This window comes from Pleurodeles waltl, chromosome 1_1 (assembly GCF_031143425.1).
Source record: "Pleurodeles waltl isolate 20211129_DDA chromosome 1_1, aPleWal1.hap1.20221129, whole genome shotgun sequence".
Classification (NCBI taxonomy): Eukaryota; Metazoa; Chordata; class Amphibia; order Caudata; family Salamandridae; genus Pleurodeles; species Pleurodeles waltl.
Window position 1 is genome coordinate 296,722,067 of NC_090436.1, and position 144,179 is coordinate 296,866,245.

At 45.1% G+C, this 144,179-nt stretch overlaps 1 protein-coding gene across 1 annotated transcript; it reads left to right on the forward strand.

Moving 5' to 3' along the window:
- The first annotated feature begins 1,546 nt into the window (after window positions 1-1,546).
- LOC138283846 (granzyme A-like) lies at window positions 1,547-120,559 on the forward strand. The gene is made up of 5 exons (XM_069221988.1): window positions 1,547-1,643; window positions 5,420-5,564; window positions 34,610-34,754; window positions 110,027-110,296; window positions 119,532-120,559. Exons 1-5 carry the CDS (start codon window positions 1,583-1,585, stop codon window positions 119,688-119,690), a joined length of 780 nt encoding a protein of 259 aa, XP_069078089.1. The 5' UTR covers window positions 1,547-1,582; the 3' UTR covers window positions 119,691-120,559.
- Window positions 120,560-144,179: the final 23,620 nt, after the last annotated feature.

Sequence of the window (144,179 nt, forward strand, 5' to 3'; positions counted from 1 at the left end):
GTGATTCTGCATTGTTTGCGCTACTTTTCTTACTGTTACTTACCTGTTTTGGGTTTGTGTACATATAATTTGTGTATATTACTTACCTCCTAAGCGAGGATATCGTCTGAGATACTCTTGGCATATTGTCACTAAAATAAAGTACCTTTATTTTTAGTAACTCTGAGTATTGTGTTTTCTTGTGATATTGTACTACGTGATATAAGTGGTATAGTAGGAGCTTTGCATGTCTCCTAGTTCAGCCTAAGCTGCTTTGCCATAGCTACCTTCTATCAGTCTAAGCTGCTAGAAACACCTCTATTCTACTAATAAGGGACAATTGGACCTGGCACAGTGTGTAAGTACCACAAGGTACCCACAAAAAGCCAGGCCAGCCTCCTAAAATCAGCAGTGATAAGGTGCCCAGAGTACCAAAACCAGCTAAAACAAAATCCAGCACACAGTCAAAAATACAGGCAGCAGAGGCAAAAAGACAGGGGGAAACCACACCGAGGATGCCATGTCTAATAAGGCTTATCTCTTTAACGGCTACAGCAATGACACAATGATCCCAACAGTTACAGAGCTTTACAATTATACAAGAATTGGCAACACCAACAGGTCTTTCTTTAAAGGAACAGTTTATGGTAATATGAAGCATTACAAGTAGCATGGGAAAGGATATGTATTTGTGTGATAGCAAATAACTGTAGAATATTATTGGAGTATGTTGAAAGGTCAGCTGACAGCTGCACTGTCAAGCCTGACCTAGAAGTTTGAAAGGTCAGCTGACAGCTGCACTGTCAAGCCAGACCTAGAACTTCATAGAATCCATAGGACTGTCTTCCTTCCATCTGTTTTGCTGCCAAAGGAACCATGCTAGATTATCTAGTTATCTAAAGCACTTTAATAGCATTATAATGGCATGTATGTGCCCCTGAAAGTTCAAATTAAGGCAGCTGGATAAGTAAAAAAATGTATCACAGTTGTGTGGCAGGCAAGCACTTTTTTTGTGGAGACACACTACTTCTGCTGAATCAAAACATGTTCTCCTGACTCCCAGCATTTGGGTGGAGCTCTTCTTCTAGTCATTCTCACATAATTGTCTGGTGACAGCGGAGCTGCACTGTCAAGCCAGACCTTAAAAGGTACATTCCTTCATTATAGCAGGGTGCCTGTGTATGTGCCAAAGTGCATTTAGCAGTGATAAATGACACTATCAGGTCAAAGACGAGAGATCATCAAGTGCAAAGGCTAAGTTTAAGTTATTCACCCGGAGGTCTCATCATTTCCCGGACTTCACATTGACAGAGTCGCCTTTGCCAGTCATTTGCATCCATCGCAGTCATGGCATCTCCAACTCGCGTGACAGTCCAGTCGCTGAGCAATATTTCTGCGGTACATTCTATGACTCACATAGCTCAGGCCCACTTCAACGCTAGGTAAAGCCACAGAGCGCGAGGCTCAGAATGAAACTGCACCGAGAAACCTTTGTGATGCTTTACCACCGGGAGGAGTTAACCACCACCCGCACCACATCCTTCCCTCAGCTTTATATCTGAGAACATCTGCCGCCCCGAGGGCAGACGAGAACTCCGGAAGAATGCGTCTTTCATTCACCATCGCTGCTTCTGCAGCCCTCCTATTTCTCATCCTTCCTGGAGGTGAGTATTTCTCGATATCACACAAGCACGCACGAACGCAGTCTGTTACACACACATGTGGGCACTGCGCCCATTGGAACGCATGCATACTCACGATGCCCACACATATGTACCCATATACACTCACAAACGCATACACACAAACCATACGCACAACCATTCTGACCCACACCCACGTGTGCACACATACTTTCCGACGGACATACACAGACGCATGCACACACACATAGTCACACACACACTCTGCTAGAATATAAAAGCACTGACCGACTATAATGTTTTTATTAAAATCTCGCGAAGTTTATGTTTTCACAATTTAGCACACTGATTGATACATGTTGTAATATCACTCTGCACGGAGTAAATCTTAGAGTGTCTAATCTGTGTACTGGGGAAGACTTGAAGGTTGTATTGGTGGTGGGCCTGTACTGGCAATTCCGTTTTTGCACCAAAAAAAACCAAAAAAACAATAATGTCTCAGAACTATATAAATACCTTAAAATCATGTTTAATGGTGCAATGGCGAGCATTCCTAATTCGTTACGAATGTTATATGGAAGATACTAAAAATGTTTTGTGCTTCTCTCAAAAACATCTTTACTTTGATTTTAATACCTGTTATCTATATTTTTAAGTGTTCCAATTTGCACCAATTTTCTTCTCAAAACCCGCTGAAAATGTTGTATGAAATGCTCGACAATGAGTTATGAAATGCACAGTGAAAAGTCCAGAACGATACAGTCTGACTATGAATCTCTACACATTTTCTTTAGAGGGACTGTTCATACACTATTGAATTTTCTTGTATGTAATATTTTAATGGTTTGTTCAATTTGTACATGATCAGTTAACGCCTGTTAATGTAATTTTGTGTTCTTAATGCTACAGATGAGCATTTAGTTCTGTGAATGCACATTCACTGATATAAATTGCATGTGCTCCTACAATTGTCATTTGCAAGTAATAGTGTACTTTGTTAAAGCGTACAGTGCATTGAGCAAGTTCAGTGTGTTCCTGAGAGTTAATTAAGTGGACTTTGCATCAACTTCTTTATGTAAAACTAAATCTGAAACCAATGAGCAGGCGAACTTTATGAAATTTGATGCGAAAGATTATTACAAACTTGCGTCTATGAAACCCCTGAGCAATGTGCAGCAAATGTCACGTCTAAGAAAATGAACATCCTACGAAGTTCTTCAAACCTGCTGGCAGATTCCAACTGTTAGAGCCATAATAGATTTTGAATCCCCTCTAGATACTGCAACTTAACCTTAGCTACTGCACTGAAATAATAATTATCTGTAGGTAAGAGGACTGGGCGTATCACGGAGCTGTATATTTCGGTCCTACAATACCAAAGGAGGGTGAGGATGTTCTGTTAGCAAGATGATCAACCATTAGCCTGAGTAGTCTGTAAATGTCACCAGCACCCCAAAACCTTTTAGGTCTGTATTATTACTATTTTCTAAATAGATGAATATTTTAATTGAAAGCAGTGCTACATAATATTGTGTACGTTGTAGTGTAGCACTACTTTCTAAGGATTCTTGGTGGTTGACATCCGTTATTCACACAAAGAATATCATTCATGAGTATTACACCTTTCCTATGAAATTAGGTTTTGAAACCACTTCTGAAAGAATATCACGGTTATGATTCAAAACCTGATTTTGGTTTTAGACAGTCAAAGTTCTGTAATATACCTGAAACACACACTATGGGCCTGATTCTAACTTTGGAGGACGGTGTTAAACCGTCCCAAAAGTGGCGGATATACCACCTACCGTATTACGAGTTCCATAGGATATAATGGACTCGTAATACGGTAGGTGGTGTATCCGCCACTTTTGGGACGGTTTAACACCGTCCTCCAAAGTTAGAATCAGGCCCTATGTCTCTAATCCTGCACTTCAGAAGTGGCCATATGCGATACCCCTGCTAACAGTAAGAGCAGAACATGACTGTTCCCCTTTGGCACTGCCCACTGGGCAAAGAGCATTAGCTGCATCCTTGTCTTGTGTCCCGGGATCATTCTCTCAATACATGTTGGCATGACCTGAAGACATGCCCAGCAAGCACAGATATGACTTGTATCCATGGACATTCTTGGTACACTTTCTTAGAGTACACAATGGGCATCGGGAATTTCCAGAGAACATGCCATTCCCCAGAACCCCTCCATGGTGATGTTGTAGTGTAAATATGTCACATGAACACACAGAATATGTATTCACCAGAACTAACTTCACCAAAGCTACATGATTTGAATTTTTAGAAATATCATAGTTGGACTACATTTCTTGATTTCTTAAACAGTGGATCTTCCTGAACCTATGCTCTCCCTCATGCCTCTTCATGGCTCGTCTATGCTTCTTCGTGGCCCCTTAATAATACAGAATGCCAGATTCAAAACCTCAAAATAGAGACCATGATCTGTTTATTGGTTGCATACAATAATGTATGCTAATCAAGTGATCTCACTGCACAATGGGTTTCATGTTATGCTGGTTGTTGGCAAATAACTATCAGCACTAAAGCATATATGATTAAGACTATCGTGGGAGTCACCTTACATATGTTTTCAAGAAAGCATTATAAACAATATCTGGATGGAGTGTACAGACCGGAAGTACTAATATCTTAAAGTCTCCAAAGTGAATTTTAGGACTGAAGACTGCATTTGAGAAGCCCTCGATGGTCCCAGACTAAGTCCTCTTATCACAGTTCACCCCAGGCTCTGCATAGATACCTTTTTCACAGGTTGACAATTTCATTGCAGCAGCCTGTAAAATATTTGGGCCCCTATTTATGGATGGTTAGCATCACTTTAGTGCTGTTTATTTTCGCAGTAAACTAAAATGGAGCTAACCTAACCCCAAATTTATATTTTGATGCTAAACCCATCTAGCAGCAAAATATAGGAGTTAGCGCCATGTTTGGAATGCGCAAAGCCACCTTATGTCAATGATATACAAGGTAGGCATTCCCGTCCTAAACATGACGCTAACCCCCTCGTGCCATATTTACCACCCGGCGCACAACCGACTTGCAAGGAGGTGGCGGACCCAAATAATGGTGCTAAGCCCGCTTAGCGCCATTATTTAACACCTGGGTCAGACCAGGCATTAAGGTCCAGATAGTCCCAATTCCATGGTGAAACACCATGGAATGGGCACAAAGATGCCCATCCAACCCCCAGAAACACCACCACCCACACCACAGAGACACTACTGGTGGAGGGAGCCCTTCCCAGGTAAGTATTTTTTCAAATCTATGGTGTGCCACAGGGAGCCCCTTACATGGGGCCCCCTGAGTGGCACAGGGTATTTTGAGCTTGCCCAGGGGACACTGGTCCCCTGTGGTGGGCATTGGAGTGGTGGGAATAACTCCTGTCTAAACATACACAGGAGTAATTTCTTGGCTGCTTGTGCATCAGAAAATGATGCTAGGCCAATTAGCTGTAGAAATAAAGCCGCTAACCAGCCTAGCACCATTTCTGGCCCGCTAGCGTCATTTCCCTTAACGACATCCCCCCGGCTAGCGTCTTTCTTAGGCGCTAGCCATTTCTTAGCACCATTGTGCGTCATTACATAAATATGGCTCACTGATGACTTTAAGGAATGGCTTTGGCCGGCGATAAGAAAAACGACACACAACTGCATTAGCACAGCTGTGCGCTACTTGTTTTATAAATATTGGTATTAGTTTGGTAGATTATGTTTGTGAAGATTGCTGCTGATGTTTAACCATGTTTTTCTGAGTGGTGCTTTCCACAGATTCATGCATGGAAATAATTGGTGGGACTGAAGTGGCTGCACATTCTAGACCTTACATGGCTCTGATAAGAGACAACGGATTCCTCAGATGTGGAGGAACATTGATCAAAGATGATTGGGTCTTAACAGCAGCTCACTGCAATATGTAAGTACTTTAATTACAAAACGAAAAGTTGCAGCACAGTGGAAAGATATGAAAGCAAAAAATGTACTTCGGAGTTTTTCTACAAAAAGTGGAGTGGGGGTAAATATTTTTCTGTCCTGGCTTATAGCACATTATACATTGTGTAGCATATGCCTAGAAGCTCAGCTGAACCAGCACCTTCCCATTAAAGAGGCATACACATACAGGCAGAAAGTATGAATACACATACAGGCAGAAAGTATGTTCTAACTTAACAAGGTGACCTCGATTCACCAAAATGCCAGTAGCAGAAGTGACAGCATGTGCCCTTTCACTCCTGATGACATCACATGATGTTACATCACAAATGTCATTCCTCCTTGTTACCAGAGGCAGTGATGTCACATGACCTTGCACTTGCAGACACTCAAAATAAATTACGAGTGCAAGATTAATGAAATCACTGGAACGTTTTGAAAGCTCATAAAACTGTTTTTTAGTTTTCACTCAGCCAATCTTTATTTTGGCTATGTAACCATAAAAGCACATATAAAAAACATCACATCAATACATAAAATAGAAATCAATACTCAATCAATCAGATAGAGATAATGGCCCTCATTCTGACCTTGGCGGGCGGCGGAGGCCGCCCGCCAAAGTCCCGCCGTCAGGTTACCGTTCCGCGGTCGAAAGACCGCGGCGGTAATTCTGACTTTCCCGCTGGGCTGGCGGGCGGTCTCCTTCAGACCGCCAGCCAGCCCAGCGGGAAAGAGGCTTCCACGATGAAGCCGGCTCGGAATCGAGCCGGCGGAGTGGAAGCTGTGCGACGGGTGCAGTTGCACCCGTCGCGTATTTCACTGTCTGCGCAGCAGACAGTGAAATACATGTAGGGGCCCTCTTACGGGGGCCCCTGCAATGCCCATGCCAGTGGCATGGGCACTGCAGGGGCCCCCAGGGGCCCCGCGACCCCCCCTACCGCCATCCGGATCTCGGCGGTCCGACCGCCGGGATCTGGATGGCGGTAGGGGGGGTCAGAATCCCCGCGGCGGTGCAGCAAGCTGCGCCGCCGCGGAGGATTCAATGGGGCCGCGGTACACTGGCGGGACCCCGCCAGTGGTGCCGGTCCGACCGCGGCTTTACCGCCGCGGTCGGAATCCCCATTGGAGCACCGCCGGCTTGTCGGCGGTGCTCCCGCGGTCCTCCGCCCTGGCGGTCAAAGACCGCCAGGGTCAGAATGAGGGCCAATATCCTTAGAATTGATCTTTAAACATTTCCAATTAATTAAAAACAATTACAAAACTGGAGAGGTTCATGATAGACCTATAAAGAACTTGATTGGTATCCCTGCTTATTGATGTGTTGGAGTCCTGGAGCAATGATATAATGCATTGTACAGTTTAAATGCAGTTTTCCTAGAGAGATACTCAATTTCTGTCTAACTCTCCACATAGATGCCAGAAACCGAGAGTCTACAAAGACAATAAGTTGTCTTGTATAAGATTTCATAATTCCTAATGCCCCTCTATGCTACCTAAAACCCAATTTGTGACATAGAGGCACAATTATCCATTTGTTCCTACAGTTGATATAAGCTGGGCAAACAAATATGATGTGTTCAAGCATTTCTTTGGTCTCTCTACAATAGGGACACTACCAGTTCACCACGTCAGGGTCCTATACCCATTTAGCAGTAAAGGAGTGGAGTTGCAGCGTTCCATAACGAAATTGTAGATAAAGCCTCTTAGCCACCAAAGGTTCAATCTCATCCAGGAAGGCATCTTCCGCAAAGTCGTCCTTTTGTGCAAGAAAAGCATCCACTATAGTACTTAGATTAGACTGCCCATGCGTTATTCCCATTTTATGTTGCCAATAATTAGACCTGATGGATATCTTAGAGGTCACACTGGCCACCCCTGGAGTGTCCCATAAACTCTTGTTCCCAATCATTTTGAGGGTAAATTTTATATAATTAATCCAGGGCATTTTACATGACCCTGGAGAAGGTAGAACTTCTTCTAGAGCAACACAAAAGGATGATGGACGGAGTGTTGAAACTTTTCAAACACTCACCCCAGTCACAGATCTGGGTTTAATCCATCGTTCTTTTGCTCACCATGCCACCCCAGTTTGGACCCAGCCATATGCAAATCAGTCTTGACCCTGTTCCCATGGGAGAAGTCCAGCCCCAACTACCAGGCCAGGTCCTCTCTGGACCGGAAACAAGCATCCTGGGACCAGTTTCAGGGTATCACCCTTCATTAGCCAGGCTAGCTGAATCCAGTGGCACAGCGAGCAAGGGACCCACATCTGCACATACCCATACTTAGGGAAACTTTAGCAACACAAAAGGATGATGGATGAAGTGTTGAAACTTTTCAAACACTCACCCCCCAGTCACAGATCTGTGTTTAATCCATCATTTTTTTGCTCACCATGCCACCCCAGTTTGAACCCAGCCATATGCAATTCAGTCTTGACCCTGTTCCCCATGAGAACAGTCCAGCCCTATCTGCCATGTCAGGTCCTCCCTGGATCAGAAACAAGCATTCTGATAATATTTTCTTAAGCCACTCTGGTAGGTTGAATACAAGGTATATTTTGCTGTTTTATGGCATCAGCAGATACTACCCTGGCATCTCCACATTATTTATTATACCAGGAGGGGGACTTTTTTCTCCACACTACTCGCTTATTCTCCACATAAAAGTGGTTCCTTATTCTTAGGAATACCAGGTTGTGTGCATCACACACCTTGTTCAGAGTCTCCCGTTGGTTCAGTGACAGATCCAGGAATAACATGCTCCCCATACAATCAGCCACCAGCTTGTATACGTCCCCCACTGACTCCTTATATTGCATCATGGCAATCCATTTAACTCTGCAACGGTTATTAGTCATTCTATTAAGCTGGTACTATGTATGTGATTAAATGTATGATTTCAATCCCTATCAGAAATTGTCCTACCATTGCAAGCTCATAAGCCCTGGTTAAAAGGGGATGCATTTAATTGGACAGCTAAGGGAGACCATTTCTTAATAGGGGGAATTGTTAGCCCTGCAAATTGACCATGCTCTATCTTCCTGAATTATGAGGGCCTCACCATTAGAGTCCAGTGGTTCGTATTGAAATTTGAGGTTCCCTCCCCCGCAATTTTTACTACCCCAACCGGTAATATAGTCAAATGGTTGTTCAATAATTCTATAACCAAGGGCTCTGTTTTGTGTCCCACTGGTCTACAATACACATTATATATATATTATAGACTACATTCGATGGAAAGGTCAGGCTAATGCATGGTATATCAGGGAGCCCATCCTGATCTCCTTAATTACACAGGTGAAAGTGGTTTTGGCCCAGACCATTAGCCCTCTAGATGGCCTGTCCTTCCGTTTAGTAACAGCTTCCTGGCTAAAATTAACAAAGCATGCACGACAGAAGGGTTTCAGTGACCATGTCTTTTGGAAGAGACAAAAATCATGTTTACCAATAAATTGGCACCATTCCAGATAGGTTAGTTTTAAGGATAACCCCACTGTGTTCCATGGTAGTATCTTGGTGGTGGTCCCCAGATGAAACTGGACTGATGTTCATCTTGGGCAAGGTTGATGGAAGATTATTATTTCTAGTCCCTGCTTTAGGTAATTCTTGGTTAGTAACAACTTCATGCCTGCTCAAAGGTGTCTGAGACCGGCATGTATAATCATGGCATGGCCTATAATTACAATGCAAGGGGTTAGCCTGCTATCCCCTCCCACAGCCCCTTTGATTAGCACCAAATTAGCACAGCTCCTTTGTCACTCCCCATTTTATTAATATGTAGGTAAGCAGCCTGGGTGGCATTCAGGAGCCAGTCCACACCTGCTAAGATGTCAAAACGATTTGAGTTTGGAACTGATAAACTACTATGTTTGCAAAAAGAGATGGAGTTTACACAATCATACATTGGTGGATCACAAACATCTAATGGCTGTTGTTTTGGAGCCATTTGGGACAGGAGGCCTGCTTTATAGAAATAAACTAATGCCAATGGAACAATATTACTTCTAGCTGCCGGTCTACTCAGATGCCCAAATACCAGCTTCTGCACCAATAGGGGGATCTAAAGTTGATAATGACACAATCACCACATCTATCCACTGGCCCCGTTCCAATCCAAACCACCCTACAATTTAGTAAAATAAATCCCTTTGTCATGCAAGCCAGTCCAGAATTTTATTAAAAGGTTCTCTGTGTGTTTCTCTCTGATCCATATGTAAGGGAGGGGCTCCGTTGAATATCTCCACATAGGGGCATGAGGCTGGAGGGAGATTCACCAAAGTTGGCTGAGATTTCAAAAAGATCCATTTCCCCAAATCTTGCCAATGTAGGGACTTCACACGAGTTTGGCCCCTTAGGGTGGTGCAAAAGTTTCACCTGGTGGAAGGAGGGAAGGTCAGAAAGACAGGTGGAGGTGTTTTTACTCATTATTCTTGATATAGGAGTCTAGACAGTGGCTTTTTGGTAAGGGCCTCACAGCTGCCATGAACCCTACTCTGCTGGAAGAACTAACTTGGCCAATCTCCTGGCCCTGGGTTGCCTGGAAGGCCAAACATGATACCTGTAAAATCAGGCCCTGCAGCTGCTTGATAGTAGTCAGTTCACACTTGATTGCTTTCAGACGGACACAAAAGGGTGTGAACTCTGCTGAAGAAGGTTCCTTGACTTTAATGGTGCAGTCTTCCAGTAACTGTGATATTCAGGGAGGTGTAAGCACAGGTACGCTCTCTATTGGCAACAAATACATCTGTACCTGAATAGAGGGCAGGAGTTTAGAGCAGGTTTGGCAGGCAACCTCTATTGATTTGTTTTGAGCTGCCTGCCTTGGGCATTTAACATTCACAGTTAGATAAGGACTTTTATAGATCAAATCTGTTTATTGACTTTTCAATTAAAGAACATCGCACACGCAATACATCAAGGTATTAACATTAGATTCATAGACAGCTTTCTTCAGAATATTACTTTGTTTCCCCACAGCTGGCTGACAATGCAAGAATCAAAGAATCAAACAATCCCAGGCTCCTTTACAATATGGTCCTGATCCTATGAATACTTCTCCCTAAGGGGTTGTTCCCATCCACTCAGTTCAAATTAAGAACCCTCAAATAAGTCGGACATGTCAGTTCTGAAAACTCCCCAGATAGAATTCGTAAGTACGGTTGCCAAAGTTCTTTAAAGTCCCCGCTCCGGTGCAAAGAGGCCAGGGTGAGCTTTTCCATAGCGAGGATAAACCATAGTTTGTGTAGCCAAGAAACTGTTGTTGGTATTTGTTCAGTCCCCCACACAGATAGCAACAGCTGTATTGCAGCATTTAAAGCTAAGGCCATTTGCCGTCCCTTAAGTGATCTCAAGGGAAAAGTGAGAAGGTTGGGAAGGCCCAACAAGATATACGCAGGGAATCTAGGGATCTGAGTGTCAAAAGCCATGTCAACAGCATCTATTATCTTCTTCCAGCAGCGATGTAATTTGGGAAAGTGCCATAGTAAATGCACAAGCGACCCCCCTCCCCCACACCCCCTCCTGCAAAGACCAGATTTATCGTGATCCCAAGCATGGATCCTCGCTGGGGTGTAATACCAGGAGGAGGCCACTTTGTAGGCTGTCTCTGTGCCTGCTGCATTGTAAGCTGTATGGTGTGCCCTGTAAAAAATACTCTCTCACTCATCTTCCGATAACTCTCTCTCCAGTTCCCTCTCCCATCTCAATTGACCCTTAGTCTTGGGCGAGCGGGCCTCCCCACGCAAGAGAGCATAAAGCTCAGAGACCAAGCGCTTATCACCCTTTTTCATTAAAATCCATTTTTCAAACGGTGTTAACGGCCTGTCTATTAATATCCTATTGGCTGGAAGCAGGGCCCAGTGTCGTATTTGGTAGTACATCATCCTGTCCGCTTCAGTTAGGCCATATGTCTCCCTCAGCTGATCAAAGGGGATGACCCCCTGCTCATCGAATAAATATCCCACCCTTTTAAAGCCCCCCTCATACCATCGACGTAATGCCTCAGCCTGTAGGCCCGGGCCAAATCAGGGTTCGCGCCCAGAGGAGTCATTGGGGACGGGAAGGTCGTCAAACCCAGCCTGCCGGCCACCCGATCCCAAACCCTCATCGAGACCTCAGTGACCGGGGATACATACAACCTCGCGCTCTGTGACAGCGCCTAAGCCAGGGCTCTTTCCATATGTGAGAGCCAGCCACTGCCTGGTCCATGAAACACCAGTGCTTCTCAGAAGACGGTCGGCTCCACTCCAAGAGGAAACGCAATTGTGCTGCTTGGAAGTATCGAAGAAGCAGGGGACCGCCAACCCACCCTCCTGCTTAGGGCGATACAGCACCTGTTGCGGTAGCTGCGCCGCCTTCCCTTCCCATATAAATCTTAGAACCGCAGTTTGGAGGTTCGCTATCATTCGCGGCGGGGGCTCCAGCGGAAGCGCCTGAAACAGATACAGTATACGTGGTAGGATGGTCATCTTTACCGCCGCCACCCTGCCCAGCCAAGACAGTTTGAGCCTCTCCCATATCTATAAATCGCACTGAACTTCCCGGATTAGTTTCGCGTAGTTCAATGATGCCGTGCGGGCGACTGTAGAGCCCAGTTCGATCCCCAAGTACGGAAGCCCCGAGGAAGACCATATATAATGGAATCGAGCCTTCAGATCTCTTTCATGTTCAGCACTAATAAACTTGCCCATAGCCTGCGATTTTAGCATGTTCATCCGGAATCCAGAGGCCCGCCCAAATTCCTCTAGTTCACCCATTAGTGCCGGCAATGAGGTTATAGGTTCCGCTAAAGTAAGGATGGCGTCGTCCGCATATAACGATATGAGATGCTCATCCCCCCCCAAACTTCATGCCTGTAATCTGAGGGTTGTCCCAGAGCCTCTGCGCCATAGGCTTCATGTATAGCACGAACAAGAGGGGCAAAAGTGGGAACCCCTGCCTGGTCCTTCTTTGGACAGCAAATGGTAAAGAGAGCGTCCCATTAACTCGAACCGCCGCCCGAGGCGCCTGATAAATGCAGCGAATCCATGCAATGAAACCCGGGCCCAGCCAAAGCGTTCTAGCACCTTAAACAGGTAAGGCCAGTAAACCTTATTGAACGCTTTTTCAGCATCGATATATAAGAAGAGCGATTCCCTACGAGAGCATTCGGTTTTATCCAATAGATGGAGCAGTCGCTTGGTGTTGTCACTACACTGCCTATGCAGTATAAATCCCTCTTGGTCGGGATCCACAAGCCCCGGCATATAGTAATTGAGACGGTGTGCCAAAATGCCAGTAAATAATTTGGCATCAATATTCAGGAGGGAGATCGGCCTGTATGAGGCGCATTCCTCGGGGTTCTTCCCCGGTTTCGGGATAACTACGATAGTGGCCTCTAACATGCTAGGCGTGAGGGAGCCCATTTGACGAAAGGAGTTAAAGAGCCGCACTAGAACGGGTACAAGTTCCATACAGAAGGATTTATAAAAAAGCGCAGAGAAACCATCAGGGCCAGGTGACTTCCTGACCTGCAGCCGTGCAATTGCTGATATGACCTCCTCTGCCCTTATAGGTTGATCTAACGAGGCTTGCTCCCTTACAGTCAAGGGAGTAATTGTTATACGCTCTAAGAAGGATTCCAGGCTTGAAGTGTCGCGCTCCTCGGCCCCATATAGACCTCGATAGAATTCCGCAAAAGCCTCCGCTATTTGGTCACTCGTACGTGCTTCTGCTCCAGAGGGAGAGCGAACCATTTTTATCATCTACGCCGCTCGCTGTGCTCTCAACCTATGTGCAAGGAGCCTCCCGCACGTATTACTTCCTGCATAGTACTTTTGTTTAAGGCGGACTACCGCGTACTCTGCCCTGTCCCAATCCAACCTCCTCAGCTGCTTCTTCACTTTCTCAAGCTCTCGCCATATTCTAGGAGCGCCGGTGTGCTTATGTGAACGCTCCAAAACCCTCACTCGCTGCTTCAAGTCCTCCCTGAGTTGACTTCTTGCCTTATTATCCCTAGCAGAAAGTGACATCACCTTGCCCCTCAGGACAGCCTTCAGTGCCTCCCACAGCGTTGCAATGCTTATTGTCCCATCATCGTTAAAGCTGAGGTAATCTATTATTGCCCTTCGGATCGCCTCTAACGTTGCAGCGTTCTGAAGCATCGAATCCCTAAAACACCACCCCGATGTCCCTACCCGCTCCATGCTCATATGAATCTCAACTGTAACCGGGGTGTGATCTGGCAAGGCTCGCGGCTCAATCGCTGAATCCCTAACCCGGGGGAGAAGCTCCTGTGTTGCTAGAAAAAGGTCCAACCTAGCATATGTTTTAGTTGCTGCTGAGTAAAAGGAATAGTCCCTTAATGTGGGGTGCAAATTCCTCCACACATCCACCAGGCCGCACTCACTCAGCCACTGTCGGGAGCATCCAAGAAAGACCCCGTCTGCCCATATCGATGGCCTGAATGATCCAGGTCCCTATCCATCACCAAATTAAAGTCACCCCCCAATAGGATAGCCCCGTCAGGGGATTGGAGCAGCGGAGTCAAAGCCTGTCTTAGGAAGATTTCCTGCTGGGAGTTAGGTGCATATAGAGAAGCAATCGTGAATGAAAAACCCCCCAGTCTAAACCTCATGGCTATAAGCCTCCCTGGAACCTCATGCAATTTTGATATCACTTCCCCACGGAAAGAGCGTGATAGAAGTATCGCCACCCCTGCATGCTTTGATGGTAGCGAAGACCAGAACTGCCTGGGGAACCACTTAGAGCGCATACGATAAGTATCTTTGAAGACAAGGTGCATCTCTTGCAAGAGGCATATATGACTCCCCGATCTCTCTAATGCGGACAGGATGTCTACCCTCTTGGTAGGGTTATTAAGCCCCCGGACATTTAAGCTTATACATTTAATGATCATATCCTATACTGGGGGAACAAGCAAAGAGGAAGGGAGCACAACAGAGGGCCACCTCCCACATAAGGACCCAGACCGCCTAGAGCCAGTATCGTAGGGAAACACACCAACAACCAACTAATATGCACAACAGGTGCATAGAACACAAATGTCCTTGATCGTCCATCTTCGCGAGGTGAAGTCTCCACGGGGCAGTATATCCAACCATGTAAAAAACGAGGTCCAATGCCCCGCCGCCCCAACCCACTCAACGATTAACCTGCTGGTAGTAACAAGACCAGAAGCAGTCCTGGGCACCCCCGGCTGCCCTCCCTAGGCCGAAGTTCCTGCTGCCACACTGTTCAAAACAGATTCTCTCTCTGACCTCAGCTCCGAGGCCGTTGGGCGTTGCGTCTTCCTTCTTTTCTCTTTCCTCCGCCAACGGGGAGGACCCCCCCGCTGGCAGGATCGCCTCCTCACTCGCCTCCCAGCCTATATCTTCCAGACCCAGAATACAGCTGGCCTCCAAAACGGATTTCACCTGCCGGAACTGCTCCTCCCAGCGGAAGACCAAGCGGAACGGATGGCCCCAAGAATAGGGCACATTGTGCTCTCGAAGGTGATCCGTGATCGGTCTGAATTCTCTCTGCCTCTGCAAAGTCCGCACAGATGGGTCGCGAAATAGTTGGAGTTCATGCCCCCGAAAGAGTACCTGCTGAAGATTGCGAGCCCGCTGTAGGATCTTTTCTTTAAGAACAAAATTATGAAGGCAGGCTAGGATGTCTGGGGGGCAGCCTCCAGGGCCCCCAGTGCGCCCAACACGATAAACCCAATCCAGGACCATCTCCTGTGTCTCATCCGGGTCAAGCAGAGAACGAAACAGGTCCGCCAAGAAGTCTCCAATGTTATCCTTTTCGGCACCGACTGGAGCCCCTCTAATGCGAATATTTTGTCGCCTCGAGCGGTTTTCCAAATCCTCAACCGCTATCTGGAGGCGGATTACCTCCTGCTGCAGGCCCGCCACTTCTTCACCGCGAGGGACCTCACCATCTTCTAGCTGCAATACTCGTTCACCCAAGGAGGTAACCTCTCCTCGCAACTCCTTCACCTCCTGTGAGATGTCCCTACCCACCTCTTGGATATTGCCCCAGAGCGAGTCAAACAGGGAGGTCAGAAAACCCTTCGTTACTGGAGAACTCTCATCTAGGTCTGTCTCCACTCGACTCTCCAGGGCCTTCGCAGCTGGCGAGTCCTCCGCCAAACTCCCAGGTGTAGGGCGCACCCCCACTAGCATGTCCCTCACTGAGCAATCACGCTTGGGTTTAGACGTAGCCATGGCGCATCGGCCTACTCATGATTCGCAGGCTCAACGCTGCAGGTCCTCCAAAGTCTCCGCCTGAGACCGATCACCAAATGCCAACTCGTCAAAGGCTGCGCCTGGTTCTGACACCCGGAAGCCACCACTTAAAAAGATCCGCTGCAGGTACCTCCTCCTCCGGGAGTGCGGGCCCCCTCGTAGTCAAAGTACAGGTGAGGAAGCACAGCAGCACTGGGGCCAGGCAGCAGAGCCCCCTGTCTTCTATCGGGGCCTCAAACCTCCATGCAGCCCCCACCCGTACGCGCCGGGGTGAGGTGCAACGGACCGCAGCCCCCGATCCAGTCAGAGGTGTAGGAGCGGCCCCCTACTTCAAAGCACACAGGCATCTTAGGGCCGAGGCCCACGCTCCCTGGGCCCAGAATGAGCCCCTCAGGGCCCCTGATCCCCCGGCGCCAAGCTCAAAAGGCCGCCGGGGGGAAGCCCATCTCACAGGCCAGGCCCCACTCGTGCCGCTCTGCGGCCACGCCCCGATTCCAGGGCCGATCTCCGCTCCACCGGCAGGAGCAGCTCAAGTTAGGGCTGCTGCCAATGCGCAGGGCACCCCGGGGTGCTTCACAAGTCGGGGGGAGCCTCCAGGCTTCCCCCCGCCAGGCCGAAAGGCGATTTTGCGGGTCGAGGCGGCGGAGCGCGGACGGAATTTTCTACATCTGGCCCAAAGTCCAGCACAGCGGCAAGAGTGTTGGCACTTCGAGCTTGTTGTGGGGGGGCTCCTCTCCCTTACTCGGCTGACGAAGCACCCCTTGGTGCATTGAATTACGGGACGTGGAGCCACCAAGACACACAGAAAAAAGTCCCATACCAATTAGTGGGATGCCAGACCCTACCATTATATTCATCCCAGGTCAGTCATCATATACACCAGTACAGTGATTACATTCATATTTACAACTACATATAACCAGCTGTAGCATGTAATGCCTAGGAACAGTCATCAAATATTCATGTATCGGTTCAAATGTACAAACATAGTGGCATATTTACAAAATAACGGCACAGTCCGGTGCCACAGGCCATTTTACAGCACCGAAATGCGACATTAGGAAAGTACAGGATTGTGTCATATTTACAGCAATATGATGCATCCCTGTACTTTCCTCAGCGCAGGTGCAGAATGCAGCACACAAAGAAAGAGGAAGAAACGAGGAGAAATAAATATATTTCTCCTTGTTGCGCCACTTTCACGCCATCCCTGGGGTGGTGTAGGAATCTGAAGCATTCCCAGCCTGATAAACCTGGGAATGTGTCAGATTCCATGGGTGTTGTGTGGGAACAACCACAGCAACACCCATGGAATGCTCCTTTCATGCAGAGTAATGTGTGAAAAGTGGGCCATATTTACAAGGCCATGAAAAGTCACACAAGGTGACTTTGCGCGGCCTTGTAAATATGGGCCAGCACACTGCGCGCCGGAGTGTCCAAAACAGTGATGCTCCTGTGGCACTAGGGGCTGATAAATATGCCCTATAGTTTCAAATACCCAGACCCTGGCCTACGCCAAAGTGTTTCAGCAACATAACAGAACTATTGCTTATGGTACCCAGATCTCGCAGACTTTGGACTGCAGATGTATACACAAAGTTGAGTAGATTTTGGTGACTTCAGACAACATAACTATTCCTTAGGTTAAACATGTTACAGGCTGAGATTTGGCCAGTAGACATGGTTCTCTGGTTACTAAAGTTTACTATCTCAGGATTTCATATAGTAGATATAACCTGAAGATGAAACAGATCTTAGATCTCAAATGGCAGAGTTTTCTATTAGAAGACACATTTTCAATGCTGTCAAAGAAAGAGAGAGTGGGATAACGCTGCCAACAACATCAGTTCTGCTTTCTCAGTATTCAGCCTTTCTTAATGCAGAATTTGGTAACCAGACTGTGAAGGATGAATGTCTTCATATAAGAGAATAGAATACATAAATGTTTGCTTATGTGCCTCATATTTTAACATTCAACCATCAACATATTTGTTTCTTATTAAAAATGTTGTGATTTAATCCATGGACACCTATAACTAATTGATTTGTATAACTGTGGGATTATGTATGGTTTATTCACTTCAGAAGTAGAGAAATAATGTTTTTTTCTTTTCAATAAATATTGCTTGTTAAGCACTATTTTAATGAATGTGTTATTTGTAATATACAGTAGCCAAATATTTGTGATTATACAATTTTGAAAAACATGATCAGTCCTGAAATGAAACTGTGAGCTTGTTTTTATTTCAAACTTGGCTCACACTTATTGTGTGACTCTCTGTACTCAGTAATCGTTTCACTTGCATTTTAGTCACAGCTAAATAGAATATTACAATGGTACTTTATAAGAATACTTTGCCAATGAAAATCTGGGCACTGACAAGCATTTTAAGTAGGCCTGGGTGGAGTTCACGGAGTTCTGCTACGTGGAACTTCGCGGAGTGCTGAAAAAACTCCAGTGTGCTATGCGGAGTTTCACGAGCAGTGGAGATCGGATAAGTCAGGCTGTTCACACTGAATTCCAGTGCAGGAGTTTCTCTCAGCTGTAAAGTCAGCCCCAATGGCATCATGCGAAGCGCCAAAGGGCGCTAACTTATTTCTGTCACTCAAGTAGATTTTCTACTCAAGCAGCAGCTTCCTCAATGGAAGCGGCAGCTTTCTCAATGCGAACGGTAGCGACCTGTGGCAACAGACCATGTTCAGAAATCTTGCTTGTGCTCACCAACCTATTTCTCTTGCTCATGCTCGATAACTTAAAGTTGCTGAGCCGCGTAAGAGAAAAAACTTTGCTCGGTGTCACAGAGTTTTTCAGGACACTGCCCTCCCCACAGAGCACGGGGTGGGGAAAACTCAGTGAACTCTGCCCCTAGAGCGGACTTCACACACCCTTAATTTTAAGCATTTTTGTCCACAGCTGGAAGTGGGTCTGTTGGAAATTGGCCTTTTTTCAGGGTTATCCCCAAACTTTTTTCCTTCTTCCTCCTTTTTTTTCAGATCTGTTTTTGCTGGTTTATTGTCTCTGCGCACTTTACCACTGTTGATCACTGCTAAATTGTAAGTGTTCCCTGTGTAAATTGTATTGGTGATTGGGTTATCCATGATTGGTATATTTGGCTTACTAGTAAGTCCCTAGTAAAGTGCATTATGTGTGCCCAGGGCCTGTATATCAAATGCTACTAGTGGGCCTGCAGAAATGATTGTGCCACCCACATGAGTAGCCCTGTAAACATGTCTCAGACCTGCCACTGTAGTGTCAGTATGTGTAGTTTTGTACTGCCAGTTCCACCTGGCAAGTGTACCCACTTGCCGGGCTCAAACCTTACCTTTTACTACATGTAAGTCACCCGTAAGGTAGGCCCTAAGTAGGGTGCAGTGTATTTAAAGGTAGGACATGTACTGGTGTGTTTTACATTTCCTGATAGTGAAATTCTGCCAAATTAGTTTTTCACTACTACAAGGCCTATCTCTCATATAGGTTATCATGGGGACTACCTTTAAATATTTTAAAGTGCAGTTTCCCATTGGGAGCAGATTGAGACCTGGGATTTGAGGTCAGGCTCTTTGTGAATTCCCTCTAAACAGTGACATAAAGGGAAATGAGGTGTGTCCTGCATTTCCTGGAGAGTCTTTCTGGGCTAGATTGGGAAGGAGGAGCTGACACCTGTACTTAAAAGGGCTGTGTCTGTCCTCTCACAATACAGTCTCCAACCCCATGGTGTGTGTCTGGGGCAGGGCAAGGAAGAGCCAGGATCTTGTGCACTACAAAAACTTTCCTTTGAATTTTGCCTGCTTCAAAGGCAGAAATTAGTATAAGTATTGGACTGCTGACCCCACAACTTTGGATTACTTCTGGATCAAGAAGAACCTCTGTCAGGGAGAAGAAATTGATGCTTGAGGTGGTGTTAACGCGTCCTTATATGTTAATTTATATACATTAGGACTCGTTTTAGGCCGATGAATCTTTTGACCCAGTGGTGAGACACCGTAAGACGAGATAACTGATCAATATGTCAAGTAATACATCAATGATATTATCAACATAAATCACCACAATATATTTCACCTTAGACATTTGTTATATCTCCGACGCGAACATGACCTTTCAGTCATGAATAACCACACCTTTGTTAGAAGTTTAGTGAATTTTATTCCCTATTGATTACAATCTAATATCAAACGTATTAATCTCAAAACCAAGAGACATAAGAACACAATCATAATATGCTAGCGGCGACAAGCTTTAGATAATGCGAAGATCAAAACCATTAAAACATTAATCAAAGTTCATAAGCAGCATATATGGGTCAGTTCAGCATTGGTGCAACGTCAGTCAATGTCCGTTTGTCAGTCAAATGAATATTCTATCTAACCTCTGATTAGCATTAGCATGTTGGGCTTCATGCAAAACAATTTAGAACATCAATTGGGAAAACATCTAGCTATAGAATCTAATCAAAATAAACACAGCAGTTGGTACCTAGAAGAAAAGGCATATAGATGAGTAAACAGTATAGTTACCCTCCTCTGAATGAGTCAGCATACAGGATCAGTCTTCATCTTCAGGACATCAGATGAATCGCCGTCAGTCTATCTAGTCTAAGAGCATCGGGGACACTTCCCTCTTATGGAGGTAAAGTGAGATGGGGCGACTAGGGACAAGGATGGTTCATTAAGTCTCAAATCACCAAACAGAGTGACAGAGTTTCTGGATGCAATCAATATCATTCCCTACCTAGGTCTCTCGATTCTCCCGTGTCATGGGTTTTTATCCCCTTTTGAGAATACCTTCCCCCGAATTTCTATTGGACAATAACTACACCCCACTATCTATAACCTATCAAATTATACATTAAGTAATGCTCTTGTCCTTCATTTCGATAGTTTTCCGAGTTGTTATTGGTCTTCAGGATTGACGCCTTCCGTAGGTGGCATCCGGGGTTACTTCAGTTTCTTGCACCTTCTTCGGGTCAAAAGTTCTCTTGAGCATGGTAAAAATGTCCTTGAACGTTTCATTCCCGAGATACACAAGTGTACAATTTTATATAATAAAGCAGCTAGCATGCGGATGGGAAGATTCAATGATGTTTCAATATTTGAAACAAGAACAATAGCTGGGTCATGGTTCTCTGCAAAAGTCAGCTTTACTGCAGAAATGGAAAAATACGCTTTTAATGAAGTTACACAAACAGCTCTTCGACTCACGCTAAGTTAAGGCCTACGGATTCTAACGAGTGTAGTTTGTACATGTTTAACATATTCAATTAATAAAAATATAAGCAAGCCCTTTATGTATGGTATTAGTGTACACGTATATGATAATTTGTACTTTATGCGTTTTAATGTATAACATTATTAATACAGCGTTTGTTAAGTATAAGCAGTTTCATGTTTAATATATGTAGTATTTTAGATTACGCTCTCTCAGTCCCTCCTCTGATGACGCTCGTCATCACACAATCTTCCCTCTAATTTTTCACCTTGCGCATAATGCGCATTTCAACATCTTGCCCTTTATGAGAACTTTCCCAAATTTCATTGAACAGTTTCTCTCTTTCATGCTCTTCATTTCTTCTTGATCTTTTGGTCCAATTTCTTTGAATTTTGTCATGTATTTTACCTGCTCCCCACAATCCCAATAAACAAATTAGCACAATTAATAAACCCATCATTATTTTTGCAAGTACCCCATTCCAAATGTTGGTAAACAAGCTTCCCACTCGGGCAATTCCTTTCCCAAATTTCTCCCATACAGTGAGTTCTTTCAAATCCTTCAAATCTGTGCTGTCTTTAGTAAGGTTAGTTAACATGCTTCTAATCTTTTTACTATTATCAGGTATGAACGTGCAGCAATGACGCTCATTAAGCATCTTGCAGACCCCTCCACTCTTTGCTAAAAGAATGTCTAAAGCAAGCCGATTTTGAAGAGTCATGGCTCTTTCTGCAGCTAGTTCAGTGTCCATCAGGAGTATTGCCCCTGTGAAATTTGTTAACATGTTATGCACTATAGTAGACAACTTTTGTATTTTCATAGAATTCAAAATAACTCCTACTGAAGGAATTATTGCTCCAAATATGTCACCAATGACAGCCGCCACTGATTCCCGTTTTTGTCTAGAATGTTGTAATTCAGATGTTTTAGGTAATTGTTTTAAGTCATCAATTTGGTATATCTTTGGGAAAACTATTCCCAAATAACATGTCCCATACCATCCTCTAGGAAGATGATAATAGGCATTTAACCCACAGATGTAATAGATTCCTGGAATCGCTGGGTCTTGTAAATTCAACATAAAGGTCCATTTGCTCTGAAACAAAAACACATGCCTACATTCACTCGTACCCACAAACAAGTTATCCTGCTCAGATTTTGGCCTATATATACAAAGCCTACCTACGTGTAATGCATCTATAGCTAATTTGCCTTGTGTTTTGATTGCAGTATAAGCATAATCATTTGCATAACTGCGTTTTTCTAATCCTTTTTCTAATTTCTCTTTCAGTGCTTTGCGTCTATCATCTGTGTGATCTAGAAAGCTTTTCTCTACAGGAGATAGCAAACAAGTCAGATTATTGCGGTGTGCATAAGCAGTTCCAAATGTGAGAGTCGGCTCAAAGAATCCTCTAACTATTTTTATGTTATGCTCTTTAGCTAGTTCATTCAAAAACTCAATCACAGGCACAAAAGAAAACACAACATCCAGGTTTGAATAAAAGTATTGTACATGCTCTTGATTATAAAATCTTGTTAGTAGCAGACTACAACTTATTCCATAAGTGAGAGGAAGGCTATGATAGGTAACCCCCTCCTGAACAGACGAAGGAATTTTAGTACACACATAACACTCTTTCGCATCCATAGTTTGCACATACTCATTTAACAAGCGATAGAAGACATTAGTAGAAAGTTCCCCTTTTGCGTTAGTTCCCTCATGCATGTGTCTTGCATCCTGCTCAAATCTTTCCCACGGAGTTAGTTTAGCAGTAGTAGTCTCAGGTTTAGAAGTTGCGTTAATAGTTTCTCCCTCTTTCCATGGCATTCCCACAATCACTCCCACAATCATTATTGCACACACAACACCAACTGTAAGACCTAACCAACCACACACTTTACTTCCTTTGCTACTATTATAAGCCATGTTTGTATAGAATCAGAATAGCAAATTAACAAGCAAGATTAATAATAACTCTTTTTTTTTTTTTTTCACGTGTGCACAATTATAGCGTCTTCACTCACTCCAGGACCTCTTTTCGTCAATTCAGGTTTAGCAGCTTGGCATAATCAGGTTTTAAGTCAAATCTGGTTTTAATGTCACTTCCGGTAATTTCTATAGTCTCTTTTTCTTTCTTTTAATTTTCAAAATTTAATCGATCTTTTGTTGAATTTATTCAGGTACCGTAATACTGGCCTGGCACTTCTCGATCAAAACAGAATGCTAGGAATTCTTGTTGCCATTCAGATGTTGTAGCATATGCCCATTCGGGACCTGTGTATCTTCTGTTTGCAACTCTCTTTCTTTTTACTCGACGTTCTCCTTGGTGTTCTCCTTCACTTAATTCATCAGCTTGAGTAGTATTGATTTCTTCCAGTATAGTGTCAGTTGATATTTTCCTTAATTCAAGATGTGACTTGTCTGGCCATTTATCACCTTTGTGTGTCTTTTCTCGAGTTTTCCTTTCAGAACCTTGGATAGCACCCTGCTCTTGTGATATGGTATTTTCTCTTGATGGACCCGCAACTGGTTCTGGTGAATCTGTTATACTCCGATTCTCTTCTTCTCTTTCTTCTTCTGATTCACCATTGGGTTCAGACTCTATTCCGTATTCGTCCACTTCTGGGAGAACCTCTCCTTGGCTTAGTTCTCCTGCTGCCTCTACTGAGATAGGCACTTCATCACCTCTCTCGAACTCATTGACTGTTTGAGGGACGAGGCTGTTCTCAGTGGGCTTTCTGACAGTCTCAGTTTCTTCTTGACTTACTTCTGACCCTGAGACTTCTCTTCCTGAAGTTGGCGTACCGGAAACTTCAGGTTCCTCTTCAACAGGACACAATACTTTTGGTATGGCTGGCGTGTATCCAGTTGGGAACCCCGGCACACTTCACAGCAGTGGTAGTTGTCAGTATTACTTGATATGGTCCTTTCCAACGTGGCTCTAGACACAATTTCCTCACGTGCTTTTTGACAACCACCCAGTCTCCGGCTTGTAAGGAATGACCTGGCTCTCCAATTGGTGGCAATGTGTTAGCTTCCACCTGGTGAGAGAAAGAGCGAATGACGTCAGCTAAACCTTTGCAGTAGTCCAATACCATATCATCTGTAATATTCACTAGTGCATTTGCAGGTACTGCCGGTAATCTCATTGCCCTGCCCATGAGTATTTCATGTGGTGACAGTCCAGTTTTCTTATCTGGTGTATTTCTCATAGACATCAGTACTCGAGGTAAGGCATCTGGCCATTTCATGTTTGTTGCTGCACACATTTTTGCCATTCTTGATTTCAATGTACCATTCATCTGCTCAACAAGTCCTGACGCTTCTGGGCGATAGCTACAATGCAGCTTCTGTTCAATGTTGAGTGCAACACACAAGAGTTTAATCACCTCGTTGTCAAAGTGTCTTCCCCTATCTGATTCTATAGAAACCAGAAACCAGAACCTTGGTATCAGTTCCCTAAGCAGTAATTTTGCAACTGTAAGACTGTCATTTCTTCGTGTGGGGTATGCCTCAATCCAATGACTGAATACGCATACAATCACTAACACATACTTCAATCCTCCACAAACAGGCATCTCAATGAAATCCATTTGCATCTTATTGAACGGACCGCCAGCTCTTCCAATGTGGCTCAAAGTTACCACAGTCCCTTTTCCTGCATTCATCTGTTGACAGATGACGCATCTGTGGCAAGTAATTTCTGCGGCATGTCTGAATTTTGGATTGAACCAATCAATTTTGAAGGACCTGATCATGGCATCCCTGCCCAAATGTGCTTGCCCATGGTATAGTCGAGCAAATTGTGACAATAGACTATTTGGCAGGACCAATTTCCCTTCTTCTGAAACCTATATATCATCAGCTCGTTGTATACACTGCATTCTCTGCCATGTGCGTTTCTCCTCTTTGCTAGCACGACTTTGTAATGTTTTCAGTTCATCCAATGTGTCAACTACTCGTAATGCCATGTTTAACTGTACATCGTTTTCAGTTTGTGGTAACAATTCCCATTGTTCTTTAAACGATATGCAATTCAAGGCACAAAACCTTGCACCTTGATCTGCATAGCTGTTTCCCATTGACACAAAATCTTGTGATCTGAGATGAGCACTGCATTTTACCACAGCAATTTCTTGAGGTAATTGAATAGCATGCAACAAGTCTCTGATTTGTTCACCATTTTTCACTGGTGAGCCAGATGAGGTCATAAAACCTCTCTGTGACCAAAGCTGACCAAAATCATGAACAATTCCAAATCCATACCTGCTGTCAGTATAGATAGTGACTCTCAGATTTACAGCTGCGTGGCATGCTTTGGTAAGGGCAATTAATTCTGCCACTTGCGCTGAAAACACTCTTTCCAGCCAGGAGGCTTCGACAATGCCAGTTATGGTACATACTGCGTATCCAACTCTTAATGTCCCTGTTGAATCTCTTAAACAGGACCCATCAACAAACATAACGCAGTCATTTTCTTTCAATTGTGTGTCCTGAATATCGGGACGAGGTTTGGTGCACAATTCGGTGACCTCAAGACAATCATGCTCAAATTCTTCCCCATCTTTAATCTCAACATTTTCATTGGGAAGCAAAGTTGCCGGGTTCAGCACAGTGCATCTCTTAAGGATAACATTTGGTGACCCCAATATGACTGTCTCATATCTAGTCAAACGTGCATTCGTCATGTGCTGTGTCTTAGTTCGTGTCAGAAGAATTTCAACTGAATGTGGCACCATTACTGTCAGAGGATATCCCATTACCATGCCTTCACATTGTAAAAGGCTTTGACCAACTGCTGCAACTGCTCGCAAACAACCTGGTAAGGCTGCTGCGACAGGGTCCAAGGTAGCTGAACAATATGCTATGGGGCGATTTGCATCTCCGTGGACCTGTGTTAAGACAGACAAAGAACAAGCATCACGTTCATGACAAAACAACAGAAATGGTTTCTCATAGTCTGGCATTCCTAATGCTGGTGCCCTGCACATGCACTCTTTTAGCTCTATGAATGACTCAAGTTCTTCTTATGACAAAGTTATTGTGTACGGCTCATCCTTGATTTCCTTTCCTGTCAATTTTATCAGTGGCTTTGAAATGATTGAGAAGTTGGGTATCCACTGGCGACAGTAGCCCACCATTCCCAAAAACATCCTGACATCTCTTTTTGTTGTTGGAGGATTCATTTGCAAAACAGCTGTTATTCTTTCTTTTGATATCCTCCTGGATCCTTTCTCAATCAAGTGTCCCAAATATTTCACTTCTTTCTGACAATATTGCAGTTTTCGAGGTGACACCTTGTGCCCATTCTTCCCCAGATGATTCAGTAATGCAATTGTATCATATCTACAGCCTTCTCTGGTTTTGGATGCAATTAATAAATCATCTATGTACTGTACAAGAGTTGAATTGAAAGGTAGCACAAGGGGTTCCAAATCCTTTTTCAATATCTGATTGAAAATGGACGGTGATTCTGAGAACCCTTGAGGAATTCTGCACCAACTGTACACTTTGTCCAAAAATTTAAAACTGAACAAAAACTGACTGTCCTCATGAAGTGGAATTGAAAAAAAGGCTTGTGACAGGTCTACTACAGTAAACCATTCAGCATCACAGGGAACTTGAAACATGATTACGGCTGGGTTAGGTACCACAGGGCAGCATTTTACTACAATGTCATTTACTTTCCATAAATCTTGCACAATTCGAACTTTCCCACATGGTTTCTTTAAACCCATGATGGGCGAGTTACATGGACTGCTCAAAACTTCTTTCAGGACTCCCTGTCTAAGGAAGTCGGCAATTATTTGTGTCACTTCAATAAGGTTGTCTTGAGTCATGTGATATTGTGACATTTGTGGGAACACTGCATTTGGCTTAATCTGTACTTTGACTGGTTCTACTCCTTTGATTAACCCTACTTCTTTTCCGGTCAAATCCCACACCTTTTCTGTCACTGTTCCCTGTAATTCAGCGGGCAACTCAATCAGGGTTTGCATCGGGTACAAAGTAATCAAAGGGTAATCCTCATTTGTCTCTGTTTCCTCCTCAACAAACTGATTCTCATCCCCCTCATCATCACTGTTTGTCTGGACTTCAATTCCATCAGTGGAACAGGTAATCATGCACTTTGTTTTGCACAACAAGTGTCTCCCTAATAAGGAGACTGGACTTGAATCGCAAACTACAAATCTATGCAGCCCCTGGAAGTTGCCAATTTCAACCTGCACTGGATCTCTAATCGGATTGGTCAGGTATTGATTTGCTACTCCGACTACTCGTATAGTACGCCCTGAGAGAGGTAATTTTGGTACTTCTACACTTCGGACCGTAGAGCGTGTAGCTCCTGTGTCAACCAAAAATGAGACCTTAAAACCCATCACCTTTCCCTCTACATATGGGCCTCTTTGATCTACTTCTAAGGATGCTGCAAGTCTGCACTCTTCGTTGTCTGAGCTATCGTCTGACCAGTCTTCGTTCATGCCCTTTTCTCCCCGTAATGGAAACTGTTGTACAGTGTTATTTTGACTTGTTACTTGACCTGTGACCTGCTGAGGAAGCATCACCTGTTGCTGTCCCATTGGAGCCATCGGTATTTGCATTTGCTGTCTAGGCACCATGGGAGTCTGCTGTTGTACTGGTTGCATTTGTATTGACTGAAAACGTGGCATTTGCATCTGCTGCATGGGCTGTACCCCTTGCATCTGAACCATGTTATTCTGAGCATTTGGGTTTTGGTATCTCATTCAAGGACCTCGTGAATTCTGTAAAACACCGACATTTGTGCTCTGCTGAACTGCACCATCTTGCACCATATTCGGACAATCTCGCTTCCAATGCCCTACGCCCCGCACGTGTGACATGGTGACATCTTTTTCACATTCTGCACAACATTTTGAACAACAACATTATTCATGTCCGAACCGCGGTTTACAAATCCTCTACCTCTACCTCTCGGCTGAGCCTGAAACACACCATTCATTTGCGGTTGCTGCTGTATCATCTGCTGAACTCCATTTCCCTGTATTCCAGCCTGTGCAGCCCTTATCTGCATTACCATCACCTTTTCTTTCAGCTTTTTCTGTTTCAACTCAATCTCGTCGCTACAATATTTTGCGTACTGCAACACCTCGTCGATCGGCTTAGCTTGCCAACAGATCAAATGATTCTTAATCATCTGGCTAACTTCTGGTCTTAAACCTTCGACGAATCTAAACACAAGGTGATTCATGTCTTTTGGTTCAATTGTCTCTGTACCACTGTAATGTTTGAATGCTTTCAACAATCTCTCATAATAGGCATGTATTGACTCCTTAACCTCTTGAGAGGTCCGGTCTATTTTCTGCCAATCGGTCACCTTCGGCGACACCTTTTGTTTCAGAAACTCAATTACTTTATGATAATATTTCATTACTTCTTCTGAAGGTGCTCCAGTTGCCTTGTCCCTTGCTGGCTCTTTTGTCGGCCAATCTACGCCCCTTTTGCACTCAAGCCACAAGTCCGGTGGAACAATGATCTCAAACAAGGTATTCAAGTCTTCCCAAAGACACTTTGCATGCTTCACAAACCTATCCGTCTGTTGATACCACTCAATTGGTTTCTCTCTTAATCTAGGGTAATCGTTTGTAAAAGAGAGAATATCCCCTCTGGACCATGGCACATGTACTAAAACACCACCAGCTGTCTCTCTCATAGGCAGCATTTGTACTGATTCCAAGTCCGGTGAAATCCCTGTCTGAGTTGTGCCTGGATTATTGCCCTTTCCCTTATCTCTTTTCTTTGCCCATCGGCCTTCCCATTTCTCCAAAGCACCCCAAATTTGTGCGCTCTGCAACAATTCTCTCAAATGTGCTTTCATGCCTGTAGATCTCATGTGTTCAAAATCTTTTGAATCAAAATCTAATCTATAGCTTCTCTTCAAGTGTTTAGTGTTTCCAATGTCGATATTGTATTTATCTGCTAGATTGGCTAATCTCTGGTGTACCTTTCCCACTTCCTTAGTAATCTTGGGACACAGATATCGTAACTCTGCCTCTGTATATGATTCTAATCTGTTTACTCCCATTGTTCCTTCCACTAATTCAGTAGCTTCTGCTCCTAATCGCACCCAGTTCAGACATTCATCTTGTTTTTCTTTTTCAGGTTCAATTGCAGTCACTGTAGACTTTTGTGAAGTGTGTGTTCTTTCTAACCACTCATTTAGTTGTTGCACGGTAAAACCCTGCAGTGAAATGTTTCCTGCATGTATCATGGGAGAGTGTGAGGTATTCGTACTCAAAGTCTGGGGAGTTAGAACTCCTAATCCTGCCTGTCGCATTGCTTCGAGCGGTGCCCCTACTGGCCTAAGGTCCATTAGGGGTCTGGGTGGTACATTTACTTGCTCTCCTGAAGCCATTATCTGCGGAGTCATCATGGGCCCTCCTCTTATCGCTTCCTGAGTCATTATTCCCTGATCACACGTCCCTGACTTACCCTGTGCATATAGCGGTACTGGAGGACCAACCGTAATGGGTAACGATATAGCAGCCGGTGTTTGCCCTGGACCCAGGCTTCTCAGAGCGGCAACACCATAGGTCTGCTCCAGTGTTCCCGGAACAGGTACTAATGGTGGTCCCGCTACGGGATTGTATCCTGGTATCAGCTGTGGTGGCTGAGACACCAGTTTCGGAGTTGATTCAATCTGTATCAGTTTTGGCTTTGTATATATTGGGTCTGGCGGCACAATCAGATTCGTAGTAGTTTCAAGCACTGGGACATCTGGATAGATTCTTTTTATCTGCGGTGGAGGCTGTAACTGTATCTGCATGTCTGGTGCAGTGGGTACATTGGTATTTTTCTGTGTCAAATCTGTATCACTAGCCTGTACTGTATTAGTAGCTCTCTTCTCCTGCGTCTGGTTCCCAAGATCAACACTAGTACTTGGAGCACTATCGCTCACCGCATACGGTGGCGGACGATCATGTAACAATCTATCCATGAACTCTTCATCATCTGACTCATTATCTTCTTCCCAGGATCTTTTATTCTCTTCAGGTTTGCCTGAATCTTTGTCAGTTTTGCAAGAGGCTTTCTTTCCCTGTGTCTCTTCTCCCGAAGTTATTGCTGGGAATAATTTCAGCCCATCTACGATTCCCCTTCTCCACATTTTACTCTCATTGTCCCACCTTGCCTCTGCATAGGATTTTTCTGCTCTTTTCAGTCTTCTCTGAAACCTCTCTTGTCTGTGTTTAAGAGCCATTAAGTCCCAAATCGCTAAAGCCTCATACTGTGCCGGTCTTGGGGGTGGTTGCTGTGTACTCAGCATCCATCTCAGATTTTCTAACACCTTTGTATTGAACGTTCCGTGTTCGGGAAATGCTAGACACCCCTCTTTCTCTGTTAGCTTTCGCCATTGTTTCATCCATAAGCAAGGCGCAACACCTTTTTCTTCCATAACTATATAAGCCGGTGTACCCTCAGGTGGTGTAGGTTCCCCATCTGTTGCTACAATATACACGTCTCCCTTTAAAGCACTCTTAAATGCTTTAATAATATTCATTTTTGCAATTTCCTTTTGTTTTGATCAAAAGATGGCTTAATTCCCAGGACACTCTTCACCCGCCCTTTTCTCAACCTGTTGTCTTCCACGGACGGCAGCCAATCAGTGCGCGACCCCTCTCGACATCTGACCTATATCAGCGCGGCACCTCTGACGTCACACTCACTCGCACAGCAGCTGACAAAGTCTTGCGGCTCATCCGCTTCTCACTAACACTTACAACTTCACACAAACTAATGCCAAATATTGCAAGCCCTTAAAATAACACAAATCCGCCGGTTTACTACAGGGAAGGTAAGACATTCGCTTCAGAACTTTACAGAGATTTCACTTGAAGCCTCGGCCGCTACTCTCTCTTTATTGGTTCCCGCATATGCAAGCAGAGTTCGACCCGCGAAATCTACTCTCGACTTGTCAATGACTCGTTCTAGTGCACTTTAGAATTCGTCAAATCTCCATCGAAGGTCTCATTCATGCATTTATAACTCAAACTCGATTTGCCAACCGCACTCGATTGACCTACTAAACCGCACAGATTACAACACAAACCATATTTATCTTCATACTCCGGAGTCTTAGACTTCAATAAGTCCGTCCAATAACCAACCACGTGGATAATTTTTTGCAATAAGTGCTACAGTCACATGAAGTAGGCCGACTTCCCTACTCTCATACCATGGAGTACACCTACTCCCGCTAAACAACATATAGTTTGACCTAATTCACACACATTTTCACAGTCACCTGCATAATTTCATAAGCCTTAAGCAAGCGCAAAGACCCTAACCACTCATACTATGGCGCCGAGAACATTCCCCAACTCATTTAGGCAGGCTCCGAGATCCCAGGAAAGCCATGGCAAATTTAGCAACGCATCATACCTCCAAATTGCATTATTTCAGAAAAACAAATTAAACAATGAAACTCCGTCTTAGGGCCCCCAAGGGCCAAACCGTCGCTCTGCTACCAGAACTGTTAACGCGTCCTTATATGTTAATTTATATACATTAGGACTCGTTTTAGGCCGATGAATCTTTTGACCCAGTGGTGAGACACCGTAAGACGAGATAACTGATCAATATGTCAAGTAATACATCAATGATATTATCAACATAAATCACCACAATATATTTCACCTTAGACATTTGTTATATCTCCGACGTGAACATGACCTTTCAGTCATGAATAACCACACCTTTGTTAGAAGTTTAGTGAATTTTATTCCCTATTGATTACAATCTAATATCAAACGTATTAATCTCAAAACCAAGAGACATAGGAACACAATCATAATATGATAGCGGCGACAAGCTTTAGATAATGCGAAGATCAAAACCATTAAAACATTAATCAAAGTTCATAAGCAGCATATATGGGTCAGTTCAGCATTGGTGCAACGTCAGTCAATGTCCGTTTGTCAGTCAAATGAATATTCTATCTAACCTCTGATTAGCATTGGCATGTTGGGCTTCATGCAAAACAATTTAGAACATCAATTTGGAAAACATCTAGCTATAGAATCTAATCAAAATAAACACAGCAGTTGGTACCTAGAAGAAAAGGCATATAGATGAGTAAACAGTATAGTTACCCTCCTCTGAATGAGTCAGCATACAGGATCAGTCTTCATCTTCAGGACATCAGATGAATCGCCGTCAGTCTATCTAGTCTAAGAGCATTGGGGACACTTCCCTCTTATGGAGGTAAAGTGAGATGGGGCGACTAGGGACAAGGATGGTTCATTAAGTCTCAAATCACCAAACAGAGTGACAGAGTTTCTGGATGCAATCAATATCATTCCCTACCTAGGTCTCTCGAGCCTCCCGTGTCATGGGTTTTTATCCCCTTTTGAGAATACCTTCCCCCGAATTTCTATTGGACAATAACTACACCCCACTATCTATAACCTATCAAATTATACATTAAGTAATGCTCTTGTCCTTCATTTCGATAGTTTTCCGAGTTGTTATTGGTCTTCAGGATTGACGCCTTCCGTAGGTGGCATCCGGGGTTACTTCAGTTTCTGGCACCTTCTACGGGTCAAAAGTTCTCTTGATCATGTTCAAAATGTCCTTGCACGTTTCTTTCCCGAGATACAAAAGTGTACAATTTTATATAATAAAGCAGCTAGCATGCGGATGGGAAGATTCAATGATGTTTCAGTGTTTGAAACAAGAACAATAGCTGGGTCATGGTTCTCTGCAAAAGTCAGCTTTACTGCAGAAATGGAAAAATACGCTTTTAATGAAGTTACACAAACAGCTCTTCGACTCACGCTAAGTTAAGGCCTACGGATTCTAACGAGTGTAGTTTGTACATGTTTAACATATTCAATTAATAAAAATATAAGCAAGCCCTTTATGTATGGTATTAGTGTACACGTATATGATAATTTGTACTTTATGCGTTTTAATGTATAACATTATTAATACAGCGTTTGTTAAGTATAAGCAGTTTCATGTTTAATATATGTAGTATTTTAGATTACGCTCTCTCAGTGGACCTGACACTCTGCCTGCTGCTATGCTGTACTGGTGTGCTGCCTCTTCCTTAAGAGGGAAAGGACTGGACTTTGCTTTCTGAAATCCTGCTTGTGAAGTTTCTCCAAGGGCTTGGACTGAGCTTCCCCCCTGTTCTTGGTCCCTGGTCTCAGAATCATCAAAGACTTCATCTGCCAGCACCTGTGCTCTCTTGCTGAGACCCCTACCCTGCCAGTGGTGCCACATCCAGTCCCTGGGCCTTTGAAAGGAGAAGCTGGTGAACCCAAGATGAAAAGTCTCGCACCGGAGCCGAGTTGCAGAAACACCGACGCATTGCCTGCACCTGGGCTGAAAAATCGACGCAGCGCTGGTGAAATCGACCCATCACCAGTCCAGAGCGGATTCATTGCGGCTGTGCATCCAGATTTTCCACACATCATCCCTGCGGGTCAAAATCTTAAACGTCATCGCACGTACCAGAGGCTTCTTGTCCGGAAATCGATGCATCCCTTTTCTGGGAGGAAGAATCGATGCATCCCTTACTCGGCAGAAAAAGAAGCCTAACTTGCGAGTAAGAATTCGGCTCATCAGTTGCTTTTCCAATGCGCGCTCGCCCATGCGGCTTTATTTTTGACGCATGCCAGGTACTTTGTGCTAAAACAACGTCTCTATTGATTTCTATGAGTAAGACTCTTTTTACTTTAAAATTTCATATCTTTGCTTGTGTGTGTTTGATTTTTTGTCATTTTGGTCTTGTTGATTTAGATAGATATTGGGCATTTTTCTAAACAGGTGTGGAGTCCTTTTGTGGTGTTTTCGCTGTGTCACTGTGTGTGTTTGTACAAATACTTTACACATTGTCTCTGAGATAAGTCTAACTGCTTGTGCCATGCTACCAAGAGGGTGGGCAGGAGTTATCTTAGGTGTGTGACTTCCTTACCCTGACTAGAGTGAAGTTTCCTGCTTGGAGTGCAAACGGACTGCAAACTAGAGATCCCACAGTTATTGATAGCATTACTACAATTTTTATTATTTGTAGTAGGTTTGGCATTAAAAAGTAGCAGTGATGATTGTAGTGTTGGTAACAAAAGTACCAGTAGTATGTGTACAAAGCAGATTTATAAAAGAAAAAAAGAGCTAAAATAAATTATTGCATAAAGTCATCCTTTTTATAATGGACAAAACAGGAACATGTAGCACCTGGAAGAGTTTGTCCCAGGAAAAAGGCATGGAATGAGGAAATGCATGTGAAAATGGGTGGTATCATACTGGTGCCAACATGTTTATCCTCCTAGAGGGATTACTTGTAACATGTGGTAAAAGCACAACTCAGAATTATTGATAACGTTAATATTACTAAACAACTGTGCGGCAGGAAGGATGTGGGTTGTGGCTTGACATGCACACACATCCCAGCATTGTTACTTTAATATCATGCGTCGCCCCAAATGCCCGTGCAGACAGAACCAGAGCATAAAACCATTTTTATTTTCCAATGGTGAAACCATTGTCTCTTCTGAGCGCTAACACCAATCAGAGGAATATTAATATATTTTCATTTCATTTCAGAACAAAAAAAACAAGCAGCGTTATTCTTGGAGTTCACCAGCAGCTTGCGAATGAAACAGAGCAGCAGACATTCATAATCAAAAAAACCATTCCACACCCATGTTTCAACAGACGTACCCATGACAATGACATCATGCTTCTTCAGGTACTGTTGATGTCCTTTTATTTAATAAATGTTTAACTATGTTACCCAGGTTCCTCTGAACCTGAAGTTGTCATCCTGATCCATAACAGGCAAGTTGAAAATGCTGTCATCCTGGAACATGGCAAACCAATTCCGTGTAGAGAAAGATAAATAATCATAGTGTTTTCGCAAGGAGAATAACAGGAGATAGTTAAAAGAGTCTCCACTGGATGGATCCTCTAATACAAGGGCAAAACCGACATTTGCAGTCATTTAAAGGTGATTCTTAAAATTTGTAGACATTACATGACAATCATAATGAGCGGGACTGGGAGATATTCCACGGTCCAGTGTACAGTCTTCCAAAGACAAATACAAAACACTATATAGGTACACTGTTCCATATGTGGAATTCTTCAATACTCATTTAGAGAGGGAACCAGGTCACCAAAAGTGTTTTGCTTTTTAAGAGTTAGTGTCCACACCCAGCATTATTTGGCATGCTTCATCATCAGACTTGCTCCTAGTCGAGCTGCTGCTGCCATGCCCAACGGGCCCAGTAAGAGGGCTCCTTGCCAGAGATCTTTTCAGTAGGTGCCAACAGACTGCGCATGTGAAGTCTGCACCAGTGTGTGAAAAAAGTGAAGGACGGGACGCAGTTGTGAGTTAAAATCAGCTATAGGTACCAGTGCTGTAATTTTACTAAAACTGGTAGGACCTATGCCAAGATTAAAACAATCAGGGAAAAAAGTCAGAGATTATGAGCCAATGATTCCCGTTGAAAGATCTGAATTTATAAATTCTACACTAACAAAATCAACGCTGATATGTTTCACACCCTGGTATGTCCCTACGGATCTTGTGGCGTTTCTTCAGGACCATCAACTAAAAGTAACGTAATTCTTACTGAAAGAGAGTACGATAGCTCCCATAGTTTATGTGCCTACATCTCAATGTAACTTACATGAAGGTGCTTACTTCACCTAAAAGGTGACCCTTCCAAAGTCAGGACTGGGCCCCTTGACAGCTCCTGCAAATTAGTGTAGGAAATTGCTGCAGGCTCTCTAACCAACTTGGTTGGTTACAGAGCCTGCAGCATTCTCTGACACTAACCTACCCCTTTGAAAATTGTAAAATTGGCTTACACCCAACAGACACATTTAATTTACATGTAGGTCACTAGCAAAGTGGTACTACATGTACTTAGGGCCTGTAAATGAAATGCTACTAGTGGACCTACAGGACTCATTGTGCCATGTACTTAAGTAGTATTTTAAACATACCTCAGGCTGGCCATTGCAGCTTGTATATGCAGTTTAAACTGCTATTTCGAAAATAAACCCTTTTACAGGTGTAAACCTCCCTTTTTAAAACAGTTAAGTCACCCCTACAGTAGATCCTAAACAGCCCACAGAGCAGTGTGGTTAAATATTTGGATATGTGCTTTTAAGCTTTACATTTTCTTAGACTGAAAAACTCCTAAATTTCAGTATTTCAAAACTGTGAGGCCTACCTCTCCCATAGGATAATCTTGGGTTACCTTATTACGCTTAATAAGTGATAACTTGCAATTGGGAGCAGGCAAGAAGATAACGTTTGGTCTCTAAAGAATTGTGATTTAAAACCCTCTTTAATGGTAAAGTTGGATTTTCAATCACATTTCTGGAAATGCTCCGCACAACTCCTTCAATCCACCGCTGCTAGGCACATCCTCAGTGCAGGACCTCACATCGCAGCCCCTCCACACCCCAGAACAGTCAGTGTGTGACGCATCCTCAACGGAGGACCTCACATTGCAGCCTCACAGCTCCTCAGATTTGCCGCTGTGCAGTGCATCCTCAACGCAGGGACTCACAATGCTCCACAAACTGGATTTAGGTAGTTTGTTCATCGGGCCTAACCTGGTCCCTGTATTTGGCCCATGCTCCATCACAGTTGGCCTGAACTTGTGACTTTATCCTGGTCTGACACAACAAGATAACTACAGTTGGCACTTTGTGCTTTTAAGAACTGTTTTTACATAAATCTTTAAAATCACATATCGCGGTTCTTTTAATTAGATTTTTGTCATTTTTCAGTCAAATAATTCAATTACTACTCTAATTTTCTAAGTTGGCTTGTGTTTGTTCTTCTGTCGTTATTACTTTATTACTGTTTGGAGTGCTGCACAAATACTTGACACATTGCCTCTAAGTTAAGCCTGACTGCTGTTGTGGCAAGATACCACAGGATTAGGCACAGGCTAATTTGGGGTATGGTTGTGTTTCACTCTGACAAAAATTGTGGTTGCTGCATGAGTAGGGATTTGCCCCCCTCCACGAGTAACTCAGTTTTCCACACCTACGCAATAGTGCTGCCATTTTTATCTCCCTAGAGATCATATCTTTTGGGAAAGCACTTGAGCACATTTGATTTTGCTCCTGCCTCCAACCTTCCCTACTTTTATCTGAATTATTTTTAACATTTTAGTTGGATGATGTCTATTAGGATATTGCAAGTCCCAGAGGAGTTCCATAACCATATATTTCCTTTACAAGGTTATGGAACTTCAAGGTGACTTGAAATATATCCTTATCAGGTACTTTATCGGATATAATACATGGTCACACCATCATCTTTCCACAGACCACTTACAACCTTATTGTGTAGCTCTTTCAAATGATAGAGAGAGCATGTTTGCAAACATGAAGAATAAAAATAAAACCCTTAATGTAAAATTAAAGACATCAAAAACCTGGTACATATTTATGACAAACAGATATAAGAAATAGTTCAATATAAGTCATTTTTGTAAGGAAAAAATAAGCTGCTGTAGGTCAGAATGTGTAGAAACATGCCGAAAGATTTCTCTATCTAAGTGCAAAAAAACAAATTTTCTCTGCTGGTCATTGTAAGCTTTTAAAAAAAGAGCAGAAGAAAGAAAAGCAAAATTCACTTTAACCCCTTCACTGCCAGGCCTTTTCCCCCTCCTGTGCCAGGCCTTTTTTTGGCTATTTGGGGCAGTTCGCGCTTAGGCCCTCATAACGTTTTGTCCACATAAGCTAGCCAAGCCAAATTTGTGTCCGTTTTTTTTCAAACATCCTAGGGATTCTAGAGGTATGCAGACTTTGTGGGTTGCCCTGAAGGAGGCCAAGAAATTTGCCAAAATACAGTGAAAATTTTGTTTTTTTCAAATAAATGGGAAAAAGTGGCTGCAGAAGAAGGCTTGTCGTTTGTTCCCTGAAAATCGCATCAACAAAGGGTTTGCAGTGCTAAAATCACCAGCTTACCAGCTTTCAGTAACAGGCAGACTTGAATCAGAAAACCCATTTTTTCAACACAAATTAGGCATTTTACTGGGACATACCCCATTTTTACAATTGTTTGTGCTTTCAGCCTCCTTCCAGTCAGTGACAGAAATGGGCATGAAACCAATGCTGGATCCCAGAAACCCAAACATTTCTGAAAAGTAGAAAAAATTCTGAATTCAGCAAGGGGTCATTTATGTTGATCCTACAAAGGTTTCCTACAGAAAATAACAACTGAAAAAGAAAAATATTGAAATTGAGGTGAATAAAACATCAATTTCTTCTCTACGTTTTACTCTGTAACTTTTTCCTGCAATGTCAGATTTTCGAAAGCAATATACCGTTATGTCTGCTGGACTCCTCTGGTTGCGGGGATATATAGGGCTTGTAGGTTCATCAAGAACCCTAGGTACCCAGAGCCGCACCCTGCAGTGCATTTTCATTCTATACCGGGTATACAGCAATTCATTTGCTGAAATATAAAGAGTGAAAAATAGCTATCAAGAAAACCTTTATATTTCCAAAATGGGCACAAGATAAGGTGTTGAGGAGCAGTGGTTATTTGCACATCTCTGAATTCCGAGGTGACCATACTAGCATGTGAATTACAGGCCATTTCTCAAATAGATGTCTTTTTTACACACTCTCTTATATTTGGAAGGAAAAAATTTAGAGAAAGACAAGGGGCAATAACACTTGTTTTGCTAATCTATGTTCCCCCAAGTCTCCCGATAAAAATGACAGAAAGTTCTGGAATCAGAGAGGAGCCAAAAATGTCCTTCCACCCAGCGTTCCCCCAAGTCTCCCGATAAAAATGATACCTCACTTGTGTGGGTAGGCCTAGCGCCCGCGACAGGAAATGCCCCAAAACGCAACGTTCACACATCACATTTTTTTAAAGAAAACAGAGGTGTTTTTTGCAAAGTGCCTACATGTAGATTTTGGCCTTTAGCTCAGCTGTCACCTAGGGAAACCTACCAAACCTGTGCATTTTTTAAAACTAGAGACCTAGGGGAATCCAAGATGGGGTGACTTGTGGGGCTCTGACCAGGTTCTGTTACCCAGAATCCTTTGCAAACCTCAAAATTTGGCTAATAAAACACATTTTCCTCACATTTTGGTGACAGAAAGTTCTGGAATCTGAGAGGAGCCACAAATTTCCTTCCACCCAGTGTTCCCCCAAGTCTCCCGATAGAAATGATACCTCACTTGTGTGGGTAGGCCTAGCGCCCACAAAAGGAAATGGCCCAAAACACAACGTGGACACATCACATTCTTTCATAGAAAAAAGTGCCTACCTGTGGATTTTGGCCTCTAGCTCAGCCGGCACCCAGGGAAACCTACCAAACCTGTGCATTTTTTAAAACTAGAGACCTAGGGGAATCCAAGATGGGGTGACTTGTGGGGCTCTGACCAGGTTCTGTTACCCAGAATCCTTTGCAAACCTCAAAATTTGGCTAAAAAAACATATTTTCCTCACATTTCGGTGAAAGAAAGTCCTGGAATCAGAGAGGAGCCACAAATTTCCTTCCACCCAGAGTTCCCTCAAGTCTCCCGATAAAAATGATACCTCACTTGTGTGGGTAGGCCTAGCGCCCGCGACAGGAAATGCCCCAAAACGCAACGTGGACACATCACATTCTTTTAAAGAAAACAGAGGTGTTTTTTGCAAAGTGCCTACCTGTAGATTTTGGCCTCTAGCTCAGCCGGCACCTAGGGAAACCTACCAAACCTGTGCATTTCTGAAAACTAGAGACGTAGGGGAATCCAAGATGGGGTGACTTGTGGGGCTCTGACCAGGTTCTGTTACCCAGAATCCTTTGCAAACCTCAAAATTTTGGCTAACAAAACACATTTTCCTCACATTTTGGTGACAGAAAGTTCTGGAATCTGAGAGGAGCCACAAATTTCCTTCCACCCAGTGTTCCCCCAAGTCTCCCGATAGAAATGATACCTCACTTGTGTGGGTATGCCTAGCGCCCACAAAAGGAAATGGCCCAAAACACAACGTGGACACATCACATTCTTTCATAGAAAACAGTGCCTACCTGTGGATTTTGGCCTGTAGCTCAGCCGGCACCAAGGGAAACCTACCGAACCTGTGCATTTTTGAAAACTAGAGACCTAGGGGAATCCAAGATGGGGTGACTTGTGGGGCTCTGACCAGGTTCTGTTACCCAGAATCCTTTGCAAACCTCAAAATTTGGCTAAAAAAACACATTTTCCTCACATTTCGGTGAAAGAAAGTTCTGGAATCAGAGAGGAGCCACAAATTTCCTTCCACCCAGCGTTCCCCCAAGTCTTCCGATAAAAATGGTACCTCCCTTGTGTGGGTAGGCCTAGCGCCCACGAAAGGAAATGGCCCAAAACACAACGTGGACACATCACATTCTTTCATAGAAAACAGTGCCTACCTGTGGATTTTGGCCTCTAGCTCAGCCGGCACCTAGGGAAACCTACCAAACCTGTGCATTTTTGAAAACTAGAGACCTAGGGGAATCCAAGATGGGGTGACTTGTGGGGCTCTGACCAGGTTCTGTTACCCAGAATCCTTTGCAAACCTCAAAATTTGGCTAAAAAAACATATTTTCCTCACATTTCGGTGAAAGAAAGTCCTGGAATCTGAGAGGAGCCACAAATTTCCTTCCACCCAGTGTTCCCTCAAGTCTCCCGATAAAAATTATACCTCACTTGTGTTGGTAGGCCTAGCGCCCGCGACAGGAAATGCCCCAAAAAGCAACGTGGACACATCACATTCTTTTAAAGAAAACAGAGGTGTTTTTTGCAAAGTGCCTACCTGTAGATTTTGGCCTCTAGCTCAGCCGGCACCTAGGGAAACCTACCAAACCTGTGCATTTCTGAAAACTAGAGACCAAGGGGAATCCAAGATGGGGTGACTTGTGGGGCTCTGACCAGGTTCTGTTACCCAGAATCCTTTGCAAACCTCAAAATTTTGGCTAACAAAACACATTTTCCTCACATTTTAGTGACAGAAAGTTCTGGAATCAGAGAGGAGCCACAAATTTCCTTCCACCCAGTGTTCCCCCAAGTCTCCCGATAGAAATGATACCTCACTTGTGTGGGTAGGCCTAGCGCCCAAAAAAGGAAATGGCCCAAAACACAACGTGGACACATCACATTCTTTCATAGAAAACAGTGCCTACCTGTGGATTTTGGCCTCTAGCTCAGCCGGCACCTAGGGAAACCTACCAAACCTGTGCATTTTTGAAAACTAGAGACCTAGGGGAATCCAAGATGGGGTGACTTGTGGGGCTCTGACCAGGTTCTGTTACCCAGAATCCTTTGCAAACCTAAAAATTTTGCTAAAAAAACACATTTTCCTCACATTTCGGTGAAAGAAAGTTCTGGAATCAGAGAGGAGCCACAAATTTCCTTCTACCCAGCGTTCCCCCAAGTCTTCCGATAAAAATGGTACCTCCCTTGTGTGGGTAGGACTAGCGCCCACGAAAGGAAATGGCCCAAAACACAACGTGGACACATCACATTCTTTCATAGAAAACAGTGCCTACCTGTGGATTTTGGCCTCTAGCTCAGCCGGCACCAAGGGAAACCTACCAAACCTGTGCATTTTTGAAAACTAGAGACCTAGGGGAATCCAAGATGGGGTGACTTGTGGGGCTCTGACCAGGTTCTGTTACCCAGAATCTTTTGCAAACCTTAAAATTTGGCTAAAGAAACATGTTTTCCTCTCATTTCGGTGAAAGAAAGTCCTGGAATCTGAGAGGAGCCACAAATTTCCTTCCACCCAGTGTTCCCTCAAGTCTCCCGATAAAAATGATACCTCACTTGTGTGGGTAGGCCTAGCGCCCGCGACAGGAAATGCCCCAAAACGCAACGTGGACACATCACATTCTTTTAAAGAAAACAGAGGTGTTTTTTGCAAAGTGCCTACCTGTAGATTTTGGCCTCTAGCTCAGCCGGCACCTAGGGAAACCTACCAAACCTGTGCATTTTTGAAAACTAGAGACCTAGGGTAATGCAAGATGGGCTGACTTGTGGGGCTCTGACCAGGTTCTGTTACCCAGAATCATTTGCAAACCTCAAAATTTGGCTAAAAAAACACATTTTCCTCACATTTCGGTGAAAAAAAGTTCTGGAATCAGAGAGGAGACACAAATTTCCTTCCACCCAGCGTTCCCCCAAGTCTTCCGATAAAAATGGTACCTCACTTGTGTGGGTAGGCCTAGCGCCCACGAAAGGAAATGGCCCAAAACACAACGTGGACACATCACATTCTTTCATAGAAAACAGAGCCTACCTGTGGATTTTGGCCTCTAGCTCAGCCGGCACCTAGGGAAACCTACCAAACCTGTGCATTTTTGTAAACTAGAGACCTAGGGGAATCCAAGATGGGGTGACTTGTGGGGCTCTGACCAGGTTCTGTTACCCAGAATCCTTTGCAAACCTCAAAATGTGGGTACAAAAAACACATTTTCCTCACATTTCGGTGACAGAAAGTTCTGGAATCTGAGAGGAGCCACAAATTTCCTTCCACCCAGCGTTCCCCCATGCCTCCCGATAAAAATGATACCTAACTTGTGTGGGTAGGCCTAGCGCCCGCGACAGGAAATGCCCCAAAATGCAATGTGGACACATCACATTTTTTTAAAGAAAACAGAGGTGTTTTTTGCAAAGTGCCTACCTGTAGATTGTGGCCTCTAGCTCAGCCGGCACCCATGGAAGCCTACCAAACCTGTGCATTTTTTAAAACAAGAGACCTAGGGGAATCCAAGATGGGGTGACTTGTGGGGCTCTGACCACGTTCTGTTACCCAGAATCCTTTGCAAACCTCACAATTTGGCTAAAAAAACACATTTTCCTCACATTTCGGTGACAGAAAGTTCTGTAATCTGAGAGGAGTCACAAATTTTCTTCCACCGAGCGTTCCCCCAAGTCTCCCGATAAAAATGATACCTCACTTGTGTGGGTAGGCCTAGTGCCCGTGACAGGAAATGCCCCAAAACGCAACGTGGACACATCACATTTTTTGAAAGAAAACAGAGGTGTTTTTGCAAAGTGCCTACCTGTAGATTTTGGCCTCTAGCTCAGCCGGCACCTAGGGAAACCTACCAAACCTGTGCATTTCTGAAAACTAGAGACCTAGGGGAATCCAAGATGGGGTGACTTGTGGGGCTCTGACCAGGTTCTGTTACCCAGAATCCTTTGCAAACCTCAAAATTTTGGCTAACAAAACACATTTTCCTCACATTTTGGTGACAGAAAGTTCTGGAATCAGAGAGGAGCCACAAATGTCCTTCCACCCAGGGTTCCCCCCAGTTTTCCGATAAAAATGGTACCTCACTTGTGTGGGTAGGCCTAGCGCCCACGAAAGGAAATGGCCCAAAAAACAACATGGACACATCACATTCTTTCATAGAAAACAGTGCCTACCTGTGGATTTTGGCCTCTAGCTCAGCCGACACGTAGGGAAACCTACCAAACCTGTGCATTTTTGAAAACTAGAGACCTAGGGGAATCCAAGATGGGGTGACTTGTGGGGCTCTGACCAGGTTCTGTTACCCAGAATCCTTTGCAAACCTCAAAATTTGGCTAAAAAAACACATTTTCCTCACATTTCGGTGAAAGAAAGTTCTGGAATCAGAGAGGAGCCACAAATTTCCTTCCACCCAGCGTTCCCCCAAGTCTTCCGATAAAAATGGTACCTCCCTTGTGTGGGTAGGCCTAGCGCCCACGAAAGGAAATGGCCCAAAACACAACGTGAACACATCACATTCTTTCATAGAAAACAGTGCCTACCTGTGGATTTTGGCCTCTAGCTCAGCCGGCACCTAGGGAAACCTACCAAACCTGTGCATTTTTGAAAACTAGAGACCTAGGGGAATCCACGATGGGGTGACTTGTGGGGCTCTGACCAGGTTCTGTTACCCAGAATCCTTTGCAAACCTCAAAATTTGGCTAAAAAAACATATTTTCCTCACATTTCGGTGAAAGAAAGTCCTGGAATCTGAGAGGAGCCACAAATTTCCTTCCACCCAGTGTTCCCTCAAGTCTCCCGATAAAAATGATACCTCACTTGTGTGGGTAGGCCTAGCGCCCGCATCAGGAAATGCCCCAAAACTCAACGTGGACATATCACATTCTTTTAAAGAAAACAGAGGTGTTTTTTGCAAAGTGCCTACCTGTAGATTTTGGCCTCTAGCTCAGCCGGCACCTAGGGAAACCTACCAAACCTGTGCATTTTTGAAAACTACAGACCTAGGGGAATGCAAGATGGGGTGACTTGTGGGGCTCTGACCAGGTTCTGTTACCCAGAATCCTTTGCAAACCTCAAAATTTGGCTAAAAAACACATTTTCCTCACATTTCGGTGAAAGAAAGTTCTGGAGACAGACAGGAGCCACAAATTTCCTTCCACCCAGCGTTCCCCCAAGTCTTCCAATAAAAATGGTACCTCACTTGTGTGGGTAGGCCTAGCGCCCACGAAAGGAAATGGCCCAAAACTCAACGTGGACACATCACATTCTTTCATAGAAAAAAGTGCCTACCTGTGGATTTTGGCCTCTAGCTCAGCCGGCACCTAGGGAAACCTACCAAACCTGTGCATTTTTGAAAACTAGAGACCTAGGGGAATCCAAGATGGGGTGAATTGTGGGGCTCTGACCAGGTTCTGTTACCCAGAATCCTTTGCAAACCTCGAAATTTGGCAAAAAAAACATATTTTCCTCACATTTCAGTGAAAGAAAGTTCTGGAATCTGAGAGGAGCCACAAATTTCCTTCCACCCAGTGTTCCCTCAAGTCTCCCGATAAAAATGATACCTCACTTGTGTGGGTAGGCCTAGCGTCCAAGACAGGAAATGCCCCAAAACGCAACGTGGACACATCACATTTTTTTAAAGAAAACAGAGGTGTTTTTTGCAAAGTGCCTACCTGTAGATTTTGGCCTCTAGCTCAGCCGGCACCTAGGGAAACCTACCAAACCTGTGCATTTTTGAAAACTAGAGACCTAGGGGAATGCAAGATGGGGTGACTTTTGGGGCTCTGACCAGGTTCTGTTACCTAGAATCCTTTGCAAACCTCAAAATTTGGCTAAAAAAACACATTTTCCTCACATTTCGGTGACAGAAAGTTCTGTAATCTGAGAGGAGTCACAAATTTTCTTCCACTCAGCGTTCCCCCAAGTCTCCCGATAAAAATGATACCTCACTTGTGTGGGTAGGCCTAGTGCCCGTGACAGGAAATGCCCCAAAACGCAACGTGGACACATCAACTTTTTTGAAAAAAAACAGAGGTGTTTTTGCAAAGTGCCTACCTGCAGATTTTGGCCTCTAGCTCAGCCGGCACCTAGGGAAACCTACCAAACCTGTGCATTTCTGAAAACTAGAGACCTAGGGGAATCCAAGATGGGGTGACTTGTGGGGCTCTGACCAGGTTCTGTTGCCCAGAATCCTTTGCAAACCTCAAAATTTTGGCTAACAAAACACATTTTCCTCACATTTTGGTGACAGAAAGTTCTGGAATCAGAGAGGAGCCACAAATGTCCTCCCACCCAGGGTTCCCCCAATTTTTCCGATAAAAATGGTACCTCACTTGTGTGGGTAGGCCTAGCGCCCACGAAAGGAAATGGCCCAAAACACAACGTGGACACATCACATTCTTTCATAGAAAACAGTGCCTACCTGTGGATTTTGGCATCTAGCTCAGCCGGCACCTAGGGAAACCTACCAAACCTGTGCATTTTTGAAAACTAGAGACATAGGGGAATCCAAGATGGGGTGACTTGTGGGGCTCTGACCAGGTTCTGTTACCCAGAATCCTTTGCAAACCTCAAAATTTTGGCTAACAAAACACATTTTCCTCACATTTTAGTGACAGAAAGTTCTGGAATCAGAGAGGAGCCACAAATTTCCTTCCACCCAGTGTTCCCCCAAGTCTCCCGATAGAAATTATACCTCACTTGTGTGGGTAGGCCTAGCGCCCAAAAAAGGAAATGGCCCAAAACACAACGTGGACACATCACATTCTTTCATAGAAAACAGTGCCTACCTGTGGATTTTGGCCTCTAGCTCAGCCGGCACCTAGGGAAACCTACCAAACCTGTGCATTTTTGAAAACTAGAGACCTAGGGGAATCCAAGATGGGGTGACTTGTGGGACTCTGACCAGGTTCTGTTAACCAGAATCCTTTGCAAACCTCAAAATTTGGCTAAAAAAACACATTTTCCTCACATTTCGGTGAAAGAAAGTTCTGGAATCAGAGAGGAGCCACAAATTTCCTTCTACCCAGCGTTCCGCCAAGTCTTCCGATAAAAATGGTACCTCACTTGTGTGGGTAGGCCTAGCGCCCAAAAAAGGAAATGGCCCAAAACACAACGTGGACACATCACATTCTTTCATAGAAAACAGTGCCTACCTGTGGATTTTGGCCTCTAGCTCAGCCGGCACCTAGGGAAACCTACCAAACCTGTGCATTTTTGAAAACTAGAGACCTAGGGGAATCAAAGATGGGGTGACTTGTGGTTCTCTGACCAGGTTCTGTTACCCAGAATCCTTTGCAAACCTCAACATTTGGCTAAAAAAACACATTTTCCTCACATTTCGGTGACAGAAAGTTCTGTAATCTGAGAGGAGTCACAAATTTTCTTCCACCCAGCGTTCCCCCAAGTCTCCCGATAAAAATGATACCTCACTTGTGTGGGTAGGCCTAGTGCCCGTGACAGGAAATGCCCCAAAACGCAACGTGGACACATCACATTTTTTGAAAAAAAACAGAGGTGTTTTTGCAAAGTGCCTACCTGTAGATTTTGGCCTCTAGCTCAGCCGGCACCTAGGGAAACCTACCAAACCTGTGCATTTCTGAAAACTAGAGACCTAGGGGAATCCAAGATGGGGTGACTTGTGGGGCTCTGACCAGGTTCTGTTACCCAGAATCCTTTGCAAACCTCAAAATTTTGGCTAACAAAACACATTTTCCTCACATTTTGGTGACAGAAAGTTCTGGAATCAGAGAGGAGCCACAAATGTCCTTCCACCCAGGGTTCCCCCAATTTTTCCGATAAAAATGGTACCTCACTTGTGTGGGTAGGCCTAGCGCCCACGAAAGGAAATGGCCCAAAACACAACGTGGACACATCACATTCTTTCATAGAAAACAGTGCCTACCTGTGGATTTTGGCATCTAGCTCAGCCGGCACCTAGGGAAACCTACCAAACCTGTGCATTTTTGAAAACTAGAGACATAGGGGAATCCAAGATGGGGTGACTTGTGGGGCTCTGACCAGGTTCTGTTACCCAGAATCCTTTGCAAACCTCAAAATTTTGGCTAACAAAACACATTTTCCTCACATTTTATTGACAGAAAGTTCTGGAATCAGAGAGGAGCCACAAATTTCCTTCCACCCAGTGTTCCCCCAAGTCTCCCGATAGAAATTATACCTCACTTGTGTGGGTAGGCCTAGCGCCCAAAAAAGGAAATGGCCCAAAACACAACGTGGACACATCACATTATTTCATAGAAAACAGTGCCTACCTGTGGATTTTGGCCTCTAGCTCAGCCGGCACATAGGGAAACCTACCAAACCTGTGCATTTGTGAAAACTAGAGACCTAGGGGAATGCAAGATGGGGTGACTTGTGGGGCTCTGACCAGGTTCTGTTACCCAGAATCCTTTGCAAACCTCAAAATTTGGCTAAAAAACACATTTTCCTCACATTTTGGTGAAAGAAAGTTCTGGAGACAGACAGGAGCCACAAATTTCCTTCCACCCAGCGTTCCCCCAAGTCTTCCGATAAAAATGGTACCTCACTTGTGTGGGTAGGCCTAGCGCCCACGAAAGGAAATGGCCCAAAACTCAACGTGGACACATCACATTCTTTCATAGAAAACAGTGCCTACCTGTGGATTTTGGCCTCTAGCTCAGCCGGCACCTAGGGAAACCTACCAAACCTGTGCATTTTTTAAAACTAGAGACCTAGGGGAATCCAAGATGGGGTGACTTGTGGGGCTCTGACCAGGTTCTGTTACCCAGAATCCTTTGCAAACCTCAAAATTTGGCTAAAAAAACACATTTTCCTCACATTTCGGTGAAAAAAAGTTCTGGAATCAGAGAGGGGCCACAAATGTCCTTCTACCCAGCGTTCCCCCAAGTCTTCCGATAAAAATGGTACCTCACTTGTGTGGGTAGGCCTAGCGCCCAAAAAAGGAAATGGCCCAAAACACAACGTGGACACATCACATTCTTTCATAGAAAACAGTGCCTACCTGTGGATTTTGGCCTCTAGCTCAGCCGGCACCTAGGGAAACCTACCAAACCTGTGCATTTTTGAAAACTAGAGACCTAGGGGAATCCAAGATGGGGTGACTTGTGGGGCTCTGACCAGGTTCTGTTACCCAGAATCTTTTGCAAACCTCAAAATTTGGCTCAAAAAACATGTTTTCCTCACATTTCGGTGAAAGAAAGTCCTGGAATCTGAGAGGAGCCACAAATTTCCTTCCACCCAGTGTTCCCTCAAGTCTCCCGATAAAAATGATACCTCACTTGTGTGGGTAGGCCTAGCGCCCGCGACAGGAAATGCCCCAAAACGCAACGTGGACACATCACATTCTTTTAAAGAAAACAGAGGAGTTTTTTGCAAAGTGCCTACCTGTAGATTTTGGCCTCTAGCTCAGCCGGCACCTAGGGAAACCTACCAAACCTGTGCATTTTTGAAAAGTAGAGACCTAGGGGAATGCAAGATGGGCTGACTTGTGGGGCTCTGACCAGGTTCTGTTACCCAGAATCATTTGCAAACCTCAAAATTTGGCTAAAAAAACACATTTTCCTCACATTTCGGTGAAAAAAAGTTCTGGAATCAGAGAGGAGACACAAATTTCCTTCCACCCAGCGTTCCCCCAAGTCTTCCGATAAAAATGGTACCTCACTTGTGTGGGTAGGCCTAGCGCCCACGAAAGGAAATGGCCCAAAACACAACGTGGACACATCACATTCTTTCATAGAAAACAGTGCCTACCTATGGATTTTGGCCTCTAGCTCAACCGGCACCTAGGGAAACCTACCAAACCTGTGCATTTCTGAAAACTAGAGACCTAGGGGAATCCAAGATGGGGTGACTTGTGGGGCTCTGACCAGGTTCTGTTACCCAGAATCCTTTGCAAACCTCAAAATGTGGGTACAAAAAACACATTTTCCTCACATTTCGGTGACAGAAAGTTCTGGAATCAGAGAGGAGCCACAAATTTCCTTCCACCCAGCGTTCCCCCATGTCTCCCGATAAAAATAATACCTAACTTGTGTGGGTAGGCCTAGCGCCCGCGACAGGAAATGCCCCAAAATGCAATGTGGACACATCACATTTTTTTAAAGAAAACAGAGGTGTTTTTTGCAAAGTGCCTACCTGTAGATTGTGGCCTCTAGCTCAGCCGGCACCCATGGAAACCTACCAAACCTGTGCATTTTTTAAAACAAGAGACCTAGGGGAATCCAGGATGGGGTGACTTGTGGGGCTCTGACCACGTTCTGTTACCCAGAATCCTTTGCAAACCTCAAAATTTGGCTAAAAAAACACATTTTCCTCACATTTCGGTGACAGAAAGTTCTGTAATCTGAGAGGAGTCACAAATTTTCTTCCACCCAGCGTTCCCCCTAGTCTCCCGATAAAAATGATACCTCACTTGTGTGGGTAGGCCTAGTGCCCGTGACAGGAAATGCCCCAAAACGCAACGTGGACACATCACATTTTTTGAAAGAAAACAGAGGTGTTTTTGCAAAGTGCCTACCTGTAGATTTTGGCCTCTAGCTCAGCCGGCACCTAGGGAAACCTACCAAACCTGTGCATTTTTGAAAACTAGAGACCTAGGGGAATCCAAGATGGGGTGACTTGTGGGGCTCTGACCAGGTTCTGTTACCCAGAATCCTTTGCAAACCTCAAAATTTGGCTAAAAAAACACATTTTCCTCACATTTTGGTGACAGAAAGTTCTGGAATCAGAGAGGAGCCACAAATTTCCTTCCACCCAGCGTTCCCCCAAGTCTTCCGATAAAAATGGTACCTCCCTTGTGTGGGTAGGCCTAGCGCCCACGAAAGGAAAAGTCCCAAAACACAACGTGAACACATCACATTCTTTCATAGAAAACAGTGCCTACCTGTGGATTTTGGCCTCTAGCTCAGCCGGCACCTAGGGAAACCTACCAAACCTGTGCATTTTTGAAAACTAGAGACCTAGGGGAATCCACGATGGGGTGACTTGTGGGGCTCTGACCAGGTTCTGTTACCCAGAATCCTTTGCAAACCTCAAAATTTGGCTAAAAAAACATATTTTCCTCACATTTCGGTGAAAGAAAGTCCTGGAATCTGAGAGGAGCCACAAATTTCCTTCCACCCAGTGTTCCCTCAAGTCTCCCGATAAAGATGATACCTCACTTGTGTGGGTAGGCCTAGCGCCCACAACAGGAAATGCCCCAAAACGCAACGTGGACATATCACATTCTTTTAAAGAAAACAGAGGTGTTTTTTGCAAAGTGCCTACCTGTAGATTTTGGCCTCTAGCTCAGCCGGCACCTAGGGAAACCTACCAAACCTGTGCATTTTTGAAAACTAGAGACCTAGGGGAATGCAAGATGGGGTGACTTGTGGGGCTCTGACCAGGTTCTGTTACCCAGAATCCTTTGCAAACCTCAAAATTTGGCTAAAAAACACATTTTCCTCACATTTCGGTGAAAGAAAGTTCTGGAATCAGAGAGGAGCCACAAATTTCCTTCCACCCAGCGTTCCCCCAAGTCTTCCGATAAAATTGGTACCTCACTTGTGTGGGTAGGCCTAGCTCACACGAAAGGAAATGGCCCAAAACACAACGTGAACACATCACATTCTTTCATAGAAAACAGTGCCTACCTGTGGATTTTGGCCTCTAGCTCAGCCGGCACCTAGGGAAACCTACCAAACCTGTGCATTTTTTAAAACTAGAGACCTAGGGGAATCCAAGATGGGGTGACTTGTGGGGCTCTGACCAGGTTCTGTTACCCAGAATCCTTTGCAAACCTCAAAATTTGGCTAAAAAAACATATTTTCCTCACATTTCGGTGAAAGAAAGTCCTGGAATCTGAGAGGAGCCACAAATTTCCTTCCACCCAGTGTTCCCTCACGTCTCCCGATAAAAATGATACCTCACTTGTGTGGGTAGGCCTAGCGCCCGCAACAGGAAATGCACCAAAACGCAACGTGGACATATCACATTCTTTTAAAGAAAACAGAGGTGTTTTTTGCAAAGTGCCTACCTGTAGATTTTGGCCTCTAGCTCAGCCGGCACCTAGGGAAACCTACCAAACCTGTGCATTTTTGAAAACTAGAGACCTAGGGGAATGCAAGATGGGGTGACTTGTGGGGCTCTGACCAGGTTCTGTTACCCAGAATCCTTTGCAAACCTCAACATTTGGCTAAAAAACACATTTTCCTCACATTTCGGTGAAAGAAAGTTCTGGAATCAGAGAGGAGCCACAAATTTCCTTCCACCCAGCGTTCCCCCAAGTCTTCCGATAAAAATGGTACCTCACTTGTGTGGGTAGGCCTAGCGCCCACGAAAGGAAATGGCCCAAAACACAACGTGGACACATCACATTCTTTCATAGAAAACAGTGCCTACCTGTGGATTTTGGCCTCTAGCTCAGCCGGCACCTAGGGAAACCTACCAAACCTGTGCATTTTTGAAAACTAGAGACCTTGGGGAATCCAAGATGGGGTGAATTGTGGGGCTCTGACCAGGTTCTGTTACCCAGAATCCTTTGCAAACCTCGAAATTTGGCTAAAAAAACATATTTTCCTCACATTTCAGTGAAAGAAAGTTCTGGAATCTGAGAGGAGCCACAAATTTCCTTCCACCCAGTGTTCCCTCAAGTCTCCCGATAAAAATGATACCTCACTTGTGTGGGTAGGCCTAGCGCCCGCGAAAGGAAATGCCCCAAAACGCAACGTGGACACATCACATTTTTTTAAAGAAAACAGAGGTGTTTTTTGCAAAGTGCCTACCTGTAGATTTTGGCCTCTAGCTCAGCCGGCACCTAGGGAAACCTACCAAACCTGTGCATTTCTGAAAACTAGAGACCTAGGGGAATCCAAGATGGGGTGACTTGTGGGGCTCTGACCAGGTTCTGTTACCCAGAATCCTTTGCAAACCTCAAAATTTTGGCTAACAAAACACATTTTCCTCACATTTTGGTGACAGAAAGTTCTGGAATCAGAGAGGAGCCACAAATTTCCTTCCACCCAGCGTTCCCCCAAGTCTTCCGATAAAAATGGTACCTCCCTTGTGTGGGTAGGCCTAGCGCCCACGAAAGGAAAAGTCCCAAAACACAACGTGAACACATCACATTCTTTCATAGAAAACAGTGCCTACCTGTGGATTTTGGCCTCTAGCTCAGCCGGCACCTAGGGAAACCTACCAAACCTGTGCATTTTTGAAAACTAGAGACCTAGGGGAATCCACGATGGGGTGACTTGTGGGGCTCTGACCAGGTTCTGTTACCCAGAATCCTTTGCAAACCTCAAAATTTGGCTAAAAAAACATATTTTCCTCACATTTCGGTGAAAGAAAGTCCTGGAATCTGAGAGGAGCCACAAATTTCCTTCCACCCAGTGTTCCCTCAAGTCTCCCGATAAAGATGATACCTCACTTGTGTGGGTAGGCCTAGCGCCCACAACAGGAAATGCCCCAAAACGCAACGTGGACATATCACATTCTTTTAAAGAAAACAGAGGTGTTTTTTGCAAAGTGCCTACCTGTAGATTTTGGCCTCTAGCTCAGCCGGCACCTAGGGAAACCTACCAAACCTGTGCATTTTTGAAAACTAGAGACCTAGGGGAATGCAAGATGGGGTGACTTGTGGGGCTCTGACCAGGTTCTGTTACCCAGAATCCTTTGCAAACCTCAAAATTTGGCTAAAAAACACATTTTCCTCACATTTCGGTGAAAGAAAGTTCTGGAATCAGAGAGGAGCCACAAATTTCCTTCCACCCAGCGTTCCCCCAAGTCTTCCGATAAAATTGGTACCTCACTTGTGTGGGTAGGCCTAGCGCACACAAAAGGAAATGGCCCAAAACACAACGTGAACACATCACATTCTTTCATAGAAAACAGTGCCTACCTGTGGATTTTGGCCTCTAGCTCAGCCGGCACCTAGGGAAACCTACCAAACCTGTGCATTTTTTAAAACTAGAGACCTAGGGGAATCCACGATGGGGTGACTTGTGGGGCTCTGACCAGGTTCTGTTACCCAGAATCCTTTGCAAACCTCAAAATTTGGCTAAAAAAACATATTTTCCTCACATTTCGGTGAAAGAAAGTCCTGGAATCTGAGAGGAGCCACAAATTTCCTTCCACCCAGTGTTCCCTCAAGTCTCCCGATAAAAATGATACCTCACTTGTGTGGGTAGGCCTAGCGCCCGCAACAGGAAATGCCCCAAAACGCAACGTGGACATATCACATTCTTTTAAAGAAAACAGAGGTGTTTTTTGCAAAGTGCCTACCTGTAGATTTTGGCCTCTAGCTCAGCCGGCACCTAGGGAAACCTACCAAACCTGTGCATTTTTGAAAACTAGAGACCGAGGGGAATGCAAGATGGGGTGACTTGTGGGGCTCTGACCAGGTTCTGTTACCCAGAATCCTTTGCAAACCTCAACATTTGGCTAAAAAACACATTTTCCTCACATTTCGGTGAAAGAAAGTTCTGGAATCAGAGAGGAGCCACAAATTTCCTTCCACCCAGCGTTCCCCCAAGTCTTCCGATAAAAATGGTACCTCACTTGTGTGGGTAGGCTTAGCGCCCACGAAAGGAAATGGCCCAAAACACAACGTGGACACATCACATTCTTTCATAGAAAACAGTGCCTACCTGTGGATTTTGGCCTCTAGCTCAGCCGGCACCTAGGGAAACCTACCAAACCTGTGCATTTCTGAAAACTAGAGACCTAGGGGAATCCAAGATGGGGTGAATTGTGGGGCTCTGACCAGGTTCTGTTACCCAGAATCCTTTGCAAACCTCGAAATTTGGCTAAAAAAACATATTTTCCTCACATTTCAGTGAAAGAAAGTTCTGGAATCTGAGAGGAGCCACAAATTTCCTTCCACCCAGTGTTCCCTCAAGTCTCCCGATAAAAATGATACCTCACTTGTGTGGGTAGGCCTAGCGCCCGCGAAAGGAAATGCCCCAAAACGCAACGTGGACACATCACATTTTTTTAAAGAAAACAGAGGTGTTTTTTGCAAAGTGCCTACCTGTAGATTTTGGCCTCTAGCTCAGCCGGCACCTAGGGAAACCTACCAAACCTGTGCATTTTTGAAAACTAGAAACCTAGGGGAATGCAAGATGGGGTGACTTGTGGGGCTCTGACCAGGTTCTGTTACCCAGAATCATTTGCAAACCTCAAAATTTGGCTAAAAAAACACATTTTCCTCACATTTCGGTGACAGAAAGTTCTGGAATCAGAGAGGAGCCACAAATGTCCTTCCACCCAGGGTTCCCCCAAGTTTTCCGATAAAAATGGTACCTCACTTGTGTGGGTAGGCCTAGCGCCCACGAAAGGAAATGGCCCAAAAAACAACATGGACACATCACATTCTTTCATAGAAAACAGTGCCTACCTGTGGATTTTGGCCTCTAGCTCAGCCGGCACATAGGGAAACCTACCAAACCTGTGCATTTTTGAAAACTACAGACCTAGGGGAATCCAAGATGGGGTGACTTGTGGGGCTCTGACCAGGTTCTGTTACCCAGAATCCTTTGCAAACCTCAAAATTTGGCTAAAAAAACACATTTTCCTCACATTTCGGTGAAAGAAAGTTCTGGAATCAGAGAGGAGCCACAAATTTCCTTCCACCCAGCGTTCCCCCAAGTCTTCCGATAAAAATGGTACCTCCCTTGTGTGGGTAGGCCTAGCGCCCACGAAAGGAAATGGCCCAAAACACAACGTGAACACATCACATTCTTTCATAGAAAACAGTGCCTACCTGTGGATTTTGGCCTCTAGCTCAGCCGGCACCTAGGGAAACCTACCAAACCTGTGCATTTTTGAAAACTAGAGACCTAGGGGAATCTACGATGGGGTGACTTCTGGGGCTCTGACCAGGTTCTGTTACCCAGAATCCTTTGCAAACCTCAAAATTTGGCTAAAAAAACATATTTTCCTCACATTTCGGTGAAAGAAAGTCCTGGAATCTGAGAGGAGCCACAAATTTCCTTCCACCCAGTGTTCCCTCAAGTCTCCCGATAAAGATGATACCTCACTTGTGTGGGTAGGCCTAGCGCCCACAACAGGAAATGCCCCAAAACGCAACGTGGACATATCACATTATTTTAAAGAAAACAGAGGTGTTTTTTGCAAAGTGCCTACCTGTAGATTTTGGCCTCTAGCTCAGCCGGCACCTAGGGAAACCTACCAAACCTGTGCATTTTTGAAAACTAGAGACCTAGGGGAATGCAAGATGGGGTGACTTGTGGGGCTCTGGCCAGGTTCTGTTACCCAGAATCCTTTGCAAACCTCAAAATTTGGCTAAAAAACACATTTTCCTCACATTTCGGTGAAAGAAAGTTCTGGAATCAGAGAGGAGCCACAAATTTCCTTCCACCCAGCGTTCCCCCAAGTCTTCCGATAAAATTGGTACCTCACTTGTGTGGGTAGGCCTAGCGCACACGAAAGGAAATGGCCCAAAACACAACGTGGACACATCACATTCTTTCATAGAAAACAGTGCCTACCTGTGGATTTTGGCCTCTAGCTCAGCCGGCACCTAGGGAAACCTACCAAACCTGTGCATTTTTGAAAACTAGAGACCTAGGGGAATCCAAGATGGGGTGAATTGTGGGGCTCTGACCAGGTTCTGTTACCCAGAATCCTTTGCAAACCTCGAAATTTGGCTAAAAAAACATATTTTCCTCACATTTCAGTGAAAGAAAGTTCTGGAATCTGAGAGGAGCCACAAATTTCCTTCCACCCAGTGTTCCCTCAAGTCTCCCGATAAAAATGATACCTCACTTGTGTGGGTAGGCCTAGCGCCCGCGACAGGAAATGCCCCAAAACGCAACGTGGACACATCACATTTTTTTAAAGAAAACAGAGGTGTTTTTTGCAAAGTGCCTACCTGTAGATTTTGGCCTCTAGCTCAGCCGGCACCTAGGGAAACCTACCAAACCTGTGCATTTTTTAAAACTAGAGACCTAGGGGAATGCAAGATGGGGTGACTTGTGGGGCTCTGACCAGGTTCTGTTACCCAGAATCCTTTGCAAACCTCAAAATTTGGCTAAAAAAACACATTTTCCTCACATTTCGGTGACAGAAAGTTCTGTAATCTGAGAGGAGTCACAAATTTTCTTCCACCCAGCGTTCCCCCAAGTCTCCCGATAAAAATGATACCTCACTTGTGTGGGTAGGCCTAGTGCCCGTGACAGGAAATGCCCCAAAACGCAAGGTGGACACATCATATTTTTTGAAAGAAAACAGAGGTGTTTTTGCTAAGTGCCTACCTGTAGATTTTGGCCTCTAGCTCAGCCGGCACCTAGGGAAACCTACCAAACCTGTGCATTTCTGAAAACTAGAGACCTAGGGGAATCCAAGATGGGGTGACTTGTGGGGCTCTGACCAGGTTCTGTTACCCAGAATCCTTTGCAAACCTCAAAATTTGGCTAAAAAAACACATTTTCCTCACATTTTGGTGACAGAAAGTTCTGGAATCAGAGAGGAGCCACAAATTTCCTTCCACCCAGCGTTCCCCCAAGTCTTCCGATAAAAATGGTACCTCCCTTGTGTGGGTAGGCCTAGCGCCCACGAAAGGAAAAGTCCCAAAACACAACGTGAACACATCACATTCTTTCATAGAAAACAGTGCCTACCTGTGGATTTTGGCCTCTAGCTCAGCCGGCACCTAGGGAAACCTACCAAACCTGTGCATTTTTGAAAACTAGAGACCTAGGGGAATCCAAGATGGGGTGACTTGTGGGGCTCTGACCAGGTTCTGTTACCCAGAATCCTTTGCAAACCTCAAAATTTGGCTAAAAAAACACATTTTCCTCACATTTTGGTGACAGAAAGTTCTGGAATCAGAGAGGAGCCACAAATTTCCTTCCACCCAGCGTTCCCCCAAGTCTTCCGATAAAAATGGTACCTCCCTTGTGTGGGTAGGCCTAGCGCCCACGAAAGGAAAAGTCCCAAAACACAACGTGAACACATCACATTCTTTCATAGAAAACAGTGCCTACCTGTGGATTTTGGCCTCTAGCTCAGCCGGCACCTAGGGAAACCTACCAAACCTGTGCATTTTTGAAAACTAGAGACCTAGGGGAATCCACGATGGGGTGACTTGTGGGGCTCTGACCAGGTTCTGTTACCCAGAATCCTTTGCAAACCTCAAAATTTGGCTAAAAAAACATATTTTCCTCACATTTCGGTGAAAGAAAGTCCTGGAATCTGAGAGGAGCCACAAATTTCCTTCCACCCAGTGTTCCCTCAAGTCTCCCGATAAAGATGATACCTCACTTGTGTGGGTAGGCCTAGCGCCCACAACAGGAAATGCCCCAAAACGCAACGTGGACATATCACATTCTTTTAAAGAAAACAGAGGTGTTTTTTGCAAAGTGCCTACCTGTAGATTTTGGCCTCTAGCTCAGCCAGCACCTAGGGAAACCTACCAAACCTGTGCATTTTTGAAAACTAGAGACCTAGGGGAATGCAAGATGGGGTGACTTGTGGGGCTCTGACCAGGTTCTGTTACCCAGAATCCTTTGCAAACCTCAAAATTTGGCTAAAAAACACATTTTCCTCACATTTCGGTGAAAGAAAGTTCTGGAATCAGAGAGGAGCCACAAATTTCCTTCCACCCAGCGTTCCCCCAAGTCTTCCGATAAAATTGGTACCTCACTTGTGTGGGTAGGCCTAGCTCACACGAAAGGAAATGGCCCAAAACACAACGTGAACACATCACATTCTTTCATAGAAAACAGTGCCTACCTGTGGATTTTGGCCTCTAGCTCAGCCGGCACCTAGGGAAACCTACCAAACCTGTGCATTTTTTAAAACTAGAGACCTAGGGGAATCCACGATGGGGTGACTTGTGGGGCTCTGACCAGGTTCTGTTACCCAGAATCCTTTGCAAACCTCAAAATTTGGCTAAAAAAACATATTTTCCTCACATTTCGGTGAAAGAAAGTCCTGGAATCTGAGAGGAGCCACAAATTTCCTTCCACCCAGTGTTCCCTCAAGTCTCCCGATAAAAATGATACCTCACTTGTGTGGGTAGGCCTAGCGCCCGCAACAGGAAATGCACCAAAACGCAACGTGGACATATCACATTCTTTTAAAGAAAACAGAGGTGTTTTTTGCAAAGTGCCTACCTGTAGATTTTGGCCTCTAGCTCAGCCGGCACCTAGGGAAACCTACCAAACCTGTGCATTTTTGAAAACTAGAGACCTAGGGGAATGCAAGATGGGGTGACTTGTGGGGCTCTGACCAGGTTCTGTTACCCAGAATCCTTTGCAAACCTCAACATTTGGCTAAAAAACACATTTTCCTCACATTTCGGTGAAAGAAAGTTCTGGAATCAGAGAGGAGCCACAAATTTCCTTCCACCCAGCGTTCCCCCAAGTCTTCCGATAAAAATGGTACCTCACTTGTGTGGGTAGGCCTAGCGCCCACGAAAGGAAATGGCCCAAAACACAACGTGGACACATCACATTCTTTCATAGAAAACAGTGCCTACCTGTGGATTTTGGCCTCTAGCTCAGCCGGCACCTAGGGAAACCTACCAAACCTGTGCATTTTTGAAAACTAGAGACCTAGGGGAATCCAAGATGGGGTGAATTGTGGGGCTCTGACCAGGTTCTGTTACCCAGAATCCTTTGCAAACCTCGAAATTTGGCTAAAAAAACATATTTTCCTCACATTTCAGTGAAAGAAAGTTCTGGAATCTGAGAGGAGCCACAAATTTCCTTCCACCCAGTGTTCCCTCAAGTCTCCCGATAAAAATGATACCTCACTTGTGTGGGTAGGCCTAGCGCCCGCGAAAGGAAATGCCCCAAAACGCAACGTGGACACATCACATTTTTTTAAAGAAAACAGAGGTGTTTTTTGCAAAGTGCCTACCTGTAGATTTTGGCCTCTAGCTCAGCCGGCACCTAGGGAAACCTACCAAACCTGTGCATTTCTGAAAACTAGAGACCTAGGGGAATCCAAGATGGGGTGACTTGTGGGGCTCTGACCAGGTTCTGTTACCCAGAATCCTTTGCAAACCTCAAAATTTTGGCTAACAAAACACATTTTCCTCACATTTTGGTGACAGAAAGTTCTGGAATCAGAGAGGAGCCACAAATTTCCTTCCACCCAGCGTTCCCCCAAGTCTTCCGATAAAAATGGTACCTCCCTTGTGTGGGTAGGCCTAGCGCCCACGAAAGGAAAAGTCCCAAAACACAACGTGAACACATCACATTCTTTCATAGAAAACAGTGCCTACCTGTGGATTTTGGCCTCTAGCTCAGCCGGAACCTAGGGAAACCTACCAAACCTGTGCATTTTTGAAAACTAGAGACCTAGGGGAATCCACGATAGGGTGACTTGTGGGGCTCTGACCAGGTTCTGTTACCCAGAATCCTTTGCAAACCTCAAAATTTGGCTAAAAAAACATATTTTCCTCACATTTCGGTGAAAGAAAGTCCTGGAATCTGAGAGGAGCCACAAATTTCCTTCCACCCAGTGTTCCCTCAAGTCTCCCGATAAAGATGATACCTCACTTGTGTGGGTAGGCCTAGCGCCCACAACAGGAAATGCCCCAAAACGCAACGTGGACATATCACATTCTTTTAAAGAAAACAGAGGTGTTTTTTGCAAAGTGCCTACCTGTAGATTTTGGCCTCTAGCTCAGCCGGCACCTAGGGAAACCTACCAAACCTGTGCATTTTTGAAAACTAGAGACCTAGGGGAATGCAAGATGGGGTGACTTGTGGGGCTCTGACCAGGTTCTGTTACCCAGAATCCTTTGCAAACCTCAAAATTTGGCTAAAAAACACATTTTCCTCACATTTCGGTGAAAGAAAGTTCTGGAATCAGAGAGGAGCCACAAATTTCCTTCCACCCAGCGTTCCCCCAAGTCTTCCGATAAAATTGGTACCTCACTTGTGTGGGTAGGCCTAGCGCACACAAAAGGAAATGGCCCAAAACACAACGTGAACACATCACATTCTTTCATAGAAAACAGTGCCTACCTGTGGATTTTGGCCTCTAGCTCAGCCGGCACCTAGGGAAACCTACCAAACCTGTGCATTTTTTAAAACTAGAGACCTAGGGGAATCCACGATGGGGTGACTTGTGGGGCTCTGACCAGGTTCTGTTACCCAGAATCCTTTGCAAACCTCAAAATTTGGCTAAAAAAACATATTTTCCTCACATTTCGGTGAAAGAAAGTCCTGGAATCTGAGAGGAGCCACAAATTTCCTTCCACCCAGTGTTCCCTCAAGTCTCCCGATAAAAATGATACCTCACTTGTGTGGGTAGGCCTAGCGCCCGCAACAGGAAATGCCCCAAAACGCAACGTGGACATATCACATTCTTTTAAAGAAAACAGAGGTGTTTTTTGCAAAGTGCCTACCTGTAGATTTTGGCCTCTAGCTCAGCCGGCACCTAGGGAAACCTACCAAACCTGTGCATTTTTGAAAACTAGAGACCGAGGGGAATGCAAGATGGGGTGACTTGTGGGGCTCTGACCAGGTTCTGTTACCCAGAATCCTTTGCAAACCTCAACATTTGGCTAAAAAACACATTTTCCTCACATTTCGGTGAAAGAAAGTTCTGGAATCAGAGAGGAGCCACAAATTTCCTTCCACCCAGCGTTCCCCCAAGTCTTCCGATAAAAATGGTACCTCACTTGTGTGGGTAGGCTTAGCGCCCACAAAAGGAAATGGCCCAAAACACAACGTGGACACATCACATTCTTTCATAGAAAACAGTGCCTACCTGTGGATTTTGGCCTCTAGCTCAGCCGGCACCTAGGGAAACCTACCAAACCTGTGCATTTTTGAAAACTAGAGACCTAGGGGAATCCAAGATGGGGTGAATTGTGGGGCTCTGAGCAGGTTCTGTTACCCAGAATCCTTTGCAAACCTCGAAATTTGGCTAAAAAAACATATTTTCCTCACATTTCAGTGAAAGAAAGTTCTGGAATCTGAGAGGAGCCACAAATTTCCTTCCACCCAGTGTTCCCTCAAGTCTCCCGATAAAAATGATACCTCACTTGTGTGGGTAGGCCTAGCGCCCGCGAAAGGAAATGCCCCAAAACGCAACGTGGACACATCACATTTTTTTAAAGAAAACAGAGGTGTTTTTTGCAAAGTGCCTACCTGTAGATTTTGGCCTCTAGCTCAGCCGGCACCTAGGGAAACCTACCAAACCTGTGCATTTTTGAAAACTAGAAACCTAGGGGAATGCAAGATGGGGTGACTTGTGGGGCTCTGACCAGGTTCTGTTACCCAGAATCATTTGCAAACCTCAAAATTTGGCTAAAAAAACACATTTTCCTCACATTTCGGTGACAGAAAGTTCTGGAATCAGAGAGGAGCCACAAATGTCCTTCCACCCAGGGTTCCCCCAAGTTTTCCGATAAAAATGGTACCTCACTTGTGTGGGTAGGCCTAGCGCCCACGAAAGGAAATGGCCCAAAAAACAACATGGACACATCACATTCTTTCATAGAAAACAGTGCCTACCTGTGGATTTTGGCCTCTAGCTCAGCCGGCACATAGGGAAACCTACCAAACCTGTGCATTTTTGAAAACTACAGACCTAGGGGAATCCAAGATGGGGTGACTTGTGGGGCTCTGACCAGGTTCTGTTACCCAGAATCCTTTGCAAACCTCAAAATTTGGCTAAAAAAACACATTTTCCTCACATTTCGGTGAAAGAAAGTTCTGGAATCAGAGAGGAGCCACAAATTTCCTTCCACCCAGCGTTCCCCCAAGTCTTCCGATAAAAATGGTACCTCCCTTGTGTGGGTAGGCCTAGCGCCCACAAAAGGAAATGGCCCAAAACACAACGTGAACACATCACATTCTTTCATAGAAAACAGTGCCTACCTGTGGATTTTGGCCTCTAGCTCAGCCGGCACCTAGGGAAACCTACCAAACCTGTGCATTTTTGAAAACTAGAGACCTAGGGGAATCCACGATGGGGTGACTTCTGGGGCTCTGACCAGGTTCTGTTACCCAGAATCCTTTGCAAACCTCAAAATTTGGCTAAAAAAACGTATTTTCCTCACATTTCGGTGAAAGAAAGTCCTGGAATCTGAGAGGAGCCACAAATTTCCTTCCACCCAGTGTTCCCTCAAGTCTCCCGATAAAGATGATACCTCACTTGTGTGGGTAGGCCTAGCGCCCACAACAGGAAATGCCCCAAAACGCAACGTGGACATATCACATTCTTTTAAAGAAAACAGAGGTGTTTTTTGCAAAGTGCCTACCTGTAGATTTTGGCCTCTAGCTCAGCCGGCACCTAGGGAAACCTACCAAACCTGTGCATTTTTGAAAACTAGAGACCTAGGGGAATGCAAGATGGGGTGACTTGTGGGGCTCTGACCAGGTTCTGTTACCCAGAATCCTTTGCAAACCTCAAAATTTGGCTAAAAAACACATTTTCCTCACATTTCGGTGAAAGAAAGTTCTGGAATCAGAGAGGAGCCACAAATTTCCTTCCACCCAGCGTTCCCCCAAGTCTTCCGATAAAATTGGTACCTCACTTGTGTGGGTAGGCCTAGCGCACACGAAAGGAAATGGCCCAAAACACAACGTGGACACATCACATTCTTTCATAGAAAACAGTGCCTACCTGTGGATTTTGGCCTCTAGCTCAGCCGGCACCTAGGGAAACCTACCAAACCTGTGCATTTTTGAAAACTAGAGACCTAGGGGAATCCAAGATGGGGTGAATTGTGGGGCTCTGACCAGGTTCTGTTACCCAGAATCCTTTGCAAACCTCGAAATTTGGCTAAAAAAACATATTTTCCTCACATTTCAGTGAAAGAAAGTTCTGGAATCTGAGAGGAGCCACAAATTTCCTTCCACCCAGCGTTCCCCCAAGTCTCCCGATAAAAATGATACCTCACTTGTGTGGGTAGGCCTAGTGCCCGTGACAGGAAATGCCCCAAAACGCAAGGTGGACACATCATATTTTTTGAAAGAAAACAGAGGTGTTTTTGCAAAGTGCCTACCTGTAGATTTTGGCCTCTAGCTCAGCCGGCACCTAGGGAAACCTACCAAACCTGTGCATTTCTGAAAACTAGAGACCTAGGGGAATCCAAGATGGGGTGACTTGTGGGGCTCTGACCAGGTTCTGTTACCCAGAATCCTTTGCAAACCTCAAAATTTTGGCTAACAAAACACATTTTCCTCACATTTTGGTGACAGAAAGTTCTGGAATCAGAGAGGAGCCACAAATGTCCTTCCACCCAGGGTTCCCCCAAGTTTTCCAATAAAAATGGTACCTCACTTGTGTGGGTAGGCCTAGCGCCCACGAAAGGAAATGGCCCAAAAAACAACATGGACACATCACATTCTTTCATAGAAAACAGTGCCTACCTGTGGATTTTGGCCTCTAGCTCAGCCGGCACCTAGGGAAACCTACCAAACCTGTGCATTTTTGAAAACTAGAGACCTAGGGGAATCCAAGATGGGGTGACTTGTGGGGCTCTGACCAGGTTCTGTTACCCAGAATCCTTTGCAAACCTCAAAATTTGGCTAAAAAAACACATTTTCCTCACATTTCGGTGAAAGAAAGTTCTGGAATCAGAGAGGAGCCACAAATTTCCTTCCACCCAGCATTCCCCCAAGTCTTCCGATAAAAATGGTACCTCCCTTGTGTGGGTAGGCCTAGCGCCCACGAAAGGAAATGGCCCAAAACACAACGTGAACACATCACATTCTTTCATAGAAAACAGTGCCTACCTGTGGATTTTGGCCTCTAGCTCAGCCGGCACCTAGGGAAACCTACCAAACCTGTGCATTTTTTAAAACTAGAGACCTAGGGGAATCCACGATGGGGTGACTTGTGGGGCTCTGACCAGGTTCTGTTACCCAGAATCCTTTGCAAACCTCAAAATTTGGCTAAAAAAACATATTTTCCTCACATTTCGGTGAAAGAAAGTCCTGGAATCTGAGAGGAGCCACACATTTCCTTCCACCCAGTGTTCCCTCAAGTCTCCCGATAAAAATGATACCTCACTTGTGTGGGTAGGCCTAGCGCCCGCAACAGGAAATGCCCCAAAACACAACGTGGACATATCACATTCTTTTAAAGAAAACAGAGGTGTTTTTTGCAAAGTGCCTACCTGTAGATTTTGGCCTCTAGCTCAGCCGGCACCTAGGGAAACCTACCAAACCTGTGCATTTTTGAAAACTAGAGACCTAGGGGAATGCAAGATGGGGTGACTTGTGGGGCTCTGACCAGGTTCTGTTACCCAGAATCCTTTGCAAACCTCAACATTTGGCTAAAAAACACATTTTCCTCACATTTCGGTGAAAGAAAGTTCTGGAATCAGAGAGGAGCCACAAATTTCCCTCCACCCAGCGTTCCCCCAAGTCTTCCGATAAAAATGGTACCTCACTTGTGTGGGTAGGCCTAGCGCCCACGAAAGGAAATGGCCCAAAACACAACGTGGACACATCACATTCTTTCATAGAAAACAGTGCCTACCTGTGGATTTTGGCCTCTAGCTCAGCCGGCACCTAGGGAAACCTACCAAACCTGTGCATTTTTGAAAACTAGAGACCTAGGGGAATCCAAGATGGGGTGAATTGTGGGGCTCTGACCAGGTTCTGTTACCCAGAATCCTTTGCAAACCTCGAAATTTGGCTAAAAAAACATATTTTCCTCACATTTCAGTGAAAGAAAGTTCTGGAATCTGAGAGGAGCCACAAATTTCCTTCCACCCAGTGTTCCCTCAAGTCTCCCGATAAAAATGATACCTCACTTGTGTGGGTAGGCCTAGCGCCCGCGACAGGAAATGCCCCAAAACGCAACGTGGACACATCACATTTTTTTAAAGAAAACAGAGGTGTTTTTTGCAAAGTGCCTACCTGTAGATTGTGGCCTCTAGCTCAGCCGGCACCTAGGGAAACCTACCAAACCTGTGCATTTTTGAAAACTAGAAACCTAGGGGAATGCAAGATGGGGTGACTTGTGGGGCTCTGACCAGGTTCTGTTACCCAGAATCATTTGCAAACCTCAAAATTTGGCTAAAAAAACACATTTTCCTCACATTTCGGTGACAGAAAGTTCTGGAATCAGAGAGGAGCCACAAATGTCCTTCCACCCAGGGTTCCCCCAAGTTTTCCGATAAAAATGGTACCTCACTTGTGTGGGTAGGCCTAGCGCCCACGAAAGGAAATGGCCCAAAAAACAACATGGACACATCACATTCTTTCATAGAAAACAGTGCCTACCTGTGGATTTTGTCTCTAGCTCAGCCGGCACCTAGGGAAACCTACCAAACCTGTGCATTTTTGAAAACTAGAGACCTAGGGGAATCCAAGATGGGGTGACTTGTGGGGCTCTGACCAGGTTCTGTTACCCAGAATCCTTTGCAAACCTCAAAATTTGGCTAAAAAAACACATTTTCCTCACATTTCGGTGAAAGAAAGTTCTGGAATCAGAGAGGAGCCACAAATTTCCTTCCACCCAGCGTTCCCCCAAGTCTTCCGATAAAAATGGTACCTCCCTTGTGTAGGTAGGCCTAGCGCCCACGAAAGGAAATGGCCCAAAACACAACGTGAACACATCACATTCTTTCATAGAAAACAGTGCCTACCTGTGGATTTTGGCCTCTAGCTCAGCCGGCACCTAGGGAAACCTACCAAACCTGTGCATTTTTGAAAACTAGAGACCTAGGGGAATCCAAGATGGGGTGACTTGTGGGGCTCTGACCAGGTTCTGTTACCCAGAATCCTTTGCAAACCTCAAAATTTGGCTAAAAAAACATATTTTCCTCACATTTCGGTGAAAGAAAGTCCTGGAATCTGAGAGGAGCCACAAATTCCCTTCCACCTAGTGTTCCCTCAAGTCTCCCGATAAAAATGATACCTCACTTGTGTGGGTAGGCCTAGCGCCCGCAACAGGAAATGCCCCAAAACGCAACGTGGACATATCACATTCTTTTAAAGAAAACAGAGGTGTTTTTTGCAAAGTGCCTACCTGTAGATTTTGGCCTCTAGCTCAGCCGGCACCTAGGGAAACCTACCAAACCTGTGCATTTTTGAAAACTAGAGACCTAGGGGAATGCAAGATGGGGTGACTTGTGGGGCTCTGACCAGGTTCTGTTACCCAGAATCCTTTGCAAACCTCAAAATTTGGCTAAAAAACACATTTTCCTCACATTTCGGTGAAAGAAAGTTCTGGAATCAGAGAGGAGCCACAAATTTCCTTCCACCCAGCGTTCCCCCAAGTCTTCCGATAAAAATGGTACCTCACTTGTGTGGGTAGGCCTAGCGCCCACGAAAGGAAATGGCCCAAAACACAACGTGGACACATCACATTCTTTCATAAAAAACAGTGCCTACCTGTGGATTTTGGCCTCTAGCTCAGCCGGCACCTAGGGAAACCTACCAAACCTGTGCATGTTTGAAAACTAGAGACCTAGGGGAATCCAAGATGGGGTGAATTGTGGGGCTCTGACCAGGTTCTGTTACCCAGAATCCTTTGCAAACCTCGAAATTTGGCTAAAAAAACATATTTTCCTCACATTTCAGTGAAAGAAAGTTCTGGAATCTGAGAGGAGCCACAAATTTCCTTCCACCCAGTGTTCCCTCAAGTCTCCCGATAAAAATGATACCTCACTTGTGTGGGTAGGCCTAGCGCCCGCGACAGGAAATGCCCCAAAACGCAACGTGGACACATCACATTTTTTTTAAAGAAAACAGAGGTGTTTTTTGCAAAGTGCCTACCAGTAGATTTTGGCCTCTAGCTCAGCCGGCACCTAGGGAAACCTACCAAACCTGTGCATTTTTGAAAACTAGAGACCTAGGGGAATGCAAGATGGGGTGATTTGTGGGGCTCTGACCAGGTTCTGTTACCCAGAATCCTTTGCAAACCTCAAAATTTGGCTAAAAAAACACATTTTCCTCACATTTCGGTGAAAGAAAGTTCTGGAATCAGAGAGGAGCCACAAATGTCCTTCCACCCAGGGTTCCCCCAAGTTTTCCGATAAAAATGGTACCTCACTTGTGTGGGTAGGCCTAGCGCCCACGAAAGGAAATGGCCCAAAAAACAACATGGACACATCACATTCTTTCATAGAAAACAGTGCCTACCTGAGGATTTTGGCCTCTAGCTCAGTCGGCAACTTGGAAACCTACCAAACCTGTGCATTTTTGAAAACTAGAGACCTAGAGGAATCCAAGATGGGGTGACTTGTGGGGCTCTGACCAGGTTCTGTTACCCAGAATCCTTTGCAAACCTCAACATTTGGCTAAAAAAACATATTTTCCTCACATTTCAGTGAAAGAAAGTTCTGGAATCTGAGAGGAGCCACAAATTTCCTTCCACCCAGTGTTCCCGCAAGTATCCCGATAAAAATGATACCTTACTTGTGTGGGTAGGCCTAGCGCCCGCGACAGGAAATGCCCCAAAACGCAACGTGGACACATCCCATTTTTTTAAAGAAAACAGAGGTGTTTTTTGCAAAGTGCCTACCTGTAGATTTTGGCCTCTAGCTCAGCCGGCACCTAGGGAAACCTACCAAACCTGTGCATTTTTGAAAACTAGAGACCTAGGGGAATGCAAGATGGGGTGACTTGTGGGGTTCTGACCAGGTTCTGTTACCCAGAATCCTTTGCAAACCTCAAAATTTGGCTAAAAAAACACATTTTCCTCACATTTCGGTGAAAGAAAGTTCTGGAATCAGAGAGGAGCCACAAATGTCCTTCCACCCAGGGTTCCCCCAAGTTTTCCGATAAAAATGATCCCTCACTTGTGTGGGTAGGTCTAGCGCCCACAAAAGGAAATGGCCCAAAACACAACGTGGACACATCACATTCTTTCATAGAAAACAGTGCCTACCTGTGGATTTTGGCCTCTAGCTCAGTCGGCACCTGGGGAAACCTTGCAGAGCAGCGCATTTTTGAAAACTAGAAACCCAGGGGAATCTGAGATGGGGTCACTTGTGGGGCTCTGACCAGGTTCTGTTACCCTGAATCCTTTGCAAACATCAAAATGTGGCCAAAAAATCACTTTTTCCTCTCATTTCGGTAACAGAAAGTTCTGGAATCTGAGAGGAGCCACAAATTTCCTTCCACCCAGCGTTACCCCAAGCCTCTCGATAAAAATGGTACCTCACTTGTGTGGGTAGGCCCAGCGCCCACGAAAGGAAATGGCCCAAAACACAACGTGGACACATCACATTTTTTCACAGAAAACAGAGGTGCTTTTTGCAAAGTGCCTACCTGTGGATTTTGGCCTCTAGCTCAGCCGGCCCCAGGGGGGGCAGAAATGGCCTAAAATAAATTCCCCCCCCACCCCCCCAACCCCCCGGGAGCGACCCTTGCCTACGGGATCGCTCCCCCGCGTGACATTGGCACCAAAAAAAAATCCCCGGTGCCTAGTGGTTTCTGCCCCCTTTGGGGCAGATTGACCTAAAATCGGCCAATATGCCCCCAAGGGGGGCATAAATGGTCTAAATACAATCTTCCCCCCAGGGGAGCGACCCTTGCCTAATGGGTCGCTCCCCATCTCTAAAAAAATAAACAAACAAAAAAAAACACAAACAAAATATTTGCCCTGGCGCCTAGAGGTTTCTGCCCCCCTGGGGGCAGATCGGCCTAATAACAATAGGCCGATCTGCCCCCAGGGGGGGCAGAATGGCCTAAAATAAATCTTCCCCCCCCCAACCCCCCAAACCCCCCGGGAGCAACCCTTGCCTACGGGATCGCTCCACTTGCGTGACATTGGCGCCAAAAGAAAAATCCCTGGTGCCTAGTGGTTTCTGCCCCCTTGGGGGCAGATTGACCTAAAATCGGCCAATCTGCCCCCAAGGGGGGCAGAAATGGTCTAAATACAATTTGTCCCCCAGGGGAGCGACCCTTGCCTAATGGGTCGCTCCCCATCTGTAAAACAAAAAAATCCCCGGTGCCTAGTGCCTAATCAAAATAGGCTGATCTACCCCCCAGGGGGGCAGAAATGGCCTAAAATAATTCCCCCCCCAGGGGAGCGACCCTTGCCTAAGGGGTCGCCCCCCTTGTGTGAAATTCACAAAAAAAAAAACTCCCTGGTGTCTAGTGGTTTCTGCCCCCCTTGGGGGCAGATTGGCCTCATCAAAATAGGCCGGGCAGAAATGGCCTAAATATAATTTGCCCCCTAGGGTAGCAACCCTTGCCTATGGGGTCGCTCCCCACCTAAAAAAAAAAAAAATGATCCCTGGTGTCTAGAGGTTTCTGCCCCCCCCCCAATAGTAGGCCAATCTGCCCCCAGGGGGGGGCAGAAAAGGCCTTCCAAAAAAATGCCCCTCCTGGGAGCGACCCTTGCCCAAGGGGTCGCTCCCTTATGTCCATTTAAAAAAAAAAAAAAATCCCTGGTGTCTAGTGGGGTTACAAAAGCCGGAACCCTGGGAGAGACTTCAAAGGGAAGGAAATACATTTCCTTCCCTTTGAAGCCTCTCAGGGCCTCCCCCACGTGATCGAAAGAGAAATGCAAAGCATTTCTCTTTCGATTTCCAGCGTGATGGGGGAGGCCCTGTGACAAATCAGCTCGCGCTCACGCGCTGATGTCACAGGGGGGATGGGGGGGTCGGGGGTTTAAGGGGAAGGGCTTCCCCTTCCATCCCTGCCTTGGGGGGGTGGGTGGGGAGCACAGGGGGTGCAGCGCTAGTGCTCCCCCCAGTTCCCGTGACTTGGACGAAGTCACCTCGTCCAAGGCACCTAACTGGTTAAACACCTACTTCAATTATGCTCTGTGACCTGACCTCAGCTGCTGGCTCTGGCAGCACTCATTGCGACATCAGAAATTGGCTGCAATAACTTCTAATTGTTGAGTTCTGAAGTATTTTCTTTGTAATTGGTGATTGGGTGTGTGTCACAAGTCGCTGATTATAAAGAAATTACAGACAGACATTTATACAGCGATTACAGGATCGTGTGTGTACATATATATAGACAGATAGATAGAGATAGAAATAGGTCTATCTATCTATCTATCTATCTATCTATCTATCTATCTATCTATCTATCTATCTATCTATCTATCTATCTATCTATCTATCTAACTATATATCTACCTGTCTATCTATCTATCTATCTATCTATCTATCTATCTATCTATCTATCTATCTATCTATCTATCTATCTATCTATAGATTTGTAGGAAAGTATCCTCTTTTTGGCATGTTACCCCCAATTTCTGCCTACTGTCAGTGTGTTTGACTGTGCCACTGGAGTCCTGCTAACCAGGACCCCATTGCTTATGCTCTCGCTCCTCTCAAATTTGTCACTACATACTGGTAGCCCAGTATTTCATCCCAAATTGGCACACTGGTGTCCCCTTATAAGTCCCTAGTATATCGTACCTAGGTATCCAGGGCATTCAGGATCCAGGAGATCCCTATGAGCTGCAGCATTACTTTTGCCACCCATAGGGAGCCCATGCAAAGGCTTCTACAGGACTGCCATTGCAGCCTGTGTGAAATGGTGAAATGCACCATTTCACAGCCATTTACACTGAACCAGGTCACTTATAAGTCACCCATATGTCAGGCCTTTCAACCCTGAAGGCTGAGTGTGAAGTACCTGTGTGTGAGGGCACCACTGCACTAGCAGAGGTGCCCCCATGTCATCCAGGACCATTTTCTCAGACTTCGTGAGTGCAAGGATGCCATTTTATGCGTGCACTGGACATAGGTCAATACCTATTTCCAGCTTCACAATCGTAACTCTGAATATGGCCATGTAAGTTCTCTAACATCTGGGAATTGTACCCCAATACTGATTCTAGTATTGGTTTTACAATTCCATGCACTCTGGGGGCTCCACAGTGGACCCCCAGTACTTCCATACCAGCCCTCTGAGGTTTTCCAGGCAGCACCAGCTGCTGCCGCCTCACAGACAGGCTTCTGCCCTCCTGTTGCTTGAGCAGTTCAAGCCCAGGAAGGCAGAGCAAAGGATTTCCTTTGAGAGCGGGATGTTACACCCTCTCCTTTTGGAAATAGGTGTTACAGGAATGGGAGGGGTAGCCTCCCAGAGCCTCTGGAAATGCTTTGAAGGGCACAGATGGTGCCCTCCTTGCATAATCCAGTCTACACCGGTTCAGAGAACCCCAGTGCCTGCTCTGGCACGTAACTGGACAAAGGAAAGGGGAGTGATCACTCCCCTGCCGCTGTCCATCACCACCCCAGGGGTGGTGCCCAGAGCTCCTCCAGAGTGTCCCTGGGTTTTTGCCATCTTGGATTCCAAGGTGGTGAGGCACTCTGGGAGCATCTGAGTGGCCAGTGCCAGCAGGTGACGTCAGAGCCCTTCCCTGATAGGTGCTTACCTGTGTAGCTGACCAATCCCCCTTTCAGGGCTATTTAGGGTATCTCTCCTGGGTGTTTCTTCAGATTCGGATTGCAAGACTCCAGCAGGAACCCTGTACTTCATCTTCTATCAACGGAACCACAGCTGAACCCTCCAGGAACTCTACAAACTGCAACAAAGAAGTAAAGACAACTTCTGCAACATTGTATCTTCAGTTCCTGCCAGCAACTGCAACTATTTACAGGTCATGCATCCTCCGGGGACAGGCTGTCTTCAGCCTGCACCAGAAGAACCAAAGGAATCTCCTGTGGAGTGACAGAGTCACTTCCCTGCTTGAGCAGGCACCTCTCTGCAGCAATGACCGGTTGCGTGGGTCCCCTCTCCAGATGACGAGCGTGGATCCAGCAACACGAGTGGTGGACTAAAGTAACCCTGACAGTCCAAAGGTCTAGCAGTCCAACTTTGGTAGAGGTAAGGGCTTGCCTCCCCACGCAAGACAGTACCTCCGTGCACCACATGACTTGCAGTTGGCAAGGCTTGTGTGCGACTTTCCAAGAAGTTCTTCATGCACAGCACAGCTTAGGCCCGATCACTCCATCCTGCGGTGCACAGCTTCCTGAGTGGTTCTGCGGTGGTGTGGGATCCCTTTGTGTCATGCTGCATCGGCCTCCATTTGGAAATTTTTTGTACTCGTGCTGTGAAACTCCTGTGTGCACTGCCTGTTCTTCTAAGGGCTCACTGAGTTGCTGAGAGCCTCCGATGTCTCCACCTCCTGGATAGAGGCCACCCGGTCCCTCCCAGTCCTGGGCAGTGCCATTTTCCACTAACAGCAAGCTTTGCGTGTGCCAAGGCTCGTTGGTGGAATCCAGTGACGCAAACCAGACTGCAATCATCCATCTGGCATGGGACATCTTCTGCCCCAACCAGGAACCCGCATCTGTCTTCTTGAGTGCATAACTGACTTTGTCTTCTCACTGGTGGTTCTTTTTTTGCACCTTCATCCGGGTTAGCAGGGGCTCCTGTTCTCCCTGGACTCTTTAGTGCTTTTGGACTTGGCTCCCTTCTTCCACAGGTCTTCAGGTCCAGGAATCCATTGTTGGGGTCTTGCAGACTCTTCTGGTTCTTGCATAATCTTCTATCACAACTTCTTGTGTGTTTTCAGGAAACATACTGTGATTTACTCCTGTTGTCCTGGGCTTTGGGGTGAGTTCTATTACTTACCTTTAGTGTTTTCTTACACTCCCAGTGCCCCTCTACACTCTACCCTTGCCTAGATGGGAGACCGACTTTCGCATTCCACTATTTCAGTATATGGTTTGTGTCCCCCCTAGACCCATTGCAACCTATTGTGATTTTCACTGTTTGCACTGTTTTCTAACTGTTTGTACAGCTAATTCTAATTCTAGTGTATATTACTTACCTCCTAAGGGAGTATAGGCTCTATGGTATTTTTGGCATTGTGTCACTAACAATAAAGTAACTTTATTTTTGTAACACTTTCTTTCGTGTGTGTGAGTACTGTGTGACTACAGTGGTATTACAAGAGCTTTGCATGTCGCCTAGATCAGCCTTGGCTGCTCAGCTACAGCTACCCCCAGACAGCCTGGCTGGTAGACACTGACTACATTTCACTAATAAGGGATAACTGGACCTGGTATAAGGTGTAAGTACCTTTGGTACACACTAGAAACCAGGCCAGCCCCCTACAAGATTCACTTACAAAATCAAAGTGTTTATGGTTAGGTGAGAATTTCAGTGAGAACTTGAAATGTTTTGAAAGTACAAAGCCACTGAACTTTATCAGTTATAGTTACTTGTTCTTTCAAGTAAGTAAAACTTGTGCCCTAATCTAATTAGAACTCACACCCCTGCCATGCATAGTTTTCATTGCAGAGGTTGCAGCAATATTATCAATAATGTCATAGATGATATCATAAGTGGTGTAAAATATGGGGTAATGAGCAGTGCATAGCAAGCCTCCGAGTTATGGTTAACTCAGGCATGAGTTATAGTTCCTTGAGATAACTATAACTGGTCAATGGTTTTATATGCTTAAAACTTTACTTTGTCAACGAAATTCTTACGTAACTATAATGTTACTTTAACCTTTCTTTTTTCATTGAATTTCTAGTTTTTTTTTAACATAATGTAATATTTTGTTACCATACGCAAAGCTAACCTCATACCATGCACAACCTTTGGCTGTGTGTGACAGGGGGTTGGCCACAGGGCCTGTGGCCAGGCCCTTCAGCCAACTCATTACCACAACCCCTTCCCAAGCCATTTCGGGACCAGGAACCCCATCCTCAATGCCTTTTTTTTTTTATTTAAGTGGAGGGTGCGTGTGACGTGCCCTCCCCAAGCCACTGCAAGCCACTGGGTCCCCATCCCCCAGGACCAAAAGATGTTTGTAAAAGGGAGGGGATGTGGCTTCTCTCCTTGAGCCTCAAACCGCCCCAGAGATCACAAAACCCATGGCCTTTAGGGGTAGTGGCTGCACCGACCCCCCGAGCTAATGGTGGCCCCAAGGACCCTATACCCAAGGGCCCTTATTTCTTTTTAGGTGGATGCCATGGTGCCCATCTGGGGTACCCAGCAAACAGCAAGTTGGGGCTTCTGTTTGCTCCTGCTGGGCGGAAGCAATAAGTGTTGCCCTGACTGCAAGAACGCAGGCAAGGAAATAGAAGTCTTCTCCCACCCTGTGGGACATTTTTAAAGCTCCTGCGAGTAATAGCAGATATGCCTTCCTTGGCTGTACGCCGTAGGCAGGGTGTACCACCAGTGGAAGATTTTAAAATGCTCCTATCGGCTGGGATCACATATATGTTTCACTGCCCACGTCGACGGCTCCTCATAATACAGTCTGTTTGCCGACTCCAGGAGATGGAATAGCTAGGGACTTAAAAGGGTCAGGGAGGGAGAAGGCAAAAACTATCCTCACAGGCATTTTCCCCTTTCTTAGGGGGTCATTCCAACTTTGGCGGGCGTCGGACGCTGCCAGCCAAAGTAACCCCGTTGAAAGACCGCTCCGCGGACAAAAGACCGCGGGGTCATTTCGACTTTCCGGCTGGGCCAGCGGGCGACCGCCAAAAGATCGCCCGCCGGCCCAGCGGGAAAGCCCCTGCAACAATGAAGCCGGCTCCGAATGGAGCCGGCGGAGTTGCAGGGGTGCGACGGGTGCAGTTGCACCCGTCGCGATTGTCGCTGTCTGCAAAGCAGACAGTGAAAAATCTGCTGGGGCCCTGTTAGGGGGCCCCTGCACTGCCCATGCCAGTGGCATGGGCAGTGCAGGGGCCCCATGGGGCCCCACGACACCCGTTCCCGCCATCCTGTTTCTGGCGGGTTTTACCGCCAGGAACAGGCTGGCGGGAAGGGGGTCGGAATCCCCATGGCGGAGGATTCCCCCAGCCGGGGGAAATCCGGTGGGAAACCGCCGGACCCGGCTGGGAGACCGCGGCTTTACAGCCGTGGTCAGAATACCCATTGAAGCACCGCCAGCCTGTTGGCAGTGCTTCAGCCGGCCTCCACCCTGGCGGTCATAGACCGCCAGGGTTGGAATGAGGGCCTTAGTGTGCTGAAGAACGCAGCACACTTATAAAGAGGAAACAATGGGGAAATAAAGATATTTCTCCTCAATGCACCTCTACTAGGAAGACGTAGCATTTCGATGCATTTGCAGATTTACCAGTTTTGGGAATGCACCAAAATCCATGGGTAGATGCATGGGCGAACCCATGCTCTACACATGGAACGCCTTCCCAGGGTGGAGTAATACATGTCAGCAACTCGTGCTGTCTTGAGTTACTCTAGATTTACCAAGCAATGCAGGGCCATGCAAGGTGGTCTTGCATTGCTTATTAAATGTGACTTAGGGATTGCGTTGTCCTTGCAATTCACTGCATAACACAAGGGACCTATGGACCACTGCCTGCTCTTCAAAAATGAAAAGAAAACTTTTCAGTTTGCTTTTTGTAATGCTTCCTGTTCTCCTTTAACCCCTTCGCTGCCAGGCCTTTTCAATCCCTGTGGCGAGCCTTTTTTTGGCTATTTGGGGCAGTTCGCGCTTAGGCCATTTGTGTAGATCCTGCGATGTTTTCCTACAGAAAATAACAGCTGAAATAAAAAAATATTGAAATTGAGGTAAAAAAACAGCAATTTTTCTCCACGTTTTACTCTGTAACTTTTTCATGCAATGTCAGATTCTTTAAAGCCATATACCGTTATGTCTGCTGGACCTTTCTGGTTTCGAGGATATATAGGGCTTGTAGGTTCATCAAGAACCCTAGGTACCCAGAGCCAGTAAATGCGCTGCCCCTTGCAATGGGTTTTCATTGTATACCGGGTATACAGCAATTCATTGAGGAAATATAAAGGCTGAAAAATAGGTATCAAGGAAACCTTTGCATTTCCAAAATGGGAACAAGATAAGGTGTTGAGAACCAGTGGTTATTTGCACATCTCTGAACTCTGGGGTCCCTATACTAGCATGTGAATTACAGGGCATTTCACAAATAGATGTATTTTTTACACACTGCCTTACATTTGGAAGGAAAATTTTTTGAGAAAGACAAGGGGCAATAACACTTGTTCTTCTATTCTGTGTTACCCCAAGTATCCAGATAACAATTGTATCTCACTTGCATGGGTAGGCCGAATGCCTGTGACAGGAAACACAACATGGACACTTCACATTTTTACAGTGAAAACTGACGTGTTTTTTGGAAAGTGTCTAGCTGTGCATTTTGATCTCTAGCTCAGCCGGCACCCAGGGAAACCTACCAAACCTGTGTATTTTTGAAAATTAAGCACCTAGGGGAATACAAGATGGGCGTGATTTGCGGGGTTCTCACCAGGTTCTGTTACACAGAATACTTTATAAACCCCAAATTTGGCTAAAAAACACTTTTTCCTCACATTTTGGTGACAGAAAGTTCTGTAATTTGAGAGGAGCCACAAATGTCCTTCTACCCAGCATTCCTCCAAGTCTCCTGATAAAAATGGTATCTCACTTGTGTAGGTAGACCTAGTGCCCGCGACAAGAAGTGCCCCAAAACACAATGTGGACACATCACATTTTCCCAAAGAAAACAGAGCTGTTTTTTGTAAAGTGCCTAGCTGAGCATTTTGGCCTCTAGCTCAACCGACACCTGGGGAAACCAACAAAACCTGTGCATTTTTTAAAACTTGACCCCTAGGGGAATCTAAGATGGGGTGACTTGTGGGGCTCTCACCAGGTTCTGTTACCCAGAATCCTTTACAAACCTCACAATTTGACTAAAAAACACTTTTTCCTCACATTTCGGTGACAGAAAGTTCTGAAATCTGAGAGGAACCTCAAATTTCCTTCCACCTAGCATTCCTTCAAGTCTCTAGATAAAAATGGTACCACACTTGTGTGGGTATGCCTACTGCCCGCAGCAGAAAAATGTCCCAAAACATAACATGGACACATCACATTTTCCCAAAGAAAACAGAGCTGTTTTTTGCAAAGTGCCGAGCTGTGGATTTTGTCCTCTAGCTCAGCCAGCACCTATAGAAACCTACCATACCTGTGCATTTTTGAAAACTAGACATCTAGAGGAATGCAATATGGGGTGACTTGTGAGGCTCTCACCAGGTTCTGTTACCCAGAATCCTTTGCAAACCTCAAAATTTGGCTAAAAAACACATTTTCCTCACATTTCGGTGAAAGAAAGTTCTGGAATCAGAGAGGAGCCACAAATTTCCTTCCACCCAGGGTTCCCCCAAGTCTTCCGATAAAAATGGTACCTCACTTGTGTGGGTAGGCCTAGCGCCCACGAAAGGAAATGGCCCAAAACACAACGTGGACACATCACATTCTTTCATAGAAAACAGTGCCTACCTGTGGATTTTGGCCTCTAGCTCAGCCGGCACCTAGGGAAACCTACCAAACCTGTGCATTTTTTAAAACTAGAGACCTAGGGGAATCCAAGATGGGGTGAATTGTGGGGCTCTGACCAGGTTCTGTTACCCAGAATCCTTTGCAAACCTCGAAATTTGGCTAAAAAAACATATTTTCCTCACATTTCAGTGAAAGAAAGTTCTGGAATCTGAGAGGAGCCACAAATTTCCTTCCACCCAGTGTTCCCTCAAGTCTCCCGATAAAAATGATACCTCACTTGTGTGGGTAGGCCTAGCGCCCGCGACAGGAAATGCCCCAAAACGCAACGTGGACACATCACATTTTTTTAAAGAAAACAGAGGTGTTTTTTGCAAAGTGCCTACCTGTAGATTTTGGCCTCTAGCTCAGCCGGCACCTAGGGAAACCTACCAAACCTGTGCATTTTTGAAAACTAGAGACCTAGGGGAATGCAAGATGGGGTGACTTTTGGGGCTCTGACCAGGTTCTGTTACCCAGAATCCTTTGCAAACCTCAAAATTTGGCTAAAAAAACACATTTTCCTCACATTTCGGTGAAAGAAAGTTCTGGAATCAGAGAGGAGCCACAAATGTCCTTCCACCCAGGGTTCCCCCAAGTTTTCCGATAAAAATCGTACCTCACTTGTGTGGGTAGGCCTAGCGCCCACGAAAGGAAATGGCCCAAAAAACAACATGGACACATCACATTCTTTCATAGAAAACAGTGCCTACCTGTGGATTTTGGCCTCTAGCTCAGTCGGCAACTTGGAAACCTACCAAACCTGTGCATTTTTGAAAACTAGAGACCTAGGGGAATCCAAGATGGGGTGACTTGTGGAGCTCTGACCAGGTTCTGTTACCCAGAATCCTTTGCAAACCTCAACATTTGGCTAAAAAAACATATTTTCCTCACATTTCAGTGAAAGAAAGTTCTGGAATCTGAGAGGAGCCACAAATTTCGTTCCACCCAGTGTTCCCGCAAGTCTCCCGATAAAAATGATACCTCACTTGTGTGGGTAGGCATAGCGCCCGCGACAGGAAATGCCCCAAAACGCAACGTGGACACATCACATTTTTTTAAAGAAAACAGAGGTGTTTTTTGCAAAGTGCCTACCTGTAGATTTTGGCCTCTAGCTCAGCCGGCACCTAGGGAAACCTACCAAACCTGTGCATTTTTGAAAACTAGAGACCTAGGGGAATCCAAGATGGGGTTACTTGTGGGGTTCAGACCAGGTTCTGTTACCCAGAATCCTTTGCAAACCTCAAAATTTGGCTAAAAAAACACATTTTCCTCACATTTCGGTGACAGAAAGTTCTGGAATCAGAGAGGAGCCACAAATGTCCTTCCACCCAGGGTTCCCCCAAGTTTTCCGATAAAAATGATACCTCACTTGTGTGGGTAGGCCTAGCGCCCACGAAAGGAAATGGCCCAAAACACAACGTGGACACATCACATTCTTTCATAGAAAACAGTGCCTACCTGTGGATTTTGGCCTCTAGCTCAGTCGGCACCTGGGGAAACCTTGCAGAGCAACGCATTTTTGAAAACTAGAAACCCAGGGGAATCTGAGATGGGGTCACTTGTGGGGCTCTGACCAGGTTCTGTTACCCTGAATCCTTTGCAAACATCAAAATGTGGCCAAAAAATCACTTTTTCCTCTCATTTCGGTAACAGAAAGTTCTGGAATCTGAGAGGAGCCACAAATTTCCTTCCACCCAGCGTTACCCCAAGCCTCTCGATAAAAATGGTACCTCACTTGTGTGGGTAGGCCCAGCGCCCACGAAAGGAAATGGCCCAAAACACAACGTGGACACATCACATTTTTTCACAGAAAACAGAGGTGCTTTTTGCAAAGTGCCTACCTGTGGATTTTGGCCTCTAGCTCAGCCGGCCCCAGGGGGGGCAGAAATGGCCTAAAATAAATTTCCTCCCCCACCCCCCCAACCCCCCGGGAGCGACCCTTGCCTACGGGATCGCTCCCCGCGTGACATTGGCACCAAAAAAAAATCCCCGGTGCCTAGTGGTTTCTGCCCCCTTTGGGGCAGATTGACCTAAAATCGGCCAATCTGCCCCCAAGGGGGGCATAAATGGTCTAAATACAATTTTCCCCCCAGGGGAGCGACCCTTGCCTAATGGGTCGCTCCCCATCTCTAAAAAAATAAACAAACAAAAAAAAACACAAACAAAATATTTGCCCTGGCGCCTAGAGGTTTCTGCCCCCCTGGGGGCAGATCGGCCTAATAACAATAGGCCGATCTGCCCCCAGGGGGGGCAGAATGGCCTAAAATAAATCTTCCCCCCCCCCAACCCCCCAAACCCCCCGGGAGCAACCCTTGCCTACGGGATCGCTCCACTTGCGTGACATTGGCGCCAAAAGAAAAATCCCTGGTGCCTAGTGGTTTCTGCCCCCTTGGGGGCAGATTGACCTAAAATCGGCCAATCTGCCCCCAAGGGGGGCAGAAATGGTCTAAATACAATTTGTCCCCCAGGGGAGCGACCCTTGCCTAATGGGTCGCTCCCCATCTGTAAAACAAAAAAATCCCCGGTGCCTAGTGCCTAATCAAAATAGGCTGATCTACCCCCCAGGGGGGCAGAAATGGCCTAAAATAATTCCCCCCCCCAGGGGAGCGACCCTTGCCTAAGGGGTCGCCCCCCTTGTGGGAAATTCACACAAAAAAAAACTCCCTGGTGTCTAGTGGTTTCTGCCCCCCTTGGGGGCAGATTGGCCTCATCAAAATAGGCCGGGCAGAAATGGCCTAAATATAATTTGCCCCCTAGGGGAGCAACCCTTGCCTATGGGGTCGCTCCCCACCTAAAAAAAAAAAAAATGATCCCTGGTGTCTAGAGGTTTCTGCCCCCCCCCCAATAGTAGGCCAATCTGCCCCCAGGGGGGGCAGAAAAGGCCTTCCAAAAAAATGGCCCTCCTGGGAGCGACCCTTGCCTAAGGGGTCGCTCCCTTATGTCCATTTCAACAAAAAAAAAATCCCTGGTGTCTAGTGGGGTTACAAAAGCCGGAACCCTGGGAGAGACTTCAAAGGGAAGGAAATACATTTCCTTCCCTTTGAAGCCTCTCAGGGCCTCCCCCACGTGATCGAAAGAGAAATGCAAAGCATTTCTCTTTCGATTTCCAGCGTGATGGGGGAGGCCCTGTGACAAATCAGCTTGCGCTCACGCGCTGATGTCACAGGGGGGATGGGGGGGTCGGGGGTTTAAGGGGAAGGGCTTCCCCTTCCATCCCTGCCTTGGGGGGGTGGGTGGGGAGCACAGGGGGTGCAGCGCTAGTGCTCCCCCCAGTTCCCGTGACTTGGACGAAGTCACCTCGTCCAAGGCACCTAACTGGTTAAACACCTACTTCAATTATGCTCTGTGACCTGACCTCAGCTGCTGGCTCTGGCAGCACTCATTGCGACATCAGAAATTGGCTGCAATAACTTCTAATTGTTGAGTTCTGAAGTATTTTCTTTGTAATTGGTGATTGGGTGTGTGTCACAAGTCGCTGATTATAAAGAAATTACAGACAGACATTTATACAGCGATTACAGGATCGTGTGTGTACATATATATAGACAGATAGATAGAGATAGAAATAGGTCTATCTATCTATCTATCTATCTATCTATCTATCTATCTATCTATCTATCTATCTATCTATCTATCTATCTATCTATCTATCTATCTATAGATTTGTAGGAAAGTATCCTCTTTTTGGCATGTTACCCCCAATTTCTGCCTACTGTCAGTGTGTTTGACTGTGCCACTGGAGTCCTGCTAACCAGGACCCCATTGCTTATGCTCTCGCTCCTCTCAAATTTGTCACTACATACTGGTAGCCCAGTATTTCATCCCAAATTGGCACACTGGTGTCCCCTTATAAGTCCCTAGTATATCGTACCTAGGTATCCAGGGCATTCAGGATCCAGGAGATCCCTATGAGCTGCAGCATTACTTTTGCCACCCATAGGGAGCCCATGCAAAGGCTTCTACAGGACTGCCATTGCAGCCTGTGTGAAATGGTGAAATGCACCATTTCACAGCCATTTACACTGAACCAGGTCACTTATAAGTCACCTATATGTCAGGCCTTTCAACCCTGAAGGCTGAGTGTGAAGTATCTGTGTGTGAGGGCACCACTGCACTAGCAGAGGTGCCCCCATGTCATCCAGGACCATTTTCTCAGACTTCGTGAGTGCAAGGATGCCATTTTATGCGTGCACTGGACATAGGTCAATACCTATTTCCAGCTTCACAATCGTAACTCTGAATATGGCCATGTAAGGTCTCTAACATCTGGGAATTGTACCCCAATGCTGATTCTAGTATTGGTTTTACAATTCCATGCACTCTGGGGGCTCCACAGTGGACCCCCAGTACTTCCATACCAGCCCTCTGAGGTTTTCCAGGCAGCACCAGCTGCTGCCGCCTCACAGACAGGCTTCTGCCCTCCTGTTGCTTGAGCAGTTCAAGCCCAGGAAGGCAGAGCAAAGGATTTCCTTTGAGAGCGGGATGTTACACCCTCTCCTTTTGGAAATAGGTGTTACAGGAATGGGAGGGGTAGCCTCCCAGAGCCTCTGGAAATGCTTTGAAGGGCACAGATGGTGCCCTCCTTGCATAATCCAGTCTACACCGGTTCAGAGAACCCCAGTGCCTGCTCTGGCACGTAACTGGACAAAGGAAAGGGGAGTGATCACTCCCCTGCCGCTGTCCATCACCACCCCAGGGGTGGTGCCCAGAGCTCCTCCAGAGTGTCCCTGGGTTTTTGCCATCTTGGATTCCAAGGTGGTGAGGCACTCTGGGAGCATCTGAGTGGCCAGTGCCAGCAGGTGACATCAGAGCCCTTCCCTGATAGGTGCTTACCTGTGTAGCTGACCAATCCCCCTTTCAGGGCTATTTAGGGTCTCTCTCCTGGGTGTTTCTTCAGATTCGGATTGCAAGACTCCAGCAGGAACCCTGTACTTCATCTTCTATCAAGGGAACCACAGCTGAACCCTCCAGGAACTCTACAAACTGCAACAAAGAAGTAAAGACAACTTCTGCAACATTGTATCTTCAGTTCCTGCCAGCAACTGCAACTATTTACAGGTCATGCATCCTCCGGGGACAGGCTGTCTTCAGCCTGCACCAGAAGAACCAAAGGAATCTCCTGTGGAGTGACAGAGTCACTTCCCTGCTTGAGCAGGCACCTCTCTGCAGCAATGACCGGTTGCGTGGGTCCCCTCTCCAGATGACGAGCGTGGATCCAGCAACACGAGTGGTGGACTAAAGTAACCCTGACAGTCCAAAGGTCTAGCAGTCCAACTTTGGTAGAGGTAAGGGCTTGCCTCCCCACGCAAGACAGTACCTCCGTGCACCACATGACTTGCAGTTGGCAAGGCTTGTGTGCAACTTTCCAAGAAGTTCTTCATGCACAGCACAGCTTAGGCCCCCATCACTCCATCCTGCGGTGCACAGCTTCCTGAGTGGTTCTGCGGTGGTGTGGGATCCCTTTGTGTCATGCTGCATCGGCCTCCATTTGGAAATTTTTTGTACTCGTGCTGTGAAACTCCTGTGTGCACTGCCTGTTCTTCTAAGGGCTCACTGAGTTGCTGAGAGCCTCCGATGTCTCCACCTCCTGGATAGAGGCCACCCGGTCCCTCCCAGTCCTGGGCAGTGCCATTTTCCACTAACAGCAAGCTTTGCGTGTGCCAAGGCTCGTTGGTGGAATCCAGTGACGCAAACCAGACTGCAATCATCCATCTGGCATGGGACATCTTCTGCCCCAACCAGGAACCCGCATCTGTCTTCTTGAGTGCATAACTGACTTTGTCTTCTCACTGGTGGTTCTTTTTTTGCACCTTCATCCGGGTTAGCAGGGGCTCCTGTTCTCCCTGGACTCTTTAGTGCTTTTGGACTTGGCTCCCTTCTTCCACAGGTCTTCAGGTCCAGGAATCCATTGTTGGGGTCTTGCAGACTCTTCTGGTTCTTGCATAATCTTCTATCACAACTTCTTGTGTGTTTTCAGGAAACATACTGTGATTTACTCCTGTTGTCCTGGGCTTTGGGGTGAGTTCTATTACTTACCTTTAGTGTTTTCTTACACTCCCAATGCCCCTCTACACTCTACCCTTGCCTAGATGGGAGACCGACTTTCGCATTCCACTATTTCAGTATATGGTTTGTGTCCCCCCTAGACCCATTGCAACCTATTGTGATTTTCACTGTTTGCACTGTTTTCTAACTGTTTGTACAGCTAATTCTAATTCTAGTGTATATTACTTACCTCCTAAGGGAGTATAGGCTCTATGGTATTTTTGGCATTGTGTCACTAACAATAAAGTAACTTTATTTTTGTAACACTTTCTTTCGTGTGTGTGAGTACTGTGTGACTACAGTGGTATTACAAGAGCTTTGCATGTCGCCTAGATCAGCCTTGGCTGCTCAGCTACAGCTACCCCCAGACAGCCTGGCTGGTAGACACTGACTACATTTCACTAATAAGGGATAACTGGACCTGGTATAAGGTGTAAGTACCTTTGGTACCCACTAGAAACCAGGCCAGCCCCCTACAAGATTCACTTACAAAATCAAAGTGTTTATGGTTAGGTGAGAATTTCAGTGAGAACTTGAAATGTTTTGAAAGTACAAAGCCACTGAACTTTATCAGTTATAGTTACTTGTTCTTTCAAGTAAGTAAAACTTGTGCCCTAATCTAATTAGAACTCACACCCCTGCCATGCATAGTTTTCATTGCAGAGGTTGCAGCAATATTATCAATAATGTCATAGAAGATATCATAAGTGGTGTAAAATATGGGGTAATGAGCAGTGCATAGCAAGCCTCCGAGTTATGGTTAACTCAGGCATGAGTTATAGTTCCTTGAGATAACTATAACTGGTCAATGGTTTTATATGCTTAAAACTTTACTTTGTCAACGAAATTCTTACGTAACTATAATGTTACTTTAACCTTTCTTTTTTCATTGAATTTCTAGTTTTTTTTTAACATAATGTAATATTTTGTTACCATACGCAAAGCTAACCTCATACCATGCACAACCTTTGGCTGTGTGTGACAGGGGGTTGGCCAAAGGGCCTGTGGCCAGGCCCTTCGGCCAACTCATTACCACAACCCCTTCCCAAGCCATTTCGGGACCAGGAACCCCATCCTCAATGCCTTTTTTTTTTTATTTAAGTGGAGGGTGCGTGTGACGTGCCCTCCCCAAGCCACTGCAAGCCACTGGGTCCCCATCCCCCAGGACCAAAAGATGTTTGTAAATGGGAGGGGATGTGGCTTCTCTCCTTGAGCCTCAAACCGCCCCAGAGATCACAAAACCCATGGCCTTTAGGGGTAGTGGCTGCACCGACCCCCCGAGCTAATGGTGGCCCCAAGGACCCTATACCCAAGGGCCCTTATTCTTTTTAGGTGGATGCCATGGTGCCCATCTGGGGTACCCAGCAAACAGCAAGTTGGGGCTTCTGTTTGCTCCTGCTGGGCGGAAGCAATAAGTGTTGCCCTGACTGCAAGAACGCAGGCAAGGAAATAGAAGTCTTCTCCCACCCTGTGGGACATTTTTAAAGCTCCTGCGAGTAATAGCAGATATGCCTTCCTTGGCTGTACGCCGTAGGCAGGGTGTACCACCAGCGGAAGATTTTAAAATGCTCCTATCGGCTGGGATCACATATATGTTTCACTGCCCACGTCGACGGCTCCTCATAATACAGTCTGTTTGCCGACTCCAGGAGATGGAATAGCTAGGGACTTAAAAGGGTCAGGGAGGGAGAAGGCAAAAACTATCCTCACAGGCATTTTCCCCTTTCTTAGGGGGTCATTCCAACTTTGGCGGGCGTCGGACGCTGCCAGCCAAAGTAACCCCGTTGAAAGACCGCTCCGCGGACAAAAGACCGCGGGGTCATTTCGACTTTCCGGCTGGGCCAGCGGGCGACCGCCAAAAGATCGCCCGCCGGCCCAGCGGGAAAGCCCCTGCAACAATGAAGCCGGCTCCGAATGGAGCCGGCGGAGTTGCAGGGGTGCGACGGGTGCAGTTGCACCCGTCGCGATTGTCGCTGTCTGCAAAGCAGACAGTGAAAAATCTGCTGGGGCCCTGTTAGGGGGCCCCTGCACTGCCCATGCCAGTGGCATGGGCAGTGCAGGGGCCCCCAGGGGCCCCACGACACCCGTTCCCGCCATCCTGTTCCTGGCGGGTTTTACCGCCAGGAACAGGCTGGCGGGAAGGGGGTCGGAATCCCCATGGCGGAGGATTCCCCCAGCCGGGGGAAATCCGGTGGGAAACCGCCAGACCCGGCTGGGAGACCGCGGCTTTACAGCCGTGGTCAGAATACCCATTGAAGCACCGCCAGCCTGTTGGCAGTGCTTCAGCCGGCCTCCACCCTGGCGGTCATAGACCGCCAGGGTTGGAATGAGGGCCTTAGTGTGCTGAAGAACGCAGCACACTTATAAAGAGGAAACAATGGGGAAATAAAGATATTTCTCCTCAATGCACCTCTACTAGGAAGACGTAGCATTTCGATGCATTTGCAGATTTACCAGTTTTGGGAATGCACCAAAATCCATGGGTAGATGCATGGGCGAACCCATGCTCTACACATGGAACGCCTTCCCAGGGTGGAGTAATACATGTCAGCAACTCGTGCTGTCTTGAGTTACTCTAGATTTACCAAGCAATGCAGGGCCATGCAAGGTGGTCTTGCATTGCTTATTAAATGTGACTTAGGGATTGCGTTGTCCTTGCAATTCACTGCATAACACAAGGGACCTATGGACCACTGCCTGCTCTTCAAAAATGAAAAGAAAACTTTTCAGTTTGCTTTTTGTAATGCTTCCTGTTCTCCTTTAACCCCTTCGCTGCCAGGCCTTTTCAATCCCTGTGGCGAGCCTTTTTTTGGCTATTTGGGGCAGTTCGCGCTTAGGCCATTTGTGTAGATCCTGCGATGTTTTCCTACAGAAAATAACAGCTGAAATAAAAAAATATTGAAATTGAGGTAAAAAAACAGCAATTTTTCTCCACGTTTTACTCTGTAACTTTTTCATGCAATGTCAGATTCTTTAAAGCCATATACCGTTATGTCTGCTGGACCTTTCTGGTTTCGAGGATATATAGGGCTTGTAGGTTCATCAAGAACCCTAGGTACCCAGAGCCAGTAAATGCGCTGCCCCTTGCAATGGGTTTTCATTGTATACCGGGTATACAGCAATTCATTGAGGAAATATAAAGGCTGAAAAATAGGTATCAAGGAAACCTTTGCATTTCCAAAATGGGAACAAGATAAGGTGTTGAGAACCAGTGGTTATTTGCACATCTCTGAACTCTGGGGTCCCTATACTAGCATGTGAATTACAGGGCATTTCACAAATAGATGTATTTTTTACACACTGCCTTACATTTGGAAGGAAAATTTTTTGAGAAAGACAAGGGGCAATAACACTTGTTCTTCTATTCTGTGTTACCCCAAGTATCCAGATAACAATTGTATCTCACTTGCATGGGTAGGCCGAATGCCTGTGACAGGAAACACAACATGGACACTTCACATTTTTACAGTGAAAACTGACGTGTTTTTTGGAAAGTGTCTAGCTGTGCATTTTGATCTCTAGCTCAGCCGGCACCTAGGGAAACCTACCAAACCTGTGTATTTTTGAAAATTAAGCACCTAGGGGAATACAAGATGGGCGTGATTTGCGGGGTTCTCACCAGGTTCTGTTACACAGAATACTTTATAAACCCCAAATTTGGCTAAAAAACACTTTTTCCTCACATTTTGGTGACAGAAAGTTCTGTAATTTGAGAGGAGCCACAAATGTCCTTCTACCCAGCATTTCTCCAAGTCTCCTGATAAAAATGGTATCTCACTTGTGTAGGTAGACCTAGTGCCCGCGTCAAGAAGTGCCCCAAAACACAATGTGGACACATCACATTTTCCCAAAGAAAACAGAGCTGTTTTTTGTAAAGTGCCTAGCTGAGCATTTTGGCCTCTAGCTCAACCGACACCTGGGGAAACCAACAAAACCTGTGCATTTTTTAAAACTTGACCCCTAGGGGAATCTAAGATGGGGTGACTTGTGGGGCTCTCACCAGGTTCTGTTACCCAGAATCCTTTACAAACCTCACAATTTGACTAAAAAACACTTTTTCCTCACATTTCGGTGACAGAAAGTTCTGAAATCTGAGAGGAGCCTCAAATTTCCTTCCACCTAGCATTCCTTCAAGTCTCTAGATAAAAATGGTACCACACTTGTGTGGGTATGCCTACTGCCCGCAGCAGAAAAATGTCCCAAAACATAACATGGACACATCACATTTTCCCAAAGAAAACAGAGCTGTTTTTTGCAAAGTGCCGAGCTGTGGATTTTGTCCTCTAGCTCAGCCAGCACCTATAGAAACCTACCATACCTGTGACTTTTTGAAAACTAGACATCTAGAGGAATGCAATATGGGGTGACTTGTGAGGCTCTCACCAGGTTCTGTTACCCAGAATCCTTTGCAAACTCCAAAATGTGGCAAAAAAACACTTTTTCCTCACATTTCGGTGACAGAAAGTTCTGGAATCTGAGAGGAGCCACAAATTTACTTCCACCCAGGGTTCCCCCAAGCCTCCTGATAAAAATGTTACCTCACTTGTGTGAGTAGGCCTAGTGCCTGAGTCAGGAAATGCCCCAAAACACAATAAGGACACATCACATTTTCCCTAAGAAAACAGCTGTTTTTTGCAAAGTGCCTAGCTGTGGTTTTTGGCCTCTAGCTCAGCCAGCACCTAGAGAAACCTTCCAACCTGTGCATTTTCTAAAAGTAGACACCTAGGGGAAGCCAAGATGGGGTGACTTGTGGGGCTCTCACCAGGTTCTGTTACCCGGAATCCTTTGCAAACCTAAAAATTTGGCAAAACAAATTTTCCTCATATTTCGGTGACAAAAAGTTCTGGAATCTGAGGGGGGCCCCAAATGTCCTTCCACACAGCATTTCCCCAAGTCTCCTGATGAAAATGGTACCTCACTTGTGTGGGTAGGCTTAGTGCCCCCGAAAGGAAAGGCCCAAAACACTATGTGGACACATCAAAATTATCAAATACAAAACTACCTGTTTTTGCGGGAGGACCTTTGTTTTTGGTCCTGACCTCAGCAGCCATCTAGGGAAACCTATCAACCACAAACATTTCTGAAAACTAGACACCTGAGGGAGTCAAGGGAGGTGTGACTTGCGTGGATGCAACAATGCTGGGTGGTAGGAATTTTGTGGATTCCTGCAGATTCCGGAAGGTTCCATCACAAAAATGTGGGGAAAATGTCTGATTTCAAGCAAGGTTGGAGGTTTGCAGGACATTGTGGGTAAGAAAATGGTACAGGGTGCATGTGAAGCACACCACTCTGGACTCACCCAGATGTCTAGTTTTCTGATGTGTCTAGGTCTTGTGGGTTTTTCTACATGGCAGCGTCCCAAAGTCCAAAAAGTGCAGCCCTCACCATTCCAAGTAGGACGATTTTGAGAGTTAGACAAGCTCTCATAGCCCAAATGTAAAACCAAGATGTTTTAGTGTGCGGGCAGAGCTGAAAGACTGTTACACCCTTCAGCTGTGGTGGGGGCATAACCATGCCCATACTGGTTGGCAGCCGCCGCCCCACTATTTTTAATTTTTTTTAAACTCCCCAGCATCTAGTAGGCTTTCTGCCCCTCCACCCCAGGGAGTGGAACAGGGGTAATTGCCCCATCTGCCCACCTGTGGGGAGAACACATTTTGCCCCATTTATTTGAGGTGGGGGTATGGACAATGCTTTTGCATTTCTCCTCTGATCTGTTCTGGAAGCTGAGCTTCAAGTGCGGAGGGGAAGCCTCTGATGAGGTCAGCACGTGATCGCGTGCTGACGTCATCAGACGCCACGGGGGTGAGGGGGTAGAGGTGGAAGGGGAAGGGTTTTCATCCCTGCCATAGGGGGTGGGTGGGAAGCCAGCAGAGGGAGCGCTAGCGCTCTGTCCATGCTCCGTTGCCGGGATGTAATGGTTAGATCCTCGGAACAGGAGCACTGTGTGCGGGATGTAACCTTTATGTCCGCGGCACAGAACGGGTTAAGGAAAACAGGCTGCATTACAACACAAAAAAAATGGTGATTGTGGCCATTCCCAAATGGGTCGCAAATTGCGACCTGCCTGATGAATGTTAATGAGGCAGGTCTCTTGCGACCCATTTGGTATTTGCAAATAGTGTCAAAAACGCTGTACTACGTCCCAGTTTGCCATTTCCTAATAGCGAATTGCAAAGACTCGCTATTAGGGAATCACAAACCACTTTTTACATACATCTGGCCCCAGATGCTTAAAGTTATTAAGTTGCAGGTGCTTGAATTAACAATGCAGACACTGACATTCTGAATAAAGACAAATATATTCTCAGTGTCATCCTTGTGCCAAATCCATCGCTGCTTTAAGGTATTTAGAAGGAAGATGAATTGAAGGATGCTGTCAGAAAGTCAGTGATCCAAGTCACAAGGACGTTAACCTTTAACAATTATCGCTGTACGCACATGGGTACCTTGTTAAATGCCTTAATTAGTTCTTGCATATTCCACATGTGTAGGAGGCTGGCCTGGCTTGTAGTGGGTACAAGAGGTACTTACACCTTGTGCCAGGTCCAGTTATCCCTTATTAGTGTAGAAGAGGTGTTTCTAGCAGCTTAGGCTGATAGAAGGTAGCTATGGCAAAGCAGCTTAGGCTGAACTACGAGACATGTAAAGCTCCTACTATACCACTGGTGTCATATGCACAATATCATAAGAAAACACAATACACAGAAGTACTAACAATAAAGGTACTTTATTTTTATGACAATATGCCAAAAGTATCTCAGTGAGTACCCTCAGTAGGAGGTTAAGATATATACACAAGATATATGTACACAAACCAAAATTATGCAGATAATAGCACAAGGAAGTAATGCAAGCAATGTAAAGTTACAGTAGATTGCAATAGGAGCACATAGGTATAGGGGCAACACAAACAATATACTCCACAAGTGGAATGCGAACCACAAATGGACCCCAAACCTATGTGAGCTTGTAGAGGGTCGCTGGGACTGTAAGAAAACAGTGAGGGTTAGAAAAATAGCCCACCCCAAGACCCTGAAAGGTAGGTGTAAAGTGCACCTACTACCCCCAGAGAGCACAGAAGTCGTGATAGGGGGATTCTGCAGGACGAACAAACACCACCAAAGCAACCACAGTGGATTTCTGGACCTGAGTACCTGTAAGACAAAGGGGCCAAGTCCAAGAGTCCAAGTGGAAGCTTTCAGAGGTATTCCCACGTAGAAAGACTGCAAACAAGCCTTGCTAGCTGCAAGGGTTGCAGTTAGGGTTTTTGGATGCTGCTGTGGCCCAGAAGGGACCAGGATGTCGCCACTTGGAGGAGGAGACAGAGGGGGCGCCTAGCAAGCCAGGGAGCCCTCACAGAAGCAGGCAGCATCCGCAGAAGTACCTGAACAGGCACTCAGAAGAAAAGTGAACCGGAGTCCCCCTGAAGTCACAAAAGGGAGTCCACCGACGCCGGAGGACAACTCAGAAGGTTGTGCACTGCAGGTTAGAGTGTCGGGGACCCAGGCTTGGTTGTGCACAAAGGAAATCCTGGAAGAGTGCACAGGAGCCGGAGCAGCTGCAAATCACGCAGTACCGAGCAATGCAGTCTAGCCTGGGGAGGCAAGGACTCACCTCCACCAAACTTTGACTGAAGAGTCACTGGATTGTGGGAGACAATTGGACAGAGTTGCTGAGTTCCAGGGACCATGCTCGTCGTGCTGAGAGGGGACCCAGAGGACCGGTTATGCAGTCTTTTGTTGCCTGCGGATGCAGGGGGAAGATTCCGTAGACTCACGGGAGATTTCTTCAGAGTTCAAGTTTGGTGCAGAGAGGAGGCCGGCTACCCCCAGAGCATGCACCACCTGGAAACAGTCGAGAAATCCGGCAGGATGAAGCGATATAAGGTTGCTAGTAGTCGTCTTGCTACTTTGTTGCGGTTTTGCACGCATCCTGAGCAGTCAGAGGTCGATCCTATGGCAGAAGGTGAAGAGGGAGATGCAGAGGAACTCAGATGAGCTCTTGCATTCGTTATCCGAAGAATTCCCCAAAGCAGAGACCCTAAATAGCCAGAAAAGGAGGTTTGGCTACCTAGGAAGGAGGATTGGCTACCAAGAGAAGTAAGAGCCTATCAGAAGGAGTCTCTGATGTCACCTGCTGGCACTGGCCACTCAGAGCAGTCCAGTGTGCAACAGACACCTCTGTTTCCAAGATGGCAGAGGCCTGGGACACACTGGAGGAGCCCTGGGCGCCTCCCCTGGGAGGTGCAGGTCAGGGGAGTGGTCACTCCCCTTTCCTTTGTCCAGTTACGCGCGAGAGCAGGGCTGGGGGATTCCTGAACCGGTGTAGACTGGCTTATGCAGAGATGGGCACCATCTGTGCCCATCAAAGCATTTCCAGAGTCTGGGGGAGGCTACTCCTCCCCAGCCCATCACACCTATTTCGAAAGGGAGAGGGTGTAACAGCCTTTCTCAAAGGAAATCCTTTGATCTGCCTTCCTGGGCCAGGGCTGCCTGGACCCCAGTGGGGCAGAAACCTGTCTGAGGGGCTGGTAGCAGCAGCAGCTGCAGTGCAAACCCTGAAAAGGCAGTTTGGCAGTACCCAGGTTCTGTGCTAGAGACCCGGGGGATCATGGAATTGTCCCCCTAATGCCAGAATGGCATTGGGGTGACAATTCCATGATCTTAGACATGTCACATGGCCATGTTCGGAGTTACCATTGTGACGCTGTACATAGGTAGTGACCTATGTACAGTGCATGCGGGTAATGGTGTCCCCGCACTCACAAAGTCCGGGGAATTGGCCCTGAATGATGTGGGGGCACCTTGACTAGTGCCAGGGTGCCCACACACTAAGTAACTTTGCACCCAACCTTCACTAGGTGAATGTTAGACATATAGGTGACTTATAAGTTACTTACGTGCAGTGGTAAATGGCTGTGAAATAACGTGGACGTTATTTCACTCAGGCTGCACTGGCAGGCCTGTGTAAGAATTGTCAGAGGTCCCTATGGGTGGCAAAAGAAATGCTGTAGCCCATAGGGATCTCCTGGAACCCCAATACCCTGGGTACCTCAGTATTATATACTAGGGAATTATAAGGGTGTTCCAGTATGCCAATGTGAATTGGTGAAATTGGTCACTAGCCTGTTAGTGACAAATTTGGAAAGCAAAGAGAGCATAACCACTGAGGTTCTGGTTAGCAGAGCCTCAGTGAGACAGTTAGGAATCACACAGGGAACACATACAGGGCACATACCTATGAGCACTGGGGCCCTACCTGGCAGGGTCCCAGTGGCACATAGACTAAAACAACATATATACAGTGAAATATGGGGGTAACATGCCAGGCAAGATGGTACTTTCCTACACAACCCCCCCCCCAAACGAAGGACAATAAGACTAGCCATGACCTGATGAGTCTTCAGTGTCTAAGTGGAAATATCTGGAGAGTCCATCTGCATTGGAGTGGGTACTCCCAGGTCTATGTTCCACTGTATAGTCCATTTCCTGTAGAGATATGGACCACCTCAACAATTTAGGATTTTCACCTTTCATTTGTTTTAGCCAAAGTAGAGGTTTGTGGTCTGTCTGACCAATAAAGTGAGTGCCAAACAGATATGGCCTCAACCTTTTCAGTGCCCAGACCACAGCAAAGGCCTCCCACTCTATGGCAGACCAACACTTTTCTCTAGGGGTCAACCTTCTGCTGATAAAAGCAACTGGTTGATCCTGGCCCTCAGAATTCAGTTGTGATAAGACTGCCCCTACCCCTAATTCAGATGCATCAGTTTGAACAATGAATTTCTTAGAGTAACATGGGCTTTGTAGGACAGGTGCAGTGCACATGGCCTGTTTGAGCTCCTCAAAAGTTTTCTGACAGCTAGCTGTCCACAAAACCTTTTTAGGCATCTTTTTACTGGTGAGATCATTCAGTGGGGCTGCTATGGAGCCATAGTTTTTAATCAATCTCCTGTAATACCCAGTGAGGCCCAGGAAGGCTCTCACCTGGGTTTGAGTTGTAGGGGGAACCCAATCCATGATTGTTTGGATTTCCCCCTGAAGTTGTGCAATCTGTTCTCCACCTACCAGGTGTCCCAGATAAACCCCCTTTCCCTGCCCTATCTGGCACTTTGAGGCCGTGATAGTGAGGCCTGCCTTTTTCAGGGCCTCCAAAACTTTCCAAAGGTGGAACAGGTGCTCATCCCAGATGGAGCTAAAGACAGCTATATCATCTAGATATGCTGCACTAAAAGCCTCCAACCCTTGCAGGACTGTGTTCACCAACCTCTGAAAAGTGGCAGGTGCATTCTTCAAACCAAAGGGCATCACTGTAAATTGGTAGTACCCTCCTATAGTTGGGAATGCAGTTTAGGTTTAGCATCCTCAGCCAATTTGATCTGCCAATACCCTGCCGTCAAATCAAAGGTGCTTAGATACTTGGCAGATGCCAGTGTATCTATGAGCTCATCTGCCCTGGGTATAGGGTGAGCATCAGTTTTTGTTACCTGATTGAGACCTCTGTAGTCTACACAAAACCTCATCTCCCTTTTTCCATCTTTTGAGTGAGGATTTGGTACAAGCACCACAGGACTCGCACATGGGCTTTCAGAAGGTTCAACCACTCCTAGATCAAGCATTTTCTGAATCTCTTGTTTTATGCAATACCTGACATGGTCAGGCTGCCTATAGATTTTACTTTTGACAGGCAAGCTGTCTCCAGTATCAATTGTGTGTTTACACCAAGATGTGGTGCCAGGCACAGTTGAAAAGAGTTCAGAAAGCTGTCCAAGGAGATTTATGCAGTTGTCTTTCTGTTCTGCAGTCAGACAATCTGCTAAGACTACTCCCTCCACTAGAGCATCCTCTTCAGTGGAGGAGAAGAGATCAGGGAGAGCCTGTCCTTCATCTGTTGCCATGAGCAGGGTGAGATCAGCCCTGTCATAGTAGGGTTTTAGGCGGTTGACATGAATCACCCTCAGGGGACTCTTGGCAGTGCCCAGGTCAACTAAGTAGGTGACCTCGCCCTTTTTTTCAACAATTAGATAGGGTCCACTCCATTTGTCCTGGAGTGCTCTTGGGGCCACATGCTCCAATACCCACACCTTCTGTCCTGGTTGGTACTGGATCAGAACAGCCTTCTGGTCATGCCATTGCTTCTGGAGCTCTTGGCGGGCTTGAAGGTTTTTACTGGCCTTTTTCATGTACTCAGCCATTCTGGATCTTAGGCCAAGTACACAGTCCACTATGTCCTATTTGGGAGCTTTTAAAGGTTGTTCCGAACCCTCCTTCACAAGTGTTAGTGGACCTCTTACAGGGTGTCCAAAGAGGAGTTCAAAGGGGCTGAAGCCCACTCCTTTCTGGGGTACCTCCCTGTAAGCAAAAAGGAGGCAAGGTAACAGGACATCCTATCTCCTCCTGAGTTTTTCAGGGAATCCCATTATCATACCTTTGAGAGTTTTATTAAACCTCTCTACCAGTCCATTAGTCTGTGGATGATAAGGAGTGGTGAATTTGTATGTTACACCACATTCCTTCCACATAGCTTTCAAGTATGCAGACATAAAGTTGCTACCCCTGTCTGATACGACCTCTTTTGGAAAACCCACCCTGGAAAAGATTCCCAGGAGGGCTTTTGCCACTGCAGGTGCTGTAGTGGTCCTTAGAGGAATTGCTTCGGAATATCTTGTGGCATGGTCCACAACCACCAAGATAAACCTATTGCCTGAAGCAGTAGGAGGGTCAAGGGGGCCAACTATGTCAAGCCCTACGCTTTGAAAGGGGACCCCAACCACAGGTAGTGGAATAAGGGGAGCCTTTGGTGTGCCACCAGTCTTGCCACTGGCTTGGCAGGTCACACAAGAATTGCAAAAATCTTTAGTGTCCTCTGACATCCTAGGCCAGTGAAACAGGGGGACAAGCCTTTCCCATGTTTTGATCTGGCCCAAATGCCCAGCCAAAGGAATGTCATGTGCCAGAGTTAGGAGTAACTCTCTGTACTGCAGGGGAATTACCAATCTCCTGGCTGCTCCAGGTTTTGGGTCCCTTGCCTCTCTGTACAAGAGGTTGTCCTCCCAGTAAACTCTATGTGAGCCACTGACATCTCCATTTTGCTGCTTGACAGCTTGCTGTCTGAGACCCTCTAACGTGGGACAGGATTGCTGTGCCACACTCAGTTCTTTCCTGGCAGGCCCCCCTCCACCCAAAAGCTCAGCAGTGTCTGCTGCCAGCTCATCTGGTGAAGGTTCTGCACAGGGAGGAAATTCTTCTTCCTCAGAAGGAGAATCATCTGTAGAGGGAGGGATAGTGGGTAGGGATTTACCCTTGCTACCCCTAGCTTTAGGGAGCACTTGGTCCATTGTTCCAGGATCCAAGTTACCCTGTCCTTTTTGCTTTTTGGCCTGAGCCCTTGTCAAAGCAAAAATATGTCCAGGAATGCCCAGCATTGCTGCATGAGCCTCCAACTCCACTTCTGCCCAAGCTGATGTCTCTAAATCGTTCCCTAGTAGACAGTCTACAGGTAAATCTGAGCCAACCACAACTTTCTTTGGACCAGTAACCCCCCCCCCCACAGTTGAGATTCACAACAGCCATGGGGTGGCTAAGAGTGTTGTTATGAGCGTCTGTCACTTGGTACTGCTGACCAAGTAGGTGTTGTTCAGGGTGCACCAGTTTCTCTATTACAGTGGTAACACTGGCACCTGTGTCCCTGTAGGCCTGAACCTCAACACCATTTATTAGGGGAAGTTTCTTGTACTTATCCATATTAAGGGGCAAGCAACCAAGGTGGCCAAATCAATGGCACCTTCAGAGACTAACACAGCCTCTGTGGTCTCCCTAACAAGACCAACCCCAACTAAATTACCAAAAGTGAGCCCAGCTACTCCCTTGGATTGGCTATTAGTAGGTTTGCTCCCACCACCACTGCTATTACTAGGGGCACTAGAGTTTGCAGTAGGGGTTGTGGTAGTGGGAGGTTTGGTGTTTTTCTTTGGACAACTGGCATCAGTTGTCCAATGGCCTTTGACTTTACACAAATAACACCAAGGCTTTTTAACTTGATTTGAAGAGGATTTGGACCCACCACCCCCACCAGAGGATTTTTGTGGGCCTGATGAAGACTAATTTTTACTTTTGTCCCCACCCTTGTCAGATGACTTACCATCCTTCTTCTTGCCATCCTTGTCACCCCCTGTATGAACGTTTCTGTTCACTCTTGTTCTGACCCATTTGTCTGCCTTCTTTCCCAATTCTTGGGGAGAGGTCAGATCTGAGTCCACTAGATATTGGTGTAACAAGTCAGACACAGTTATTCAGAATATGCTCTCTCAGAATACGATTATACAGGCTTTCATAGTCAGAAACTTTACTGCCATGTAACCACCCTTCCAAGGCCTTCACTGAACAGTCAACAAAGTCTATCCAGTCTTGTGAGGACTCTTTTCTAGTGTCTCTGTTCTTAATCCTATATTGTTCAGTGTTAAGCCAAATCCATCAAAGAGTGCATCCTTCAAAACTGCAAAATTGTTATCATCACTTTCTCTAACAGTTAGGAACATATCCCTACCCTTTCCAGTGAAAGATAGCCACAATATAGCAGGCCACTGCCTTTGAGGGACACCCTGTACCATACAGGTCCTCTCAAGTGCAGCAAACCACTTGTTGATATCATCCCCCTCCTTGTAAGGGGGAACTATCTTGTGCAGATTCCTGGAATCATGCTCTCTAATAGAATTACTATCAGGAATACTGCTATTGCCGCCACCATGGGGTCCAAACCCTAATCTCTGTCTCTCCTTCTCCAGGTCTAGGGATTCCCTGTCTAGAGCCAGCTGTTGCTGTTTAAGCTTCAGTCTGGTCTCTTCCACTCTCAACTGCTTGAGTCCCCTTTCTAACATGTTGTCTTCAGGGTAGGTGGGTTGGGAATGCTTGGCCATAGAGGATAAATTGGAAACAACAGTGGGAGATCTGTCCCTAACTGACTGGACTCTAACAACCTGGCCTCCAGGAATAAAAACTTCCCTAATATGATGGGAGCTCCTATTACTACCAGCATTGCTAGGTGGTCTGCTAAGGGGCAGATTTGGAACAGAACCCTCCCCACCTCCCTCAAGGTTATCCCCGGTGTCAGAATGGGAGCCATCTATTAACTTCTCATTTGAAGTGCCTGCTTGTGACTCAACATTCACAATAAGCATGTTATATAGAAACTCTTTTGTGGGGTTCTTTCCTATCACTAAACCTCTATCTAAGCAGAGACTCCTTAGGCTCTTGTAATTCAAATTGTCATAGGTAGTATTGACCATTTTAAGAGCAGACTCAACATCAGACATGATAAGAGAAGGTTTAGAGACAGTGAGGAGAAAGAAAAAGTGTCAGAACGTTTTAAAGAACAGAGAAAAAACTTTTTCTAACTTTTTGGAAACTTTTAGAAGTTTAGAGAAACTTTTCAGAACTGTGTAAAAAGTTTAAGAGGAGAAAAGCAAAACTTTTGGTTAGGTATACATACACTGAACTTGTTTTGTATATTATTCTCTTATGAAAAGTACACAATGACAAAGTGGTAAGTAGTTACAAGTACTTATCCCACCGCTGCACAACCAATGTAGGAGGCTGGCCTGGCTTGTAGTGGGTACCAGAGGTACTTACACCTTGTGCCAGGTCCAGTTATCCCTTAGCGTAGAAGAGGTGTTTCTAGCAGCTTAGGCTGATAGAAGGTAGCTATGGCAAAGCAGCTTAGGCTGAACTAGGAGACATGTAAAGCTCCTACTATACCACTAGTGTCACATGCACAATATCATAAGAAAACACAATACACAGAAGTACTAAAAATAAAGGTACTTTATTTTTATGACAATATGCCAAAAGTATCTCAGTGAGTACCCTCAGTATGAGGATAAGATATATACACAAGATATATGTACACATACCAAAATTATGCAGATAATAGCACAAGGAAGTAATGCAAGCCATGTAAAGTTACAGTAGATTGCAATAGGAGCACATAGGTATAGGGGCAACACAAACAATATGCTCCAAAAGTGGAATGCCAACCACGAATGGACCCCAAACCTATGTGAGCTTGTGGAGGGTCACTGGGACTGTAAAAAAACAGTGAGGGTTAGAAAAATAGCCCACCCCAAGACCCTGAAAGGTAGGTGTAAAGTGCACCTACTACCTCCAAAGAGCACAGAAGTTGTGATATGGGGATTCTGCAGGAAGAACAAACACCAGCAATGCAACCACAGTGGATTTCTGGACCTGAGTACCTGTAAGACAAGGGGACCAAGTCCAAGAGTCGCAACAGTGTCGAGAGTGGGCAGGAGCCCAAGAAATGCCAGCTGAGGGTGCAAGGAAGCTGCCACCTGTTGGAATAAGCTTGCTGTTCTGCAAGAACGAAGAGGACTATGAACTTCCCCTTTGGAGGATGGATGTCCCACGTCGTGAAGAAGCTTGCAAAGGTGTTCCCACGCAGAAAGACCACAAACAAGCCTTGCTAGCTGCAAGGGTTGCAGTTAGGGTTTTTGGATGCTGCTGTGGCCCAGGAGGGACCAGGATGTTGCCACTTGGATGAGGAGACAGAGGGGGCGCGCAGCAAGTCAGGGAGCCCTCACAGAAGCAGGCAGCACCCACAGAAGTACCTGAATAGGCACTTAGAAGAAAAGTGAACTGGAGTCCACCCATAGTCACAAAAGGGAGTCCCACAACGCCGGAGGACAACTCAGAAGGTTGTGCACTGCAGGTTAGAGTTTCGAGGACCCAGGCTTGGCTGTGCACAAAGGAAATCCTGGAAGAGCGCACGGGAGCCGGAGCAGCTGCAAATCATGCAGTACCAAGCACTGCAGTCTAGCGTAGGAAGGCAAGGACTTACCGCCACCAAACTTGGACTGAAGAGTCACTGGACTGTGGGAGTCACTTGGACAGAGTTGCTGAGTTCCAGGGACCACGCTCGTTGTGCTGAGAGGGGACCCAGAGGACCAGTGATGCAGTCTTTTGTTGCCTGCGGTTGCAGGGGGAAGATTCCGTCGACCCACGGGAGATTGCTTCAGAGCTCCTGGTGCAGAGAGGTGGCAGGTTACCTCCAGAGCATGCACCACCTGGAAACAGTTGAGAAAGCCGGCAGGATGAAGCGATACAAGGTTGCTAGGAGTCGTCTTGCTACTTTGCTGCGGTTTCGCAGGCGTCCTGAGCAGTCAGCGGTTGATCCTTTGCAGAAGGTGAAGAGGGAGATGCAGAGGAACTCTGATGAGCTCTTGCATTCGTTAACCGAAGAATTCCCCAAAGCAGAGACCCTAAACAGCCAGAAAAGGAGGTTTGGCTACCTAGGAAGGAGGATAGGCTACCAAGAGAGGTAAGAGCCTATCAGAAGGAGCCTCTGACATCACCTGCTGGCACTGGCCTCTCAGAGCAGTCCAGTGTGCCACAGACACCTCTGTTTCCAAGATGGCAGAGGTCTGGGACACACTGGAGGAGCCCTGGGCACCTCCCCTGGAAGATGCAGGTCAGGGGAGTGGTCACTACCCTTTCCTTTGTCGAGTTTCGAGCCAGAGCAGGGCTGGGGGATCCCTGAACTGGTGTAGACTGGCTTATGCAGAGATGGGCACCATCTGTGCCCATCAAAGCATATCCAGAGGCTGGGGGAGGCTACTCCTCCTCAGCCCATCTCCTATTTCCAAAGGGAGAGGGTGTAACACCCTCACTCAGAGGAAATCCTTTGTTCTGCCTTCCTGGGCCAGGGCTGTCTGGACCCCAGGGGGGCAGAAACCTGTCTGAGGGGCTGGTAGCAGCAGCAGCTGCAGTGCAAACCCTGAAAAGGCAGCTTGGCAGTACCCGGGTTCTGTGCTAGAATCCCGGGGAGCATGGAATTGTTCCCCTAATGCCAGAATGGCATTGGGGTGACACATCCATGATCTTAGACATGTTACATGGCCATGTTCGGAGTTACCATTGTGACGCTGTACATAGGTAGCGACCTATGTACAGTGCACGCATGTAATGGTGTCTCTGCACTCACAAAGTCCGGGGAATTTGCCCTGAGCGATGTGGGGGCACCTTGGCTAGTGCCAGGGTGCCCACACACTAAGTAACTTTGCACCCAACCTTCACTAGGTGAAGGTTAGACATATAGGTGACTTATAAGTTACTTACGTGCAGTGGTAAATGGCTGTGAAATAACGTGGACATTATTTCACTCAGGCTGCACTGGCAGGCCTGTGTAAGAATTGTCAGAGCTCCCTATGGGTGGCAAAAGAAATGCTGCAGCCCATAGGGATGTCCTGGAACCCCAATACCCTGTGTACCTCAGTACCATATACTAGGGAATTATATGAGTGTACCAGTATGCCAATGTAAATTGGTAAATTTAGTCACTAGCCTGTTAGTGACAAATTTGGAAAGCAGAGAGAGCATAAGCACTGAGGTTCTGGTTAGCAGAGCCTCAGTGAGACAGTTAGGCATCACACAGGGAACACACAGGGCACATACTCATGAGCACTGGGGCCCTGCTTAGCAGGGTCCCAGTGACACATAGACTAAAACAACATAAATACAGTGAAATATGGGGGGTAACATGCCAGGCAAGATGGTACTTTCCTACAACATGCTACTAATGTTTCAACTTGAGTAAACCATTTTAAGGCAGTTCTAAATGACAAAAAGGACTGTATTTAGTATTAGGTTGCTGATAGCATTGTTTGCACTACAATGATATTGAACTCAAAATCATTTTTAATGATTTAGACTATGTGCATTGAAAGACAAGGAAAGTATATTGGTGTAGAAGAGCGTGTTTTGTTAAACTGATAGGCATAGTGACTGGTGATTTTGTAAGGGGTGAGGGAATTAAAAAAGGACCTAAAACCTTCTGTCCACATCTTTTTAAGAATATTCTCAGATATTCTAAGTCAAGACAGAGAAATTCATAACAAAATAGGCCAGGTTCATTAGGTAAAAGCCCTGTTTAGTTTGGAAAGCATCAAATAAAAGGCATGCCACTGTAAACTGCTACATGTAACCACAGAGGTTAACATTTTCCAGTTACAAGCAAGTGAAGCACTTACCTTTTTCTAAACATTCTGGCCCATATTTATACTTTTTTAGCACCACATTTGCTTCATTTTTTTATGCAAAAGTGGCGGAAACTTACAAAATACAGTTATATTTTGTATGGTTTGCACCGCTTTTGCGTAACAAAATGCGGCGCTAAAAAGTATAAATATGGGCCTCTGTGCCCCAAAAAAGCAGGAATTTCATCACTGAGTAGGCAGATTTAAATTTGCCTGTTTTGCTTTCAGGTGCTTTATTTTATATTGGAAAAGGATATTAGTTAATAAAAAACCTAAACATAAACAGTTCAATCAACCATATTATTGTTCCCACATTTGAAGGGATTAAAAAGAAACACAAGTTAAAATATTTAAGATTGATAGGCCATGCCTGCTTTGGGCTGGCTAAGTGCAGGATAGCCAGCATGGCTAGAAACAGTGAGACTCTTTCACGGGGCCATAGCGGGCACACTGTGCCACCGGAGCATAATTTTCTTTCACACTCCAGTGGTGCAGTGTGCCAACCCACATTTATAAGGCCACCTTGCTTGGCTTTGTAACTATGGACTCCTTTCACGCACAACACTGCGCGAAAGGAGCGTTCCATGGATGTAGCTTGGGGTGTTCCCACGCAACACCTATGGAACCCAAAGGATTGTGACGTATTCCCAGATTTACAAGTCTGTATGAGTCAATTTCCTACGTCACCTCAGGTTGGCTTAAGAGTGACGCAACGGGGAGAAATATCTTTATTTCTCCCGTTTTTTGCCTCTTTCTATGTGGGCTGCATTTTGCATTTGAGACGCTTTAGATTTTTAGTGTGAGCATCTTCCTGCTTATCCAGGCGCGGCCCAAACTGGTTGTATTGGCACTGATCCAAATATTTTTGCTGTTGATGATCACTCTCATGTCACTGATCAAATTTAAAATTTATTACCTGGCTATACAAACTGGCACTCACAATCGTGTAATCAAGGCATGAGGTCGTTTTATCAGAGGACCTTGTCCAAGATGGTGGTGCGTCCCCTGGGAAAGGAACATTTAACAATATCAATCTGGCTAATTTACAAGGTCTCAGAAGTTTTTTTCCGAGCTTAACTTGCCTTCTGTGAGGGGATGGCTTTGGGCAGGCTGGGCGTATGATGCTTCTCCATCATCCTCATTTATATCTTGAGAAAGGTTTAGATTGAGGGCACCAGTAATTACCAAATTGGCATTCCTTCAATCTCCTTTCAGCTCCAGAAGCAGATTGATCAATTTGTCCACAACTGCTGCTCTTAATATAAATGTTAACTAGAATCAACAGGAATGTCTGCTGCATATCCCGCTCATCCAAGCGTAGAGTCAATAACCATGGTTTATTTATGTCCAACATTGTAATTCTTGTGGGTAAATTAGAGTTCGCATAGATGGTTAGGCCACTTTTTGCTCTCCCATAGGCACTGCTTTTACATGCACGCCTGTTGTATTGGATGAACCAGATTAGTGAAATACCAGATTGTGCCCATGTCTCTTGAACCACAATAATATCAAACTTTTTTAAATATTCTGACAGCAAGGAATCTTCAATTTTTTCACGCATGACCTCCCTGATTCCAGGAGCAATTATCCAAGTTGCACTGCTCTATCGTGCGATGCCTCAAAATCATCTAGTTTCAATCCTTGTGGGGTTCTGCTGATAAAACGCATGGAAGTCAACTCCAAATATGCATTTCACCTTGTTTAGTTACCAGCTTTCTTTTCGGGGCTTCTTCCATTTGGACTGTTGATGTTTGGATCACCAACTCAGAGGCTGTAGGGGGAGGTAACCAGCCCACTGCACCTTTCAGAACTGAAGGCACAGGATATGTGAACCCTCTTTTTATTTTTGGAATGTTGAAGTGAGTATTCCACTCCCATTTACGGATTGATCTGACACTAAGAGAAGGGGAGGATAATGGTCCTCCTGGAATGTCACTGTTTTTATACCCCAACTCGTCAGCAACTCTTTGCAGGCCATGATCTTAGCTCAAATAAACAGGAAATTAAATGTAACCAATATAGGTTCTAATGCCTGCTTACCACGAGGGGCTAAAGATTTGATGGAAACATGTCCTGGGATTGCACTTTCACAAGTCCCAGAAGGCCCTTAATTAACTTTAGGACATTTGATCAATTTAAGATATTGTACATTCCCCTGGATCTAAATTCAGGGATCAACAGTAAGCTTGCCTGGAGACCAGACTGTTCTTCAGAGCCATGGACAATCCCTATAGTCATTCCTAGGGATCCTGTACTCTCTTTTCTTTGCGTCCTGGCCCTGTCATCCCCTTGGGCACTAGGCCCCCTTCCTCCTTATTAGACTGTGTCTCCATGCGGTGGTTGTGGTGATCTACTTCAGCTTGTTTGATAACTGTCAACAAGGGGCCAACTCACTCACCATGGATCTTTTCATAAACCTAATTGATGGTATCTCTCATCGTATGAATCCAGTTCCTGACCTTCCGGCATGTTTCCTTTCCCGCTGAATCATGCAGGTGGATGCTGGAAGGATGGATGGGGTGATCTTTGTGGCATTAATGCCATGCTTGGGCTCCAGATCATTTGGGGCCTTGATGCCCATACCACCCCCTTGCTTGCGCATACTGAGTTGGGAAGCCTTCTCTATATTCTCAGAAGCAACTAGATTAACCATGACAGAATTTTGAGCCATCACTGAGCCGACATCTCCGCCGACGGACAGTGTGTAGTCCTGCGTGCATGGGCTGTTGTGCGGCCTGCCCCCTGCAAATCCTGTGGGTATGACACCCACATGAGAGACTGTGACCTTGCACTCCCCAAGACCTTCATCATAGGGCACGATGCACCCTCCAGAACCAGTTGAGAAGCTGTCCACTCACCCTTTCCTCCCCAGGATGAAGATCACAGGGCACTATGCGCCCTCCAGAACCAGTGGAGAGGCCATCCACTCACTCCATCCTCCCCAGGATGAAGATCACAGGGCACAATGCCCCTTTCAGAACCAGTGGAGAAGCCATCCACTCACCCCATCCTCCCCAGGATGAAGATCACAGGGCATGATGCTGTAGAAAAGTACCATCTTGCCTGGCATGTTACCCCCATTTTTACGTGTATGTAAGTTTATTTTTGCCTGTCTCACTGGGATCCTACTAGCCAGGACCCCAGTGCTCATAGTTTATGGCCTGAATGTGTGTACCTGTGTAGTGACTAACTGTGTCACTGAGGCTCTGCTAACCAGAAGCTCAGTGCATATGCTCTCTCTGCCTTTAAAATTGTCACTATATGCTAGTGACCATTGTCACCCATTCTAATTGGCACACTGGAACACCCTTGTAATTCCCTAGTATATGGTAGCTAGGTACCCAGGGTATTGGGGTTCCAGGAGCAGTCCTGTGTAAAGGTTTGTCTGAACTCCCTATGGATGGCAAAAGAAATGCTGCAGCCCATAGGGAGTTCAGACAAACCTTTACACAGGACTGCCATTACAGCCCGAGTCAAATAACTCACACATTATTTCACAGCCATTTTCACTGCACTTAAGTAACTTATAAGTCACCTATATGTCTAACCTTCACTTGCTGAAGGTTAGGTGCAAAGTTACTAAGTGTGAGGGCACCCTTGCACTAGCAAAGGAGCCCCCACATAGTTTAGGGCAATTTCCCCAGACTTTGTGAGTGCGGAGACGCCATTACACGTGTGTACTACATATAGGTCAACACCTATATGTAGCTTCACAATGGTAACTAATAATATGGCCATGTAACATGTCTAAGATCATGGACTTGTCCCCATTCCAAATCTGGTATTGGGGAGCCAATTCCATGCATCCCGGGGGCTCCACTGTGGACCCCAGGTACTGCCAAACCACCTCTCCGGGGGTTTTTCTGCAGCTACCATTGCTGCCACCCCACAGACGGGGCTATGCTCTCCTGGGGTCTTCTGAGAGAGGGTGTTACACCCTCTCCCTTTGGAAATAGATGTTAAAGGCAAGGGAGGGGTAGCCTCTCCCAGCTTCTGGAAATGCTTTGAAGGGCACAGGTGGTGCCCTCCTTGCATGAGCCAGTCTACACCAGTTTAGGGATCCCCCAGTCCCTGCTCTGGCGTGAAACTGGACAAAGGAAAGGGGAGTGACCACTCCCCTGTCCATCACCACCCCAGGGGTGGTGCCCAGAGCTCCTCCAGTGTGTCCCAAACCACTGCCATCTTGAATCTAGAGGTGTGAGGACACTCTGGATGCCTCTGAGTGGCCAGAGCCAGCAGGTGACGTCAGAGACCCCTCCTGATAGGAGCTTACCTCACTAGGTGGCCACTCCTCCTCTGAGGGCTATTTAGGGACTCTCCTGTGGGCCTTTCCTCAGATAACGACTTGCAAGAATTCACCAGAGTTCCTATGCACCTCTTTCTTTGGCTTCTGCCAAGGATCAACCGCTGACTGCTCCAGGATGCCTGCAAAACTGCAACAAAGTAGCAAGAAAACTACCAGTGACATTGTAGCACCTAATCCTGCCAGCTTTCTTGACTGTTTCCTGGTGGTGCATTCTTTGGGGGCTGCCTGCTTTCATCCTGCACTGGAAGCCATGAAAAAAATCTCCGTTGGTTTGACCGAATCTTCCCCCTGCTCCACCAGGTATCAAACTTCAGCATCACTGGTACTCTGGGACCTCTCTCATCCTGACAAGCATGGCCCCTGGAACACAGGTAGTGGACCCATACTGTCCAGTGGTCAAACTGTCCAAATTTGGAGGAGGTAAGTCATTGCCTCCCCTCTCCAGACAGTAATCCTGTGCACTGCGTGAACTGCAGCTGCTAGGGCTTCTGTGCACATTTCCAAGGAATCCTTTGTGCACAGCCAAGCCCATGTCCCCAGCACTCCATCCTGCATTGCTCAACTCCCTAAGTTGACCTCTGGTTTTGTGGGACCCTCTTTTGTAGTGTTTAGATGACTGCTGTGTTTAGTCTTCTTGAACCGGTGTTCAAGGACTTCTGTGGGTGCTACCTTCTTGTACATGGGCTCTTTACATTGCTGAGGGCCTCCTCTGTCTCCCCTCCCAACTGGTGATATCCTGGTCCTTTCTGGGCCCAGGCAGCACCCTTTTTCTTTAACTGCAACTCTTGCAGCTAGCAAGGCTTGTTTGCAGCCTTTTGCTAAAGAAACAACTCTGCATCCTCCAGCCCTGCATGGGACATCTTCTACATGAAGGAGAAGTTCCTAGCACCTTTCATTGTTGCAGAATCTTCAGCTTCTTCCATCTGGAGGCAGCCACTTTGCACCTTCATCCAGGGTTTGGTGGCCTCTTGCCCCCCCCCCCCTGCCCCCCAGGCACTTTCACGGCTCTTTGACTTGGTCCCCTTCCTTTGCAGGTCCCCAGGTCCAGGAATCCATCTTCAGTGCTTTGGAGTCTGTTGTGGTCTTTGCAAAATCCTCTATCACAAGTTTAGTGTGTTTCAGGGGAAATACTAGTACTTTATTCCTACTTTCCAGGGTCTTGGGGTGGGGTATCTTGGACACCATTAGTGTTTTTGTACACTCCCAGCGACCCTTTACACACTACACTAGCCTAGGGGTCCATTTGTGGTTCACATTCCACTTTCTTAGTATATGGTTTGTGTTGCCCCTAGGCCTATTGCATCCTATTATATTCTACAGTGTTTGCACTACTTTCTGTTTTACTTACCTGATTTTGGTTTGTGTGTATATTTTGTGTATTTTACTTACCTCCTAAGGGAGTATATCCTCTGAGATATTTTTGGCATATTGTCACTAAAATAAAGTACCTTTATTTTTGGTAACTCTGAGTATACGATATAAGTGGAATAGTAGGGGCTTTGCATGTCTCCCAGTTCAGCCTAAGCTGCTCTGCTATAGCTACCTCTATCAGCCTAAGTTGCTAGAACACTACTAATCTACTAATATGGGATAACTAGACCTGGCACAAGGTGTAAGTACCCTCAGGTACCCACTATAAGCCAGGCCAGCCTCCTACACAGGGATTCAGCTTCTCAAGCTTTCCATCTATGCCTGACACAAAGACTGTGAGCGTGTTAAGTAAATCTACATATACATAAATCTTATTGTTGTGATGATTTAATGCTTCACAAGTAGCATGCATTGTATTTAGAATGGCTCCACCAAAGGAAGCTGCTGTAGAGTCCTTTGTGTCCTTGTGACCCTCCACTCCTTAGTCGATGAGCGTAATTACTCCTCCGATTCTGCGGGAGATACCCTCATTCACCTGATGGGGTTCATACTGATTCCCTGCTATCTTTATTACAAACTCATTGGAATGTACAAAAGGGACACTGATAACCTCTCTGTCGGCCAGAAATAAGCTAAAAATTGATTGAAAGCCTTCTATATCTTCCTTGTCTAGGCTAACAGGAGAGGTGACCGGCTCTAATTGCTACAGCGCTGAGTGTTCTTCTTCCTCATCATTCAGAGGCGAGAAAAAATCTAGGATCTTTTGATTTTTATAGCTTTTCTCCAGTTTCCCCAATTGTATGTGGCTTCTTGGCCATGAAAAATCTTCTCCCATTTTACTCCTGTCACTTTCAAAGATTACTTCTTCAAATGATGGTGGGCTAACATGGACAGAAGTCTTTGTTGCCATTTTGGCTTTATATTTCTTTTTAAGTGGGGCGTCTCAGGGAGGGGGAGGGAGTAGGAGCACACATGCTGATGCAAACCACACCTGAACCTAATTTGGCGGCTTCTGCAGTATTCAGGGCTCTACCTTTGGTCGCGGCACTAACTGCAGCTCCCCCTCTTACTCCTCTTGTTTCTCACTGCCTCACTCATGAGCCATGTTCTGCTGCAACTGCCCCCCCAAGGATGGGGGGGCTGCAGCTGGGTGCTGAAAATGGGCCCAAGATCAAGCTGGATGCCATCAACCAATCAGCAGGTCGACAATCAGTCAGTTATCCCTGTTGTGTTCTTGCCACGCAATGTGCTCCTGGTCCCGCGGCGGCTTCCTCTGCTCCTGCAGCATGTTCCTGCTCCCATGGCGGCTTCTTCAGGCTCCTCTAAAACCGGAGCCGGGTCTGGCCGAGGTCGGACAGATGTCCGGCTGGACGCCTGGTCAGCCTGTCGGCCTGCTCCCGCAGCAGCTCCTCTGACCTCCTCTCTGGCTCCGATTCCTCTGGCGCACAGCAATTCCTGCAATGCCCCTCCCAGGGACTCGTGCTCACCGCCAATGGAGCAACCACCACTTCATTGATTTAGCCTACCTTTCGGAAAGTCTTAATAAAGGGTTTTAAAACAAAAGTATATATTTTTTAAATGGCCACTGTGGTGGTTGTGTGATAACAGAGAAGCGAACTCGGGAGTGGTTACGGCCAAGAACGGGAAAAAGCATTGCACGAGGGAGAAAACAAAACAGAGGCCTGAGGAAAAGCGCACATGGAGAAAGGAAAACAGAGGCATGGAAGGAGAAGTACACGAGTAAGCAGATGCGCACGAAAGTGACAGCAGCACAGGGAGCGGAAGAGAAGCACCTGAGGGTGAGAACAACATGAAGTGCAAGGGGAATAGAGAAGAAATGCATAAGAGAGAAACACTGAGCATGGAAGTGGGCAGAGAAGGAGAGAGAGGGAAAACACATGCACTCTCATGAAGTGCTTAACAAAAAGAAAAACAATCGCCGAAATGTGAGAGTGGAAACATTAGAAGCCAGTCAGTCTGAGAGATGGTAAAGAGGCTTTGCTTCAGGGAAGGGGCAAACATAAGATGGACAAGCTAGGAAATGGAAAGCCATTGAATAAGAAGCAAGCACATGAGAGTGACAATAAAGACAACCAGTAGTAAGCATTGGACACGTTTGTAAGCCCCTGTCTTTTGCAACCAGATAGCTTGCACTGTTTTGTAGGCTTGACATAACAAGGTTGTTCTTACAGTACTCTAATTTTGTTTATCCTCACAAGGCTGCACCATGCTATCAGCAGAATTTTTCAAGGTGTGTAATGTCCATCCTCTAGACAAGATATTGGCAAGTGTAGTTCCTGATTTAGGAAATTGACCAAGAATAGCTTGTTGGGCTAGGAATGTTTCGTAAGACTAGCCCCAAGACTGGGTAGTATGTGCTATGGTACTGTGGTGGTCAATCATGCTGTGGCATCAAATGAGTCTGGACCCAGTAGCTTGTGACCTAGATGACATCATGGTAAATGAATAGCATCGCATCAGTACCATTTAATCACTATGGATAGTAATACACACACTGACACGTCTTCATCAGCAAACATTTATGAGTTGCCAGTTTGTTACTCATGCAGTTGCTGCGAGGAAAGCATTGCAAGGGACTGTGGGGGTTTCAGAGCGCAGTTGGTAATTCTCTTTTTGCAACAACTGATTTTATGCTTTTAAAAGGTTCAATCCAGAGCTACAAAGATCCAATAAATCTGGGTGTTGTAGTTTTACATAAAATGCAGGGGTCTACGCTCTGAAAAAAAGTAAAAGTACATAGTCCGTACATAGTAAATTATTCTGTATTTCGAAATCCGAAACACGTTTTTCATAAACATATTTGAATTTCATGTGTTTTTGTTACAGCTGAATAAGAAAGCGAAGCGCAGTAAAGCTGTATCTCCATACCCACCACCGAGTAAAGGTGGTGACGTCAAGGAAGGAACAGTATGCGAGGCAGCAGGATGGGGACAGAAAAACAAGAATAGAATTCCTGCGAAGGCGCTAATGGCAGTCAATCTCACAGTCATAAGCAGAAGCACCTGCAATAACCACAGTAGCTACAAACCAAACGTGGTCATAACAATGAACATGCTGTGCGCGGGTGAAAAGAACGGTGGGAAAGACACTTGCAATGTAAGTAATATTTATTCGATGTTAGGTTGCCGTGAAAAAAAAAATAAAGCACTTCAAATGTAAATGCTTTGCGTAGTTATATCTGGTAGATGATGCTAGAGAGGAACGGAAAAGAGCAGTTGTCATGCTGTAAAATATCAAGATAAATGGAGCAAATGGGAAATGATGTCTAAAAAAGTTCAAGAAAAAACTGTGTGTGAAATGCTCAATAAATAAAATGATAGCGGGTGGGGAGGATGAGGTCAATTGAAGGCCTGAAAGGGGGGATAGGTTTTGTGGCAATTCATTTAAAGAAAACAGTGTAAAACATTGATATTTTTGCCACAGTTGAACTCTGTAGGGAAAAAATAGGACCTGATTTAAGAAAAGTGGTGCTGCACCCAGTGCACCTACAGTTTTCTTGCGCCGCTTAGCGCTCCTCTAAAGCCACCATGTGTGTTGTATCTAAGATACGGCGCATCATGGCAGTAGTTGGGGAAACTAGCATCAGTATTATTTACACTAGTTTGAAGCTTTCCAGGATTAGCATAAAAAATGTTGATGCTAATCCTGAAAATCCCATTGAGGCCTATCGTAAACAATGGTGTACCTCCTTTTAATGCTTGCTCTGAGCAGGTGTTAAAAATGCCAAATAAATGTAAAAAAATTCCGCCACCCTAACAGGGGAATCCTTCCTTTCCATACATTATGCCTGATGCAGGCGTAATGTAACGTAAAGGGTTACAAAGTGGAGCAATGCATCCATTGCGCTACTTTGTAAATTTGGCACAGCGATTTTGGCCTTGTTGGGCCACACTAGCATAAAAAAATGACACTTATGTGGCGCAAGGAGGCGCATATTGTTTTATTTGACGGAAGACTTGTGAATATAAAAGTAAAATAATTGAGATGGGAATAAAAATAAAAAATTAAGAATAATTAGGACTGATTTCGGAGTCTGAATTTCGCTGTCTTGTGTTACCTTGTGGCAGGTAGGTGTTCCATGGATTGAGTGTGAGCATTCCACCCATGGCATTGCCTCATTCCCAGACTTGCAAAGATTTGTAAACCAGGAAATAAGTCAAAATAGTTGGCCTCCCAGACCCAGATGTGACGAGGAGATAGGTGTTTATTTCTCCTCTTTAGTTCCTTTTGCTATGTGTAATGCATTTCACATTACACATGAGAAAAACAAAAATGTCTTCAACAATTGTTTTTGTGCAGTAACGCGTCTGCACAAAAGCTCATAAGTAACATAGGTGTCCGAGTTGGCACAAAGAGGCAGCAGAAATGTGCCATATCTTTTTAATTATTGCACATTTCGGATGGCTCCTTTTCATGCAATGCAGAACACCAACTTGCCTTGCAGTGATGAGTTGCCAGAAATGTTACTGAATCTGCCCCAGGGTCTTTTTCCTCTGGGAGCATTATCCAAAAATATGAGACAAACCAGGGGCTTCAGTTAGGGTTTAGCAGAGTGGTTTGAACATAGTAACCTGTAGGTCCTCCTGACATGCCAAACCCATGTCTTTCCTGCTCTATTTAGAGTTGCAGAACTGCTAGGTTACCATTGGCAAAACCCATCTGTCCATCACAGGACTGCTGTATCATAGTGGCAATTATCCCATTCTATTCTCATTTTCCCTGCCCATGTTGGTTATGGGAGATTTGAAAGATATGGGTGGGAATATGCAGATTGGGCCCCATGCACAGGACAAAATTCTGCACATCTGTGCCATTTGTTTTTCTCAGAAACAAGCTCCCACATAATGCGTTATACTTTTTTTTTTACTTTGAATATGGTTTATTGAAGAAAGATCAAATAACATGAAATTACAAATTGATAGGAGCATTTGAAAGCGCCTATGGAAGGCAGGAAGGTAATTGAAATGTTCATGAAATATAAAACAGAGACAAAGGACCTCATTACGAATCTGGCGGTCACTAGATCAGTGACTGGGGTGAATGTTTGATTTGGTCTACATTCCGTCCATCAACTGTTCTTTTTGCATTTGTCGTCCCAAGTGGGAAGGGTATGCCCAGATGTGGGTCCCGTGCTCACTATGCCACCAGATTCAAGCTAGCCTGGCTGAAGAGGGGTGATATCCCCAAACCGGTGCCAGGATACTTGTTTCTGGTTCAGGGAGGACCTGGCCTGGCAGTTTGCGCTGGACTGTTCCCATGGTGAACAGGGTCAAGGCTGATTTGCATATGACTGAGTCCAAACTGGAATGGCATGGTGAGCAAAAATACTGATGGATTAAACCCAGATCTTTGACTGGGGATGAATGTTTGATTTGGTCCACATTCGGTCCATCAACTGTTCTTTTTGCATTTGTCGCCCCAAGTGGGAAGGGTATGCCCAGACGTGGGTCCCGTGCTCACTATGCCACCAGATTCAAGCTAGCCTGGCTGAAGAGAGATGATACCCCTAAACTGGTCCCAGGATGCTTGTTCTTGGTCCAGGGAGGACGTGGCCTGGCAGTTAAGGCTGGAATGTTCCATTGGGAACAGGGTCAAGAATGATTTGCATATGGCTGGGTCCAAACTGAAATGGAATGGTAAGCAAAGAAACTGATGGATTAAACCCAGATCTGTGACTAGGGGTGAATGTTTGATTTGGTCTACATTCCATCCATCAACTGTTCTTTTTGCAATTATAAATGTACAAAGCACCCACTTCAGAAGAGAACTTAGAGGTAGAAAATTAAATGTGAGTGTTGGATTGTAAGAGTGAGGGTGCAGAAGAAATTTGTAATCGCCTTGAGGCTTTAATAGTGGGTGGCGTAATGTGAGGGAACTCCAAAATTGTGTTGTAGGTCTTGAAATTCAAGAAGAGCCCCATCAGAAAAAAGCTGACCTAAAGTTATAATCCCCTTATGTATCTAATCTTTCAAATTGAGGACTCTGTTGTAAAACTGGATATGTTTATTATACCAGATAGGAGAAGTCTCTAGATTACTAAGTCAGAATAAAAGCTTGTGAACATGGGTTTAGCTAACAAATCAAAGTGAGTGAGTAGAACAACTTAGGGGTTGGTGAAATGTAAACCATGTCTCGAACAGTAAAAGTTGTAATTAGGGAGGTTTCCATTTTCATACCAGAGGGTAGGTTTGGATTGTGATTCATTTCAAATAGAAGTATACATCTATTTAAGGGTAAACGCAGAGTGATACTTCTTAAAGTTCCCCAAATTAACCTCATCATTATCTTTAGATTGCTGTAGCTTGGTTAAAGATATGCATGCTTTCCATTTGTTCCATAAAAAACATATCAGTAGGCTAGTAACAGATTTAAAACGTATGCAGAAGGGTAACAGGGAGCATGAATAACTGAAAATTAATAATTGGTAATATCATTATTTTGAGGGTAGCTAACCTGTTCCACTAGGGCAAGAATAAATGGGACCATCTGTCGGACAGTCATTTTTTTTGTTTTAACTGCAACAAGATTATCAGAAATATAGGGGGTTATTCTAACTTTGGAGGAGTGTTAATCCGTCCCAAAAGTGACGGTAAAGTGACGGATATACCACCAGCCGTATTACGAGTTCCATAGGATATAATGGACTCGTAATACGGCTGGTGGTAAATCCGTCACTTTTCCGTCACTTTTGGGACGGATTAACACCTCCTCCAAAGTTAGAATAACCCCCATTATCTTTAGTAGGATTAGAATGTAAAATGCCTAAGCATTTGATATTTGTAGAATTGCAAGTGAAACCTGAGTCCTTAAACATCTCTTGGAAATAATATTTTTTCAGATGCATAACTTCTGATTTATCTATATTTGAAGTATAACCTAATTCATTGAGGTTATCTGATGGATAAGACAAGACAGTAATTGGCTCGAAAAAGTTTCTCAGAGTTGTGGATCAATGCAAGTGGGACCATTGGCATTATAAATAGGGAGTTGGGTGTTTCTATCTTAGGATTCAGAAAGAGCCATCTTTCTTTTTCATCTTTAACTTTCTTTACAATTTGAAAATGTAACGTTTTATAAATGAGAATTACAGCACTATTTTTATTTTTAATAATAAGAGAACAAAAAGCACACCAAACCCAGTGTCTTTGTAGAGAGCCAATGTCTTGTAGTCTAGGGTGGGTTTCTTGGGCCCAATGAGAAAGTGGCCAGGAGAGAATGGTAGCTGCTGCTGCCGGATACGAAGAGCAGTGGGTGGCCATCAGCAAGAAGGTATGGAGTCCAGTAAGAGGTCTATGCACGCCACTCCTCATCACCCCCACAGCCACTGCCATGCTCTAAACATCAGCAGGTCTGCACATTTCTGCTCTTCCTCCGCCAAGAAGCTCTAAGGTATCTAGAAGTTTGTGGTTAAGTGGCCATCTTGTGTCACTCCTGCATGCGCTCCTCCAGAGTTATTTTTTTCTGAGCAAAAATTGTTGCAGGGCAGATACTTTAAATGTGGCACCTGCTCCCCACACCTTCAGGGGTGTAGATAGCCACCATGGCAGTGGCTTCCTTTACATTACAGAGATCCTCACCACCAATGTGGATGGTCCTCAGGCACAGTGGAAAATGTCATGGCACCTAGCTTCCGGCTAGACAGGCAAACCATCCCCCATGGTCTAAATAAGGCTGCTCGTGTTTTTCTTAATCATATATTGAAACATCTACTAGTTTCATTCACATACTTATTACTATAATAGCAGTCTCCAAAAACCTAGGGCCTGATTCACAAAGGTAAACATACAATATTGTGCAAGTTTACTCTTTTTCTGTATTCACAATAAACAATTTACTGATGGCTTTATGATTGAGAAGACGCCGTAGTTGGAGTGGAGAACTAGGATTGGCCTATCTTTTTTGTGAGGAGTTCTCTGCCCCAACTGCCTAGTCTCGACAGTAGCAAAATTACTATTAAATCATTTTTGTGAATACCAAAAAAGAGTACACATATACAAAAGTGTAAGCTTATCATTGTGAATCAGCCCTCAAGTGTATCTGGTGTAAATTCCTGATTTTAATTTTTCTTGGAAGAGTTTTTCATCCATCATTTTGGTGAATTGTGTCCTTGCCATGTCACTTTGCTGGTGGAAAATCTCCTACATTGAAAGTAGGCAATAGCAGTGGAGGTTTCACCTCCAAAGGGGCTGTGCCTGCAATGAGAGAAGCTACTTTGAGGTGAATATCTGTGTCCAGTGATGGAATTTTGAGAACTGGCTGTGTGCCATAATAATGTATTCCAATTGCCCACATATGTTGTTTCTGTAATGTGATGAAGGTGGCACCCAGTATGTTAAGGACGCCATGTTTACTCATGAAAATCTACTCTATCCTTGGCAGTATTTTTGGGAGGTAACTCCACCAGAAATGCTGATGAATCAGATTCTCCATACTGAGTGACTGACCCTCACCATTTATGTGAATTCCTTCTAAACCTCAGCGGGGCTTGATGGTAAAGCATAAGGAATCTGTGCTACACATTCAATATAGGTAATTCCATACAGGTGCAGTTAGACCACTAGCAGCACAGAAGGTAAATGGCTGCTTTATTATACATTTTCCATTACAATCCACCTGTAAATTGGGCTGCAAGTCTTCTGTGACATGCAAACTAACATTTGCATTCAGGCCAACATTTTAGAACAGGAAAGCAGGAGATTTTGAAAAAAAATTATTGGGGTAAAGTTTCCTCCTAGACTTTTATTGAAGAAGAGGCAATTTTAGGCGGGAATAAAATAAAGCTATTCATGGCTTAAAAAATTGGAGTATCCCACCATAATCGGGACTGTTGTGCAGTTGTTTAATTTCTCACATGCAACATACCTCAGGAAAAAGATAGTTGACAAATATGGTGATTGATTACGATACTTTTCGACACAGCCTTTGAAGATAAGTAAAATGTATTTGTCATGTATTGAAATCCCATTTAAAGTCATTTCATTAAACAATTCTATGAATGCCCCTGGGAGACCCTCGCAGACTCTTTTTCCCATTATTTGAAGGCTACTGTGATAGTTAAAAAGTCCAACACAGATAAAGAAATGCTGATGTCACTGGCAGGATTTTAGTAGGTTTATTTGCAAGCAAAGAAATTGCAGGGACAGTGATCAGATACCGGTGGCCTCCAGTAACTGCATTTCATGGTCTATCTTGAACAACAACATTAATTACTAACACCTTTTTTTGCTTTAGGGGAGAATGTATCTTTAATTTAAACTTCAGAAAAATAATAATAGTTTAATATATTTATAATAATGACCAATTGAATTCAAAATTAAGTTACTGGCACCACAGCATTTGTTCTTTTGCTTGCCATTTAAAATAAATATGTAAAATCAATTTACAAAAATATTTGACAAAAATATGTTTACTCACTGTTTCCAAATTTGATATTTCTTATTGTTTTCTCTATTCCTTGTCATGCGGAGAGCTCCACGCTTCTGCTATTCATCTCTATTTATTTATATTTTTAATATTTCAAATAATTTAATTTAACATTATTTCCTTTGAGGATGTATTTTACCTCCCTATCTCCATTATTTTCTCTGGAAGGGTTTTGCAGTGTCAGTGGGTGGCCAAGTGTGATGTTGGACTTACTACTGTTTCTTTTTGGCAGTATTTGTTCAACTTGTAAATTTGGTTTTGCCCCCTTTATCTGGGGTGAAGACATGTAAGTGTAAATTTTTGAGTGACTTTAAACTTGGATTCTGTGAATGGTCAAGAATAGTAAAGTTACACGAAAGGGTAAGAGTACATTTGCAAGTGTTAATTACTCACAAGTATAAGTTATTTTTGTGAATAGACCCATTGGTATTTTTCAGCTTTGTTAGCCATTCCATTTAAAGTACTGAAATGGGTCTACTTTGGGTTGGTGTGCCATGTTTCTGGTCTTTCCTCACACTCAGAGATGAAGCATTTGAACACCAGGCAGGTCTTTAGGTGCTTGCATTTATCGTATTATGTCACAGGGAATGAACATATGCTGCCAACAGATGACCAGGAATGCGGTAGCATGGTCTGCGTTGGCCACAGTCAATGGGCTCTTATTTGTAACGTGCTATTAGTCACTGCTAGATAGAGAAAAGAGGAAAATTCAAGATTTTTACTAAACCATCATCTGCAGCACGTATACAGGATAATTTGAAATCATATACATTACTGGCAAATAAAGATTTCTCAAAACTCTCCTTAGAGCAATAATTTTGGTATAAAACTGTTTTTAGCATCCCGGATTTTAACTGAACTAAATAAACACATTCCTAGCAAATTGTGATTCTCTTCTAGGGTAGCTTAATACCTTAGCTCTAGCCCCCAAAATCCTCTGCTTTACAGACAGCTGTCACTTTCACTTCCGTGTAAATCAATACATTCTAGCCTCTACTTATGTGCTTACAGTTTGGACACCATAACCTCTCATGTAGGGGCAGTCCTATTTACTAGTCGCTCTTCACCATTCATTTTTTTAATTTTTCTGTCCAGATAAGATATTCGATTTATGGCTCTTTGTTTAGAAAGTAGAGGAATACATGCATGTTGACTGCCCTAAAGATGAAAAGAAAATACCAACCCTCTAGCAAAGTATCTACTATAGCCCACTGCTGAAAGATTTAATGGTTGTTAAAGGTCCTGTACCAGAGATATAGGTCGAAGCCACAGACGAGGGCCTATGACATGGGAGAGGGCCTTTAACAAATGGTAAAGCCTGAGGCAGAAGGGCCATAACACTATTAGAACATTCCACCTGTTAAGGGTAGAATGTTCTAAATTAAAATGCAAAAAACATAAAGACAAACATTTAAATGTTAAAGAGGAAGGCTGATATCAGCCATTATAACCTCAGAGGTACTCCATTGTCTTCAATGGTGCTTCCAACATTCCAATGTTGCTCCATGCAATATTTTGTAAATGTTCACAACTTACAATGTGAGCTTCATTTTTTGACTCCTTTCATAATAATCTTAGCCTTCAGGATACAGCTTAATTTTCTTAATGAAATTTGCTCAGCGAAGAGGCACTGCTTCTGGCTTCAAATTGTGGAGTCCAAATTGATGCTTCTTGGTGGGATTTTGTTTCTATGCAGATGGGGCAACTCACACAAAGTTGTGCAAATATTTCACTCTTCCGCTAAAGAGAAAAAGCCAGACTTTTTGGTTTTGCCAGTGGTTTTTTAAAAAGTTGGCAGAAAATATTGTCGATTCATGGCAGACATCTCAAAAGATTTTACCAAGTGCACATCTATCCATAACAAGATATAGTGCTGGTTTCTTGAAGATAGCAATGCCCTTGAAAGATTGAGGGCCTCGTTAACAAGCTTTTGGTGCAGGGAAGCGTTGCAAGCCTTCTTGTGTCAAAAGAAAAGGGCAGAAATGCACCGTATCTACAAGAAACAGCACATTCCTGTCCTTGTACCCTGCGCTGGCACACAAATTGCTGCCATGCGCCAATGCAGGCACCCTTGCATCATGGTACAAGGATGGCTGCGATGTGAGGATGAATGTTTATGTTCAGGAAGGCACACCTGCTGCAGAATGCAGCAAACATAGAAAGAGGAAAAAAACGGGGAGCAATCATGTTAATTCCAAACGCCATCTCTAGGGAGGCATGGGCTTTTGATACAGTCCCAGTTTGCAAAACCTAGTAAATCAGGGAATGCGTCAAAATCCATGGGTGTTGCCTGGGAACACACATGGCAACACCCATGGAATAGCTCCCTGATGCAAAGTAAGGGAACACAGCGACTTGCGCTGCGTTTCCTCACTACATATCAACAAAGCCATGGAAAGCCATGCAAAGTGGTTTTGCGTGGCCTTGTAGATTTGGGTCAGCAGCCTGCACCGCCGGTGCATCACAAAAAGTGATGCACCTGCGGCAAAAGGGGCTTGTAAATAAGCCCCTAAGATTGGCAAAAGAATCAACTCGACTTAGATTTGCAATTTGTGGTGCCCTGGACTCAGCCTGTATGTCCTGTTTTGAAAATCCACTGACTGTCAGTCCAAAGCGTTTCTTTCTGTTAAAGGTATTAACCTGCTAATCAGTTTAGGACAGATGGACCAAGGCAAAAATCGTTTAGCTGTAAAGGCAATTTTGGAGTCCGTGAAATTAATGCAAGCTAGTACTTTTTGATGGATTTTCAAACTTCTTTAATGATTCCAGCAACTAACTAGTTAATTCTGTTGAGTAAATTTCCATGTCAAGAAATTGCAAATGTTTACAAATGATTGACTTAAAGAAAAGCTAGTCTTTCCCAATGTTACGAAGTTTTTCTACATACTGTTTATATTTTTCTTCCTAGGGAGATTCTGGCGGCCCATTGATCTGCAATAGAGAACTCCGAGGCATCACCTCATTTGGCCCTACCCAGTGTGGCACTGCCGGGAAGCCCTCTGTGTACACACTCCTCACAGATGACTATCTGAACTGGATAAGGAAAATGACGGGAGGAGATTTGTAATGTTAATTTTTTGTTCTGTGCTTACTGCTAAGAAGTAAAATCAGTAGAGTGAATCTAAGGCCCGTATTTATACTTTTTTTGCGCCGCATTTGCGTCGTTTTTTGACGCAAAACGGCTCAAACTTGCAAAATACCATTGGCCCGTATTTATACTTTTTTTAGCGCCGCATTTGCGCCGCTTTTTGACGCAAAACGGCACAAACCTACAAAATACAATAGCATTTTGCAAGTTTGCGCCGTTTTTGCGTCAAAAAACGACTCAAATGCGGCGCAAAAAAAGTATAAATACGGGCCATTGTATTTTGTAGGTTTGCGCCGTTTTGCGTCAAAAAGCGGCGCAAATGCGGTGCTAAAAAAAGTATAAATACGGGTGAAAGAGTATATCAACAACCCCTTATTATGTAGATGATTTGTAAAACTGAATAAAATACATTTTTGGTGAGTATGTCAAATAGAATATCCTTTTCTCTAAGATATAAGCATATTGCAAGTGGCTGAGAAGTTCTGAGATGATATAGATGAGTGAATGCAAATATCCTTCCTAAGGTAGTGGAACTTTGATGTGACTTGCAATGTCTTTTTTAAGTATTACAGGCAGTGTTTTATGTCTTTAGTACTTGCTACCCCACACCATCATATTCCCTGCAACTGTGATCTAAACTCTTGGTGTCTTATTTCTCCTTATTTAAGATATCATTTAGATGTTGTTATGTTGAAAATAAATGCAACAACCTGCAGTTTGTAACTTGTTGCAGACAAGAGCAGTTGAATGTAAGTCACTTTAAAAAAACAGATATTTGCTGCAATGTGTGAAAACGCATAGAGAGATTCATGCTTTTTCTAAAATAAAGAAATATACTGTCATAAATATTTTCGGGGTGGATAATGAAAGCGAGTTTCTAAAGAAAAACATACCAAGAGGAGTAAAAATCTAAATTCTTACTTTATTTGTATGAGAAGTTGTAATTCTGCTGAGCAGCTAGTATTTCGCTCTGTCTTCTGGTAGCTGCCATTGTGAGATTGCTACTCTACTGTAATTGGTTATTACGGTAGCGTAACAGTGACCTTGTTATTACAGGTGATTAGTGATGTCCTCACTCAATGCAGGCCACTTGTACATTATAAGGGTACTAAATGTCAAAGAGCATTTCCATAGCCACATAGAGGTACAAGGCCTGAGCATCTTTATCGGGGCATGGAAATCCGAAGCCAGCTGCAATATACATGCAGTGAACCAGCAGAGGTGATAGAAAAGAGAATCTTCTAATTTTCAGATTATTTATAGCCATTCCTATAGCTGGAATCATAGGGCCATCACAAATGTGATGGATATCCAGTCTGCCGAATTATGATTCTTTTATAGTCTATGAAAATTGTAATACAGTGGACAGGATATCCGTCACGTTTGTGACGTAGTAACCCCTCCACCAAACTCTAAATATGCCCCTTAGTTTCTAACACATCTAGCACAATTTGTCCAAATCCGTGTTTCATTCTCTTCAGACCAACAGCATCACTTGTCTCATACACATGGTAAACCCTTGAGAATACCATAGAAAATTAGCAAGATTCCACACAACTGCGAGGCAAGTTTTTTCACTTAAGTTAGATTCCTCTATGTATTGGCTCCTCAGCAACCAGAAACTAACCACTGCAATATACTTCCTTTCACACTCATTCTTTCCAACAAACTCCATTGACCTAACTCCTGTAGGTTCATAATGCACCATACATAATTCATCCTTTCTCACATGCTCCATTCTTAATCTTGGATTCAAAATTGAATTTCTAAATTTCTCTTCAGCCTCAATTTGTTCTCTAATCTTGCTCTTGCTCTTATCATTCCAGTTTCTCATACTTTTCACTCACCTCTAATTATATCTGTTAACAAATTTATGCTCCTTGTTAGAAATGAGGCCTCTGGTTGGCAGTCAGTTTGCACTCTGTCCAAGCAGGGACCCTCACTCTAGTCAGGGTAATGAATAGACACACTTAGGATAACCCCTGCTCACCCGCTTAGTAGCTTGGCACAAGTTAGGCTTATTTCAGAGGCAATGTGTAAAGTATTTTTTACCAACACACACACTAATACAGGAAACACACTGCAAAATAGACATTACACTAGTTTAGAAAAATAGGCAATATTTATCTAAACCAAACAAGACCAAAACGACAAAAATCCAACATACACATTTACAGTTATGAATTTTCAAATTAAAAAGAATCTTACTCCATAAAAAGCAATGGATGTATTAATGTTACACAAAGTACCTGGTTTGCGTAACAAATAAAGCCACACGGGCCAGAGTGTGTCGGAAAAGTCAGCAATGAGTAGATTCCTTACTTGCTGTGCGTCGTTTCTTCTCTGGTCGGGTAGGCGATGCTTGGTTTTTCTCTCACGCAAGAGAGTGATGCGTTGATTTCCGGACTGGCACCTCAGATCTGGGCAGGTTCACGTCGATTTTGATGCCTAGGGACGATGAGTGAGAAATATGGCTGCACGGTGATGAGGAACCATGCTGCATGGGGCTTGCGATGATTTCAGCAGCCGCAAGCGGCTGGTGCGTCGTTTCTCCAACCGCAATGCAGGTGGTGCGTCAATTTCTCAGCAGCGATGCAGGTGGTGCATCATTTTTACAGCTGCGTTGAAGGTGGTGTGTCAAATGTTTCCCCGCATGGCTCCTGTGCTTTGATTTCTGCCTTGGCTCCACCTTTCAAGGGCCCAGGGACTGGATAGGGCACCACTTGGCAGGGTAGGAGTCTCAGCAGAAAGTCCAGTTGCTGGCAGAGGAAGTCTTTGATGGCCCTGAGATTTCAAAACAGGAGGTAAGGTCAGTCCAAGCCTTTTGGAAACACTTTATAAGCAGGAATATACCACAAAGTCAAGTTTTTTTTCCTCTTTCAGGCAGAAGCAGCAACTGCAGGCCAATACAGCAGAGCACACTCACAGGCAAAGGGTCAGTACTCCTCCTCCAGCTCTTCAGCTCTTCTCCTTGGCAGAGGTTCCTCTTCGTTCAAGAAGTAATCTAAGAATCCAGGGTTTTGGGTCCACTATGTATACCCCTTTCTACCTTTGAAGTAGGTAAACTTCAAAGGAAGTCACTGTTATTCACAAGATCCTGCCTTGTTCAGGCCTGGCTCCAGACACATACCAGGGGGTTGGAGACTGCATTGTGTGATGGCAGGCACAGCCCATTCAGGTGTAACTATCAGCTCCACCCTCAACTCTAACCCAGATGGCCCATCAGGATATGCAGGCTACACACCCATCTCCCTTTGTGTCACTGTCTAGTGGAGATTCACAAACATTCCAACTGTCAGTCTGACCCAGACAGGGAATACACAAGCAAGCAGAGTCACAGAATGGTTTAAGAAAGAAAATTCCCACTTTCTAAAAGTGACATTTACAAACTGACAATTTAAATTTAAAAAACAACTTTACCAAAAGATGCATTGTACGAGTTCAAAGACCCCAAACTTCACTATCTGTTCCCAAAGGGAAACAGCACTTAAAAGTTATTTAAAGGCAGCCCCCATGTTAACCTATGAGAGAGATAGGCCTTGCAACAGTGAACAATGAGGGGCATATTTAAGAACCCCTAGTGCCTCCTTAGGCCAAATTTGCGTCATTTGTTTTGACCCACATGTGGCCCAACAAGGCCAAAAAGGCCACGCCATATTTACAAAGTGGTGCAATGCTTGCATTGCGTCACTTTGTAACCCCTTGCACCACAATATGCCTACCCCAGGCATAATGTATGCAAGGGGGGCATTCCGGCGCTAGGGGGGGCAGAAAAAATGGCACAAATGTATCAGTTTTGACCCTGCTCCCCATAGGAGCAGTCCAACCTAAACTGCCAGGCTAGGTCCTCACTGAAGAAAGCATCCTGGGACCGGTTTCGGGGTATCACCCCTCATCAACCAGGTTAGCTTGAATCCACTGGCACAGTGAGCCCGGGACCCACATCTGGGCATACCCAGTGCATTTAGGACGACAAACGCAAAAAGAACAGATAATGGACAGAATGCTGAACAATGTCAAACATTCACCCCCAGTCAGAGATCTTTTCTTGAGTCTGATTCTGTTGCTTATGCAACCACTAGAATACCAAAGGCTCATAGTCTATCTATCTTAAACAGTCAAAGAGTTCTCGCATCTTAGATAAAGAGAACACATAGGGGGTCATTACAACCCTGGCGGTCGGTGTTAAACCGGCGGTAAGACCGCCAACAGGCTGGCGGTATTACTTTGGAGAATTATGACCATGGCGGTTACCGCCATGTTCATCCGCCCGCCAGGGCGGAGACGACCGCTAGATGGCTGGAGATGAAATCCATGGCGGTAAGAACTATCAGTGCCAGGGAATTCCTTCCCTGGCACTGATTGAGGTCTCCCCCAACCCCCACCCGACTCCCTCCCGTACACCCCCCACAACCCCTGCCCCCCCCAAAGGTGGCAGGGCCCCCTCCCCACCCAGACCCCCAACATCACATCACCCATACCCACACGACACGCACGCAGGCACCACCAACACACTTACACGCACACACGCCAACATACATGCCTATATCCACACACACAGTCTGACACGCACACCCACATTCAAACATACACGCACACATCCATACAGACATACCCACAGACATACACACACTCATTCCCATGCACACAACACTCCCGCAAGCATACACGCACTCACACACCCCCTCTACATATACACACGCACACTCCCATGCACCCACACAACACACAACACCCACCCACCTCCCCTCACGGACGATCGACTTACCTAGTCCGACGATCCTCCGGGAGGGGACGGGAGTCATGGGGGCAGCTCCGCCGACACCACACCGCCAACAGAACACCGCCACGGCGAATCACAGGACGTGATTCGCTGGGCGGTGTTGTGTTGGCGTGGCGGTGGAGGTGGAGCAACCTCCACTTCCCCGCCTCCTGCCAGTATGGCTGTTGGTAGCTCTCCGTCGGTAAAAGGACGGAGAGCTGCCAACGGTCATAATAGACCGAGCGGAAAACCGCCACAAGTGGCGGTCTTCTGCACGGCTGTCCCTCGGCGGTCTTTGGAAAAGACCGCCGAGGTTGTAATGACCCCCAATGTGTTTTGCCATTTTATCAGATGGTACAACTGACAGTGCCACTCTAGAACAACATGTTCCAGTAATTGGTTTCAAAGAATGTACATCTGTGTATGAATAATTCCTTGGCTTTGAAGAGCTTCAGGCTGGAACAGGAGTTGAAACTATAGTTCTCACTTCTTTAGAGATATATGTCCTGAATGTTGAATGTATACACTGGCAACCATATGAGAATTGGGCTGCAATGAAAAGTGCTCTTAAAGGTGCTTAGGTAATGGTTTTACAGCATGTACCAAGGGAATTTGATGTACACTGTGGAAGCCATTCATTCAACCTTGTGACTGAACATACATGTGATACACATGAAACCCGTAATTGTCTAGCAACACTTAAAGAAAGACTTGAAGGTGTTATTTTCTACTTTACCAGATACAAAAAATGAACTGCTTCCTGGGTTATGTGAGGCATGCTAAGGTTGAAGGGAATCCATCTTTTGTTCAGTTTACTAACATATACCCAGCTGTGGTTGACTCTTTGTGTGAGATATCAAATTGGCAAGATCCAACGCCTCTTCCAATGCTGACCACTTTCTTGCAGCTGTTCAGTCCGATACCTTCATTGTTGCTCAGCGTAAGAAAATTTTTCTGGGCTACTGCCTTCTGTTCTACACATTGAAAATCTAATACAGATATGATGGAGTGCATAGGATGGATTGAAAAAGTCAAACTCATCTTGTGTGAACGATTAACGTTTGAGGATGTAAAAAATTAGTTCAACATGGGTAACGTCATGACTGAATGTGCCTATTCAGAAAAAGCGAGACATTATAATGGATACCTTAATTCATGCTCACATAGACTTTTATCCGAATATACACTGCCTTCTAAAAATACTTGTCACTCAGACAGTGACAATAGCATCCTCAGAATGGTGCGTCAGTTGCCTTTGCAGACTGAAAACCTGCCTTTGGTCAACAATGGGGCAAGAACCACTTTCTGGATTTGAAATAATCAACAGTTCAGGAGCATATTCTCCTATTTTAGAAGCTATTGTTGATGAACTGGTGAAAAAGGGTGGCAACTTTGCGATAGCATTGGTAAAATTGGTTCTACTGGGTTCCTAATGTGATTTTCGCTATTTGTTTTACATTTTGTCCAGTTTAAAATGCTAAATTTGTCACTTCTTTTTCTAAGCTTGGCCCAATCATGACCCGATCCTCATTGGCTGGCACATTAGCCCCGACCCCTTTGACTGACTTGTTAGCCACGCCCCTTTGCTTGACATGTTAGTCCCCCGAAGTTCAGATCTATTGCTCCCCAAGTTATCAGCATTCATAATTTTACAAATTAAGCACTGGGAACACATTCACCCAAATCCAGGAAGTGAAAAACAGATGGCTATTGCATTGCTCCCTTTTTATCAACTACGGTCAATGAAAGGCTGAACAGACCCAGTAGGATAGGATTCAAATTCGCAACCAGGGAGTGAATAACAGCTCCCTGCAAAGGAGGCATTAGTCCACTAAGCCATGAAGCCCAGTTTTCGGTAGGAGTGTTGATTGAAATTTGCAATGGTTGGACGTTGCGCTAACATAAAAGAATACATTAGAGAATGTTGCAATCCCAGCATTCTCGCCCAAATAAATTAGCTATCTCCACTAGCTATGAAATGACAGTGAAGAGAGAAATATTGCTACTAGCTCCAGAAGCAAATTCTTAAGGTGTAATTTAAATCTGAACATTCATATTAAAGAACAGAAAATTATCATCCTATGTCAATTTTGCTTTTGTGTAACACCACATGCATCTACAAGCACTGATTCAAAGAGTGACTGGTGCCTAGACCCACAAGGTAGAAGTCCAATTTCCCAGAACCTCAAACACGTGCCTTAAAAAGATTGGGTCATTGTGACTTGATAGGGATCTAGCCTTGGCAAAACGAATAAGTCAATCATTGAGACCCATCCCAACGTCAAAGCTATCCAAATTCAGCCTAATGCAGACCAGAATTAGCCCATAACCAGCCCAATATATATATATATATATTTTTTTTTTTCCTCCAAATGGCCCCAACCATTGAGTTGATGCTCGTCTCAGGGACGGGCCAGCCCTTTAAACTCTTCTCCACCAAATAACACAGAGTCAAACACGACACACACAGGAATCCTTGTGTTTGAAATGTATTCTTCCAACAGAGATGAGTAACCCAACCACCACCAACGCGTTTCAACCACCAAGGTCTTGATCACAGTGGGTAAGTGATCCATTTACAGCTTCAATTATAGATTCTCCTATTGTCTGCCATTATGGGGCATTCTGGGATATGTAGTTATACAAGTTTTACCATTATGTACCTCCACACAGTGACACACAAACTGAAAAATTATTTCAAGGCCCACATATCACATTGATAAAACAAAACAAAAATAAGTGTAAGTATTATGAATATAAGAACCAAATATTTTTTGACCTTTTCTTATTTCAAATTTAAGTTTTACATTTTTAAATGTCTAACTTTAACAAATGGGGTACAACATCACAAGAAAAGCAAAATATGTACCAGGAAAATAACAAATAGAAAGGGCTGTTAACCTTGTTGTCATTTCAGAGTTTTCATTTCAGAGTTTTTTTTTACACTTTCAGATTTTACTTATTTGAATTTCCTAAGTTGTATCTCAAAATGGCAGGTCCGGTAGTCTTCTAACCGACTAATATTCAAGAAGTTTCTACTTTTTGGCCTGTCCCTGCCTTACTTATTCATCTAAACAGCTCTTTACATTTACTATGATGTTAAACATATTTCTCTATGTGTATATCAATCTCTACATATCTATGCATATCATAATCCTGATTTTGCACAAACTCATATACATGTTACATGTCACACAGTACTGTAAACAAGATCGGGTGGTCAAAACTCGTCGGTGGTGATGGTTGGTGATGCACACAATTGATTAAACAGCAAAGAAACTTTCCTGGAGTTCAGCGTTATAACTGGTTTCAGTTTCTTGTTTCAAAATTAATTAGGAGGAAGGGTCCATTCCTCACGCTGGCACCAGCATGATGTGCACGCCAGAATAAGGACCATTTGCTGTAACATATATATATATATATATATATATATATATATATATATATATAAAAATATATATATATATGTATATATATGATATATATGTTACTATAACCTTTCACATTCAGGACACGATCGGCCTATAAATGCAATGCAGTGTCGAGGTTTAGGGAGTTAGGTTTCTTTTTGGTCATTGTTGGGGTGAGTTTATGTTTTATTTTTTTATTTATACTTACTTTGTTTATATATTCTTCTTGCTTTGTTATAGTTGAGATTTTCTAGCAGTTTGTTGACTTAGAAGTTCTTTTTTTTTCCTTTAGGTAGTCTGTGTAAAATGACAAAAGTTACAGAGTGTGTTTTTAATTTAGCAACATTTAGTTTTTAGTTTACATGTAAGTATTACTTACTTGAATATGTAGTTGTAGAGATGTATATTTTAATTTAGAATTGTTTGTTACTAGAATCTGGCAAAGTGTCCTCCTCTTGTAATGTTTGTCATCGTTGGAGTATTTATTTGATTTAATTAGTGTGTATTTTATATTAGTTGTTTATTTGCTCCACTAAATTTATTGGTTGAAGTTGTTTATAGTGTTATTTTGTTGGTTGGTTCAGCATAATTTGAATTTCTTTAAAATCCTTTATGTAGTATTAAATATATTTGGTTTATATTGAAATATGAATTTATTTGATTTTATATTTTTGTTTTTTAGGATGTGTATAGTAAAATCTATGTTTTAGGGTATTTATTCTATATTTGTAAGTGTACTATATTTTGGCGGTGAATGTAAAATTTTTGGGAAATGTGATATATTGTAATTTAATTTTAGATTTTTTATTATAAGTCTAGGACTTATTAGAAGAAATTGATTTATGTTGACATGGGCGTTTTGGTATATTCTTATTCTGGATTTATTAGTTGTTATCATGATAATTTTGTAGTCAATACTGTGGTAATTAATATTTTTTGTGATATGTTTATTTAAAGGTGATAACATTTGTGTTTGTGATATTTCTGTTATCAAAATATTTAAAAATTGGTATTTTTGTCAACGCTATTTGTGTGCTCAAAATCAGTGATTTTTATAGTTATGTTAAAGGAGTCGATATTTTTGTTCTCAATATTAAACTTCCGATATTTGTGTTTCTCGATATTTGTTAGATCGATATTATGTCACTGATATCTCTGCCCTCTGTGACCCTACCCTGCCAAGTGGTGCCACCCAGTACTAGGCCCTTGAATTTGGGCCTCAGGTGCTTTTCAGCAGAACCTGCACATCTCTTCTGCTAAGTGATGCATCCCCAAGCAGACCTGACACATCTCCTCAGCTGAGCGGCACATCCCGAAACAGAACAGATGCATCGCTGCAGCTGTGTGGATTGGACCCATTGCAAAGACTCGCATTGCCCACTGCATTCTCTGGAACTGACGTATCGTCCCGGCAGCACAGCGCATCCATAGCCGTGTCCTCAAATATCTCATTGACAGCAACCTATACGATAACAATGGACTCTGCATTGCAGCCTCACAGCTTCTCGGAACCAGTGCATCACCAGCTGCACACTGTTAGACTTTTCATCCTTGACGTGGTCTCCATTACCTTTTTGCCTCTGTTTCCCAGGTTGTTGATGTGTGCTGGACTCTGTCTTTGCTGTTTTTGTTACTCTGGGCACTTTACCACTGCTAACCATTGCTAAAGTGCAAGTACTCCTATACAAAATGTGTATGTAATTGGCTTATCTATGATTGGCATATTTGATTTACTAGTAAGTCCCTAGTAAAGTGCACTAGAGGTGCCCAGAGCCTGTAAATCAAATGCTACTAGTGGGCCTGCAGCACTGGTAGTGCTACCCACATAAGTAGCTCTGTAATCATGTCTCAGACCTGCCATTGCAGTGTCTGTGTGTGCAGTTTTAACTGTAAATTCCACTTGGCAAGTGTGCCCACTTGCCATGCCTAAACCTTCTCTGTTCTTACATATAAGAATCCCCTAAAGTAGGGCCTAGATAGCCCCAAGGGCAGGATGCAGTGTATGGTTAAGGTAGGACATATAGTAATGTGTTTTATATGTCCTGACACTGAAATATTGCTAAATTTGTTTTTCACTGTTACAAGGCTTGTCTCTCTCATAGGTTAACATGGGGGCTACCTTTAAATATGATTAAAGTGTAGATTCCCTTTGGGAGCAGATAAACATGTGGAGTTTGGGGTCTCTGAGCTCACAATTTTTAAGATTGTGTGTTTGAAAATGCCACTTTTAGAAACTGAGAATTTTCTTGCTTAAACCTTTCTGTGACTCTGCCTGTTTGTGGATTCCCTGTCTGCGTCAGTTTGAAAGTTGGTCTGGTTGCACCTCTCACTAGACAGTGACACAAAGGGAGCTGGGGTGTACTCTGCATTTCCTGATGAGCCATCTGTGCTAGGAGGGAGAGGAGGAGTGGTCACTCACACCTGAAAGGGGTGTGTCTGCCCTCACACAATGCAATCTCCAACTCCCTGGTGTGTGTCTGGGGCCTGGCCTGGGCAAGGCAGGATTTCACAAACAAGAGAGACTTTGCTTTGAAGTAAGCCTACTTTAAGGGCAAAATGTGTATAAGATGGGCATCCAAAACCACAGACTTTAGAACACTTCTGGAAACCAAAAGGAACCTCTGCCTGGAGAAGAGCTGTAGAGCTGAGGAAGAAGAGCTGCCCTGCCTGTGACTGTGCTTTGTGGAGCTATCTTGAAGTTGCTGCTTCTGCCTGTGCTAGAGGAAAAAGACTGCACTTTGTGTTATCTTCCTTCTTGTGAAGAGCTCTCCAAGGGCTCGATTTAGAGCTTGCCTCCTGTTGTTTGAAGTATCAGGGACAGCAAAGACTTCTGTCGGCCAGCACCTGGAGCCTCTGCTGAGACTCCTACTCTGCCAAGTGGTGCCCATCCAGTTCCTGGGACCCTGAAAGGAGAAGCTGTCAGCCCAAGAATGAGAAACCCTCGCACCGACCGCCGTGCGGGGAAAAGATCAACGCGACTCCGATCTGCGGCTAAAAAATCGACACGCCGCCGGCTTTGCGGCTGAAAATCGATGCTCTCCTGCAACGTGACTGGAAGATCGATGCCCACGGCTAGAGAAACGACACGCAGTATTGCTGACGGAGGCTGGTGAGATCGCAACCCGCGCTGCGTGGTTTTCAGATCATAGTGCGGCCTGATTTCCAACTAAAACACCGCTGGGTGTGTAAAAACACGCAAGGCCTGCCCGGACCCCAGAGTGCTGACCGGATCGACGCATCCCTCTCCCGCAGAGAGAAGATACGACGCACACCGACTCGACTGAAGGAGAAATGACGGAAGGTCTTGCTCATGAGTGATGTCGATGCATCGCAAGCCCTTTTTGACGCACACTCGCCTGTGCAGGGTTATTGTTGATGCACCCAAGGTACATTTTCACGCTAACAGCATTAGTGTGTGTTTAAAATTACATGAAGACTCTTTTTGCATTTTTAGTGATAACTTGACTTGTGTATTGTGGATTTTTGTCGTTTTGGTTTTGTTTTGTTAAGATAAATATTCTCTATTTTTCTAAACCTGTGTAGTGTCATTTTGTAGTGTTTTCATAAAGTTACTGTGTGTGTTGGTACAAATACTTTACACCTAGCACTCTGAAGTTCAGCCTACTGCTTGTGCCAAGCTACCAAGGGAGTAAGCAGAGGTTAGCTGATGGTGATTCTCTTTTACCCTGCCTAGAGTGAGGGTCCTTGCTTGGACAGGGGGTAACCTGACTGCCAACCAAAGACCCCATTTCTACTGCACACCATATCCCTTATGTCGGACTTTGCATTGCAAGGACTGTCGATGATGCAACAGGACCTCGCACCACAGCCCCATCGCAACTTGGAACTAATGAGTCGCTCCGGCTGTGGGGTGCATTTTCGACACAGGATCATGCAAAGCTCCGCGACCAGGATTTAAGGTACTCTATTCAGCAGATCTAACTGGGTCCCTGTACCTAGCACACGCTCCATCCCAGTTAGCCTGAACTTATAATTTTGTCCTAATCCAGTGCAACCAGATATCCACAGCAGGGCTTTGAGCTTTTTTGTGCTATTTTCACTAAAACATTTAAAACCCAATAACTCCAGTTCTACTAATTGGATGATTGTCATTTTGGTCTTGTTTTATTTATTAAAAAGAACTCTGTTTTTCTAACTCTGAAATGGGCTCCTTTTGTAGTGTGTTTTTACTGGGTTACTGTTTGAAGTGTTACACAAATACTTTACACACTGCTTCCAAGTTAAGCCTGACTGCTCTGTGCCAAGCTACCAGGGGGGTGAGTACAGATTATTTTGGGGTTTGCCTGTGTCTTATCCTGACAAGGATTGTGATTATTGCTTGACCAGGGCTCACAGCCCAGTCAACCAACATCCCAGTTTTTTAGAAAACCATTTTCGTTAAGTGCTGTATAAAGTGGAGAATAATGCGAGATGAGTAGAGCTTTGCTGAGACATATAGTTGCAATGGCCGTTTGGCAAAATTGCAAATCAGACTCCCTGGTAAGGGAAGGCTAGGAGAAAGTGCAAAGCATTTAGCCAGAAATTGGCTAGATGAAAAATATGTTATAAATCGCTTGAGATAAGCAAGTATGGTTCTTTACTAGGGGAAATTATAAGATGGCTATACATGACAACAGACAGATTGTTCTGCCCTCTCCTTTATACACGGATTTAAAAACAGGCTTTTAATCCTCACTTTGCTATTCTTATCAATCGTCTCTGGATTGTTCTCGGATGCCTACTCTGACATGGTCTGTTTGATGTAGATGAGCCATGGAATTTTTTTAGTGAGTTATTTATCTCTACGCAGTCTTTTAATACAAGTCTTGAAAAGGCTGCCTCAGGTGAGAGCTAAATTGTATGCCATGGTAATAAAGGGGCTAATCTTATGGTATTGAATATATAATTTACCCCTAGTTCAGTATGATAGCTGTATGTAGCACTGCTTATGGGTACAGAGAGGAGTCTGCATAAGAAGATATTTTATGCTCTTTGAAGAGCTATAGGGTGAGCGTGATCCCATACTCAAGCCCCATATAGAGATGCTGGGATGCATTTGTCCTATACAGCTCTAGCATCTCCTTCAAAGGTCTGTGACTGAGGTTAAAGGCAAAACGGAAAATTGCCTCTAACACCCTTGAAAATTGCTGCGATCCAATATTTATTGTGTCCCCAATGCAATGAAGTATCAAACAGTATTCCCAAACCCTTCCTAACCTCCTCCCCACCAATAAAATGTGACTTAGATTTTGCATTTCTTGGTCCAGCGATTATGATAAAAGATTTACTAAAGTTTACCCTAAAGACTAAAATAGGAGTCATAAGTGCATTTAATAACTTCTGAAGTGCGTTTGTGGTTCTAGCTAGAAGTACCACATCATCGGAATAAGGCAAAGTTAGTATAGGGCATTTACCAGCCTGGGCACTTCAGTGCCATGTTGTACAAGAAAGGTTTTCAGACCGTTAATGTAAAATAAAAACAGAAAAGGAGCTAAGAGACAACCTTGCCTTGCACCATGCACAGAGCTCACTGCATCTGTTCATTCTCCATTAGGGCAGCATCTGATTCTAACTAGTGTGTTTGTGTGCAAACTTTACAGAAGAATAATCTGAGCCTCCCCCACTCCCATGTTTTTTAGTATGTACCATAGTTTGAACTGATTTACATTATTAAAATCACAGGAGAGATCAATAAAGGCCGTATATAAATAACCCCACCTGGCCTTGACACACTTCCTTATTATTATAGTGAGATTTAGGAACTGTTCTACTGTGCCAATGCCTGGTTGGAAGCCACATTGAACCTCTGACTGGACGGAATTTCTGTTAGCTCAGTCCTTCGATCTTGTAAGGAGGACTCCTCCTAATATATTGCAAGTTGAATCAAGGATAAATTGGTCAACAACAGTTAGGGTTATTTCTATCCCATTTTTTCTCTCCCTCAGTTATGCTGTTGGGGCACCTTGAATTGCTGCACATAGAACGTTGGTGTTAATTGGGGCCCAGAGAGTGACATTTGTTTTAAAAATGTCCTCTGGCACACTGTCAGAGCCTGGCACTTTCCCTGAAGGAGACATCTTAATTGTACGGGCTTCTTCATTGACTACAATGAATCTATGAAAGTTGAGGATTGACAGAGAATTTATATTTGGGTTTCCAATCTTTTCAGCTAAGTTGCCATTTTTTATGCCTGAGTTAAAGACCTCAGCAAAATGAGCCACCGATCTTTCATCTGGATTCTCGAGTCTGGTGTTGGTATGGTAAGCCAAATAAGGGTGATTTATAATGTCCCAAATCTCTTGCTATCGCTGTTAATTTTTGCTACTTTAAGATCTGCCCATGCTGCCTTTCTAGTCTCATCTTTACGAGTCTCTAAGGCCACTTTGTAGGATAGGTGTGCTTGTGGGACCCTGGTGATGTCGCACAGAGTCTGTTTAAGTGCCTCTAAGAGTTGTCTATGGGCTGCAGATCATGATGAATTTAACCATCCATACAGTGGTGTATTCTTTTTGCAGTTCTTAGGGGTAAGCATACGTGAAATCTCTTGGCTAATTGATACATGGTAATTGACAATGGAGCTAGGGTCAACTTCCAGTGTCAGGCAGGTAATAACGGAGTAGAATTCGCTGAAACAAGATCTTTCAAAAACAAAAAGGCATCGATTTGATCCCACTTAGGGGCATATTTATACTTGTTTTGCGCTGCATTTGCATCATTTGATTTTACGCAAATTCGGTGCAAAACTAACTCCATATTTGTTTTTTCGCTAGACCCGTCTAGTGCCAAAGTTATTGAGTTAAAATAATTTTTGGGACACAGAAACCTACCTTGCGTCAACAAGATGCAAGGTAGGCGTTCCCGTGCAAAAAATGACTTTATGGCCTTAGCACCATATTTATCCCCCCCATGCTAAAATCACGCACGGGGTGGGAGGACAGGTCAAATAATGGTGCAAAGCTTGTTTTCGACCATTATTTAACACCTGGGTCAGGGCAGGCGTTAGGGGACCTGTGGGCCTATTTCCATAGTGACACCCTCACCCACACCAGAGGGACAGCGGAGTAGGGGGGACCCCATGCCAGGTAAGTATAGGTAAGTACAGGTAAGTATTTTTTTTTTAGTGCTATTGGGGACCCTGTAATTGGTTCCCCTGCATGGCACTGGGTGCAAAAGCCATGCCCAGGGGACCCTGGTCCCCGGTGCTGGCCATTGGGGTGGTGGGCATGACTCCTTGTGCAAAAACCCCTTCTCCCTCACCACCCCCACCCGGCTAACATCATTTTTTTATGCTAGCCTACCCTTTGCGCCGGCTCGCAACAAATGGTGCAAGCCGGTGCAAAACGTTTTGATGCAAAACTGCTTTATTGCAGTTTTGCACCAAAAAGTATAAATATGCCTCTTAATTCTCACACCCTTATTTTCATTGTAAGCCAAGTGGCCCTTCTGTATGTGTTCAATGCTGACCTTGGTTTTAGATAACGGATCAAGTGTAAAGGATTGGGATCACTGAGGTAACTTGGAATGACCCTGAAATCAATAACTAGGGTTCTTAAATCCAGACTGAATAGAGTAAAATCAATAATACTTCCCTGACGGGAGCCTGCAAAAGTTGGGATGTCCATGACATCTTCTGAATGTAAGTCCCTTGCTAACACTACATTATACTTTGCAGTCAGTCCTTTAAGGTCCTCCCCATATTTAGTATTTTTTAAATGAGAGGTGTCCTCCCCATCCACATCTGCAAAACCACAGACCGGATTTCTGCAAAATGTACAAGTATCAATGCTGAAATCACCTACCCATATCATTGGTATCTGCTTTTGGCACTGATTGGTGAACGTAGAGTGTTTCCAACATGTCTGTTTTCTCTGTAAACTGGTTATCAAAGGTTTTATTATAAAAAATGATAAGCAATAAATCAGACATATCTAAAAAGGAGAAATACAAAACTTGACAGAAAGCAGAGCTATGCATTGAAACAAACTAGAGCATGCAATTTCAGTAAAGACAAGAATCACCAGACCCCTTTTGTGCATACCCATTGCAGATGGAGTAGTCAGATGGCAAAACGCTTCAGAACCATCAACATAAAAATCTTCTATGCCCCATGCCTCTTGACAACAAATGCTATCACAGTTCTGTATGAAGTACAGCCATTCTGGATCTGACAATTTTGTACGGATACCAGACAAATTCCAAGTCAACAAATCAAAACCTTTTGGATATATGGAACTGTGCTTTTCAATTGGCAAGCATTGGGGTTTGTCAGTTTTGTGGCTGAGATTGAATACTGGGCAGGATATCAACCTGTAGGGGTTTGTGAGGCAGAAAGGTATTTTCATTTTGTAGTAATTGGACATCCTGGATGGAGTCAAGGGGGGCATATCTGTTTGTTAGCTTAAGGTTGAAGCACAGTTGAAGGGTGGGGGTATCTGGGTGATGTGTTGCAAGGTGACACGTGGACTCATAAAAATGGGGTAGTGGTCTGAAAAAACATCCTAATGTGTGAGCATGATTTCTTCTGGGTGATTTTAACAAATAGTTCAGACATTGTAAAAGTTTATTGACCAAAATGGTTTTTTAAATTGTGTAACCACACAATCCCCAGAAAGTTATTTGGGTACTTGACCCACTCAGCTCTCCTTTCTAGCTGTGAAAATGTATTTAGTTAGATCACTGTGCCATTCCACATTTTTCCCTATCCAATGAGCACTTTTGTGGAAAAGAACAAGGCCATTTTCTCTCTTAGTGGGGTTTAGTGGGGGCACTGATTCAAATACAATGACATAAGTACAATCCGGAGGAAGTTGTAAATGGGAGCCACCTTCCCTTTGTATTGCGTGTGGAACTTTGTTGACTAATGGGCAGACTGTTGTATTTCACCTTTCCACCCATGTTAAAGTTGCAACTCAAATTAGCTTCCAGGAAACGTTCTAGCGATATTTCTACTTTATGTTCAATTTGTAGATAGTGAGAGGCGATTCAATGAGCACCTACACTCCTCTCCAGCCGGATCTTTCGGCCAGATCCAAGCCATCATCAGAGAAATATTCAGAATTTGTTCTGCCATAATTTGCCTTATTGGAACTCATTCAGCTTCTCCAGCATGTTGTCTGTTTCCCTTTCGTAGCAACAACCTGCGGGGGATGGGGAAGTCTGCTATTTTCACTTGGGCCCAACACAGAGACCGCACTTAAAGAGCAATTACCCCTCAGAGTAATCTAGTGCTTAATGCCTAGATACCAATGTAATGGGGAGAAACAAAGGAACTCAGTTTGTTATCACTTCACAAGTGCTAAGAAAGACTGTTAGACCTGGCATTTTCTTATTTTAACTAGTCTGTGCCTCTGCCTGTCTCTGAATACACATCTGGTGTAGATTACAGTTGGGCTTTGTGCATTCCCACTATACAGTCTTGCACAAAGGGAGCCTGGGTGTGGCATTTGCATATTGATGGCCCATCACCAGGCTGATGGGTATGCCTTGCTCAGGTGGGAGGGAGGAGCTGACACTCACTTCTAAATAGGACTGTGCCTCTCCTCACACAAAGAGTTGCATACTACCCTGTTGAGTGTCTGGAGCCAGGAAGGGCATGGAAGGGTCCCTGGAGACTTTGAGTTTCTCCAACCTTCCAGAGCCTGGGCACTAAAGTATAAATGCTGGACCCCAAACCTCACCAATTCACAACTCCCCTGGGATAATGACACCCTTTCAGGAAGAAGTACTGATGTGCAGCCCGGAGGGACTCCCACCCTGCTATGCGTTGCTGTGCTGGCCTACTGCTGCTGTGTGCTGGACTGTAGGAGGGACTGCCACCTTGCTGTTGCACCGTTGTGCTGGCCTTTTGCATGCTACTCTCTCCCACCTGTCCCTGCCCCAACAGCCTCCAAGGGCTTGCTGGCCCCCATCAGCTCACCACACTACAGACGGATTCCTGCAACTCATCCTGAGGGCAAGGGCTGTGTGTGCAAGGCCGCCCTGTGAAGCCTTGGGTCCCGTCATCAGTTCCCCTGAAGCAACGCTAGCTGTGCCACAGAGAGTCACCCAACCCTTAACCGCGTCCCCATGTTTGAGGCCCCCCATGACCAAAGACATCAGGCATCGGCCCATTGGCAGCTCTCTGAGCCATTCAGTAGTCCAGATCCTTCTCCTTACATGAATCCCTGTGTGCAAGGCCACCCTGTGAAGACCTGGGTCCCTGTGTGCGAGGTCGCTGAGACAGCTATCATGGTTTCCCATCCTAGGCCAACTTCTCCACTTGTATTGTGGCCCCAAGGGGGAAGGCCGTCGTCACCCAAGTAGGGGACCTGCGAGTGTAAGGATTGCCCCAGACTCACCTGCGCTTTGGCACCACGTGTGAAGCAGCTCTGGAGGTCTCCAAGACCCCTGAAGCAGAGCCACCTGTGCAGGGAGATCCATTCAAATAAATGAACGATAGCAAATTCTGCATCAAATTAATCATGTCAAAAACCATTTTTTGGGACAGTAATTATTTTCTCAAACATGACCAGATAAAAAATAAGTCCAAACAACTGGTACATGAAGCAGAAATATTGAACAAATTTAATCCGTGAGGGCATAAACAAATACATATTGATGCAGCAATATTGATTTTTTATGCCCTTTGGATTAAATGTACTTTTGAATTGATTCACGTTTGACATAATAAATACTTTTCATGATTAGTTTGATGCAGAACTCGCTGCTATCATTCATTCATAGTAACAAAATTAGTTTCACGTTAATAGTGTGTTCCTTTAAGTATCTTCATGCCCATGCTCACATGAACATTTGGGTTGCTCTTGTTTGTTTGAAATGGAGATCCTTATGGGCACCACAGTCAGGACAGCGTGGGGGGGGTGGAAGGTAAAAGATAGGCCCCAACCTCCCTTCTACTTTGAACCCAAGCGGTTCCAAAGCTCTCTTCGCTTGGAATATTTGGACTACCTTCAATACCTTGATAGACACGCACAAGCTCCTAAACTCTCCCAGAACTATACCGAACCATATTATCCTAACATCAAAAAGCACAGCTAACTAGAGACCCAATGTCTAATATTGGTGATCAGTGGTGAGGATGGGTTTGTGCAGTGCCTTACAGTAATTTGGTGTATACTACTACTCACACCTAGACCAATTCAAATCAATTGTCTTTAATCCATATTGTCATTTTTTCCTCCTCTCTTTCCAATTGGCATTTTAGATTTTTCAATTCTCCCTGATTGGCATTTTTAATTTCTATCCTAAATCATGTCTCTGGTTGGAGGTTCTGCAGTGATGGAGTTTGAGCTGGACAAGCTTGAGGAATCCACTGTGGCCCAGCTTCGTGATTTCTGTAGGGGTTTTGGGCTACCTGCAAGGAGCAAAAAGGCATAATTACAAAAGGCACTGACAGCCTATTTTGAAGCCCATGCTTTGGCAAATGAGACCTCAGAGGAGATTGAGGAGGAGGTGGAGGTGGAAGATGACTCAGACTAGGATCTGTCTAGAGGCCTTGCGCTGCTGTCTGTAGGAGAGGTGAGCAATGTACACCTAGGATAAGTGCCTCTTCCAGGGCAGGGAGCAGTGTGTCATCCAAGGGTCTGTCCCCAGAGGAGCTGGAGGACAGGTGGGAGGACAGAAAGTTCAAACTAGAGCTGGCCAAATTGGAGAAAGAGAAAGCCTTAAAGGAGAAGTGATTGGCTATAAGGGATGGAGACAAACCAAACGAAACTAGCCCGGGAAATCTAGGAGAGGCTGAAAAAATTGGCTCTAGAGGAAAACAAATAACGCAGGTCAGGAGCTGAACCTGAAGGAGCAGGACATCAAGGCCCTTCAGGTGGAGTCCAGCAAAGATGGTGGCAGCAAAACTACTGTGTCTTCCAAGGTACACATACCCAAGAATCTGCTGTCTGAATTTTTGGTGGGGATGACATTTACAGATGGCTGGAGAGTTATGAGATTACCCTTGTGGGGGCTGGTTTGTGAGGGCTTATTACTATCAAAGGGAGGAATGCTCTCTTGGCCCTTGCAAAGGATGGCCAGATAAGGTATGCAGCCATGAAGGAGGCTTTGGTAAGGAAATTTGGTCTAACCCCAGGAAAATATAGTTAGAAATTCAGGGATAGCCAGAGGAGTGCACACCAGATTGTGTGGATACTTTTTGTAAGGCATTGGATGGTTGTGTGAAGGGCAGTGTAGTATCAGAATACCAGGGATTGTACAATTTGTTTGCAACAGAGCACTTGTTCAATCTTTGCTTTACAGATTTGTGTCAGCACCATGTAGATAGCAAGCTCACTGACTCCAGAGAGCTGGCAAAGGAGAGGGACCACTGGGTTAACACCCACATCCATAAGAAGGTATCTGGGGGAATCAAGCCAAGAGTCGGCGGTGCCCTCATCAGAGGAAGGAGTGGGGGGGACAAAAAGAGAAGGGAGTTCTCCAAAGGGCCCAAAAATAGTTCTGCAGGACAGGATACCACTCCCACTCTGAGAAGAAGAAAAATTGGGCCCATGAGAACAAGTCTGCAGGGAAGGCTCCTGTGAAGTGCTTCAAATGACAGCAGAAAGGGCACTTCAACGGAGATGCCAAGTGTCCCAAGTGGGCACCCCTCCACACTGGTGGGCAGCCATGGGGGTTAGCTAGTGTTACACTTGGGGAGGAGGTGTCCCTAGATAGTGCTGGGGAGAAGGCAGAGTTAAACCTAGTGTCCCTGGGTGATGGAGAGGTGGTCCAGAGAGCCCACATGACGGCTGATACTAAGAAGTACCCAGAGTGGGTGACCATCAATGGGCAGAGGGTGGAGGCTCTGAGGGACACAGGAGCCAGTATGGGCTCCATTAGGTATCATCTGGTGTCTTCAGGGCAGCTAGTACCTAATAAATTCCACCAGGTGGTTGCTGCTGACAACTGTCCTACTACTTGGTGGCTCAGGTTCCCTTTGAGTGGAGGGGTAGTCTCAGGTCTGCTGAAGGTAGCTGTGAGTCCGTCAATGCCTGTGGACAATCGTCTGCTGGGCAACAACCTAGATCACACCATCTGCAAAGAGGTGGAGGCCAGGTCCTACTTGGAGATGAAGGGCTAGCCTGAGTGGGTGTGCCTGACCACCCAGTCCATGGCAGCCCAAGAGGGTGGCAAAGGGACCGGGAGCCTGAAACTATGGCCCAGGGTACTGCCAGAGTGATGAAGGACATGGGGCACGGGAAACCCACTGCAGATATTTTCACGGTCCAGTAGGAGGCTGACGTTGAGGGGGAAACCCCAGTACCTATAGGGGAGGGCATAGCCAAACTGGGGAACATACCTGAGCTGTCTGCAGGAAGGCTTTTGTCAGTGAGGGATGAAAGGACCTGTGCCGAGGATGTGTCGGGCAGTGGCAGCTCAGAGAGGCTGTGGAGACAATGCAGGTCTTTGTGATTGGTCCATTCTATGCAGCAGCAGCAATGCATCAGTTCTGCTCGGGTTTGCACCAAGCAGCAGACAAGATGCATCAGTTCTGCTGGATCCAAAGAGGCTGGCAGAGCACTTTAAGCCTACTTCCAAGAGTTCAAGACGGTGGTGGCACCACTTGCCAGGGTAGACTCCGAGATGGCAGAGGTCAGGTGCAAGTTCAAAGTTGTGGACACCTGTTATGTCCCTGAGGCTTTATACCAGGAGGCCAGTCAACTAGCCCTTGGAGTCATTCTGGGTTTTGGGTTCAAGAGAAGCAAGTCCAGTGCTTCTCATCCAGGCAAGAGGGCAGAGGGCAACATGTCTGCAGAACAGAGCAGCAGTTCTTAAGAGCAGCTGTCCAAAATAGTTCAGTCCTTCCAGCAGCACAGCAGTCCTTCTTCCTGGCAGAGTATCCACAGGGCCAGAAGTGTACTGAAGTGGTTATGTCTGTGGTCCAGTATTTATATCCAACTGTGCCTTTGAAGTATGTAGAAGCTTCTAGAGGCATACCTTTGAAATGTATAGATACCCTGCCCTCCTGGCCCTGCCTCTAGATTAACTACAGGGGGTATGCAGCCCTTTGTGTGGTGGCAAGGCACAGCCTATTCAAGTTTAGGTGGGGCTGGGTCCAGATCCTCCCTTCAGTCCTGCCAGTGATGGCCCATCCAAGCTCACCTAAGCTCCCTGTTCTGTGTGGCTGTCTAGGAGGAATACACAAAGCCTAATTGTCGCCAACACCCAGTCATGTAACCCAGAGACAGGCTGCAGGCACCAAATGGCTAAGGAAGAAAAGTGTCAACTTTCTAAAAGTGGTATTTTAAAAATTGTAATTTCAAATACAACTTCACCTAAGTTATGATTTTTCATTGCAATTTCCACAAGACACCAAACATGACCTATTTAGCTGTTCTCATTTGCAAATTACAGCTTATTAAATGTAACTCCAATATTATCCCAAGGGAGCGGTAGGCCTTGCAGTAGTAAAACAATATTTTGGGAGACATGCAAAACTTAATAGTACATGATCAACTTTTTAAATAGACTGCACCCAGCCCTCTGGGCTGTCCAGTGTCTACCCTAGGGGTGACATATGTAGGAGGGTTTGGACCTGGCAAATGATTTATTTTGCCAAGTTAAAATGGCAGTTTAAAACTGCACACCTTGACCATAATGGCAGTCCTGAGACATGTTTGAAGTGTTACTTATGTGTGTGGCACAATCAGTGCTGCAGTCCCCCTAGTATTATTTAATTTACAGGCCCTGGGCAAAGGTAGGCCCACCTTACTAGGGACTTACAAGTATATTTAATATGCCAATTGTGTATAAGCAATTGCTACCATGGTTTAAGAAGAGTGCACAAGCACTTTATCACTGGCTAGCAGTGGTAAAATGTGCAGAGTCCTAAAAGTCAGCAAAAACAGGTTTAGAAAACAGGAGGGTGAAGGCAAAAGGTTTGGGGATGACCCTGCCAAAAGGGCCAAGTCCAATACCTTCCAACACTCAGAGGCCCATATTTATACTTTTTGACACAAAAACTGCATTCGCATTTCCGTCGCAAAGGATGGGCTAACATCATGGAAAATATAAAAGACAGGAGTCATTCCCACCACCCCAATGGCCAGCACAGGGGACAAGGGTCCCCTTGGCATTGCCATTGCAACCTGTGCCATATATGGGGGCCCATTTCAGGGCCCCCAATTGCACTTTGAAAAATAATATTAAAATACTTACCTGTACTTACCTGGGATGGGGTCCCCCATCCTCCAGTGTCCCTCTGGTGGGGTGTTCCTGGGACTTTGGACGGGCACCTGTGGGCTCTTTCCATGGTGTTTGACCATGGAAATGGGTCCACAGGTCCCCTGACGCCTGCTCTGACCCAGGCGTTAAATAATGGCGTTAAGCACATTTAACGCCATTACTTAGGCCAGCCTCCCTCCTGTGCACCATTTTTGCACGGGAGGATAAATAAGGCGCTAGGGCATTAGAGTAATTGTTTGGATGGGAACGCCCACCCTGCATCTCTTTGATGCAAGGTGGGTTCACGCATTCAAAAAATTACTTAAACTCCAATTTTTATTATATTACCTTAGTTGTTATGGTTTATTGCAAATTAATAAATTGAAATTATTTTTATACATGTATTTTATTCATTTTTTCTGTGAATTATTGTTGTTGGTTTTTTTTAATAACTTTAGTTATAGAATATTGCAGTGTTGCCCAGTACCTTCCGAGTATATTTTAAGACTGTGCACCCTTATGTCACAGGCTTCATAAAAACATTCATTGTTTGCCCAAATTTGCCAGATTATGGCCCTCATTATGACTCTGGAGGTGGGTGATGATGTGGTGGTAATACCAACAGGCTGGCAGTAAGTACTGCCAATTTATGACCATGGCGGTGACATCTCTGATAGACTGCCATTGTACCACACCAACCACCAGGGCGGAAACAATAGCCACCGTGGCGGTAGGCGCCTACAGCCAGGAGGAAGTCAAAGTTCCGCCCACCATATTAAGACCCTGCAATCTGCCACCTTTTCCGGGGCAGTACCAACGCCAACAAAAGCCTGGCGGAAACAGAGCTCAGAAGTAAAAGGACTCACCATTGGAGACACAGGAAAGAACCACTTCGCCATGGAACCCGAACTGCAAGTTTTACTGATGATCTTCTATGTGATGCTCCACCTGGAACACCAATGCCGACGAAGACGATGACGGTAAGTACAGCCGCCTAGCACACAAGGGAGGGTGAGAGGAAAACAACAGTGACACACACACGCATCACACACACCCGACACACACTCACCATACACACAACCAGCTGCACAATAAAAACAATTTGAAAATCGGCAGAATAATGCAAGGACTACAGAAATGGACGAA

Excerpts from the sequence above, each read along its gene's own strand:
- LOC138283846 (XM_069221988.1), top strand. The coding sequence starts at position 1,583 with ATGCGTCTTTCATTCACCATCGCTGCTTCTGCAGCCCTCCTATTTCTC. Across the intron at positions 34,755-110,026 it reads ATGACATCATGCTTCTTCAG|CTGAATAAGAAAGCGAAGCG; the intron begins GTACTGTTGATG and ends TTTTTGTTACAG. Across the intron at positions 110,297-119,531 it reads GTGGGAAAGACACTTGCAAT|GGAGATTCTGGCGGCCCATT; the intron begins GTAAGTAATATT and ends TTTTCTTCCTAG.